This window comes from Chiloscyllium punctatum, chromosome 9, assembly GCF_047496795.1.
Source record: "Chiloscyllium punctatum isolate Juve2018m chromosome 9, sChiPun1.3, whole genome shotgun sequence".
NCBI classification, from domain to species: Eukaryota; Metazoa; Chordata; class Chondrichthyes; order Orectolobiformes; family Hemiscylliidae; genus Chiloscyllium; species Chiloscyllium punctatum.
The window spans coordinates 66,172,405-66,316,583 of NC_092747.1; the positions used below are offsets into that span (position 1 = coordinate 66,172,405).

General features: G+C 41.4%; 2 protein-coding genes across 6 annotated transcripts; one reads left to right on the top strand and one right to left on the bottom strand.

Annotated features, from left to right (window-relative positions):
• Positions 1-23,059: 23,059 nt before the first annotated feature.
• LOC140481471 (ankyrin repeat domain-containing protein 42-like) lies at positions 23,060-79,823 on the top strand. Of its 3 annotated transcripts, XM_072577696.1 has the most exons (13): positions 23,101-23,237; positions 26,063-26,223; positions 34,997-35,104; positions 38,060-38,179; positions 41,799-41,934; positions 48,633-48,833; positions 49,540-49,665; positions 54,965-55,070; positions 57,524-57,693; positions 58,273-58,399; positions 59,586-59,727; positions 64,319-64,388; positions 79,432-79,823. In XM_072577696.1, the coding sequence occupies exons 1-13, from the start codon at positions 23,147-23,149 to the stop codon at positions 79,467-79,469; spliced, it is 1,596 nt and encodes a 531-aa protein (XP_072433797.1). In that variant the 5' UTR covers positions 23,101-23,146; the 3' UTR covers positions 79,470-79,823. The 3 variants fall into 3 exon arrangements, with proteins under 3 accessions (XP_072433796.1, XP_072433797.1, XP_072433795.1); XM_072577695.1 differs by lacking the exon at positions 79,432-79,823 and having other exon boundaries at positions 23,060-23,174; positions 64,319-64,519; XM_072577694.1 differs by lacking the exon at positions 79,432-79,823 and having other exon boundaries at positions 64,319-64,519.
• ccdc90b (coiled-coil domain containing 90B) lies at positions 73,264-120,302 on the bottom strand. 3 transcript variants are annotated; one of them, XM_072577697.1, is made up of 9 exons: positions 120,024-120,301; positions 109,967-110,086; positions 95,652-95,755; positions 90,079-90,180; positions 79,971-80,012; positions 79,069-79,140; positions 77,973-78,026; positions 74,266-74,380; positions 73,264-74,163 (listed from the first exon to the last, which is right to left on the bottom strand). In XM_072577697.1, the coding sequence occupies exons 1-9, from the start codon at positions 120,127-120,129 to the stop codon at positions 74,105-74,107; spliced, it is 774 nt and encodes a 257-aa protein (XP_072433798.1). In that variant the 5' UTR covers positions 120,130-120,301; the 3' UTR covers positions 73,264-74,104. The 3 variants fall into 3 exon arrangements, with proteins under 3 accessions (XP_072433798.1, XP_072433799.1, XP_072433800.1); XM_072577698.1 differs by lacking the exon at positions 77,973-78,026 and having other exon boundaries at positions 120,024-120,302; XM_072577699.1 differs by lacking the exons at positions 95,652-95,755; positions 109,967-110,086; positions 120,024-120,301 and adding an exon at positions 95,261-95,362.
• Between the last annotated feature and the right edge of the window lie 23,877 nt (positions 120,303-144,179).

Genomic DNA, 144,179 nt, shown 5'->3' on the forward strand with positions numbered 1-144,179 from the left:
AGATGGAGGTGTAGAGGGTTTGGATGTCCACGGTGAAGATGTGGACTTGGGGCCGGGGAAATGGAAGTCTTGGAGGAGGTGGAGAGTGTGGGTTGTGTCTCGAATGTATGTGGGGAGTTTCTGGACTGGGGGGATAGGACAGTATCGAGGTAGGTGGAGATGAGTTCGGCGGGGCAGGAGCAAGCTGAGACAATGGGTCGGCCGGGGTGGTCAGGCTCGTGGATCTTGGGAAGGAGGTAGAATCAGGCGGTGTGGGGTTCCCAAACTATGAGGTTGGAAGCTGTGGGTGGGACATCTCCTGAGGTGATGAGGTTCTGCTTGGTCTGGGAGATGATGGTTTGGTGATGGGGGATGAGGTCATGGTCGAGGGTGTGGTAGGAGGAGGTGTCTTCGAGTTGGCATCTGGCTTCAGCGGTGTAGAGGTCAGTGTGCCAAACTATCACTGCACCCTCTTTATCTGCTGGTTTGAGGGTGAGGTTGGGATTGGAGCAGAGGGAGTGGAGGGCTGCGCGTTGTGAGGGTGAGAAGTTGAAATGGGGGAGGGAGGTAGACAGGTTGAGACGGTTAATGTTTCAGCAGCAGTTGGAAATGAAGAGATCGAGGGCGGGTAATAGTCCAGCACGGGGTGTCCAGGTGGATGGAGTGCGTTGGAGGTGGGTGAAGGTGTCCTCGGCAGGTGGGCAGGAGTCCTGATTTTAAAAACTTGAACCTAGGCCTTCTGGCTCAAAGATATGGACATCATCAAGGTACTACATGAGATCAGACATACCTGGACAAATTATAAAGGAATATGTATGACTTGCTAGTCATTACGGAAACTTGATTGCAAGCAAGTTTACCATGTTAGGAGTCTGAATATTATAGTCAATTTGACATTTTGGATAGACAGATAGGTAATTCTGTAAATTAAGGATGAAATTACTATAATAACCAGAGATGATCTTAGCTGGAATCGGCAAGGATGTAAATTCAGTTCTGATAAAGAAATATAGGAAAGGTAAGAGGTCACTTGCAGAAGTAGCTTACAGGCTCCCTCAGTGGTTACTCCACAGAACAGAATACGTGAAGAAATGAATATGCAAGAGATACTGCAATGATCATCAGTGATTTCAATTCACTGAATGAATCAGATTGCCTGGGAAATGAGACTGTCGAGTACAGTGGGGCAATTTCTCAAACCTCATGTTCAGGAGCCAATCATGGAGCAAGCGATTCTATAATTTCTGAAGAAGAGTCATAGTGGACTTGAAGCATTAACTTTCTATCTCCACAAATATTGACAGATATGCTGAGTTTCTCCATTACTTAGTTTGTTTTTCAGATTTTCAGTATCTGCAGTATTTTGCTTTTATTTAGGCTATTCTAGACCTGGTAATAGACAATGAGATATAATTAATCACAATGGCTAAGTGGTTAGCACTGCTGCCTCACAGTGCTACGGACTTAGGTTCAATTCCACCCTTCAGTGTGACGTCTGTGTGGAGTTTGCACATTCTCCCCGTGTCTGTGTGGGTTTGCTTCTGTTTCTTCCCACAGTCCAAAGATTTGGATTTCTCATCATCCAAAGATGTGCAGGTTAGGTGGTTCAGCCATTCTAAATTGCCTGTAGTATCCAGGGATGTGTAGGCTAGGTGGATTAGCCACAAGATGGGTCAGGTTAAAGGGATAGGATTAGATGCTCTTCAGAGGGTCGGTGTGGACTTGGGTCAAATGGCCTGTTTCCTCACAGTAGGGATTCTATGAATAATGTCATAGTAAAGGAGGTTCTCTGTGACACCAATTACAGAATTTCACATTTGCTTTAAGTGTGAGAAATGTTGGTCTAAGATTAATATTTTAAACCTAAAAAAGGTTATGAATGCAAATTTTGCTGAAGTGACCTGTAAAGTTGCCATACTCCAACCAGACCATAGCACTACTCTCAGAGAGAGATGACTGGTGATGGTTTAACCTGAGGGTCACCCTGCATCATATGAAAGGAGAGATTGAGAAGGAGAGACTCGTGGTAACCTCAGCTGGTCAAAGAATTGAACCCATGCTGTTGGAATCAGTCTGCATTGTAAACCAACCATCCAACCAATGTAAGATAACTGGCCACCAAAGAATGAACTGTAAATCTCTGTTAGATAAAACAGTTGTGATGCAATATTTGACATTTAAGATTTAAAGATATTAAATAGCTTTCAGAAAAGGTTTATCCCAGTGAGACAGATTTTCAACAAACCTTCCAGCTCAGCGAGCAAACCTACATCCACAGAAAGATTTTTTTGAGAACAATGCATCAGTGGTGCAGCAAACTATATTAAAAATACAAGCGGTACTTTCCACAAGATAATGCTGTCAAGCCAGAAAGAGATTTAGTCTACTACATAAATGAGGAATGTAATATATGAGTTTTAGTACCAGGGTGAGGCTATCTATATAAGCCCTATACAGGCCGACTGTATCAAATAAAATGTCCCTTTCACCAATGAACTGCATGCTGACTGTGCCCAACCAGCCTATGATTGCAAACGTCAGAACGCTATGTCTAAAAAATTGATTTGATTCTGCTATTCTGCTCAGACATGACTGTGTATGTTTTCTTTATAGACTACCTTGAGGGATGATGATCACCCTAAATGATCACATGCACATTTTGTGCATGAATACAAAGAGGGCTGAGGCTCTCATTCACTGATGCCCTCAAGGAGGGAGATAACCTCTAGCAAGTGGGAACTTATAGCTCGATGGTTATGACTCAATGGCTTTAGAAGTCAATCATTGTAGATTAGCCCCTCTACATGTCTGTAACAGACGAAGGCCCTTTGCAAACAAAACAAAGCTCTAAGCATCCTGCATAACACCATACATATGGGTTGAGCAGAAAACTGAACAGGAAGTTAATGCAATCTATGCCAATTACATCAGCTCAATATTTAAAGTTATAAACTAAACATTCCATTGAGGCCAACAACAACTGTACACCATAATTCGCTCATAGTTCTGAGTGTCTACAAACATTCAGTTAAAGTGATTTACCTTCAAATCTAGCCACTACCAAGTTCTGCCTTAATTAATTACAGTCCTGGGTTCCTCTGCATCTTCATTGCCTGCATGGGCTTCCTAGAGATGATGGTGGTTCAAATATTCATAGAATCCAAGAGTTGTACAATATGTAAACTTGTTGACAGCTCTCTGGATAATGAGCACACAACCATAGGAATGTTGCATGTGGTCACAACCAGTTGGATACTGAGTGAAATTCCTTCCCGTTTTGGAATTTAGCTGGATTATGTCATAGGACTCTGAACATCATATGTGCAGTCAATGGTCCCTGGCATTTGAGGAAACCCAGCAAAAGCTACAGATCTGACAGTTCAGTCACCTTGTCTGTCATGATCCATGGTGAACTGGACAAATTATATCACTTTTCTATAAAGTGCATCAGTGAACTCACTAATTCACTTGAAGGCTGCTAATTGGGAGATGCCATATGTGTCACTGGTTGAGATTTGAAAGGAGCCAGTGGCAAGCAAGTTCATTATAGCTGTGATCTTTAGTGCCACAGACATAGTGCTGCCTCCCAAGCATTTTGCCTTCTGGAGGTGACAGATGTAGATGACAGCTTCTCTAGTCATGCAAAGCCACCTCCAGCATTGCCTTTCAGCAAACTACTGGGAGATTGAAAGGAAGGTGATGACCTAGTGGTATTTTTGCAAGAATCCAAAATTCAGAAATTCAGCTAATTGGGGACCTGAGTTAGAATCCTGCTAAGGCAGATGATGGAATTTAATTTTAATAAAAGATATCTGGAATTAAGAAACTACTAATGACTGTTGGAAAAACCACGTAGTTCACTAATGCAGTGAATGCACCATCCTTTCCTGGTCTGGGCTAGAAGGATTCCATACTTAGAGCAATTTGATTGACTCTCAACTACCCTCTGAAATGACTTAGCAAGCCACTCAGTTATGTCAATCACATCAAAGTCTCAACATGGCTGAGGATCTGGTGTATGGGAGAAGGATTCATGTGTTTGGATCATTGGAAGCTATTTTGTGGTAGAAGTGACCTGTACAAGAAGGACAGATTGCACCTGAATCGGAAGGGGACTAATAAACTGGCAGGGAGGTTTGCTCGAGCTGCTCAGGAGGACTTAAACTAGCAAGGTTGGGGGCAGTGGGAGATAGTGAGGAGAGATTTCAATCTGAGACTGGTACAGTTGAGAACAAAGGTGAGTCAAACAGTCAGGGCAAGCAGGAACGAAGCAGAGAACAAGGTACGACTGATAAATTAAACTGCATTTACTTCAATGCAAGAGGCCTAACAGGGAAGGCAGATGAACTCAGGGCTTGGTTAGGAACATGGGACTGGGATATCATAGCAATTACAGAGACATGGCTCAGACATGGACAGGACTGGCAGCTTAATGTTCCAGGATACAAATGCTACAGGAAGGACAGAAAGTGAGGCAAGAGAGAAGGGTGAGTGGCGTTTTTGATAAGGGATAGCATTACAGTTGTACTTTGGGAGGATATACCTGGAAATACATCCAGGGAAGTTATTTGGGTGGAACTAAGAAATAAGAAAGGGATGATCACCTTATTGGGATTGTATTATAGACCCCCTAATAGTCAGAGGGAAATTGAGAAACGAATTTGTAAGGAGATCTCAGTTATCTGTAAGAATAATAGGGTAGGGTGGTTATGGTAGGGGATTTTAACTTTCCAAACATAGACTGCGACTGCCATGGTGTTAAGGGTTTAGATGAAGAGGAATTTGTTAAGTGTGTACAAGAAAAATTTCTAATTCAGTATGTGGATGCAAAATTTGACCTAGTCATGGGAAATAAGGCAGGGCAGGTGACTGAGGTGTGAGTTGGGGAGCACTTTGGGGCCAGCGACCATAATTCTATTAGTTTTAAAATAGTGATGGATACTCCAAGGATAGACCAGATCTAAAAGTTGAAGTACTAAATTGGAAGAAGGCCAATGTTTACGGTATTAGGCAAGATCTTTCTAAAGCTGATTGGGCACAGATGTTCACAGGTAAAGGGACAGCCGGAAAATGGGAAGCCTTCAAAAATGAGATAACAAGAGTCCAGAGACAGTATATTCCTGTTAGGGTGAAAGGAAAGGCTGGTAGGTATAGGGAATGCCTGGATGACTAAAGAAATTGAGGGTTTGGTTAGGAAAAAACAGGAAGCATATGTCTGGTATAGACAGGGTAGAAGAGTATAAAGGCAATAGGAACATACTTAAGAGAGAAATCAGGAGGGCAAATAAGGGGACATGAGATAGCTTTGGCAAATAGAGTAAATGAGAATCCAAAGGGATTTTACAAATACGTTAAGGGCAAAAGGGTAACTAGGGAGAGTATAGGGCCCATCAAAGATCAGCAAGGCGGCCTTTGTGCAGACCCGCAGGAGATGGGGCAGATACTAAATGAGTATTTTGCATCAGTATTTACTATGGAAAAGGACATGGAAGATAGAGAATGTAGGGAAATAGATGGTGACATTTTGAAAAATGTCCATATTACAAAGGAGGAATTGTTGGATGTCTTCAAATGCATAAAAGTGGATACATTCCCAGGACCTGATCAGGTGTACCCTAGAAATCTGTGGGAAGCTGGGGAAGTGATTGCTGGGCTTCTTGCTGAGATATTTGTATCATCGATAGTCACAGGTGAGGTGTCGGAAGACTGGAGATTGGCAAATGTGGTGCCACTGTTTAAGAAGGGCGGTAAGGACAAGCCAGGGAACTATAGACCGGTGAGCCTGACTTCAGTGGTGGGCAAGTTGTTGAGGGAATCCTGAGGGACAGGATGTCCATGTATTTGGAAAGGCAAGGACTGATTAGGGATAGCCAACATGGCTTTGTGTGTGGGAAATCATGTCTCACAAACTTGATTGAGTGTTTTGAAGAAGTAACAAAGAGGATTGATGAGAGCAGAGCGGTAGATGTGATCTATATGGACTTCAGTAAGGTGTTCAACAAGGTTCGCCATGGGAGACTGGTGAGCAAGGTTAGATCTCATGGAATACAGGGAGAACTCGCCATTTGGATACAGAACTTCCTCAAAGGTAGAAGACAGAGGGTGTTGCTGGAGGGTTGTTTCTCAGACTGGAGGCCTGTGACCAGTGGAGTGCCACAAGGATCAGTGCTGGGTCCGCTACTTTTCAGCAATTATACAAATGATTTGGATGTGAGGATAAGATGTTAGTAAGTTTGCTGATGACACCAAAATTGGAGGTGTAGTGAAGAGGTTACCTCAGATTACAACGGGATCTTGATCAGATGGGCCAATGGGCTGAGAAGTGTCAGAGGGAGTTTAATTGAGATAAATGTGAGGTGCTGCATTTTGGGAAAGCAAATCTTAGCAGGTCTTATACACTTAATGGTAAGGTCCCAGGGAGTGTTGCTGAACAAAGCAACCTTGGAGAGCAGGTTCATAGCTCCTTGGAAGTGGAGTTGCAGATAGATAGGATAGTGAAGAAGGCGTTTGTTATGCTTTCCTTTATCAGTCAGAGTATTGAGTACAGGTGTTGGGAGGTCATGTTGCGTCTGTTCTGGACATTGGTTAGGCCACTGTTGGAATATTGCGTGCAATTCTGGTCTCCTTCCTATCGGAAGGATGTTGTGAAACTTGAAAGGATTCAGAAAATATTTACAAGGATGTTGCCAAGGTTGGAGGATTTGAGCTATAGGGAGAGGTTGAATAGGCTGGGGTTGTTTTCCTTGGAGCGTCGGAGGCTGAGGGGTGGCCTTATAGAGGTTTACAAAATCATGAGGGGCATGGATAGGATAAATAGACAAAGTCTTTTCCCTAGGGTGGGGGAGTCCAGAACTAGAGGGGATAGGTTTAGGGTGAGAGGGGAAAGATATAAAAGAGACCTAAGAGGCAACATTTTCACTCAGAGGGTGTACGTGTACAGAATGAGTTGCCAGAGGAAGTGTTGGAGGCTAGTACAATTGCAACATTTAAAAGGCATCTGGATGGGTATATGAATAGGAAGGGTTTGGAGGGATATGGGCCAGGTGCTGGCAGGTGTGACTGGATTGGGTTGGGATATCTGGTCGGTATGGACGGGTTGGACCAAAGGACCTGTTTCTGTGCTGTACATCTCTATGACTCTATGAAGGAAATAGATTTGGACAGACCTCCTAGCATCAACCTAGGAATGGAAAAGACAATGGCCAAAATAACCATGTCAACCTTGCAGAGCCCATTTTAATAACATCTAGGGGCCAGTGCCAAAATTGGAAGGACTGTCTCACAAGCAATAGCCTGATATCATACTCATGAATTCATACTTTACAGTCAATGTCCCAAACACACCATCCCTATCCCTGGATGTGTCCTGTCTCACTGGGTAATGACCCAGCAGAGGTTATGACACAGTAGTATACTGTCAGAGGGGACTTGCCCTGGGAATATTCAACATTGCCTTCAGACACCATGAGGTCAAGCATGGGTTAAACATGTTTCACGTTAAATATGGGCACCCAGTCCCTCTGACAAATGCACCTAACACTATGGGTAATTTAGCATGGCCAATTCACCTGACCTGCACATCTTTGGACTGTGGGAGGAAACCGGAATACCCGGAGAAAACCCGCATAGACACAGGGAGAATGTGCTCCTCAGCTGATGAATCAGGTACTCCTCCATGTTGAACAACACTTTGAGGAAGTACAGAGGATGGCAAGGATGCAAATGTACTCTGGGTGGGGGATTCTAACTATGCCACCAAGAATGGCTCGATGGCACTGATCAAGCTGGTCAGGTCTTACGTGATGGAACTGTTAGACTGGATCTGCGGCAGGTGCTGAGGGAACCAACAAGAGGGAAAAACATACTTGACCTCATCCATATCAATCTGCTGATTGTAGATGCATCTATCCATGACAGTATCAGTAAGAGTGACCACTGCACAGTGGTTGTGGAGACAACCATCTTCACCTTGACAATACCCTCCAAAATGATGCGTGGCACTATCACTGTGCTAAATGGAACAGACATTTGAACTGAGTTAGCAACTCAAAACTGGGCATCCATAAAGCACTGTGGGCCATCAACAGCAGCAGAATTGTACTCCAGTACAATCTGTAACCTCATGGCCTGGCATATCCCCACTTAACCATTACCATCAAGCCAGGGGATCAACCCTGGTTCAATGCAGAGTGCAGGAGGGCATGCCAGGAGCAGTGCCAGGGAGACCTAAGCTGACATGTCAACCCTGGTGAAGATACCAAACAGAATTATTTCCATGCCAAATGGCATAAGCAGGAAATGATAGGCAGATCTTAGAGATCCCAAATCAACAGATCAGATCTAAACTCTGCAGTCCTGCTACATCCAGTCATGAATAGTGTGGATATTTAACTCACTGGAGGAGGAGGAGGATGCTCCACAAGTATCCCCATCCTCCATGACGGAAGAGACAAATACATCAGTGTAAAAGAAAAGGTTGAAACATTTGCAGCAGTCTTCAGCCAGGAGTGCTAAGTGGATAATTTATCTCAGCATCCCCCAGAGGTATGCAGCTTTACAGATACCTGTCTTCAGCCAATGTGTTTCACTCCACGTGATATTAAGAAATGGTTGGAGGCACTGGATACTGCAAAGGCTATGGGCCCTGACAACATCTGGCAATAGTAATGAAGATTTGTGCCCTAGAATTTGTTGCTCCCCTTACCAAGTTGTTTCAGTGAAATTACATGTGGTTGGCATGTACCTGACATTGGAGAAAATTGTCCAGGTACCTCCTGTATATAAAGATTAGACTAAATTCCCTACAGTGTGGAAACAGGCCCTATGGCCCAACAAGTCCACACCAACCCTCCGAAGAGTAACCACCCAGTCCCTCTGACAAATGCACCTAACACCATGGGTAATTTAGCATGGCCAATTCACCTGACCTGCACATCTTTGGACTGTGGGAGGAAACCGGAATACCCGGAGAAAACCCGCATAGACACGGGGAGAATGTGCAAACTCCATACAGACAGTCACCCAAGGCTGGAATCGAACCTGGGACCCTGGTGCTGTAAGGCAGCAGTGATTACCACTGAGTCACCGTGCCGCGTTGTAAAAAGCAGGAGAAATCTAACACAACCACTACCACGCCATCAGCCCACTCACAATCATCAGTAAAGTGATAGAAGGTGATCAACTCTGCTCAGCAATAACCTGCTCAGTGATGCTCAATTTGGATTCCACCAGGGCCATTCAGCTCCTGACCTCATTCCAGCCTTGGTTCAAACATGGACAAAAGAGCTGAATTCCAGAGGTGAGGTGAGAGTGACAGTCCTTGATATCAATGCCATCTTTGACCTGGTGTAGCATCAAACAGCTGTGGAAAAACTGGAGTCAATGGGTATCTGGGGGCAAACTTCAACACTGGTTGGAGTCATACCTCACACACAGGAAGATGATTGTGGTTGTTGGAGGACAGTCATCTCAGCTTCAGGACATTTCTGCAGGAGTTCCCCAGGCTAGTATCTGAGGCCATCAGCTGCTTCACCAATTACCTTCTCTCCATCATAAGGTCAGAAGTGAGGATGTTCGCTGATGTCTGCACAATGTTCAGCACCATTTATGACTACTCAGATAGTCAAAAGTCCATGTTCAAATGCAACAAGATTTGGACAATATCTAGGCTTGAGCTGACAAGTGGCAAGTAACATTCACACCATTAAAATGCCAGGCAATACCATCTCAAATAAAATACCCTTGCCATTTAATGGTGTTACCGTCACTGAATCCTCCAATATCAACATCCTTGGGTTTACCATTGACCAGAAACTCAACTGGACTTGCCACATAAACATGGTGGTTATAAGAGCAGGTCAGCATCTAGGAATACTGCAGCAAGTGACTCACTTCCTGACTCTCCAAGACCCATCAACCATCTATAAGGCATAAGTCAGCAGTGTGATGGAATAGCCCCCAATTGCATGGATGAGTGCAGCCCCCAAAACACGCAAGAGGCTTGACCTCATCCAGGACAAAGCAGTCGGCTTGATTGGCACCACATCCACAAACATCCACTCCCTCACCAGCGACAATTAGTAGCAGCAGTGTGTGCTATCTACAAGATGTGCTACAGAAATTCACCAAAGATTATTAGACGGCACCTTGCAAATCCATGACCACTTCCATCTAGAAAGACAAGGAGGGCAGATATATGGGAACACCACTACCTGAAAGCTCCCTTTCGAGCTACTCACCATTCTGACTTGGGAATATTTTGTGGTTCCTTCACTGTCCCTGGATCAAAATCCTGGAATTCCCTCCATAATGGCATTGGGGTAAACCCACAGCAGATGGGCTGCAGTGGATCAAGAAGGCAGCTCATCACCACTTTCTCAAGGGCAAATAGGGACGCGCAATAAATGCTGACCAGCCAGTGACACCCACATCCCATAAATGAATTTTGCAACACCTTGGATACCCTGTCATTCAGTAGACAGTTTGCTCAGCCACAGTTGCAGACCCCTGAATCACATATCTCAGGTTTTGTTGGAATGGCTAATCCCTTCTTTTCTTTCTCATTCTTCTGAGAGATTTTTATAATCAACCTGTTCAGAGAAGTTATTAGACAGCTCTGAAGCAGCTGGGGCTGCAATCTGGTTTCCCGTCACAGAGGTAGGGACACTGCCACTGCACCACAAGATTGACAGCAGAGAAACATCATAAGACACTTTCCCAACATTATAATGCTTTTTTTTCATCTGCTTTATTATACCATCTGTGAAATCATGTGGTTTTGGATGGTTAATAGTTCAAATTGTGATACACAGTATATTACAATTACGTGAAACAGATTGTACAGACAGAGCATCCCTACCTAGCCATCATTACAAACATACAAACAAGGAATAAGAGTAAGCCCCTTGGCCCTTTGCGCCTGCTTTGCTGTTCAACAAGCAAATGACTGATCTGATTTTAACCTCAATACCATATTCCTGAAAATCCCTGATAATCTTTCATTCCATTGATAATCAAGAACCTCTCCTTCTCTGGCTTAAAATTCTTTAATGATTCTACATCCATTGTCTTTTGAAGAAGGGAATTACAAAGACTTACAGAACTGAAAGACAAAATGTTTCCTATCTGTGTTGAGCAGACCCTTATTTTTAAACTATGATCCCTCGTTCTGGATTCTCTGGCAAGAGGGAAAATCCTTTCGACATCCACCCAGCCAAGCCCCCACAGGATCTTATGCTTCAATTAAGTCACCTCAGACTACTCAAAACTCCAGAGGCCTTTCCTGTCTTCATAAGGTAATCTGTTCATTCTAGGTATTAGTTTAATAAATCTTTTCTGCTTCCAATGCATTAACATTCATCCATAACCATGGTTACCAGTACTGTACATGGTATTCAGATGTGGTCTCACCAATTCCCTGTATAACTGCCCTACTCTTGCATTGAATTCCATTGCAGTAAAACATGACATTCTGTTAGCTTTCTTGATTACATGATTTCCTGATGAGTACCTGCATACTAATCTTCTGTGATTCATGCAGTGGGACACTCAGATCTCTCTGCATCTCAGAGCTCTACAACTTCTCACCATTTCGATAATATGGTTTTTTTTTCATTCTTTCTGGCAAAATTGACAATTTTGTATTTTCCCATTTTCCAGAATTTTGCTCACTCATTTGACCCATCTACATTCCTTTGTAGGCTCCTTATGTCCCCTTCACAACTCAGTATCTTTGTGTCATCAACAAATTTGCTTATCATACTTTTGACCCTTTCTTTCAAATCATTCATATAAATTGTGAAAGATGAGGCCTCAGCACTGACCCCCTGACACATGATTTGTGACATTCTGCCGGCTTGAAAAAGATCCATTTATAGTGACTCTCTGCTTCCTGATATTCAACCAATTTTCATGCCAATCTGTTACCACCAATATCATAAACTTTTATTTTTCACAATAATCTTTGATGTAGCACCTTAACAAATGCTTTTTGAAAATCTAAATACAATATATCCACTGGTTGCCCTTATCTAAAACATAAGTTACTTCTTTTAAAATGTCAATAAATTAGGAACCATAATTTCCCTTTGAAAAAAACATGTTGGCTCTGCCTGATTACCTCAAAACTATCCAAGTTATAAGGTCTTTAAAAATAGCTCCTAACATTCTCCCTAGGACAGCTAGCTGTCCTCTAGTTTTCTGCTTTCTGTCTATTTGAATAAAGGAGTTACATTATTTATTTTCCAATCTAAAGGAATCTTCACTGAATTTTGGAAAATTAAAAGCAATGCATCAACTATTTCACCATCTACTTATTTTAAGGCCCTAGGATTAGGATCCAAGAACTTGTCAATTCACGGATTCAACAGTTTATTCAGTGCTCTTTCATCGGTAACTATGATTTTCTTGAATTCCTCACTCTTTTCAATTCCTAGTTTTCAGTTGTTTCTGGGATGCTACTTGTGAACATTGATTTAAAATACCTGTTCGATCTGCCTGCCATCTCTTTATCTTCCATCACTAATTCTCCGCACTCATTTTCTTAGGACCAACACTTATTTTATTAAGTCTCTTTTTTTAAAAATTCCTGAGAAAATGTTTCATATCTGTTTTTATATTTTTGGTTAAAATTCTCTTGCACTGTAATGTTTCCTTCTTATTAATCTTTTAGTGATTCTTTGCTATTTTAAAAATTCTGTTCAATCTGCTGACCTGTCACTTATCTTTGCACAATTACATGTCTTGTCTTTGAGTTTGATTCTATTTTGACTTTATTTACTTAACAGGTGGGGTCTGTCCCTGAGAATATTTCTTATTTGTTGGCATGTATCTAATCTGCTTTTTCTGGGATACCTCCTTAAATGTTTGCCACTGCATCTCTATTGACTACCTCTTGACCTAAATTTGCAGTTAACTTCTGCTAGTTCTGCCTTCATGTCCTCATAATTGCTTTTGCTTAAATTCAAAATAGTTAGCTTGGATCCATACTTCTGTCCTGTAATCTGTACCCATAAAATGCTACCCAGGGACAATTTCCTTAGGTTAGTGACTAATTTCATCTCACTGGGCAAAACCAGGCCAAGTCGAGTCTGCTCTATGGCTGGTGCTATGACATGCTGGCCTAAGAAATTGTTCCAAAATATTCAATGGATTCCTCCTCTACATTAATTTTTCCCTAATTTTTGCAGTCAATATATATTTATGTCTTTCTTTAAGTGTTTGTAAGTTTGTCATTTCCTCACTTTCATTTCCAACATTAACCTCTTATCCACTTATTGCCATAAGACCAGAAGACCATAAGATCTCGGTGCAGAGTTAGGCCATTCAGCCCATCAAGCCTGCTCTGCCATTCAATCATGGCTGATATGTTTCTTAACCCGAGTCTCATGCCTTCTCCCCAAAACCCATGATCTCCTTACTAATCAAGAATCTATCTATCTCTGTTTTAAATACACTCAATGACTTATACTCCACAGCCTTCTGCAGCAATGAGTTTCACAGATTCACCACCTCTGGCTGAAAAAATTCCTCTTTATCTCAGTACAAAAGGTTTGTACCTTCACTCTGAGGCTGTGCCCCTATGTTCTAGACTCTCCTAATAATGATAATATCTTTTCCACATTCACTGTACCCAGATCTCTCAGTATTCTGTAAGCTTCAAACAGATCTCCTTTAAATTGCATAGAGTATAGACCTAGAGTCCTCAACTGCTCCTCAGGTGACAAGCTTATCATCAATGGGATCATTCTTCTAAACCTCCTCTGGATTCCCTCCAACACTAGTATGTCCTTTCTCAGATTCGGGGCCCAAAACTGATCACAATATTACAAATGTGATCTTACTAGAGCTTTATACTGCCTCAGAAGTACATCTCTGCTCTTGTATTTTAGCCCTCTTGAAATGAATGCTAACATTTCACTTGCCTTCCTACTAACTGAACCTGCATGTTAAACCTAAAAGAATCCTGAACTAGGATTCCCAAGTCCTTTTGTGCTTCAGATTTCCGAAGCCTTTCCCATTTAGAAAATAGTGCATGCATTAATTCTTCCTCCCAAAGTGCATAACCTCACACTTTTCCACATTATATTCCATCTGCCATCTTTTTGCCCACTCACCTAGCATGTCCAAGTCTTTCTGCAGCCTCTCCACTTCCTCAATACTACCTGAACCTCCACATATCTTTGTGCATTCCCCCAAACCTAACAACAATGTCCTCAGTTCTTTCCTCCAGATTGTCAATGTATGTTGTGAATAGTTATGGTCCCAAAACTGACCCCTGCGGAACTCCTTTAGTCACTAGTTGCCGTCCTGAGAAAGACCCCTTTATCCCTATTCTCTGCTTTCTGCTAATCAGCTAATCCTCTCCCCATGCCAGTAAGTTGCCCCAAGCGCCATAGGTTCTTATCTTGTTTAGCAGCCTCCTGTCTGGTACCTTGTCAAAAGCCTTCAGGCAATCCAAATAAATCATGTCCACTGGCTCTCTTTTTCTACCTTGCTTGTTACCTTCTCAAAGAATTCTAACAGATTTGTCAAGCATGATTTCCCCTTGACAAAGTTATGCTGGCTTGCCCTATTTTGCCATACATTTCAAAGTATTCTGCAATCTCATCCTTATTAATTGACTCTAAAATCTTATCAAAGGTCGAGCTCAGGCTAACTGGCCTATAGCTTCTGTCTTCTGCCTCCTTCCCTTCTTAAGCAGGTCAGTTACATTATCCATTTTCCCATTCTTTAGGACCCTCCCTGACTTCAGTGATTGCTGAAAGATCACCACCAATGCCTTTACCACCTCCTCACCTATCTTCTTCAAAATGCTGAGGTGTAGCCCATCCAGTCTGGGTGATTTATTGCCTTCAGACTTTTCAGCTTCCCCAGCACCTTCTCCTTAGAGATGACCACTACACTCACATGTGCCCCCCAACTCTCTTGAAGTTCTGCAATGTGGCTGGTATCTTCTGCTGTGAAAACTGATGCAAGTACCAAATCACTTCTTTATTTTCTGTTATCACTTCTGCAGCCTAATTTTTCGGCAACCAATGTCCACGAGGAGGTTGAACAGTTCATCCACTTTACCAACACCTTACAGCCTGACTTCAAATTTACCTGGATCATCTCAGACTCCTCCCTCCCCTTCCTAGACCTCTCCATTTCTATCTCGGGCGTCTGAATCAACACGGACATTTACTATAAACCAACCGACTCCCACAGCTTCCTAGACTACACCTCCTCCCACCCTGCCCACTGTAAAAACGCCATCCCATATTCCCAATTCCTTCTTCTCCGCCGCATCTGCTCCCAGGAGGACCAGTTCCAATACCGAACAACCCAGATGGCCTCCTTCTTCAAAGACCGCAATATCCCCCCAGACGTGATTGACGATGCTCTCCACCACATCTCCACTTCCCGCTCCTCCGCTCTTGAGTCCCGCCCCTCCAACCGCCACCAGGACAGAACCCCACTGGTCCTCACCTACCACCCCACCAACTTCCATATATATCATATCATCCGTCGTCATTTCCGCCACCTCCAAACAGACCCCAACACCAGGGATATATTTGTCTCCCCTCCCCTATCAGCATTCCGAAAAGACCACTCCCTCCTTGACTCCCTCGTCAGGTCCTCACCCCCTGCCAACCCAACCTCCACTTCCGGCACCTTCCCCTGCAACCGCAAGAAATGCAAAACTTGAGCCCACACCTCCCCCCTTACTTCCCTCCAAGGCCCCAAGGGATCCTTCCATATCCACCACAAATTCACCTGCACCTCCACACATATCATTTACTGCATCCGCTGCACCCAATGTGGCCTTCTCGATATTGTGGAGACAAGCCACCTACTTGCAGAACATTTCAGAGAACACCTCTGGGACACCCGGACCAACCAACCCAACCACCCCATGGCTCAACACTTCAACTCCCCCCTCCCACTCCACCAAGGACATGCAGGTCCTTGGACTCCTCCATCGCCAGAACATAGTAACACGACGGCTGGAGGAAGAGCGCCTCATCTTCCGCCTAGGAACCCTCCAACCACAAGGGATGAACTCAGATTTCTCCAGTTTCCTCATTTCCCCTCCCCCCACCTTATCTCAGTGCCAACCCTCGAACTCAACACCACCTTCCTAACCTGCAATCTTCTTCCTGACCTCTCCACCCCCATTCAGGCCTATCACCCTCACCTTAACCTCCTTCCACCTATCACATTTTCAATGCCCCTCCCCCAAGTCCCTCCTCCCTACCTTTTATTTTAGCCTGCTTGGCACACCCTCCTCATTCCTGAAGAAGGGCTTATGCCTGAAACATCGATTCTCCTGCTCCTTGGATGCTACCTGACCTGCTGCACTTTTCTAGCAACACATGTTCAGCTCTGATCTCCAGCATCTGCAGTCCTCACTTTTTTCATACAGAATGGTTAAACAGGCATTTAGCACATTTGTCTTCATTGCCCAGACTATTGAGTACATGAGTTGGGACATCATGTTCAACTGGTACACAATGTCAGGGAGGTCATTTTTGGAGTATTGTGTACAGGTCTGGTCACTCTGTAATAGAAAGGATATTATTAAATTAGAGAGGGTTTAGAAAAGATTTACCAGGTCATCACTGGGACTGGAAGTTTGAGACATAAGAGGAAGTTGGATAGGCTGGGACCTTTATCACCGGAGCGTAGGAGTTAAGGGGCGACCTTATAGAGTTTTATAAAATCATGGGGGACATAAATAAGGTGAATAGCAAAGGTATTTTCCTTAGGGTGGGTGATTTCAAAATCAGGGGGTATTTTTTAAGATGAGAGGAGAAAGGTTTAAAAGAGACCTGATGGACAACTTTTTCACACAGAAGGTGGTTCATGTGTGGAATTAATTGCTAGAGGAAGTATTAGATGCAGATACAGCTACAACATTTAAAAGACATTTCAGTAAGTACTTGAATAGGAAAGGTTTCAAGGGATATGGGCCAAACACAGGCAAGTAGAAATAGTTTAGTTGGGAAATTTGGTCGGTATGGATGAGTTGGACCGATGGGTCTGTTTCTGTACTGTATGACTCTGTGGCTGTAGTTATCCTCTGCTGTTTTTAAAGGCTTTACAGTCCTCTGGCTTACCACTAATCTTCACCACACTGTATGCATTTTCTTTTGCTTTTATGCTATCTACTTTTCTCATCAGCCATGGTTGCCTAAACCTACCCTTAGCATGTTTTTTCTATTTGCCTCACAAATTACCCCAGAAACCCCACTCCCATTGCTGCTCCATTGTCTTTCCTGCTAGGCTCCCTTTCCAATCAATTTGAGCCAGCTCCTCCCTCATGTCTGTATAGTTACCTTTACTCAACTGTAATACCATTACATCTGATTGATTGTTCTCCCTTTCAGCTGCAGGGTGAATTCTATTGTATTATAGTCACTGGTCCCTAGGGATCCCTTCACTTTCAGCTCCCTAAACAAGTCTGCCTCATTACACATCACTAAATCCAAAATTGTTCCCTCCTGGGCTGTAACACAAGCTGCTCCAAAAACCATCTCAAAGGAATTCCACAAATTCCTTTTCTTAAGATTTGCTACCAATATGATTTTCCCAGGCACCTGCATATTGAAGTCCCCCATGATTATTATATTAGTGCCTTTCTTACATGCCTTTTCTTTTACTACTTTCTATTTATTTTTTTCTCCACATCCTGAGAACTGTTAGAAAGCCTGAATACAATTCCGTTGGGGCCTTAACTTAATTTCTTAACAACAAGGCAATCCCTCCCACTCTGCCCATCTGCCTGTCCTTTTGATAGGAGTGTATCCTTGGATATTTAGTTCCCAGCTCTGATCCCCTTGTGGCCTGCCTCTGTGATACCTACAATATTTTACCTTCAAATTTCAATCTGCACGATCTAAGCAAGCTACTAAGCTTGCTTACCTTGTTTTGTATACTACATGTCTTTAGTTAAAACACTCTCAGTCCTATGTTGGCTGCCCTTCTCTTCTCATAGTTGTCTCCTTATCTGCTGTACCTGAAGTTAGATGCCTGACCTTTTACATACTGTGTGACTTATTACTTGCTCTGGAAACTTTAATAATCTCTACTGAGCCCACTTTTTCTGTAATTTTCCACAAAACTGAACCCATCCGTCCACTATTCAGTTTAAAGCTCTAGCTATGGAAGGAGTGTCACTTATGTATCCATAATTGCCCTTGAGAAAATACCAATTTGAGCCATGTTCTCCAACTACTAAAGTCCAGGTGATGTAGGTACACAAGCATAATTAATAAGAAGGCAGTTCCAGGACATTTAACCAGTGATGGTGAAGGAATAGGAATAGATTTCCAAGTCAGGTTGGAACATGGCTTAGAAAAGAAGCTTCAGGTTGTAGCGCTCTTGCATATATGTTGCTCTTGTCCTTCTAGAAGTCACAGGGTTGGAAAGTACTGTTTGAATGAGGCATGGTGAATTAGTGCATCTTGTAGATGTTACACACTACAGTTAGATGAGTGAGTGTTGAAGGAGGTTGATGAGTTGAAATTCAAGCAGACTTCTTTGTCCTTCTTAACTTTTGTTGGAGATGCACTTAATAGTCAGGTAGAAACTTTTGCATCACACCACAAATAATAGCTTATAGATGGATATGCCTTCGGAAGTCAGGAAGTAATTTATTTACAGAATCTGGAGCCTTTGACTTGCTCTTGTAGCAATAATATTTTTAATGACTGGGCAGAATTTTTAAAAAATGCTCACACTATCCTTGACTATCCTTTCCCAAACTAACTATAAAAAACTTTGTTAATTTTAATATTCCCAACAACTTTCTTTTTGTATTCCCATGAGCATGTTGCATACATAATGAGGAAGGACAGGATGCTAGATCAGTGTCTGGATAATCAAACAGAACAAATGAAAGTGATTAGAAGGAGTGAAAACATTTCATAAAGATTAACCTTGTTGAATATAAAAACTCAAATATAATGCTGTTGAGTTGGAGACTAGAATGAACGAGGGTGAAGCCCAGATTGTGTTCGGGGGAAAAAAAGAGTCACAGGTCCTAGGGATGGGAAATAATTAAATATCAGGTAGCTAGGTCAAGGTCAGTATATTACAAGTTGAAACTTGGATGCATTAAGGACAAGTATTAAAAGTAGACTGGAGCATTTCTTTTTGAAAAGGCAATTGATAAATACTGCGAGAGTGAGAATAATAAAACAGACTCATAGAAGAGAAGCAAATTAAACAAGTTGAGTGAGTGGGCAAATGCATGGCAAGTAAAGTATAATGTGGGTAAATGTGAGATTATCCACTTTGGTGGCAAAAACAGGAAGGCAGATTATTATTTGAATGACAATAGAGTCGGAAAGGGGGAGCTATAATGAGACCTAAGCATCCTTGTACCCCAGTTGCTGAAAGTAAGCACACAGGTGCAACAAGCAGGAAAGAAGCAAGCATCGGACTGTTGAAAAGATTTCATCACAGGAGCAAGGATGTCTTACTGTAATTGTACAGAACCTTGCTGAGACCAAGTATTTTGTATTATGTATAAAGGTATTATGTAAAATGATGTCCTTTAGGTCTCCTTCTCTGAGCAAGGTTGTTCTGGTTATAGGGGGATTCCACAAAGGTTTACCAGATTTATTCCTGGGATGGCAGAACTAATGTTTGAAGAGACACTGAATCAGTCAGGACAATACTCAACATGTTTAGAAGAATGAGGGGCAAATAAAGGGCAAAGAATGAGGGGTAGCATGGGCTCAGTGATTAGCACTACTGCCTCACAGCATCAGGCACCCAGGTTTCATTCCAGCCTTGGGGACTGTCTGTGTGGAGCTTGCACATTCTCCTAGAGTCTGAGTGAGTTTCCTCTGGGTGCTCCAGTTTCCTTCCACAGCCCAAAGATGTGCAGGTTAGGTGGATTGACCATGGGAAATCCAGGGTTACAGGGATAGGGTTGGGGGGCAGGTCTGGGTAGGATGCTGTACAGAGGGTTGGTGTGGACTCAAAGGACAGACTGGCCTGCTTCCACATTGTAGGGATTCTATCATCTTATAGAAATCTGTAAAATTCTAGAAGAATTAGATAGAGAATGGGCAAGATGTTCTTGACATCATGACACCATGGGTGTGTTTGCAGAGCAAGCTTTGCCTAGAACCCACGGTTGTGGAGGGCAATGATCATTTAGATGACAATAACTCTGGTTCGCTCCTGAACATATTGTATGTGAGGCAGAATATCTCCAAGCTGTAAGAGATAGAATCCCTCAGCCTCTCTGCAGAAAATAACCAAAAATAGAAAGACAGCTGACTATTTTCTCCCACTAGTTGCTGTAGGTTGTTTTCTCTAATCAGTGACTGAGAGGTTGAACAGGTAATGTGTCAGCCACCCAGTGTCTTCAGCAAAAAACTGATAGGATCTGAATGAGACAGAGTATAGGACAGAGATAGAGTGATTGGTGGCATGGTGTAAAGATAACAATCTCTCCCTGAACATCAGCGAAACAAAAGAGCTGGTCATTGACTTCAATGGCCCCCTCTACAATAACGATGCTGAGGTGGAGATGGTCAATGGCAACAAGTTTCTGGGAGTGGTGTTCACCAACAACCTGTCCTGGTCCACGCAAGTTGGTGCTCTGGTCAAGAAAGCACAATAATCCCTCTACTTCCTCAGGAGGCTAAGGAAATTTGTTATGTTCATAAAGACTCTAACCAATTTTTATAGATTCATCCCAGAAAGCATTTTATTCAAATGAATCATGGCTTGGTACGGCAACTGTTCTGCCCAGGACTGTAAGAAACTAAGGAGAGTTGTGAATACAGCCCAGACCATCACGCAAGCCAACCTTCTATCCCTTTACTCCATCTGTACTTCTTGCTGTCTTAGGAAGGCAGCCAACATAATCAAAGATACCTCTCACTCCAGTTACAACCTCTTCCAAACTCCTCTGTCAGGCAGAAGGTACAAAAATGTAGACACACATATCAACAGATTCAAGATCAGCATCTTTCCTGATGTTATTAGAGTTCTGAATGGACCTCCCAAATTTAAATTTAATGTTGATCTTGCTCCTCCGCAGCCATAACGTTGTATTCTTTGGTCTGTTCTATTACTGTAGATCACTTTGTATGGTATAATTTAACTGTTCTGCATGCAAAACAATTTTTTTTCACTTTTCCCAGGTAAATGTGACAATAATAAATCAAATCAAAATGAAAGTTTCTGGAAATAACAAGAACTTGCAAGAAGCAAAATGGACTCCTAACCATATTCTGCAGACAGATACAATTTAGGAGATTTTGCCCAGTATTTTTCCCTCCAAGCATGAAATCTATGTCTGTTTGTTTCTTTCTTCTTTTGACTGTCTGCAAGTGTCTAGGAGTTTTGGAAAGGGACAGAGCTTAGGTTAGCAGATAATTAGTTTTATTTTTCTGGGTTGGAACTGATTTCTTTGTAATAAATAGTTGTTTTGGTAAGTGGAGTAACCTATTCAGTGTTTTCTGTTTATCTTAGTCGATCATTCAGCTAAACTGGGAAACTTTGAGTAATTGGGTTTGGGCATCAGTACACTTTCACACATGGGTTGTGACAATCATCATGTATTAAGTATAATCTATAATAAACAGTTTTATTTTGAAGGCTCAGCCTGAAGACAGTTCAAGACTTTGTTTCTTCTTCATCAGCCTGTTCCTAAGTGCAAATTCATAGTTTAGCATCAAACCATGTGATAAAAGACATTTTACTGAACTGAAACTGACCCTCCAACTCACAAATAGTATCTCAGAGAGAGTAGCAGCACAGTGTGATCTGCTTTTACTTTATTTTTTAAAATCTTCATTCACTGCTCTTTTGTACTTACTTTAATCTATTTACCTTCACTGGAGAGCTTGTTTATGCAGCGTGGAGATTGAGCCAGCATGGCAGAGAGAGAGGTCACCCGGTGGCGGTGAGAACAGGCAGCTGGAGGTGGTGGCAAGAGCACACAGCCTAAGGCAGTGGTAAGTGCAGGCAGTCTGAAGGGATGGTGTGAGCAAGCAGTCTGAGGCAGTGGTAAGTGCAGGCAGTCTGAAGGGATGGTGTGCATAGGCAGCTGGAGGTCTCGCAGCATCTGCGCTGGAGTGATTCAGCCATTGTGGGGATTGCGAGGCCAGCCTGGCTAAGCGCCTAAGAAGGGCTTTAATGTTGAACTTGTAACTTTATTTCTTTCTTTTCTACTCTGTACCTAAGATTTTGCACAGGGGATACCTTTACACCCAAGACGGCGCAGAGAATGGCGACTTTGTAAACTTTCACTGTACTCTTGTATCCTTGTATTTTAGTACAAGTGACAATAAAATATAATTCTAATCTTCCATGGAAGATTCTAATCTTCACCTCTCAGCTCTTCTTACAATCTTTAACCTCCCACAGCGTTCCTTACCAACATTTTTTTCCAGTTCAGTCGACTACCAACGCTTGATTTTTGTTAAATCATAGCTTGGTCAGTTCGGGGAAAAACATCTCTATCCCCCGCCACCCACGATTTGTAACCTGACCAACCCTTCACCACATGGTAAAAACAATGACTGCCGATGCTGAAAACCAAATACTGGATTAGTGGTGCTGGACGAGCACAGCAGTTCAGGCAGCATCCAAGGAGCAGCGAAATCTTCAGGCAGCATCCAAGATTTCGCTGCTCGTTGGATGCTGCCTGAACTGCTGTGCTCTTCCAGCACCACTAATCCACCCTTCACCACATGCTGAACTTCCACTGTGTCATCCAAAGAAATGCGAACAGATCCTAAACGCTCCCCATGTTTCAAGCTTCACTTCATCCAACATTCTACAACGCACAAAATCCTGTCAATTCATTCCTTATATTCTTGCAGACCTATAATGCCGCCAATTTAAAATAATGCAACCCCTTTTCCTACATGATTCCGAGGGTTCCTCTCTATTTATTTGCTTTCATTCACATTGTCTACCTGTGTTCCATTCTCTGCTTTATCCTAAACCACTTCTCCCTTAGTTACATTTCCCATCAATATATCTCCTAATATTTTGTTCCTCGACATTCCGGAAATGAAAACAACTTCTTATCTTCAATTCAAGTGACACCGGAAGTTTATTCCTGTTGCTAATGAAGTCGTTACCTTACACCGCGTTGGGAGGCTGTCAGTGAACATTTAATCAGGTTTCATTGAACTTGGAGCAAGCTGCAGCCATGCCAGCGGTCTCTGCAGCCGTCCTGGGTAATACAATGATTTGGAGTGTGAGGGCAAAGAAGGGATCTTTAGAGGAACCCTGTGTGAGCGGTAATATGAAAAAAATGTTCAAGGATTGGCATTTGCCATGAATGGAGTGAGATCTGAAACATTACGATTGTCTTCTGGTGTAAAACAAAATCGAAAAAAGTTTCAGAAATAAACGTACCTTTAGATAATACCTAGAACGTTCTGGTTAGTTGTAGGTTAGATTAGTAGTTAGTTGAGTTTTGTTTTTTTTCTCGGGATCTCTTTTTTTCCCTGTTTGATAAATTTTGGTTATTATTTATTTAAGATTTAATTGTATATCAATGGTTTTTTTATTTGTAAACTTGTAAAAATATGTTAAATTTTCAATAAAAATACCATAAGACCATAAGACATAGGAGTGGAAGTAAGGCCATTCGGCCCATCGATAAAAATATCTATTTTTAAAAAAGCCCTAGAAATTACGAGTGTAACTTCCTCCCTAGTAACCGAATTTGGAATGGGGAATGAACAGGTAGCGAACACAAGCAAGATTGTCCGCTTGCCTTCCTGTAGGAATTGTTAAATTTGTCTTCAGTCTTTGGCACTCTCTTCCCTCAGAGAATGATGGACGCGGGATCATAAGTACTTGCCGAGAGAAGGTAGATTTTTCTTAAATAGATATTTTCCAGTCGACTTGTTCAGAGATGCTATTACACATCTCTGGAGCAGGTGGAACTTGAACTCTGGCCTTCTGCTCCTAATTCTTTTATTGAAAAAAATTAATACAAAAATCTAGCTTTGTATTGAATGCAGACCTTTTTAACTAGGTATTTTTGTTTAAAATTTAGTTACCAGCTATAACTAATGATTTTGTTTCAGACTGATTTTTCTGCTGAGTCTGAATTCCATGTTATCTTTCAGTAGTGTTTATACAAAATGGAGTATAATTACAGAAAGAGGCCACTTGGTTCGTAGTGTATGTACCACCCATAAATGAGTTAACCAGCTTAATCCAACTTTGCAGCATCTGGTCATTATCTTTAGACTTGCACTTCATAGTCTCCTGAATTAAGTTATAATGTAGTTTAAAACCCGTAACAAGAATGTGCTACACATAAAGAGTGTTTTAATAGTTCTTTCTCAGAACAGTTTTTTCTTTGATTTTTAAGAATGTAATACTTAAAGTATTATACTTAAAGGCAAATAAAAACCATTTTCTCTTGGACAAGGTTGAATCGCCTGCCAGCCAGCACTAGCCTTGCTAACTGTGTATCCATCAGGTTATCTTCCCGCTACTCTCCATGCTGCTCACCCCACTATGCATTGTTTAAGACGTGCCTGCGCTCCACTCTCATTTCACTGCTTGCAGAAAGCCTGCCTAACACCACGGCTCTTTTGCTTACTTTTGATCACAAAGCTGTCCAACCACAGAATCCAGGGTGATTGATTGATTGCATCAGACATCTGTAAAGCTGTTCCTACTCAATGAGAACTTCAAAATTATTTCACTTGGCACCACTGATGAGTACTACTTGAGCAAAGCATAAATGCTAAGATGCCCAATGGGATTAAAGTGCTATTATGATTTTTAAAAAGATCATTTAATGGGATAGAGCTGTTGCTGGCTATTATTACCCTATTCCTAATTGAAATTGTGGTGCGCCATGTCCTTGAATTGCTGCAGTCCATATAATGTAGATACTCCTATTGTGCTATTAGCAAGAGAATCTAGGATTTTGACCTAGTGACAGGGAAGAAATGGTGATTATAGATAGTGCATGACTTCAGGGGAAACTTGCAAGCGAGGGTGTTCCAATGTGTCTGCTGTCCCTGTCCTTTTAATGCCACAGGTTTGAAAGTGTTGTTGAAGAGCCTTGATGAGTTACTGGTGTGTATCATATCTGTGGTGGAAGGAGTGACTTTTCAAAGGTGGGGGTTGAGATGGCAATGAAGCAGACGGCTTTGTAACTGCATGTTGTCAAACTTCTAGAACATTCATAGAAGCCCTACAGTGGGGAAACAGGCCGTTTGATCCAACAAGTCCACACTGACCCTCTGAAAATTAACCCACCCAGACCCATTCCCCTACCCTATTACTCTACATTTACCCCAAACTAATGTACCTGGCCTACATGTTCCTGAACACTATGGGCAATTTAGCATGACCAATTCACACCAATTCACCTGACCTGCATATCTTTGGACTGTGGGAGGAAACCGGAACAACTGGAGGAAACCCATACAAACACTGGGAGAATGTACAAACTCCAGACAACAGGAATTGAACCCAGGTCCCCACTGCTGTGAGGCAACAGTGCTAACCACTGAGCCACCATGCCGCCCGTTGGAGCTGCATTCATCCAGGGAGGTGGAGATGTTCGAACACACTCCCAACTTGTGCTTTTGGTACCTGCCATCACTTTGATGATCAAAAGTAGACTGGGGAGTTTGGGTGGTTATGTGTCAAGTTAGAATTGTCCGATGTTTTATGCATATGAGGTACCTGGGCAATTTTCCACATTGTTGTGTAGATACCCATGTTTAAATGTACATGTCTATCCCAGGCTACCTCCACATCATCTTCTAAACTGCAGAAGGATGTTAGGGCTAATAGTCTTTGCAAATTCAATGATTTCTGCTGACTTTTGACATCACATTGAATGAATCAAATCAGTTGAAGACTGGTATCTGTAATGATGGGGACTTCAGAAAACAGAGATGGATCAGTCACTTGGGACTTGTGGCTGAAAATGATTGCAAATGCTTCAGTCTTGTCCTTTGCACTGATGTGCTGGGCTCCCCCATCATTGAGGGTGGGCATATTTATGGAGCCACCACCTTCAGTCAGTTGTTTAATTGCCAATAATTTGTGCATTTATTGTTTGAAATTGTTTTTTGTTTGACAGCTACAAAGAAGAAGTCTTTTGCCAGTATTCATGATGCAGTGAAAGCCGGCGATGTGAAGGAGCTCGAGCTGATGGTAAAAAATGGAGCCAGCATTAATGAAGTTGATCCCATTCACAAATTCACTCCATTGCAATGGGCGGTGCACTCAGACAGTTTAGAGGTGAAGAACTATTTCTGTCTGTTAAAATAAGTGCATCTAGATAATTTCAGCAGGTTGTACACCCCAAATTTTGTCAATGAATTGGATGTAACAGCTATCAGTTGAGTTTTCTAGTGTCAGTAATGACAGCTAAAGAGAAATGAGTTGTTGGATTGAGTGGATCAGTGTTCTGACATAGTTGCTTCTCAGCCAGGAGGAGCAGGATTGCTTCCCCGGTCCCACAGTTAAACCAGCCATGATCTACCGCCCTGTAATTTGCTATCTGTTTTCACATTTCCTGTCATGCTCTAATTTATTTGTCCTGATTAATGTTTTAGCCATTCTCTCCAGTTTTTAAAATCTGACAGGTCATCTAACCTGCCGCTTAGCTTTGTGTAATTAGATACTTTTTCCTTAAGTTTCATATGTTCCTTGATTTATTCGCTTAACCACAGATGGCGGATCCTCCACTTGGAATCTTTCTTAATTGTGGAAATGCACTTATTCTAAGTACAATGAAATATCCCTTTAAAAGTCTACTGATGCTTTTACAATGATTTATCTCCTCAACTTGCATGCTAGTTCACTTCGCTCAGCTGTTGTGCACATATAGTTATTTATGTTTAAAATCCAATCTTAGACCGACTCTTCAGTCCATATTAGGATTGCTGCTACTTAGAGCTACCTTTACTCTAAGATCATTAACTAATCCTGCCACATGACTAAATATAATATACCTACTCTTGGTCAATCCTCGAATGTGCTGCTTTAAAAAAACTACTTCAGAGATCCAAGATGGTGGCAGTCTGAGTGGTCTGCTGTGCTGGGCTCTGTGCCATATCCTCAGGAAAGGTGGACCTTTACCCCACCCCCTTACCAACCACCCCCGGGAGAAAAAAGTATTAATTTAAGCCTGATGACCATTTGGAGCTGCTGAAATTGTGTATGAAAGCTTTAAGGCCAGGATGAAATTGAATAAAGGAAACGGACCTAAAGGAGTACAGCAGACAGGACACTCCCCTATTGCATCCAGGGTGCCTGCAGCCAGTGCTCAAACTCCCGGGGCGGCCCCTTTGGATCTAACTGGGCAACAGCATTTAATCTTGGAGTTTGCCAAGATTCAAGCAGCCGTTGAGCCACTATCTGCCATGCTGAACAAGCATTAGCAGGAAATCCAGCTGCTGGAACGAAGAATGGAGGCAGCGGAGGAGAGGACCGCGGCATCAGAAACCGTGGCGGAGGTCTCAAGAGGAAAGATCCGAACGTTGGAAGACCAGGTTTGGGTCCTTCAGGATCAAGTTGCAACCTGGAAAATAAAAATAGAAGGAAAAACTTATGGATAGTGGGTCTTCAGGAAGGCGAGGACCTTGTTGGCTTCTTGCAGGGGTGGCTCCCAAAGTTCCTGGGGCTGGAGTTGCAGTCGGGCCTGGTAAACGTGGAGAGGAAAGTGAGGACTGCAGATGCTGGAGATCAGAGCTGAAAAATATGTTGCTGGAAAAGCACAGCAGGTCAGGCAGCATCAAAGGAGCAAGAGAATTGTCATTTCGGGCATAAGCCCTTCTGAAATGTGGAGGGGGCCCAACGGATTGGAGTGCGCAGGTCCGGGCTGGACCTGCGCCCCTGCACGGTCCTAGTGCAGCTCCTGCATTATAAAGAAAAACAATTAATAGTTGAAACAACAAGAAGACTGGTAAGGAATTTACAAGCTTTAAAGTATAAAGGCTGAACGATAATGTTTTTTTCAGGACTTTTCAGGAGCCCTAATTAAGAAGAGAAGGACATTTGACGAAGTCAAGATAGAATTAAGGGACCTGAACATTCAATATTCCTTGAGGTACCTGGCCGAGTTGTGTATCACCCATGAGGGGACGATATATAACTTTGACTCCGCAGAAAAGGCGAAGGACTTTGTGAAGTCTTTGAATTGAAGGACCTGAGTTGGGATGGGAGAGGAGGGGGCATCATTGTGGACAATAGTAAGGGTTTTTTTTTATTGCCCCTTTTTTAACCTCTCTCTCCCCCTTTCTTTTTGTGGTTATTGGTTTTATATGTACAGCTCTGTTGAAAAATTGGAATTATTTTTACATATCGGTCGGTTGGGTACTATTTAAGGCTCCTTTTTTTTAACTGCTGTCCTTTTGATTTTGTATTGGGGTGGCTGTATCTGTGGTTAAGATGAGTGGAGGTAGGGCAATGGGCATCCATTGTTAGCTTTTTAGAATGTAAATAACAGATTTTCTTCATTTGGGGCTAAGGCTAGAGTGAGTTAAGATGGTAGTAAGGATTGGGAGGGGTACCCCCTACAGGCAAGGGGTTGGACCTCGAGCGAATTGGGGGTTATTTGGGTATTCATTTCAGTTAAATGTGGTGGTTTTTTTTTAGTTGTAGTAGTTTTTAGAGGAATAGGTTTTAGATCTCATAGAGTTGATGTCTCTGTAGCTCATCACACCTCAGATAAGCTCCCTCTTGGGAAACCACGGGCTGCCCTGGATGACCATGGCTAGTGATTTGCCCAGGTGGTGCACCTGGAATATAAAAGGAAGCCATTCTCCTATTAAAAGAAATAAGAAGATGTTATCAAGCCTTAGGAAGGAAAGAGTGGACATTGCCCTGTTGCAGGAGATGCATCTAACTGTTGAGGAGCATCTGAAACTGCAGCAGGGATGTTATGACAGGGTATTTTTCTCCTCCTTCAGCTCTAAGAGTAGAGGAATAGCTATACTGGTAAGAAGGAACCTCCCTTTCCAGGTAACGGAGCAGATTAAGGATGAACATGTACGGTTTATCATTCTTAAAGCCCTAGTACATGGAGAAGAGTATGGCGTCTTGAATATATATTGTCACCTGGTGCATCCTCTTAAATTTCTAATTGATGAAGTGGCAAAATTAATGAATCTTGGGGTGTACCGTATGACTATAAGAGGGGATTTTAATTACCTAATAGACCCAGAGGTTGACAGGGTGCCAAAAGGCCTGGCAGGTACACGCAGTCTAATTAGTTGGTGGACATGTGTGAAGAGTTGGGACTAGTGGATATGTGGAGGTACCTCCACCCTAATGGAAGGGCCTTTACGTTCTACTCCAACCCACAACAAGTGCCATATGTGAATTGACATGTTTTTTATGTCGGCTGATAGTTTGGACAGAAAATTGGCGTGCAAAATTGGGAATATAGCTGTTTCGGATCATGCACCAAGGGTAGTGGAATGGATGCACGTCACTGGTGCATGGACCCATTTTGTTAGGAGACAGCAAATTTGTTGAGTATATTAGAAGAGAGTTAAGGACCTTTTGGGATATTAATTCAAGTCTGGCCAGTAATCCGGCAATACTTTGGGAGGCCACTAAGGCATATATACGAGGCCTGATCATCTTATAATCGACGACTAGAAGGAGGCAGAGAGAGGAGCAGCAACAGATGCTGGAGGCCTGGCTGAAGGTAGCTGAGAACACCACCTATTGCCATCATTCGTTAAGCTGCAGCGGGTCACAGCTCTCCGGGCTGCTCTCAACTCATTGCATGCGCAAGTGGTGCAAAAAAAGGTCTCCTTTGTCAAACAAAGACTGTTTGAAGTTGGAGATAAGCCTGGTAGATATCTGACTTATTTGACTGGGAGAAAAAAAGCTTCCCAATCTATTACGACTGTTAGGGAGAAGGCTGGTACGATTATCTGTGAGTTGAAAAAAATCAATGTTGGGTTTAGGGAATACTTTGCAGAGCTATATTGGTCAGAGGTGGAGGCGAACATGGTATAATGGGAACTCAGTCCTTTTTTGAAAATCTGGACCTCCCCAGTATAAACACAGAGCAAGCTTCCCTTTTGAATGCCCCTATAATGGTACAGGAAGTGCAGGAAGCAGTAAGGCATCTCCAGGGTGGCAAAGCACTGGGGCCAGATGGATTCCCAACTGAATTCTATAAGAAATTCATAAACATGTTAGTGGAGCCACTTCTGGGGATGTATAACTATTCATATGCACAGGATTGTCTGCCACCCTCTCTTAGGGAGGCTAATATCTCCCTCATTTTAAAGAAGGGGAAAGACCTCGAAGAATGTGCTTCATATAAGCCAATTTCACTGTTGAATGTAGATTTTAAAATTCTATCCAAGATGCTGGCTCTGAGGTTGGAGAAGATCCTGCCCCATATTATAAAAGAAGACCAGATGTGTTTTGTTAAAGGCCGTAGCTCCTTCAACAATATCAGGAGAGTACTGAACATAGTGCAGGTATGCCAGCAAAGATTGATCCCGGGTTTGGTGGTCTCCCTAGACGCAGAGAAGGCACTTGATTGGATAGAATGGCCGTATCTGTTTGAGGTCCCAGAGCGCTTTGGTTTGGGGGTGATCCTTTGCCAGATGGATGGCACTGTTGTATAATGATCCTAAGGCAGCAATCATTACAAATGGTACTAAGTCAGATGACTACCTCTCCCAATGTTAAAGTTGATATGGGTGTCCTTTATCACTGCTGTTATTTACCTTGGTGATTGAGCCATTAGCCGAAGCTATTAGGAGGGCTCCTGAAATAGTAGTGCCAAGGGTAGGCATGGGGGAGCATAATATCACCCTATATGCTGACGACATCCTTTTGTTTTTGGCCAATCCGGAGAAGTCTGTTCCTCGACTGATGCAAACAATTAATTCCTATGGTAGTTTCTTGGGTAACAGGATCAATTTTACAAAATCGGAAACCATGCCAGTAGGGAGATTAGTGCAGGTGCCTAATCTGAAGGATGGAATGCAGTTCCCATTTAGATGGTTGTCAAAAGGTTTTTTGTATTTGGGAATTTTTATTACTTCTACCTTCCACCACCTGTATAAAGCTAACTATGTACAACTACTAGAGAGGATAAAATAGGATTTGCAGTGGTGGCAGGGGTTACCGTTATCATAGTTGGGCCGAATAGCCCTGATTAAGATGAATGTTCTTCCCCACCTGCTGTACCTCATGAGAATGCTCCCATTGTTGTTACCAGACAAATGTTATGGAGGCTCAGTGGTTGGCTAGGGTCATTTATTTGGTGCCACAGGCACCCTCTAATTAAATTCACTAATTTGTAGCTTCGCAAGGTAAGTGAGGGGTGGATCTTCCGGATTTGAAGAAATACCAAATAAGTGCCCTGTTAACATATGATGGAAACTGGGTTCGGGCGAATTCGGAGTCGATTTGGCTTGATATTGAAGCTTTGCAGTTGAGATGTCCTTTAATTTATTATTTATGGATAAGATGAAATCCGTGACCCAGCAATGTAAGAGCCCAATTATTTTAAATACGGTGAGAGCCTGGAGGATACTGCAGCAAGCCGAGGGCAATTAGTCTAAGATCTCACCATTTACCCTTTTTATGGGAGCCCAAGTATTTAAACCAGGAGCAATGGACTCCGGCTTTAAGGCATGGGAGAATAAGGGAATCTCCTGTATGGGAGATTTATTCGAGGGAGAGGTCCTAATGTCATTTAGTCAGTTAAGTCAGAAAGATGGATTGTCTTTCAGGGACCTTTTCCGATACTTTCAGATAAGGAACTATATACAGAGGAAGACCACGCTCCTGGTCCAGTATTCCAAATCAGATGTGGAGAAAAGAGTACTCTGGTGTATAAGAGCACTTTATATCATTTACAGAAAGGTCGTGCCCTGGGGGATGTGGAAGGACTCTGTAGACCGAGGATTTGAGAGTTAGGAGAGGATATTTCATTGGAGGTATGGGAAGACATATGGGGAAATGTAAGAAAAATTTCAGTATGTAACAGAGCACAGGCCATACAATGGAAGATCTTACACAGGGCTCATATGGCACTAGAGAAGCTAGCTAAGTTCAAGAGAGGAACGTCATCACGGTTTTCCAAATGTAACATTAGTCTAGGCAATCTCTCACACTGCTACTGGTCATGTAAGATCTAGAGATATTGGAGTGCTATAGTAAGGAAGTTAAAGGACATTCCAGGGATTGAAATTAATGTGGATTCGGTATTTCTTCTTTTGGGGTTGCCAAATTTGCCCTCTCTCTGGGAACACAGGAAGAGATTGTGTAACATTTTTACCCATTCTGCGAGGAAGAACATTCTAGTGAACTGGATGTCAGAAAAACCACCAGGTCTTAAGGGGTGGCGTAGGCTGGTGATGGAGCATCTCCCCAAGACTACCTCGCAAATATGGTGCACCACAAAATGGAGCAGCTTTACAAGATATGGCTGCCCTTTTCAAATTGTATTGACTCTGACTTATCAGCAATATTAATTAGAGCCATGGTATAGCCATGGGAATCAGTATGGGTGCCTGTGAGTCCCTGTGAGGAGGAGACGGGGGGGAAGAAGAATATAGATGGGAAGGATACCAGAGATGGGAGCCTCCGTGGAGGTGTGATGAGTGAGATAGAATAAAGTAGTGAGATATAATTTAATTTAAATTGGTATTTAATATGTTAGGAGTTTAGTTTAAGTTAAGTAGATATGTTCTGGTAGAAAGGTAGATTGTTCGTTAGTAATAGTGCTGTGTTATGGCTTTGTTGTACTGACTTTTTTTGGTTTTGATAGTGTTATTCGTTTTTTTGTATATAGATGTTTTGTAAAAGATTTAAAAAGGTTTTCCTTAAAAATATCGATTTTTAAAAAAAAACTACTTCAAACATTCTATGAACTCCTCACAGCTAATATTTTCAATCTGATCTTTTCAGTTTATATGTAGATAATACTGTAGATTTATTACAAGCAGCTTGTATAATTCTTCTTCCTATGTTGTAGTTACTGTTTGCAAGATGAGGATCATTCCCACTTGTGACATTGTCCCCCTCCTATTCCTCATTTTTGCCAACATAGATTCTAAATCCTGATTTCTAACTATTGTACGAAAGCAACTTTAATTAGAAGTGCTATTCTTTTACCTTTACCTGTATTCCTATTTCCTTAAATGTTATATACTCAATGTTCAAGATCCAATCCTTATTACTCTTGCTGGCATATTCTTAGTTTTTTTTTGCTCTCTGCCCCTTCCTGCCCTTCTCTGATCTTCATTTTCTATATTAATATTTTGCTGTTCTATGTTGATTTGCTTGACTCTCCCTGGCATTGTTCAGTTTAAAGTCCTCTTCCCTAGTGATGTGGCTGGCAAAAACACCAATGCCAGACGATTCAGGTGTAGACTATCCCACCAATAGTGCTTCCATTTTCCCAGTACTGATACTAATACCTCAAGGCTGAAACCCACTTCTCCTACATCAGTCTTTGAGCCATGCATTCACTTCTATAATGTTATTTATATAATACTAATTTATACATGACTCTAGTAGCAATCCAGAAATTATTAGATTTGAGGTTTTGCTTTTCAATTTAGCACCTCACTTCTTATCGTCCCTCAGCAGAACTTTTTTCCTGTTCTATGTATGTTGTTTGTACCAGCCATCAGATTCTTCCCTTTTCACTGTGTGTTCTACCTCAGCCCAGAGCTGATATTCCAAACCATAACACAGCCTTCTGGACTCCGACTCTTTGCAGAGGATAGTACCAATCCCTCACACTGTACTGCTCCCTCCTACCATTACATTTCTTTTTGCTCCCTCTCTTGAAAGACTTTCTGTATCACGATGCCATGGCCAATTTTCACAAACCCTATGACCCTCTGTCTCATTCAAACGTGCTGGAAAACATTAAAGCTGTTGAACAATTGCAAAGACCCTTGCCTTCCCCTTGCCTGCCTCACTTCCAGTCACACACTTCTGTCCCTGATCACTGACCAAATCAAAAGAGTTATTCTAAGGGGTTTCTTGGAATAAAGTGTCCAGGCAAATTACCTCTCTTTCTTTCTCTCCAGCCAACAGTCCTCCCTGTCATCACCCTACTCACCATCCACTCAATTCCCATCTGAACCAATCCTCGGTGCTGAGTTTCTGGTCCCTTACCCACCTTCCTGTAAAAATTGGGTAAAGAATCAGAAACTAACTATATATTAGTGATTCTCAGAAAAAATGTTTGCAAATTACAAGAGTGGAGATGTGAAAAAAGATACGAGGGAGGCAGAAATAATTGAAGAGTTGAACCTGAATACACAGCATAGGATTAAAAACAGGGGTCTAAGGATATGAGTAGGCCATTTAGGACTAAGATGAGGAGAAACCTCTTCTACAGAGAGTGGTGAGCCTATGGAATTCTCTGCTACAGGAAATGGATAAAGCCAAAACATTGAATGTTTTCAAGAATAAGTTCGATATATTTCTAAGGGCTAAGGGGATCAAAGAGTATGAGGACAAAGTAGGAGCAGAAAACTAAGATGGATCATATTAAATGACAGGAAGTTGCAAAGGGCTAAATGGCCTATTCCTGTTCTTATTCATATATAACATTATAAGAAATGTTCATGGCTACTATTGTCAACTTACAACATGCAATTAAACTGCAACCAAAACTTATGCTTTGCTTTACTCATTCTCATTTTCCCTGGTATCTCCTGTTTTTACCAAATTTCTGATCAATGGTGTTAAATTATGTAAATCATTGCTAGCTTTACATATGTTAACGTGTAAACACTAAGAGACTGAGTTGGTTGGGTGATACGGGGACAAGAATCAGTCATCTTATCTGTTAATTTTGGAAAAAAAATCTTTTTTTAAAATATGTTTGGGATAGTCAAGGTTCAATAGTATTTTTAATTTCTGTTTTGCCAGTGAATTAATTGTTGTATGGTAAAAATTTAAATCATCCAGATATTCATTACCAGCCTTACGTATTATAAAATTAGAAATATGTTCTAACCTTATTAAAAAGAAGCCAAATCTTTACAGTTCAATTTTGATATTACAGTGCCTGCACTGGTTGCTTTGGCATGGTGCTGATCTGACAGATGTAACTTCCAGGGGCTGGACAGCAGCACATATCGCAGCCATCAGGGGTCACGATGCCTGTATGCAGGTAAGTTAATTTTATTTTTGTGTCCTTCTGACCCAAAATAAATACTTCAATCAATGCAAAATTTTGAAAAATTAGGTTTAATCTCATGCATATGTTATATGCATTTTTCTGCTAAGGTGTAATTTGAAGGGGAGAGAAGGATGACTGAATAGAATCTTTCAAATCATAAATGTTATTTCAATCCAGTAAACAGGTTGAAGTTCACATCTCTTTACCACCTCTCAGATCTCCACGTCATTTATCCCTAATTCCTTTCTGTAAAGCAGAAAGTTCATGCTGAGGTGGTCTAGGCTGAGGTTAGAAACAGGAAAGGAGAGGTCACTCTATTGGGAATTTTCTATAGGCCTCTGAATAGTTCCAGAGATGTAGAAGAAAGGATAGCAAAGATGATTCTTGATAGGAGCGAGAGCGACAGGGTAGTTGTTATGGGGGATTTTAACTTTCCAAATATTGACTGGGAATACTATAGTTTGAGTACTTTAGATGGCTCAGCTTTATCCAATACGTTCAGGAGAAGTTTTCTGACACCGTATGTAGACAGGCCAACAAGGGGGGAGGCCACATTAGATTTGGTACAGGGTAATGAACCCAGCCAGATGTTCGATTTGGAGGTAGGTGAGCATTTTGGTGATAGTGACCACAATTTGGTTATGTTTAAAAGTAATGGAAAGGAATAGGTGTATACCGCAGGGCCAGAGTTATAGCTGAGGGAAAGGCAATTATGATGCATTTAGGCAAGATTTAGGTTGCACAGTATGGGAAGGAAACTGCAGGGGATGGGCACAGTTGAAATATGGAGCTTATTCAAGGAACAACTACTTTGTGTCTTTGATAAGTATGTACCTGTCAGGCAGGGTAGAAGTTGTCGAGCAAGGGAGCCGTGGTTTACTAAAGAAGTATTCAAGAGGAAAAAGGCAGCTTTTGTTAGGATGAGACATGAAGGCTCAGTTAGGACACTTAAGAGTTACAAATTAACCAGGAAAGACCCAAAGAGAGAGCTAGGAAGAGCCAGGAGAGGACATGAGATGTCAATGGGAAGTCGTGTGTGGAGTCAGAAGAGATAGGGGAAGCGCTAAATGAAAACTTTTCATTAGTATTCACACTGGAAAAAGACAATGTTGTCGAGGAGGATAGTAAGATACTGGCTACTAGAATAGATGAGATTGAGATGCACAAGGAGGAGATGTTAGCAATTCTGGAAAGTGTGAAAATAGATAAGTCCCCTGGGCTGGATGGGATTTATCCTAGGATTCTCTGGGAAACCACAGCGGAGATTGCTGAGCCCTTTGGCTTTGATCTTTATGTCATCATTGTCTACAGGAAGAGTGCCAGAAGACTGGAGGATAGCAAATGTTGAGCCCCATTTCAAAAAGGGGAGTAGAGACAACCCTGCTAATTTTAGACCAGTGAGCCTTACTTCGATTGTGAGTAAAATGTTGGAACAGGTTATAAGAGAAAGGATTTATAATTATCTAGAGAGGAATAAGTTGATTAGGGATAGTCGACATGGTTTTGTGAAGGGTAGATTGTGCCTTACAAACCTTAGAGTTCTTTGAGAAGGTGACCAAGCAGGTGAATGAGGGTAAAGCAGTTGATGTGGTACATATGGATTTCAGTAAGGTGTTTGATACAGTTCCCCCTCAGTCAGCTATTGCACAAAATACGGAGACATAGGATTGAGGGTGATTTAGCGGTTTGGATCAGAAATTGGCTAGCTGAAAGGAGACAGAGGGTGGCGGTTGATGGGAAATGTTCATTCTGGAATTCAGTTACTAGTGGTGTACTGCAAGGATCTGTTTTGGGGCCACTGCTGTTTGTCATTTTTATAAATACCTGGTTGAGGGTATAGAAGGAAGGTTGGTAAATTTGTGAATGACCCGAGGGTCGGTAGAGTTGTGGATGATGCTGAAGGATGTTGTTGGTTACACAGGGACATAGATAAGCTGCAGAGCTGGGCTGAGAGGTGGCAAATGGGGTTTAATGCAGAAAGGTATGAGGCGCTTCACTTTGGAAGGAGCAACAGGAATAAAGAGTAGTGGGCTAATGGTCAAATTCTTGGTAGTGTAGGTGAACAGAGAGATCTCAGTATCCATGTACATAGATCCCTGAAAATTGCCACCCAGATTGATAGGGTTGTTAAGAAAGCATACAGTGTGTTAGCTTTTATTGGCAGAGGGATTGGGTTTCGGAACCATGAGGTCATGTTGCAGTTGTACAGAACTCTGGTGCGGCTGCACTTGGAGTATTGTGTACAGTTCTGGTCACCGCATTATAGGAAGGATGTGGAAGCTTTGGAAAGGGTTCAGAGGAGATTTACTAGGAAGTTGCCTGGTGTGGAGGGAAGGTCTTACGAGAAAGGCTGAGGGACTTGAGGCTGTTTTCCTTAGAGAGAAGAAGGTTGAGAGGTGACTTAATTGAGCCATATAAGATAATCTGAGGGTTAGACACGGTACCAATGAGGGCCTTTTTCCTCGGATGGTGATGGCTAGCACGGGGGGACATAGCTTTAAATTGAGGGGTAATAGATATAGGACAGATGTCAGAAGTAGTTTCTTTACTCAGAGATTAGTAGGGGCATGGAACACACTGCCTGCTACTGTCGTAGACTCATCAACATTACAGCATTTAAATGGTCATTGGATAGACATATAGATAAAATTGAACAATGTAGATTAGGTGGGCTTCAGATTGATTTCACAGGTTGGTGCAACATCGAGGGCTGAAGGCCTGTACTGTGCTCTAATGTTCAATATTCTAAAGTTACACTTAAAAATGCTTGGATGTAAATTTGAAATCTGAAACCTACAGGACTATGGACCAAAAAGTTAAAATTAAGATTAGGTTGGAATTCCTCAACCAGCACAGACAATTGGCTTCCTTGTGTGCTACAACCTTTCTAAGTTTCTATTTCGCAATGAGAAGCATAGTATAATGTCTTCATGTATTGGTCCACAGGCCCTGGGAACAAATGGTGCCAATTTAACAGCAAAGGATGATAGAGGCTGTACTCCACTGCATTTGGCTGCTGCCCATGGACATTCCTACACACTTCAGACTATTCTTCGCAGTGGGGTGGTAAGGAACTGTTACTAAGCTATATGGGTTGATTTTACTGAAAGAAAATGTCAGGGTCTTTAGGAAAAGAAAGATGGCCGTTCAAGCATTCATCGTAGAAAGCAAAATAGATGCTATAGATTATGTAAACATTTAAAAACTTTTAAAATTATTACTTTTTAAATTGTTTATTTCAATAGCCGGGTAAGATGCATTAGGTAACTTGAATTGATTTCAAAATTTTAAGTGCTGAGAACTTTGATATTGGAATGCCCATCCTGTCACTGGAATTGCAGAATTTTATGGAGGCATCGTTGATAATATTTTTCAAGGTGTTTGAGGTGTCTGTTGTACATTGTCCACACAGCTGACATATACAAAAGGGCTAGTAATACTGCTGCCTTGTAAATCATCAGTGTGTTGCTGGGTTTGAAGTCTTTGGCATTAAAACACTCTGTTCCTCAGATAACCAAAAGCTGCATTGGCACACTGGAGCCAATGTTGAATTTAATCGTCAATGTCTCCTCTCAATGAGAGGAGGCTCCAAAAGTAGAAGAATTAATCTAAATTGTCCAAAGACTTGCTGTGGCAATGTTGTGTAATGGGAGAAGGCTGGTAGAAGCCCTTTGTCTTATTTAACCTAAGGTCCACCCTCCTATTTGTCTCCGTGGACACACCGATGATAAGTTGGAACTCAGCCTCTGAGTGTGCACACATGCAAGCATTATTTACATGCAGCAGCTTGCAACAAGAATTGGGGTCTTCACTGTTCTGGATGTAGGTTCAACATGTTCCTGCTTATTTGTGTAATTAAGCCTCACACCAGTGCAGAGCTTCATGCATTATGGGTGCAGTGCTGTGACAAGAAAGATAGAGAAGAGCATAACATTATGATATTATGCATTGGATCTGTGATGGACCTATTGATAAGGATCACTGCTTGCATGCTGTTGTGCAGCTGGTAGAGAATGGTGGTGAATTTCTGTAGGGAACTAACTTTGAAGGAGGATGGTCCATGGTCTCTCTCAGTTGACAGCAAGAGGTCAAAGGAGGCCATTTATAGATTTTGCTAAAGCTCTCTGCATTTTTCTTGAATTTGTCTTGCAGATCTCATCTACTCTGCCTCTAGATGTTAATATTCCCTCTCAGCTGTGCAGCCATTTAGAGAGTACACAATATCGTCCACATTGACTGGTGGTTCTGGAAGTCACTGTTGGGCACAACTTCAGAGGTCTGCAATGGCCGTATGAAAAATCTGAGGGAATGTAGCTTTTTAAAAAATGCACTAATGCTATGTGGGTGGCATTAGCTGGACCAGCATTTATTGTCCGTCCCTTTGTTGTCCTTGAGAAGGTAGTGGTGAGCTGCCTTTTTGACCATTGCAATCCATGTGCTGTAGGTAGACCCATGATGCTATCAAGGAAGGAGTTCCGGGATTTTGACCCAGCAATACTGAAGGAACTGTAGTATATTTCCATGTCACAACAGAGACGAACATGTAGGTGGTGGTGTTCCCAGTTATGTGCTGTTTTATGGATGGAAGTCCTGTGACTCCAAGAAGAGCTCTTCAGTTTCCTGTTCCCAGTGGCTGAGAAGGATTTTTGCAATGGTCTTGCCTGTGACAGACAGCAGGGAAACACCTCTGTATTTGCTGTTACAGATTCAGTGTTTTGGATATCCCTGGCTGCCTCTCCTCTCTCCAGTTGAGACTATATAAACAAGCCAAGAGCAATTTTCTGCCATTTTCAGTATTTCCACCGGCAACCTTTTTGGTTCTCAGCCTTTCAGCCTCATGTCAGGTTAGGGTTGGGATGACATGGTAACAAGTAGCAAGCTGCAGGCTGTGCTCTAGTGCATTCATTCATTGTGGCTGAGGAGATTCTCAAAGTCTTTACAGAATCCTTGAATCCATTGATATTGAATTTCCTATGGAATGATTCTGCTGCTGCTGCTGTTAATGAGCAGGGCTGATGGAGATACAAGACGGGATGAGATAATGGTCAGTTCAGCAGTCATCAGCTGCTGTCATGGCGCGCGTGGTCAGCTCAAGAAGGTACATCTGAGGTAGGCCACCAGTTTTGTGAAATTGGTTTTGCCACAAAACAAAAATCTATTGTCTCAGAAAGCCCGTGTGAAAGAAGCAATTTCCTCGTGACGCTTTGGTTCATCCTAACCCAGAAACAGTACACCATATACCATCAATGCATAGCACCAACCCCAGATGCAACAGATGAAGCCAAGGAGGCTTTCTACCTCCAGCACTCAGGGCAATGTTGGTGATGCTATAGTGCCAGAGTGCTGTTATAGTGATGTTAGTGGTGGTGCAATATTCAGGCCTATTGCAGCTAGGATTACCCATGAGACAACTCCTGCAAATCTAAAATTCACTTTGAAGATGTAAAGCTACCTGTGCACAGCATCTTTTAAGGTGAGATAGCTGTTGCTCACTAACTATCCTTCGGTCTTTATGGAGCAAGATCTTTGACCTAGGGTGGGAATAATTGAGACGATTAGACTCCAACTGGATGAATGGGAACTAAAATGAATACTTTTTGCCCCAACTGCCCCATCCTGGGAGCTCCAGTCATGATAGTTTGCGGGTCAATGTCAAAGCACAATATATGCTTCATATCCATGGGCCCTTGTAATATCAGCAAAGAGACATTTCTGCCACAGAACCCATCATTCGGGCTTTGGACCTCCTTTCCACCATTTTATTAACTGGTCGGGTCCATCTTTGTCCTCGCTGTATCTCATCTGGCCAATCACCTAAGGGCTTCTTTATGACGTCACTCCTTGAGTTGGCATCCTGGTGACAGTTGCCGTGCCCACTGTATTCCCCCATCCCTCATTGTGGTCCCTTCACCAATATGCTGCCTTTATCCCAGTTGTTCAGTCTTTCCTGCTGCTCCCCTCCACGTTCCTACCACCTCTGTACTGCATTTATCACCACTACTGGTGTTAACTCTTTCCCATTGGTAAGGAAGCCTTAAGTAACTATTAAGATTTTTTTTTAGATTACTTACAGTGTGGAAACAGGCCCTTCGGCCCAACAAGTCCACACCGCCCCGCCGAAGCGTAACCCACCCATACCCCTACATCTACATCTACCCCTTACCTAACACTACGGGCAATTTAGCATGGCCAATACACCTGACCTACACATTTTTGGACTGTGGGAGGAAACCGGAGCACCCGGAGGAAACCCACGCAGACACGGGGAGAACGTGCAAACTCCACACAGTCAGTCGCCTGAGGCGGGAATTGAACCCGGGTCTCTGGCACTGTGAGGCAGCAGTGCTAACCACTGTGCCACCGTGCCGCCCATTAAGGTTGATTTTATTACAGAAAATTTCATGGTCTCTGGGAAAACGATAATCATTCATGTATTCAATGCACAAAGCAAAATAGACACCCAGAAAGTGCAATAGTTTTTGAAAATAACTGCTGCTTATTTTATTGGCTAGCTAAGTGTTCTTTGGTAAATTGAATTGATTTCATTTATTTTGAACACAATTGTGGAAATTATTACCTAATTTATTTTTCAGGGCTGCAGTTGGTTACGCTAGGTCACAAAATACGCTCAAGGTTTGCTGAAATTTGTCATTGAATAGCATTTTTCTGTTTGTTTTGCTCCTAGGACACAAATTCAACAGACAAAACTGGTTGGAAGAGTGTCCATTATGCAGCTTTTCATGGCAGGCTGGGCTGCTTGCAGCTTCTCGTCAGGTGGGGAGCGGATGTGAGTGAGGTGGACCGTGATGGCAATTTACCAGGTACTGTAAACCCCTGGGTATCCAAAGCATCAAGTTATACTTAGTGAGGTTTTGGCAAAAAAAATTCTTCTTCCACACCTGCCATTCAAGTAACATTACAGTGCTGTAAATAAATTGCGAGCCAGCAACCAGATGTATTGAAGTCCACTATAATGTGTCTCCTGTTCAAATGCAGTAAAGCATCTTTTGTACTATTGTTCTTATAAGCATATATTTTGTTCTGCAAAGGTTTAGATTAAACTATTTAGTGTTGTTGGTATAGTTGTGCTCATGAGGTGGGCTGGTATTTGGCTGAGTCAGGGGCTATGAGGCATTCTGTGATTTAGACGATAATATTACAGCTTTTTGTGAATGCTAGGAATGGCCTCTTGGTTTGAGATCCCACTGTGAACTTGGAGTTGATCTGAGTCACACTGATTACTTGAGAATGTTTGCGGACTGCCTAGTAACTCTTGATTTCATGGCAGAGTCTAAACATTACTAGCTTTGATCAGCACATGTTCTACAGATGTTTCAATGACAACAGTGTACCAAATACAAGGTGCACTTCAACAACCCTCCATGGTTCCTTCAATCACACTTTCTAAAGGTAGGGGAAGGACAAGATCAGTTGATGCATGGGAACACCGATCCCTAATAAGTACAAAGTTTATAAAAATAATGGAAGTCAGAAGTCACATGACGCTGAGTTATAGTCCAACAGGTTTATTTGAAATCACAAGTTTTTGGAGCATTGCTCCCTCGCCAGGTGAAGTGCTTCGAAAGCTTGTGATTTCAAATAAACTTGTTGGACTATAACCTGGTGTCATGTGACTTCTGACTTTGTCCACCCCAGTCCAACACTGGCACTTCCACATTATAAAATAATGAGGGGTGTAGCGTTAGTGATAGTTGCCTTTAATGTAAGATGGGGGAATTTCAAGACTTGAGGGCACATTTTTATGCAGAGAGGAGAGAGATTTAAAAAAGACATGAAGGGAAAATCTTTTACGCAGAGGGTGGTTCGTGTGTGGAATGAACTTCCAGAGCAAGTGATGGATGCAACCTTTAAAAGACATTTGGATAAATATGTGAATAGAAAGATTTGGAGAGATATGGGGCAGGAGCAGGCAGTTGGGACTAGTTCAGTTTGGGATTATGGTCAGCATGGACTAGTTGGACTGAAGAGTCTCTTTCTGTGCTGTATGACTCAATGACTCCATAATATCACAGCAGTTACAGAGACGTGGCTCCGGGATGGACAGGACTGGCAGCTTAATGTTCCAGGATACAAATGCTATAGCAAGGATAGAAAGAGGGGTAAGAGAGGAGAGAGAGTAGCGTTTTTGTTGAGGGATAACATTACGGCTGTACTTAAGGAGGATATTCCTGGGAATACATCCAGGGAAGTTATTTTGGGTAGAACTGAGAAAAAGGAAAGTGATGATAACCATATTGAGATTGTACTATAAACCCCCCAGTGGTCAGCAGGAAATTGAGAAATAGATTTGTAAGGAGATCTCAGTTATCTGTAAGAATAATGGGGTGGTAATGGTAGGGGATTTTAACTTTTCAAACAAGAATTGGGACTGCTGAAGTGTTAAGAGTTTAGATGGAGAGGAATTAAAGTGTGTACAAGAAAATTTCCCGATTCAGTATGTGGATGTACCTACTAGAGAAGGTGCAAAACTTAAATTACTCTTGGGATATCAGGCAGGGCAAGTGACTGAGATATCAGTTGGGGAGTACTTTGGGGCCAGTGACCATAATTCTATTAGTTTTAAAATAGTGATGGAAAAGGATAGACCGGATCTAAAAGTTGAAGTTCTAAATTGGATGAAGACTAATTTTGACGGTATTAGGGAAGAACTTTCAAAAGTTGGTTGGGGGCAGATGTTTGCAGGTAAAGGGACAGCTTTAAAATGGTAGGCCTTCAGGAATGAGACAACGAGTGTCCAGAGACAGTATATTCCTGTTAGGGTGAAGGGCAAGGCTGGTAGGTGGAGGGAATACTGGATGACTAGAGAAATTGAGGTTTGGTTAAGAAAACGGAGGAAGCATATGTCAGGTGTAGACAGCAGAGATCGAGTGAATCGAGTGTACAGGCAGTAGGAGTATACTAATGAGGGAAATCTGGAGGGCAAAAAGGGAACATGAAATAGGGGTAAGGATGATTAAAGGGATTCTATAAATACATTAAGGACAAAAGGGTAACTAGGGAGAGAATCGGGCCCCTCAAAGATCAGCAAGGCAGCCTATGTGTGGAACAGCAGGAGATGGGGGAGATACTAAATGGGTGTTTTACATTTGAGGAGGACATGGGAGATATAGATTGTGGGGAAATAGATGGTAACATCTTGAAAAATGGCTATATTTTAGGGGAGGAGGTGCTGGATATCTTAAAACGCATAAAGGTGGATAAATCCCCTGGACCTGATCAGATGTAACCTAGAACTCTGTGGGAAGCTAGGGAAGTGATTACTGGGCCCCTTGCTGGGATATTTGTATCATTGATAGTCACAGGTGAGGTGCCGGAAGACTGGAGGTTGGCTAATGTGGTGCTACTGTTTAAGAAAGGTGGTAAGGACAAGCCAGGGAATTATAGACCAGTGATGGGCAAGTTGTTGGAAGGAATCCTGAGGGACAGGATTTACATATTTTGGAAAGGCAAGGTCTGATTAGGGATAGTCCACATGGCATTATGCATGGGAAATCATGTCTCACTAACTTGATTGAGTTTTTTGAAGAAGTAACAAAGAGGATTGATGAGGTAGACGTGATCAATATGGACTTCAGTAAGGCATTCGAGAAGATTCCTCATGTTAGCTAGTTGGCAAGGTTAGATCACTTATAAGAGAGGAGAAAGTGAGGACTGCAGATGCTGGAGATCAGAGCTGAAAATATGTTGCTGGAAAAGTGCAGCAGGTCAGGCAGCATCGAAGGAGCAGGAGAATCAACATTTCAGGCATGAGCCCTTCTTCAGGAATCATTCCTGAAGAAGGGCTCATGCCCGAAACGTTGATCCTCCTGCTCCTTGGATGCTGTCTGACCTGCTGCGCTAGATCACTTATACTACAAGGAAAACTAGCCGTCTGGATACAGAACTGGGTTGGAAGGACAAGACAGAGCGGGGTGGAGAGTTGCTTTTTAGACTGGAGGTCTATGACCAGTAATGTGCCACGAAGATCGGTGCTGGGTCCACTGCTTTTTGTCATCTCTTTTTAAATAATTTGGATATGAACAGAGGAGGTATAGTTAGTAAGTTTGTAGATGACACTAAAGTTGGAGGTGTAGTGGATAGCGAAGATTACCTCCGAGTACAATGGGATCTTGATCATATGGGCCATTGGGCCGGGAAGTAGCAGATGGTGTTTAAATTAGATAAATGTGAGATGCTACACTTTGCAAAGGGAAATCATGGCAGGACTTGTACACCTAATGGTAAAGTCCTGGGGAGTATTGCTGAACAAAGAGACCTTGGAGTGCAGGTTCATAGCTCCTTGAAAGTAGAGTCGCAGGTAGATAGGATCGTGAAGAAGACCTTTGCTAGCTTTCCTTTACTGGTCAGAACATTGAGTACAGGAGTTGTGAGGTCATGTTGCAGCTGTCCAGAACATTGGTTAGACCACTTTTGGAACATTGTGTGCAATTCTGGTCTCTCTCCTATAGGAAGAATGTTGTGAAATTTGAAACAGTTCAGAAAGATTTACAAGATTATTGCCAGGGTTGGAGTGTTTGAACTATATAGGGAGAGGCTGAATAGGCTGGGGCTGTTTTCCCTGGACCATTGGAGGCTGAGGGGTGTCCTTATAGAGGTTTATAAAATGGATAGGGTAAATAGACAAGTGCTGGCGAATGAGACTAGATTAATTTGGTCAGCATGGGCGAGTTGGACCGAAGGGTCTGTTTCGTGCTGTACATCTCTAAGACTTTTGGGTGTAAGTTTGCTCGCTGAGCTGAAAGGTTCATTTCCAGATGTTTCGTTACCTTACCAGGTAATATCTTCAGTGGACCTCATGCGATGCAATGCTGAAAATTCCTGCTTTCTATTTATATGTTTCAGTTTCTTTGGGTTGGTGATGTCACTTCCTGTTCCTTTTCTCAGGGGGATGTAGATGGGGTGTAACTTGATGTGTTTGTTGATAGAGTTCTGTTTGGAATGCCATGCTTCTAGGAATTCTCATGCATGTCTTTGTTTGGCTTGTCCTAGGATGGATGTGCTGTCTCAGTCGAAGTGGTGTCCTTCCTCATCCGTATGTGAGGATACTAGTGAGAGAGGGTCATGTCTTTTTGTGGCTAGTAGCTGTTCATATATCCTGATGTCTAGTTTAATGCCTGTTTGTCCAATGTAGTGTTTGTTACAGTCCTTGCACAGTATTTTGTAAATGACATTAGTTTTGCTCATTGTCTATGTAGGGTCTTTCAAGTTCATTAGGTGCTGTTTTATTTAGGTTGATACAGTCCTTGCACGGTATTTTGTAAATACTAAAGCAGCAGCTAATGAACTTGAAAGACTCTATGCAGACAATGAGTAAAACTAACATCATTTACAAAATACCATGCAATGACTGTAACAAACTAAAATAGCAGCTAATGAAATTGAAAGATCCTATACAGACTGAGCAAAACTAATGTCATTTACAAAATACTGTGCAAACACTATAACAAACACTACATTGGACAAACAGGCAGAACACTAGCCACCAGGATATATGAACACCAACTAGCCACAAAAAGACATGACCCTCTATCACTAGTATCCTCTCATACGGATGAGGAAGGACACCACTTCGACTGAGACAACACATCCATCCCAGGACAAGCCAAACAAAAACACGCACAAGAATTCCTAGAAGCATGGCATTTCAATCGGAACTTTATCAACAAACACATCGAGTTAGACCCCATCTACCACCTCCTGAGAAAAGAAACAGGAAGTGATGTCACTATAGGAAATGACATCACCAACCCAAAGAAACCCAAACATATAAATAGAAAGTAGGAATTTTCAGTATTGCTTCGCATGAGGTCCACTGAAGATGTTACCTTGTAGGGTAACGAAATGTCTGGAAATGAACCTTTCAGCTCAGCAAGCAAACCTACATCCAAAACCTCAACCTGAGCTACAAATCTTCTTAAAACTCGCAAATCTCTAGGACTCTATAAATCACACATCACCATGACTTGGAACCATATTACGGTCACTAAGTCAAAATCCTGCACTGTCTTTCTAACAGCACACTAGGTATACCTACATCTTACGGACTACAGTCGTTCAAGAAGATGGCTCTTTGGTACCTTCTTCAGGACATTTAGGGATGACTAACAAATGCTGGCATAGCCAGAGACTTAAAGTGTAAAGAAAAAGAAGGCAGGTTGCTGAACTAAGAACAGTGGACAAAATACTTGGTGGCTTCACCACGAAGTCAAGCTGGAAATTGTCTCTTCTGAATGTGCTGTCAGAATTTTGACTACAGAAAAGGGAACTTGTGTATGTGATGGGCCAACAGCAGCTGGGAGATTTTTGTGAAGTCCAGTGGAGCACTCAATTGAAACAAAAATACATTTTACATAAACGGTTTATTGATTGAAGCAGGCAGGAGCCAGGGCTAACTTGCTAATGAACCTGAATTAAAATGGCAGCACCCACATAGTTCATCTAAAATGCTGCTGTAACTTTGTTGTCCCCTAATAAATTTGCTTACTTTTCAACATTTCTTTGCTGACCAACATTTACCCCCTGTTGCCCAGTGTCTCAAAACTAAAATCACCATCAGGTTCGCAGCCCTTATCATCCATATAACTTCCACAAGCCTCACAATCAAAAAAACCCTATGCCACCAGAGCCTGAGCATTCCAACTGTTTGGTTCTAGTCTTTTGTATTGTTCCCTCACTGTTACAGCCATGCTACCATGACACTACAGTCTGGGGATGTGTCAGCTGGTAGCGTTATAATTGCTTGAGTCAGCAAGTTTTGGGTCAAAAACTGCTCCGGAACTTGAGTACAAAAATCTAGGCTAGCCCTCGATGCACCAGCTACATTGTCAGAGACTCTGTTTTTCAGATGAGACAGTTAAGCTGAGATCCTATCCAACCTTTTAGGTGACATATTAGAAATAAAGAAAATAGCTGCAGATGTAGACGATTCGGCCCTTTGGGCCTGCACCACCATTCATATTGCCCTCAAACAATGTTGTAAATAAGGACAGAAGTGTTCCCAACTTTCTCCATCATTGGACAATGCCACTTGCCCAGTGTCAAGGTTTATTCAGAATCATCTCCCACTGTCAGGGTCAGAGGGCTGATTTACCTGATCCTGGAGCTTACTGTGGAGCGGTGGTATCTGGCTGGAAGCCAAGCCTATCAGTGTGGCTGATCCCTGGGTAGGAAATGCTTCAAAGGCAAGTTATGCATAATGTGGAGATAAAACTCTAAAACTCTGACCGAGTGCCAGTTCATCATCCAACTTTGAAGGCATCCAATCTTCTATAATCCCCATATACTTGGACTTTTCAATAGGTTTCACTACACATGGAGCAGTGGCAAGACCTTGACCAATTCGAATTGTTGTGTATAATAAATGCAGCCGTACTGTTAAGATACTGTTGAGTGAACGACACTGGGTACTATTGACAGTTTGGTTGTTGCATATTTGAGTTATTGTAAAGGCAATAATGTTGTCTACTTCTAATGTATCTTGTTATTCTTTTAATGATAGTTCATCTTGCAGCCATGGAAGGACACTTGCATTGCTTTAAGTTTCTTGTCTGCCATGGAGACAGCATGACCGAGATACTGGGGGCCAGGAATGATCAAGGTGAAACCCCAAAGGATCTTGCAAAGAGATTCTACAAGGACAACATAGTGCAGTACATTTTAGCTGTGGAACATGAACGAGATCATCCAGTTGATCAAGAAAGTAAGCAGGACAAAATGATGCTGTCGCTGCTCGTGCTGTAATCTGTTGCTGTAGATTGTGGTGCTGTTTATAGAAGTGGTTTGTTAACATTAAATACAGCTTTGCAGATCACAACATTCTTTATTTCACTGTATAATAATGGTAGCTCTTAGATGATCATATAAAATTGTTACAGAGAAGGATGAATGAATAAAATATTTCAGTATGCAGAATACTTTTAAAACCAACCTTATAAAAATAATGCAGAATACCTAGATGGGCTTCTACATAACTGATATTAATAGAAGTCAACCAGCAATATAAGTGTTTCAAATGAAGCAGAATACTCTGTCATTTTTTAGCCCTGTTCCTATGGGGTGAAGTTGTGTAAAGCTCATGTAGTTGACCAGAATCTGAGAGAGCCTACAGCTGAGGCATTCCATTAAGGCGATTGCAATGAGAAATAAAGAAGAGGAGATAAAAGATGAAAAAAAAATGTGCTGCCATATGTTGAACAAATCAGATATCGCTTGAGTTGATCTTATCATTAAAACCTCCCAGATGGTTGCTTCAGGAATAGGATTATTACCTTGCAGCATGTATTTACCCTTCTGATTGTGAAATGAAGGAAAATTGTGGACATATCTAAGTGGGTAGAAGGTAATGATTCAAAACATTGTGGATAAATGCCCTGCTATTGTTTTTCTGCTTCCTGCTCCTTTCTTAGATCTCGCATTTCCAGCTCATGTAAGTGCATTCAAAGGAGATCATGAGACTCTGAGACAGCTAGTCGAATCTGGAGTAATTAACATCAATGAAAGAGATGATAAGGGTTCCACCCCCATGCATAAAGGTAATCCCCATGAGTCTATGATATTGGTTGCAATAAGAATTGTTAGCATTTTTGCATTTTATTTCTTCAACGTCTTGAAACTGATATGGTAAAAGCCTCTGCCAACCAGTAAACTGTTTTAGGAGAAAGTGAGGACTGCAGATGTTGGAGATCAGAGCTAAAAATGTGTTGCTGGAAAAGCGCTGTAGGTCAGGCAGCATCCAAGGAGCAGGAGAATCGACGTTTCGGGCATGAGCCTTCTTCGGGATTCCTGAAGAAGGGCTCAAGCCCGAAATGTCGATTCTCCTGCTCCTTGGATGCTGCCTGACCTGCTGCGCTTTTCCAGCAACACATTTTCAGCAGTAAACTGTTTTGACTATTTACTGTACCAGTCTCCACTCAGCTCAACCTTCCAATATTTTGGCAACATTAGCAATTAAATAGTGTAGGAGTGGTTGTGACGGGGATTTAAGTTGAAAAATTCCCACTGATTCATAAGATGATGTTTTTGAAAGTGTTTTCTTCAGGCACCTTATTGAGGCGGAATATCAGAATCAAGGCTCTATTGGTGCTGGTATTTGGAGCTGGATGAAAATTAGCAACAAAATGTAACCAAGTAACTGTGAAAAAAATAGAACTCCCATGACGTATGCAGAAGTTTAATCTGAAAATGCATACTATTCAGTAGCCCAAATTCATAGACTAAATAGAAGAAAATGAACAATGAGTCCATTTATTTATGCTTTTATGGATCATCCTAATTATGTCAGCCACAACAAAATTAGTCAAAATAAGGTTTTCTTTCTTAGTGGTGAGAGACTAGGAGCTGGGGAGAAACAAATAGATTTGTGAACCAAGGTAAATAATCACCAAAAGCTAATATTCAGATCAACAATCATCAAAAAGGCTAATTGAATGTAGGCCTTTAACTCAAAAGTGTTCAAATTCAAAGTGAGGAAGTTTAATCATACTCCATCTGAGCAATGTATTCAATTTTTGGCACGAAAGATTTTGAAAATCACATTGATCTTGGAGTTCAGTACACTTCAGATTCGTCAGAATTATACCAGGGTTTAGTGAAGGATTGATCATGAATATAGTTGTGTAGTGAGATGCATAATCTTGCTTGTTATTCCTTTGAGAATCTGTTTTTGGACAGTGGTGGAACCCCCAAGGTCTCCAAATTAAACAAACTCATTTAGAGATTTTCAGCACGGTCAACTTGTCAAGACCTCTAAAAGTAGTGGATTGGTGATGGGGACAGACCGAAGAAGGTGTCCACAGGCATCAGATGCATGAGGTTTATTGGATATTTATGCTGGAACAGAGGTGACTTTGGGTAGCAGATACTCTATGCTAGAAGAAGTGTCATAGAGTCATGCAGCATATAAACAACCATTTAGCCCACCTTGTCTATGCTGACCAACAAACAGCAAACTTCATTAATGCCATTTACCTATACTTAGTCCATAGCCTTTAAGCCTTTTGGCATTTAAGTACTCATCCGGTTGCTTTTTAGATGTTGCAAGAGTACTTGCCTCCACAATCCTCTCAGGCAGCATGTTCCATATATTTACCATCCATTGGGAGAAAAATATTTTCTTCATATCTCATTTAAACCACTGGCTCCTCACCTTTCACTAATGTCCGGTGGTCTGCCATGAGGAAAGATTCTCATGATCTACTCTGTGTATACCTCTTATAATTGACCTCGTTGATCTCATATATCTGTCCTTCTGCTGCTCCGACTGAGCTCAAAGTATCTTTATTATAAAGTGCCTTTAAAACAGGCTGTCCCAACTTTTCTTGGCTAGAGAAACACATCCTGCAAGATCACAATCTTTGTGGTCACAGAAAGAAAACTTAGTTGATTGGTAGTAGAGAACTTGAGTATTGATGAAAAACAACATCTTTTGATGAAGCTTTTCATCTTACACTCACCAGAACATCTCACAACAATAGCAAAGCTCTGATAATCAGGGTCACCTGCCTGGTTTAAAATTAAACAAGGCCTGGCTGGTAAGTGCCAATTAATATTAATGAAGGCTTCCGCCAATCAGAATTCACTTTCCAACCAATCAACAATGTCTTCTAATGGAATATAACTGTTGGTTTTCCTCTTGAGTTTGTATTCTTGTGAAATATCTTGTTGAGTGTGAGATGAAAAAGCTTTGAAAAATGGCTTTCTTCAACAGTACTGAAAGAGAATTTATTATGTTTTGCAAGTTGGAATGTTTGAACACTCATAATCTCAAGAGCGACATTCAAAAAAAAGACCTGTGGTAAAATCATGTTAGCTATCAGGATTCCACAGTGATGTTGACCCCCCTCTCAAGGATGTGTCAGCTGAAGGAATAAGCAAAGTCACATCTCTCTTGCCGGAAAGGCAAAACCGACAGTAACCTATGTACTCGTGGAGTTGGGTTTTGCCATTTTGAATGGGATCTTGTTTGCACTGGCAGAACTTCCCAATTGTATTATTAGGAGGCTGATGAAACTGAAGTCAATATGTCGCAATCATCAGCTTGAATGTACTGACCCTTGACTCTTACAGAAATTGTAAGGAAAAGCTGTACTCCTTGATAAAGTTCTCATTACCATCTCAAAAGAATAACAGATCATCCATCTGGGGAGCTTTAATACCTGAGTTGGCTGGGATTCTGATGTAGGAAGCAGAAAACAGAACTGGGGAAAAGTGAATGCAAGATGCATCCACCCACTGTCAAATTTGCTCAGCATGATCTCATCTTTTTCCAAAGTATAAATACAAAACCCGATGGCAACATGTTTAATCGAGGCATTTCATCTCCTGAATAATGTCATTTGGGTGAAATAGCTAAGTGATGTTTGTATCATTTGATTCATAATACAAACGTGCTAGCTGGACAAATAATCGACTTGCTTGCATGGTAATGAATGTCCACCTGGATAGGTTTGAGAATTGAAGAGCTGCAAGTTCAAAAGCAGATGGTGAATGTCTCAGTCATGAAGTAGCCCCATTGAGCAAAAGAATTCCATGTGCAGCTCAAGATCAGTTTGGATAATCTTCACACATCGAACATGATTCCAGAACAGTGACATCAAATAAAGTCAAATAGATACCCTAGATGCCTATGGGGCTTGACCACTGGGTTCAAGCATCATCATCATCATAGTTTAGCATTGTTAGTGTCACTTATGTGACAAACTTGAACTAAAACAAGCAAACTCTATGCCTGGCACAACAAAACAAGGTTGCAAGTTAAGAAAGCAATACCACATCAGAATAAGGCAGACACTCAAAGGAAAATGTCTAGGATAAAGAACATGTGGTGGAAGTAGAAAACCCAAGGGATCCAACAATGCATTAACCGTTTTGACATGTGAAGCTTTTTTTAAAGCTACCAAGGTCAATTGGCTGAAATCCTCCTCACTCAAAGGTTGACCTTCTCTTGAGGGTGATAGTGATTTCTGGACAACTCCTCAAATGTGAATTGCCAATAACAGCTGATACTGTCCAAGCCATCCCCAGTAGCTTGTGGTAGAATCTATGGGTGGGCCACTATCATTGGGGGAGCTGCAACAAGCAATCAAATGGATTAAAAACAACAAAATCTGTGGCCCCAATGGTATTCCAGCTGAGGTCATCAAGTTGACAGACATTTGCTCACAAAAGCCATCCCTGGTCCCCACAAAAAAAAAACAAATTACACAGAGGCTTTCACCGAGTCCATGCACTCATTCTATGGATCAAAGAGGAAAAAGACCTGGAACTTTATAGGGAAATAAAAATTGAAAGAACCATGGATGTCTGAAATCAGAAACCAAAACAGAAATTGCTGGAACTGTTCTGAGGAAGGGTCACTAGACCTGAAATGTTAACTGATTTCTCTCCACAGATGCTGCCAGACCTGCTGAGATTTTCCAGCAATTTCTGGTTTTGGTTTTGAAAAATCAGGATCAGGATCAAACAAGGCTGTGTGATAACCTCGATACTGTTCACAGTATGGCTTTTGGTAACTGTTCACCTGATCAAATGTTAATGATCCGTTACTGTCAATACTAAATACTGGCTGGACAGTAAATTCTTTAAAATCAGTTGGCTCCCTGCCATTAAATTGACCATCATTGATCTCCAGAATCCAAGGTTTAATGATGATTGCAATGTGGTTGCCCACTTTGTACCAGATTTTCAAATCAATGATGATGTCTTCAACTCTGTATATGAGAAAGTTGGCCTATCCTTGAGTATTGCAAATATATATCAAACCACACATAGTCAACCAAATATTCCACCTTCCATGTATTCTGAAGGAGAGATTCTGGAATATGATAAGCACTTTCCATACCCTGGCATCAACAATGCCAATAGGCCACCATTGTCACTGGTCTCAACATAATTCAAGTGAAATTTGGCCCAATGGAACAGTTTCCCCTTTCACCAGTGCTGGCGCCAGTGCAACATGAACTAAACCTATTTCTCCCACAGCAATCATAGAGCAATGCATCCAGCTTTTGATCATCTTAATTCTACATCAGTTTGCTCAGGCCCAGGTAGTAATCCAGGGAAATAAACTTTCTCTTTGCTTTCTGTTGCTGAAATCGGGAACATTACAAGCATTGTTGCGACTACAATTGCAGACCATTCCTTTAAAATGAATAATCAAGTGAGTTTAAAATCTGAGTGGGCTTCCAATGAGATGCTCCATCAGTGCAGAAGTTACAGCAGGACACTCAGCCTATTCATTCTAATGACTAAGTCTCATTAACATCCTGCTGGTTGGCTTGACAACAACTTCTTGAACAAGAATCCAGAAGCAGTTTGCTTGCTTCAGGATGACTAAGATTGGGTGGCTTGAGGTAACCTGGCAGCCATGTTAGTTATGGAGGGAAGGTTTTTAGGCTTTTGGAAATAGTTAAGTGAAGAACTCAGGCAGAAGTGCCCAAGCTTTCTTTGTAGGGCCAGGTGAATAATCTCTGTTCCTCTGATTATTACAAAGGCAAGCTCCAGACTAGATAGGTCCTCTGCTGAGTGTATGCTAAGGTTATCAGGTCCCTCTCAGTTAATGTTAATGATTTACAAATGTTATCAGGCTTCTCAGTTCCTCAAGAGAGCAGCAACGTTAAAATGCCACCACAAGATTGCCTTGAAACGCTTACTTCCATAGCTGTAAACCTTGAGTCGCAATAATATTAGTTTGAACATCATTAATTAATGCTAAATAGCTCTCTTACAGAAGGTACAGGGTCAGTAACAATTCTTGGACAAAAATTATGTTTTTTTTTTCTTAATGGTAAAATTGAATTAAATGTGACTTACACTAGTATGTACAATTCTTAGCTGCTGGGCAAGGACACATTGGTTGCCTGCAATGGCTTATAGAAATGGGAGCAGACCATCACATCAGAAATGATGCTGGAGAGACACCAAAGGATGTGGCTAAGAGGTAATCAATTAGTTGTTAAAACTGTAGTACCTTTAAAAATGTTCAATCTTTTAATTTCATCTGCAATGATGGGGCAGACTTTCAACTTGGCAGTAAACCATATCTTTGCCATGTTCAGCAATATGAGAATTTTAACAGTCATTGAACTTGAAACAAGGGCGGCACAGTGGTACAGTGGTTAGCACTGCTGCCTCACAGCGCCAGAGACCCGGGTTCAATTCCTGACTCAGGCGACTGACTGTGTGGAGTTTGCACATTCTCCCCGTGTCTGCGTGGGTTTCCTCCGGGTGCTCCGGTTTCCTCCCACAGTCCAAAGATGTGCAGGTCAGGTGAATTGGCCATGCTAAATTGCCCGTAGTGTTAGGTGGGGGGGGGGGGGGGTAAATGTAGGGGAATGGGTGGGTAGGGGAATGGGTGGGTTGCGCTTCGGTGGGTCAGTGTGGACTTGTTGGGCTGAAGGGCCTGTTTCCACACTGTAAGTAATCTAATCTAATCTAATCATTAACTTTCTTCCCAGAGATGCTGCCAAACCTGCTGAGTTTCTCCGACAAGTTCTGGTTTTGTTTGCAAATTTTAAGATTGTCTTTGCTTAGTCTCTGCCAAATGTTTCATTTTTTATGTTACCTTATTTTAATTATTTAAGTTACTTTAATAACAAACTGAAATAGGTGGTGATCTTTTACAGTTACAATGATTAGGTAATATGTGCAGAATCTAAACTCTTGAAATGACTTCATAGAGTCCCAGCCAGTAAGCATAATTCATTCATGTGTCCAGATAGGTTTGTTAATGAAGTGCATGTGATTAGATTGTATGACAGTTTCATCAGATTTCCATACAGCTTTACTTGTATGCATGCAGAAGGTACCAATAGGTTGCTTGTTGCCCAGTCTTAAGGGGATGATATTAGGTACTTGCAGGCCACTCTTCTGTGCAACATACTCAGCAGAATAGCCTGACGTTTGGAGATGACATTCCTCTTTTGGGTCTAATATTTAAAGAGCTGACTTGTTGGAATGGGTATATGAATAGGAAGGGTTTGGAGGGATATAGGCCGGGTGCTGGCAGATGGGACTAGATTGGGTTGGGATATCTGGTCGGCATGGACAGGTTGGACCGAAGGGTCTGTTTCCATGCAGTACATCTCTATGACTCTATAACATTTGACGATACTTAAAACTTAAAAGGAAAAGTGATAAGTACTTCAATGGTTGCAATTACACTGCAAGAGTAACCTTTGATAAAAAGGCATGGAAATGGATGTCTCAAATCACTATTACATAACTCAAATTCTATTTGCTGTTTCTGTTTCTCATCTTTAAACAGACTGTTGTATTGCTGAATGTTAATAAAAACCTGTTGCTCAACAAATGGGTGGCACGGTGGCACAGTGGTTAGCACTGCTGCCTCACAGCGCCAGAGACCCGGGTTCAATTCCCGCCTCAGGCGATTGCCTGTGTGGAGTTTGCACATTCTCCCCGTGTCTGCGTGGGTTTCCTCCCACAGTCCAAAGATGTGCAGGCCAGGTGAATTGGCCATGCTAAATTGCCCGTAGTGTTAGGTAAGGGGTAAATGTAGGGGTATGGGTGGGTTGCACCCCAGTGGGTTGGTGTGGACTTGTTGGGCCGAAGGGCCTGTTTCCGTACTGTAATCCAAAAGCCATCACCTGATTGTCCAAAACATCTATTATTTCAGTTGACATAATGTTACAGAAATAAATCTAGAAAAAGATAACAGTTGGGAATGTATGTTATTTTGAAGCTAAGCGTTTCCTGTTTGGAGAGTTGAGAACTTGCCACTATTAGCAATTGTGATTTGATTTTACTTCATGGCTTTGAAAATCCATGGATATTCAGCAAAACAGCATGAGTTCAAATTCCACCAGCTGTCGTGATCTGGACCACAGCATCCGTCTAGGCCTCTGGATTATTAGTTCAATGCAACCATTTCCCCATCTTTGCTTTCTCAAATATATATTGTCTTTTACCTTACAATCTTAGTGTTTATCAACAGTCGAAAGTTAGACCAAAATCTAGAGACAATCAGTGTGCTCATGTTTTCAGGAAATCTTGTGGATGGAGATTGTCTGCTTGATTCCACCCATGCTCTTATAAAATGGAATAGGACCCTGAAAATTGGAGTGTCTATTTTCTGGGCCTTCATTATTGTCTTGCTTATATTGACATAGGCATTTCTAGTTAGACTTGGCCCTCTGGCTGACTGGTGGTGTAGTACGCACTCAGAAATTCTTTATCAAGGTCTTGTCGTGGAACATCAAGAATTTGAGTGCCAAACATGATCTTTACAGATATCCTATAAGAACAGGGCAGCTGTACCTGGTTTCCTGGGTGACCTGGTAGTAATTGTGCAAGTTGGGTTCAAACAGTAAACAGTTCTTATGCTTGTATAGGGCAGGTCAAGCACAAACTAATCCTTGGATTACTGCATTACAGATTTTCCCAGTTGGCAGCAGTTAATCTTCTGGGTGGAGGCATAGATGATGATTCTGATGAAGAACTAAGTAAAGACAATCTCAACTTCTTTCGCCAACATGTTATAGAATCAAGTACAGATAATCAGGATAACATTAACCTGAGTGGGGCTCAGAAGAAGGAAGCAAGGAGTAAGTTGATATTCTTTGTGTGCTTCATTAAACAGTATATAATCGGGTTATGTTGGAACATTATTGGGTTGTGTTACGCTTTCACTGGGGACATGCCAGTTTATCCCACTTTATTCTAAAATGACTTGTTGACATGACGTTTAAATAATTTAAAAACTGTCCAGGAAAAGTGCAAAATGTATCATCAATCAATTTGCAGCCCTTTGTAATATAGACACTACCTTCTCGACTTGTTTTAGCAGAAGTTATATTCCCCTCTGCTGTATTTTCTCACCTCTCCCCTGCTTCAAGTCATGTAATGAGCTCTGATGTTGTTGTCTTCCCCAAGTCTTCACTATGCCCCCTTCAGCTCTGTGCAGAATAGATACAAAGATAATGTTGGTTATTAGTTTGGATCCCTGGATTACCAGTCCAGGGTCATTACCAGTATGCTGTCATCTCCCCCAATACATACATACTTTCTTGTTTTTCTCAAATACATATTGGTCTTTATTTTAAGACCTAATTTCAGTATTTTCTACTCTCATGCTACAAATCAGTATTTTATGCTTACTCAACATCTTGTGTTCACCCATGCAGTGAGGGCCTATGAAAAGATTGAAAAATTTGAACGGTTATTAGAAATTGCAAAAAGCAACTACAGACAACTTGGAGGCATGCTGGAGGAAGACCACCTCCAGCAGAAGGAAGAGAAAGAAGCAGAAAGGTAGCTGTCAAGTACAACTTTTTATTGCTATGAAATAATTTTCACAGTATGTTCTGTCAGCAAAGAATGTCACTTGCTGCATGTCAAAAAATAGGGGCTGGACTACCCAAAACTTCCTGTCCATTGAATTAAATAGATGGGAATCAAATTGAGGTTTCTCACCAGAAACATGTTGCTGAACATGTAATATTAAGCTAAAGTTTATTTATTCATTCTCTTGTTAATGAAATAATTTGTTATTTAGCATAGCTATTTGAGAAGCTGAGCCAACTGTAATTTAGTTAACTTTTAATTTAAATTTTATATGATGCAATGCTACCTCTCTTCATTGTTCCAACTCAGATGGACTGAGTTGAATACTATAAGAGTGCAATTTCCAGCTGCTCCTAAGCAGTTGTAGTAGGATGTGACCTCATGTGTCATCTGTCACTAGTTCGTCAGCTCAGCTGTATTTTTCAGTTAAAGGAGAAAACCTTCTCACACTAAAGTGCTGAAAAAGCTTTATTGAACCTGATGAATGTCACTTGGTAGTGCTGCAAACCTCCACTAGACACAGATAAGGAAAATATTGCCATTGCATGGCTGTCTTATGGAACCACATTGTTAATACAACACTTAAAAAACAAGATTTCCATGGTTTCCAAAAGCACCAAATTGAATTTAATTTCTAGTTTGCAATCTACATTGATAAATGAACCTCATTAGGGTGGAGGAAAGCATTTGGAGCCCAACCTTGATTTTAATTGATGATCACTTTATTTTGCAAGGAGAGCAGCTAGACTAACTGACAGTTACCTGTCGTTGTGGGTCTCTAATGCGAATGACCATGCACATTCCCTTTTGCTTCTGTATGAATCTGCTGTTTCCTTTCACTGTAAGGAGACAGTCTATTCTGAGTTGTATCTCAGTCAAGATAGAATTTTGGATATTGCAATTTATAGCAGCAAACATTTGGCTAAGAAAGAAAAAGTCAGCCAAAACTTCCACCCTTGGTCATTGCACAGCAAAGTCCACACGTATTTGTTCTTCCTGAGTATCAATGACAGATGACTTCTGTAATTCTGTTTGAGAAGAAAGGGGTTGTGTGAGGTATCACTGCCAATGTTCTCATTATTTTTATTATGTAGTGAGACATACTTGTGGTGTAATGAAGGGATGATACAGATTGGCATTTTTCTTCATACAGAGTGTTGCAGGAGTTGCAGGCTCAACTGGAGTATGAACGTCTTCGCCGGGAGAAGCTGGAGTGCCAGCTGGATGATTGTCGAGCCGAGATAGGCCACCTAAATCAGTGTCTGGACAAACTGAAGACATCTGATGGCTCTGTGGTGAGAGGGTTATATTACTTCAGCTAGTTTAATGACAGGTTTTAAGTGTTACTTTATTTAGTCTTTTAGGAGACCTTTAACAAATTGAGTTCTGAAATCAGTAATTGTTTTTGTCATTATTGAAATGAATGAATGTACTGAAAAAGCAGTTCCTTTCATCTCTCATTTGGCAATCAGTCCTTGCATCTGTGCTTGAGCTCAGACTGTTGTGAGGTCTGGAGTTAAATGGTTCTGACAGACCCTAAGCTTAATCTTCTGCAGTCTACAGCTTTCTTCTTCACTATCAATTAGAGATCAAATTTTGGTGTTATCTTAAAACTGTCTTTTGAGACCCCCTACCTTTAAGTCGAAATAATTGGTGTACACCATAAACAGTACTGAGCCTCACTGAACCACACTGGAAACAACCTTCCAATACCAAAACAACACCATTTAACATTAATTACCCTTTAATAACTAGCAGTGACCCAATTTCAGATTCAACTTGACACTTTCTGTTTGCCATTGTGTGAACTTGTCAAAAACCCTGTTAAGAACCATGTCGACTAAGTCAAATGTGCTGTTCTCATTAGCCTTCCTACTATTTCCCAGATCCTTGTCCTTGATTAATTAATGATTTTCTACATGATGATTTATATCACACCTCAGGATTTTCCTGCAGCTGGGCTGATTAACCAGTAATTATTTGATCAAGCCTCTTCTCTGTTTTTAAGCAATGGTTTATTAGCTGACCTCCTATCCTCTGACACCATGATACCAACCTGAAAAAAATTAGAAAATGATGGTTAGAGTCTCTGCTATTACCCTCGGTCCTCCTAACAGCCCAGAGATATTGTTCAACAGGAACTGGTATATTGTTTCAAAGATGTCACATCTCTTAATATCTCCTGTTTCAATATATCAAACAGTGCAGTATTTACACTCTGCCTGATCTACAGTGTCTGCATTTTGTCCTCTTTTTTTATGAAGGATGACCCAAATATTTATTAAGAACCAAGCTCTCATCTTCTGTCACCACACACATTACCCATTTGGTCTTTAATTGGTTGAATTCTTCTAGGGAAATGTTCTTCTCTCAAAAGTGTGTAATTTTTAAAAAGTCTTTGCTTTTACTTGCCAATGCTTTTATTCTGTGCCTTCTATTTGCTTTCTTTGATGTTTTCATTAGGTTAGATTTCTCATATTCCTTCCATGCAAAGGGACTTACCTGATCCAAGTTAAAAATTGTTAATTAATTCTCATGTCACATCTGCATTAGAACATCAGGCTTTGGGGAATGGTTAGTTCCTGTTTCAATTAATCTGCTGAAACTTTCATCCAAGCATTTGTTTTCTCTTAACATGCCTATTCCATTGCTCTCCTAGCTGCCTCCCTACCTTTTTTATTCTCCCATGGGATGTGGATGCCCCTGCATATGTTGCACGTCTCTAATTGCCCTTGAATTGATTGGCTCCCTGAGGACATTTCAGAAAGCCATTGAGAGTCCATCACATTTCTGTGATTCTGTGGATCTGGAATCAAATGTAGGCCCAACTGGATAAGGACAGCAGATTGCCTTCCCAAAAGGATGTTAGTGAACCTTCCGATCTTCATAATCATGGTTATGCAGAATGCTTAGTTCTGATGTGCAGGACATGGACAATCTGGCTGAGATTTTGTGCAGACCCACAACGATCGATGTATCCAGTACACTTGGCTTCATGTCACCAAAGAATGAAACAAATGGTCTGCACACAAATCTAATGATGGTTATCTCTCAGAAAGGTGCTAAGTAGCATCATCCATTTTGTGCAATTTTCTTAAGATCTTTAAAAACACTACAAACTGGCTTTTGCAATGAGCTACTAGGCTCCATCATCATCACTTTATGGGAATGTTTGTGAACTCAGTTTTCCTTCTGTTAGCTGTATGATTTGTGTGACATTATTCATGACTTGGTATTGCAGGACCATAGCACTTTTGTTCTGATTTTGGTTGTGGAACATAGTGTTCTCTAGCCTGCTGCTTTTGTCTGCGATCATACTGGGAACCCCATGTTGCAGACTCGATGGAATGATGCCTCATTTTAAAGTGTGCCAAATTTAGTTTCTGAAATGTTCATCTATGCTCTTCCTCTCTTTCAATAGTTAGGTTGGTGAGAATGAGGTCAGCTAGCTTGCTTACTCATGTTAGTGCACTCACCATTTGTTGGAGGCTAGGTTTTTCAGCTTTGTCAGTCATGTATCAGTAATATTCTAATTAACTACTTATGGTATTGGAGCTTGAAATTCTGTGTCCATGGTATTTCGTGTACCTTCTTTTGTTTGGTTCTCCCTCAAATGGGTTTCAATGTTGAGGAATAATGATTCATCAGTTGATTGTAGTGGGGTCTGTTGATAGTAATTGGTCTCTAAAACAAAAGCACAATGCTGCAGATGCAGAAATCGTAAATTTAAAAAAAAGAAAGTTCTTGTGAAACTCAGCAGGTCTTGCAGCAACTTTGGTGAGAGAAACAGAGTTAATGTATCAAATTGAGTATGATGATTCTTTGGAACTGAAGAGAGAAATGGGAAAATGATTGATAGTATATTGTAAAAGCAAAGTTGGAGAAGAGCAAGTGGAAAAGAAGGAAAGGCCAAGGGAATGTTAAAGAGCAATGGTGATAATTAATGTAAGGGTTAATACGCAGGATCTTGTTCTTTGCAGACAAAACACACACAAGCATAGACAGTACTGTGTATATTTTAGACACAGCATCTGTTTCATCTCAGCAAAATAAATGAGAGCCATTCTCTGGTCAAGTCATTGCCCTGAGGAATTAGCAAATCAGAGACAACCTGCTTTGTTTAAAATTTAATACGAAGCCTGTCAGTTAGCTGTTAGTCATCAACTAATTGGTGCATTGTTCATGGCTATGCCTCCACTAATTAGATTCTATTTATCAACCAATCATTACCCCCTCTCCAACAATGCAAGTGTTGTTTTTCCATGACAATACTATTCTTGTGAATTAGGAGAAAATGAGGACTGCAGATGCGAGAGAGAGTCAGATTCAAAAAGTGTGGTGCTGAAAAAACACAGCAGGTCAGGCAGCATCCGAGGAGCAGGAGAATAGACGTTTCGGGCCTGACTTGCTGTGCTTTTTCAGTGCCACACAATTCTTGTGAATTGTCTGATAAGTGGAAGATGAAAAGCAGCAACAAAATGTGTTTTTCTCAACAGTATTCATGGTTTGGTTGTTAGAGATCAGTCACCTCAGCCACTGGACCTCACTGCAGGAGTTCCTCAAGGTAGTGTCCCAGGTCCAACCATCTTCTGCTGCTCCATCATGAGGTCAGAATTGGGTTGTTCACTGATGATTGTACAATGTTCAGCATCATTTAGTTACTGAAACAAAAACTTGGACAATAACCAGGCTTAGACTCATGCTACACAAGTGCAAGGCAATGGCCATCTTGTCCAAGAGAGAATTTAACCATCATCGTTTGATATTCAATGGCGTTATCATTGCTGAATTTTCCACTGCCAAAAGTTATCATTGGAAGTTATGATTGACCAGAAACTGAACTGGACTTGCCACATAAATACTATGAATACAAGAGTGGCGGGGAATTCACCCCCTGCTTCCCTTAGATTTGTTCACTACCCCTACAAGTTAAGATTATGATGGAAAATATTTCATTTGCTTAGCAGCTCCAACGACACTCATAAAACCGAACACCATCCACCAATACAGTGACAGCAGTTGTGTATCATTTATAAGATGCATTGCAGTAACTAGAGATGGGCAATAACTGCATGACTAGCCAGTTTTGCTCGTATTCAGTGAACAAATAAAAAAGTCCACATTGAACTTAAAACTTTAACTGTTTCTCTCTTCACAGGATGCAGCCATACCAGCTGCGTTTTTCTACTACTTTGTATTTTTACATTAGCAATTTATCTTGTTTGAATCCATGAAGCTTTTGGGATATAATGAGGTTTAGAGTCTATGTTGAGGACTCCCAGGACCATACTAGCCAACTGTATATCTTTTAGCCACTAGCTCTGATCAATCGACCTTTGTGATTGGGAAGGATATGCCAGGGATACTGAAGGAGGTACTGAGATGTTATTTAATAAGTGTTCTCTGTGAGATGATTATCAGGTTAAGCCTTGAGTAATCCATGGGAAATTTCTACCAAACTAGGCAGCAGTTCCTAAATTTGACTGAATTCACTGGATTTGGTCCTCCTGAGTTCCACAGTGATTGCTTTGTTAAAATGTCCTGGTAGGCCATCTTAGGATGTATTAAGAGACAAACATATGTCAGTATCTAGATTGGTTTAGTGTGGCAGGGTTCCTCACTTGTAGGGCACTAATTAACTAATTGCTTGTTTTAAGTAACCTTGGTGTTTTGATGGTCATTTTCCCTGACGCTAACCCATAGTGTACTAGATTTTACGTTGTACAGCACTTAATTATGTAATGACTTTACACTTGTACTGATGCACACCACTGTTATTGCAAAGACAGATGATGCTTGCTAGAGCAGAATAGCCCTTTTTTAATTTTCCTAAAATCATTACTTTTCCCACAAAAGTTTAGACATTTTTCTCTTTGTCTTACACAGGAAGAAACTTTGGAAGAGCCTGTTAAAGGGAAAAGAAAAGGAAAAAAGAAACAGGTGACCAATTCTGGAGGTGTGTTTGTGCGACGTGTTCCTTTGACAAGAACCGTGCCAAACCCAGACCACTCTGATACTCCCGAATCCTTTGCCATAGGCACGTTTAAATCTGTAATCAAATCTAGACCATAAACTTACCTGCACATATATTGCTCTCATATTGTCTCTAATTATAGAAAAACTGACTGCTGTCATTGTACTATTTTATAATGTGGGTGCAAATTTTGGAAATAATTCTATTGCTGGTTGAAAATATTCTTTTCCTGATTTTTTTTTCTTATGTCTATCTTTGGTATTTGTTCCATTTTTAAATCAACAATTTTACACTGATTGATTAGACAGTTTGACTCAAATGTTTTGTTCAGTCAGACTCACTTGAGAGCCCCTTATAAAAATGGGGTTTGGGGTTTGATTCTGCGATTTCCATCCAGTTTTCCTGAAATGTTAGTTGCTGTAGGTTAAGGTATAGGTAGCTCTCCCACCCTTGCAGGTTCCTTTGGGGAATAAACAGTTTAAATATTTCTGCATTTTGTTGTGCAAGTATTCGTCATTCATCGTGAGGTATCCCCTGTCCTATGTGAGAAGCCAAAAATAATTGTCCAGTTGCTCCTGTAATTCTGTTGTTGTTAGGCTGTAAAATGCATAAAATAAATTGTTCAGTTTCAATACTTAGATGCTATATGCAAGATAGGTAAAAACAAGGACTGCAGATGCTGGAAACGAGATTTTGGATTAGAGTGGTGCTGGGAAAGCACAGCAGTTCAGGCAGCATCCGAGGAGCAGGAAAATCGACGTTCCGGGCAAAAGCCCTTCATCAGATATTCCTGATGAAGGGCTTTTGCCCGAAATGTTGATTTTCCTGCTCTTCGGATGCTGCCTGAACTGCTGTGCTTTTCCAGCACCACTCTAATCCAGAACTATATGCAAGATAGGTGTTTTTGAGGAAAGACAAAGTACTGAAGAAACTCAGGAAGTCTGGCAGCATCCGTGGAGAGAGAAACAATTAAAGTTTCAAATTCGATGTGGCTCTTTTTAAAATTGACTAGAAACATTGACACGCTTTCTCCCTACACAGATCCTGCTAGACCTGCTGAGTTTCTGTAGCAGTTTGTTTTTAATTTCAGATTGCTAGCTTCTGCAATATTTTGCTTTTATTTGAATACTTTTAAGGCATTTTTTTGGAGCAGCACATTCTGGAAGAAACCAGGAAGCAAGTTATACTGGACTTGGAATTGTGCAACCTCAAAATTGTCTGAACAGAGACCAGCTAGTTGGGAAAGTGAAATCATGTTCAACCAATTTATTGTCAGTCTTCAAGGAGAACCATTGGTAGTGTCCTGACCTCTGAGCCAGCAGACCTGGGTTCAATGTGCAATGACATCTCTGAACAGGTTGATTAGAAAATATGAAGGAGTAACATTTGCATGCTGTTAGTATCCTTATCTCTGAGCTGGGCAACCTGGGTTGAAGACCTATCTGCTTCAAGATGCATAATAACATTTCTGAACAGGTTGTTTAAAAGAACATCCATACAAAAAGTGAATATGAGCTGAAAGTGTGTTTCTGGAAAAGCGCAGCAGGTCAGGCAGCATCCAAGGAGCAGGAGAATCGATGTTTCGGGCATGAGCCCTTCTTCAAGAATGAGGAAAGTGTGTCCAGCAGGCTAAGATAAAAGGTAGGGAGGAGGGACTTGGGGGAGGGGCGTTGGAAATGCGATAGATGGAAGGAGGTTAAGGTGAGAGTGATTAAGGTGACAGTGATAGGCTGGAGTGGGGGTGGAGAGGTCAGGAAGAAGATTGCAGGTTAGGACGGTGGTGCTGAGTTCGAGGGTTGGGACTGAGACAAGGTGGGGGGAGGGAAATGAGGAAACTGGAGAAATCTGAGTTCATCCCTTGTGGTTGGAGGGTTCCTAGGCCGAAGATGAGGCGCTCTTCCTCAAGCTGTTGTGTTGCTATGGTCTGGCGATGGAGGAATCCAAGGACCTGCATGCCCTTGGTGGAGTGGGAGGGGGAGTTGAAGTGTTGAGCCATGGGTGGTTGGGTTGGTTGGTTGGTCCGGGTGTCCCAGAGGTGTTCTCTGAAACGTTCCGCAAGTAGGCGGCCTGTCTCCCCAATATAGGGGAGGCCACATCGGGTGCAGCAGATGCAGTAAATGATGTGTGTGGAGGTGCAGGTGAATTTGTGGCAGATATGGAAGGATCCCTTGGGGCCTTGGAGGGAAGTAAGCGGGGAGGTGTGGGCGCAAGTTTTGCATTTCCTGCGGTTGCAGGGGAAGGTGCCGGGAGTGGAGGTTGGGTTGGTGGGGGGTGTGGACCTGACAAGGGAGTCACGGAGGGAGTGGTCTTTTCGGCACGCTGATAGGGGAGGGGAGGGAAATATATCCCTGGTGGGGGGTCTGTTTGGAGGTGGCGGAAATGAAGATGGATGATATGATGTATATGGAGGTTGGTGGGGTGGTAAGTGAGGACCAGTGGGGTTCTGTCCTGGTGGCGATTGGAGGGGCGGGGCTCAAGGGCGGAGGAGCGGGAAGTAGAGGAGATGCACTGAAGAAGGGCTCATGCCCGAAAGTCGATTCTCCTGCTCCTTGGATGCTGCCTGACCTGCTGCGCTTTTCCAGCAACACATTTTTCAGCTCTGATCTCCAGCATCTGCAGTCCTCACTTTCTTCAAAAAGTGAATGTGCAAAGTACCAATTCATAGTGTAAGTGGTAACGTGTTTGCATGGGTAGGAGATTGGCTGTTTGGCAAAAAACTGAATGCATAAATAATTGTTTTTTGATTAGCAGAATGTGACAAGTGAAGTCCTTCAGAAGATTGTACTGAAGTTCTGACCTTTTACTGTTCATATCATCAACTCAGTTGAGGGGGTCAATAAAATAAGGAAAATTTAGACCGATAGGTTGAGTGAGTGGGCAAACATCTGGCAGGTGGAGTATAATGTGTGGAAATGTGAAGCTATGCACATTCATAGGAACAATAAAAAAGCAGAGTATTTGATGTATTCAGCTGCAAGAGTTCCAAACATGTTATGTTTTTACACAGAGAGTGGTAGGAGTCTAGAAGGCACTGCCAAGTGTGGTGGTGGAGGCAGTTACAATAGGGGTGTTTAAGGAGCTTTTAGATAAATGCATGAATATGCAAGGAAAGGAGGGATATGGACTAAGGTCAAGTGAAAGTGAATCTAATCTAATCTAGATATAGTCTCAATAATTCCCTGTATTACTGAAGCAGAACATCCTTACATTTATGTTCAATTCCTCTTGTAACAAAGGCTAGAATTTCATTGTCAAGTATGTGCTGCATAGAACATAGAACACAGAGCAGTGTAGTTAGCAAAGGTGTTGCGCCAAACATGACGCCAAACTCAAGTAATCCCTTTCACTTGACCTTAGTCCATATCCCTCCTTTCCTTGCATATTCATGCATTTATCTAAAAGCTCCTTAAACACCCCTATTGTAACTGCCTCCACCACCACACTTGGCAGTGCCTTCTAGACTCCTACCACTCTCTGTGTAAAAAACATAACCTGTTTGGAACTCTTGCAGCAGAATTGAGACTATATCTCTTAGCTGCAGTTTTCATCTCCTTATTTAAGGGTGTGACAATATTAGAGGTGGTTCAGAGGAAGTTTACTGGATTGATAACTTGCTGGTTCCAGGTGTTACATGATGATAAGTTGGAGACACTGAACTTGTTTGCATTGGAGTTTAGAAGAGTGATAGTGACTTGATTGAAGTGTATAAAATCCTGAATGCATTGACCAGCTGGAAAGGATGTTTCCTCTCCTGGGTGAGTGCAGAATGAGGGGACACTGTTCAAAAATTAAGAGTCGTCCTTTTAGGACAGAAGTCAAGAGAATTTTTGTTTCTGTGAGTGTTGTGTGACTTTGAAACTCTGTACCTTGGAAGACACAACAGAAATGGTGTCATTTCATTTTTCTGGGAGGAGATTTATAAACTCTTGTTAGACTAAGGAATCTAGGATTATTTGGAGGTAACTGGGAATGGGGAATTTGAAACACAAATAGATCAGCTTTGATTTTTAAAAGTTCATTCAGGGGATGTAAACATTCAAATCAGGATGCGGAGTGGTTCAGAGGGGAATTTGCAGCTGGTGGTGCTCCCATATATTTTGGTCTTCTAGATAGTAGTGGTACAGGCTTGGAAAGTGTTGCCTCAGGAGCTTTAGTGAAACTCTGTAGTGCATCTTATAGGTGGTACACATTGCTGCTAATGAGCATTGGTCTTAAAGGCTGCTTTGTCCTGGATGGTGTTTAGCTTCTTGATTGTTGTTGGATCTGCACTCATCCAGGCAAATGGAGACTATTCCATCACACTCCTGACTTGTACAGGCTTTGGAGAATCAGAAATATGTTACTTGCTGTAGACTCCGAGCCTCTGACCTGTTGTTGTAACCACGGTATTTTTTTATTACAGGTCTAGTTCAATTTCTGGTCAATAGTAACCCCCAGCATATTGAGAACATGGGATTCAGTGATGGTAATGTCATTGAATGTTTGATTAGATTACTTAGTGTGGAAACAGGCCCTTCGGCCCAACAAGTCCACACCGACCTTCCAAAGAGTAACCCACCCAGATCCATTTCCCTCTGATTAATGCACACTGTGGGAGGAAACCGGAGCACCCGGAAGAAATCCACGCAGACACGGGGAGAATGTGCAAACTTCACATAGACAGTCACCTGAGGCTGGAATCGAACCTGGGTCCCTGGCGCTGTGAGGCAACAGTACTAACCCCTGAGCTGCCCCCTTGTTGAGGGGCGATGGTTAGATTCTCTCCAGTATGTATGGCTCTGATGATTGATTGAATTGTAGTGCAGGCTCAAGGGGCTATATGTTCTATATCTGCTCTTAATTCATATATTCATATGCTAATATACATTTCATTAACTGAGCTCTGCCCACAGTGGATACTGTGTGGGTGCCTATGGAGGATGCCTTGGTTTAAGAAGGATCATGGTACAATGAAGGGTCAAAGAAGGGGGAATGGATGATCAGAGTTTATGAAGGAGCAAATGTAGGTATGTAGTGTGGAACAGGTATATGGATTTGAGGTATCATTGTTCACCTTTAAGATTAGACCAAAGTCCAAATGAACAATGGCAGGAATTTCCAGCCACCTCATCTGGCTTCCTATTACCACTTCTGGTCTGTCGCTGGAAAAGCAAGCCCAATAGTACTCAGCTGACCTCCTGGGGAATGAAGGTAAAATGGGTGTGACCTCTTTAAAAGAAGACATGTCCTAGCCAGGAAGTTTATCAACCTAACCTTCTTTCTTCCACCAGAAAAATCCAGCCCAATGTTTATATTTGAGAGTTTGGAACACAATCAAAGTACTTCTACAGCAGGTCACTTGCACTCATAATGTGAAAATCAAATGTGCTTAGAAATCTATTTTGAACTGTGCTATTAACTTAGATGCAGAATTATTTAACTGTCATAACTTGATATTTTCATAAATATTAATATTTGCAAATATGATTAAAGACATTTTAATTTATATTTTGAAAATAATTAAATTTCTGTGTAACATGCCTTGTTGCTTGTAAAGCTTTAGCAATGCTGTTTTGAGTTCTGATGGTGTGAAGACTTGATTTTTCTAATTCTAGTTTGCTGGCCTTTAGTGGAGGGCCTGTGTCAAGAAGGATGAGTAGAACGGAGGAATGAGAACAAAAGGCAAGGAGGATGAATGGTCATGGGTAGATGTGGGGAGAAATGGAGAAGGGAGGAAAAGTGAAGCAGTGAAAGAAGTTGCGAAGGGGAGAGTATGGGAGAGAACAAAAGGGGCATAGGGAGGGAAGGGAATGTGTTCTCACTATTGATGCAACACAATTTTTAAATTGAGAAACATTTTGAGCACAGGTGTCTTATGGGTCAATGGGCTAGCTGGTGTGTTGACTATCACTGCAGCTAATATTCAAATACAAGCAACTAGCTGACAGCCAGGAGAAAAACAGCAGCTGTAAAGGTGGGCTCACAGTGAACGCTACCTGGAAAGGACAGATATCAATTATTATGATAGTGCAGAAGCAAAGTTAATGTAATATTTCCTCCTTTTCTTTCATTATAAATTCACCTTTACCAGAAGAATGTACCATTGAAGTCTCAGAACCATGGAATGCTTCACAATGCCACCTGATGCGTGCAATTTGACAACAGTGCTCGATATTTTTATTGTGTTTCTTTGTCGATTGACATCTGTGATGCTGACAGCAAGTTATGCTTGAATCACTGTTTTAGGGATTGCATTTCAGATTATAATTTGCTGTGTAAAAAAGAAAAATCAGGCCTCCCTCCTCAAGTTTTTGCAATACTTTCAAATTTTCTCGATCAGAACTTTCATAATTTTGAACATTTCTATTAAAATTGCCCATTAACTTTCTCTGTTCCAATGAGAACAATCTCAACTTCTTTAATCTCTCCAGGCAACTGCAGTCTTTTGCTCCAGGTGATATTGTAAAGTTCGGCCGAACATCCATCCTAACGTGAAAATACAAAGCAAAGCCTTTCTTGAAATGTGGCTAGGGTTCAGTTATTGATTTGGAAGTGGCAATCAGTCTGGGAGGGGTCTGTCAGCAGTTCTATGTAAGGGACAGTATCAGAGAATGGAAAGTGAAAGGTGTGAAAAGGGAATTTTTGTGCAATAATTATTCTATCATTCAGGTAAAAAGCTGAAAACTTTGGCTGGAATGAATAGTTTTGAACAGATTTGTTGGGTGGCTTAAGACAGAGTGAAATAAAATGTTGTGAAATGTTAAAATCAAGACTTAAATATTTAAGAAAGAACTGGCTGGTTCAATAGTACATTGATAGAGACACCTGGTGGACAGGAAAGCATTACTAATGTTTCTCAAAATTTTAACACAGAAAATCCCATTATTGTAACACATTTACATAGAGTATACACAGAGACAAGCCATTTGGTCCGTGGACCAACAAAGTACATTGAAAACCCATGTCAACTGATTTCATATTTGTCCATAACTGTCATGTTTGTGGTAATCTGGGGAGGTATTGGCCCAGTGGTACTATCGCTAGACTATTCACCCAGAAACTCAACTAATGTTCAAGGGAATGCAAATTCAAAACACACCGTGGCAGATGGTAGAATTTGAGTGGTCTATTGACAACTGAGACCATTGTCAATTGTCAGAAAAACCTAATTCCCTAGAATCCTTGAGGGAAGAAAATCTGTCGTCTTTAATAAAAACTGAAAGAACTGTGGATGCTGGAAATCAGAAACAAAAACAAATTGCTGGAAAAGCTCAGCAGGTCTGGTAGCATCTGTGGAGAGAAATCAGAGCGGACATTTCAGTCTGAGCACTGAGGAAGGGTCACTGGACCAGAAATGTTCAGTCTGATTTCTCTCCCCAGATGCTGCCAGGCTTGCTGAACTTTTCCAGTAATTTGTTTTTGAATCAGTCATCCTTTCCTGGTTTAGCATAAGTGTAACTCCAGACCCACGGTCCTGTGGTTGACTCTTAACTGTTCTCTGGGCAATTAGGGTCGAGCAATAAATGCTGGCCTAGCCAGTGAAGCCCTCATTCTGTGACTGAATAGAAAAAAATCGAATGGATATATGTTGTGAAGGGAGTTGCAAGAGTTTTAGAAATATTTTATTGGTGGAGAGGGGATTTGGTTTTGCATGGGTAGGGTTGATTGAGGATTAATACCTAAATGCCACTGGAATAAATGTAAAACTAATCTTTAAACATGTTTTGGAATTTGGTTCTGGCAATGATGTCCATCTTCCCAGACTGAATAAAGAGTTGCATCAGAAAGCAAGTATGACTCAACTAGAAAATCCTTGGCACAATTTAGGTGTCTTTATATCTCCCATGACTGCGCAAGGAAAGATGATCAAATGTCAATTTTCCAGGGAAAATATGGTTAGAGGGAAGGGAATAATTAATCAGGCTCTGCAGCATAATCCAGACTCTGATTTAAAATCTTAAATTTGCCTTAACTTTGTATTGCGGTTTTCAAATGTCTACATCTATACCTGGATCTAGTTGTCTATATTGGACCAAATAATAGACAATGCATAAAATAAAGTGGTCTAAATATAGTGAACAGTAAATATACTGATCATTGTTGCCTTGGCCATGATTATGTGGTACTTAAACAGGAGCCAAATACTTTCTTTCACTGATCATACTTTGATCTACAAGTGACATTTTAACAATTGAAAATAAATTCTTGTTACTGAAGTAGCAAATGCTGCTGATAAATAAAGTGCAAACATGATCATCAGCTTTAAAGCTAACTTGCACAGGCGTAAAGCAATGAACAAATTCCCTTTAAGGCATTCTGTATGATGACTGACGGTAGTTTGCACCACATACAAAGTACAAATCAACTTCACTCCATGCATGCTACAGCAAGCAGATATTTTCCTTGTTCACTTCTCACAATGATGCATATGTGGCAAGTCAATAATTTTGTGACAATCTACACACCTGCAAACGCAAATCTAAATTCAAAGTCATATTTGTATTTGAAAAACATAGATGGTTGGTCTTTGCATTCAGAGCTATTTAAAAAAAGTTTGTATCTATAGAAACAAATTAGAGCTATTGCTCACGTTTTTCTGTTTGTTTTTACAGTAAATGTGCATGTAAATAACATGAAAATGGTGTGGAGCTATGATTGTGAGAAAAGGGGACCGATGAGATTACAGAGAGATCATGTAGGGCAGAAGCTGGTGTTGAATTAACCAGAGCTATCTTTCTCATATCTGAGTCCGAGTCCATCACACAGGAAATTGGTAGAAGACCAACAGGGCAGTGGTCACTTTCAGATTTTCATTGCTTAAGACTGGCCTGTGCAAGATCCTTAAACAAATTGTACACACTACACATATAGATGGGAATTGATGCTAAAATGACAACTTTCTTTAATTTTTATGAATATATAATACAAATATTCCTTTTAAAAAAGGAATATTATCTTTGTGACAACATTTTCATCTGATGTGATCATTCAAAATTGACTTTACTTGGTGATTTTCTTTATACCTGGTGACTTTTAGAAATTGTTATTAATTGTTTATCCTTTAATTTTTCAGAGAATAAATGGTTTAATTGCTACCATTTTTCAGCACAAACAGTAACAGAAATATGTGGATGAAATAGTGCTTTGTGGCAAAATAGTTGGCTATCTAATTCCTCATATCACTTTACATAATTACCTGGACACTTGCCACATCCATCACTTCCAACTTTCATCAATTTCAATCAATATTGCAAGTAAAAAAAAAGTTCTGTTCAAGATTATATTATTTACTGAACAACCAAGCAACAGTATTCAGCATAACAAACTCAGCTGTACAACATTCAAGAGACCAGAAACAGAGCCTTAAAGCAGCACCAAATGCTGAATATCACAACACATTCCATGTGTATAAAGAAGCTGTTGAAGGTCAGTTTTGCACCATGATCCCACTCTCACCAGCAATGGGTTAAGAACAGCCAAAGTCAGTTCGTATGAGAATATTACAACAAATAGAATAGAATTGTGTCTCAACTCACTATCCAGTTTTTGGAATCATTTGTAAACACAATGAATATTAATGGAACATAACTGACTTTCCTAAAAACATAGCAGATCAACAATCATTCTTTCCAGAAAAATCCCAATATTTTTTATGGAGTTATCTTCAAGATAGTTAAGTTCCACTAAGTTGCTTGTTGCTGACGATCATCTTTCATTTGCTATTTTTGCCACAATCGATAAAATCCTAAGGCTATTGCTAGGCAACTGAACACCGATGCTGTAGAACAATAAAGCAGAAAATAGAATTAGATAAATGCTGACTTTTCTAAAATGCTGAACTTGTTTCTTGAGTTTAACGACCCCACTTTCACAATCTTACCTGCAAGATACCTCATTGTTTCTAGTTTAAGTGATTCCAACATGGTCTTAAGTGAAGCCACATCGGTGTCAATTTTTTTGTTTGTTTCGGTGATGGCACGGTCTGTGTCTGAGTTCTGAAAAGGTGAACAAAAATCACAAATCAATCTGCAAGGAACAGTTATATTGCATTTAGAGGATGTTGTATTTCTGTGCCCAAGAGATAGATAATAGTAGACAATGGTACACTACTAAAATAGACTAGTGAGTCATTAGCTTATTGTGGTTGATGGGATCTTGATGTGTTAGCATTTGCTGATAGGTTTTACAACTTTGGTTATGTTTCAAAACTTAATTAACAGTAAATAATTTCAGGTCTGATGTTGTGAAAGGGGAGTTATAAATGCAAATCCTTTTATCATTGACATTTTCAGGTGGTTCTACTTTTGCTGACACTGTACTTGCAGAAAAAAAAATGCAGAATTCCTGAGTTGGGAGAAGGAATTATTTAATGTTAGGTGGGAATTAGAGCTTATATAGGGAAGGGGAGACTGTGAACAGAGTTGGTGTGGGGACTAACATTTTCTGCAGATGTACTAGCAGCAGCAGCCAAACTCTGAATAGAGGAGGTACTGAGAAAGAAGGAACATGTAATAGCTGTCTGTGAAACCTAGAAGCAATTTGTTTTCCTCAGATGATTGTTAGCTTATGACATTTTCCTCCCTTAATGTAGTGGAAATGGCATATTTTAAACTTATTCAGGGCTGAGTTAGATTAATAAGCCACACTCTTAATTAAAGGTATAGGAGGCTGAAAGGCACGGATTTGGATTCTCAGTATTGGTGTAGACTTGGACTCAGTGTGGATGTGGCGAGGCATCCTCTTACCTTGATGTCATGGTCTCTTGGCCTGGTGTGGCCTCAGCTTGGACTTCCGGCCTGGGGATGATTCCAGGCCTGGTATTGATGAGAAGCTAGATGCCAGTGTGGACTGGATTAGAAGGACTGTTATTCTGAGCTTTTTATTTCCCTGATCTGTAATGCTGGACTTTATATTTCTTTACTTTTCTAATTTGGTTTTCCCTAGGAACTTGTACTGAAGAATCTGTACCTAGGTATCTTGTACATAAGATGGCACTATAGGTGGCAGCTTGTAAACTTTTCACTGTCTCATTTTAATATATGTGACAATAAAGCTTATTCAATTCAATTGAAAGGCCAAATGGTGGACTTCTGCTCCAAAGTTATATTGTCCTACAAATGTGGGCACGTGATGAAAGGGTGTTTCACTGGTGATAGTAATACATAGAGACTGAGTATTTTTACTGGAAGGATCTTAAATGGAGTGTTGTTATTTCTAATATAAAGATACAGGTAAAGATTAGATCATTTAAATTGGAATGCTGTAGGTTAAACATTTAAAAATAAGAAGGAACATAAAAAGCAGAAGAAATTGACATTACAGCCACTGAGGACCAAATGGCCTTCTCTGATTTTGCTATTTCTATCATAGAAAACTTTGTGCTGGTGCCCAAGGTATGATTAGAAGTCCTGTGATCAGCTCATCATGTGGTCAGATCTCCAGGAAAGCCTTTAGCCAAAATTAGCAATCCTCTTCCTAACAAATAAACTATCACTCTCTCCTCCTCTTGCTGCTCTTTCAGACTGGTCATTAGATTTCAGGAATTAAAATAATTTACTTTCACAGAAGTCAAATAATTTTGATGTACTTCTATATCATATGAGTAGCCACTTGAGTCAACATTTAAAAACATTGGAACATTGCACTTATGTTCTTACAGCAAATGTTGCTGAGAATTAAGATATTGCAGATCATCAGAATCTAGTCATCAAGCTCCAGAAAATATTTAAGGCCTTCTTCTACCACAAGATAAAGAGCATGTTTAGAACCTTTAGTCCAGCTGAATAAGATAGCTTTCACTTGGCACCTACAGCAATTTAAAATTGTCTCTAGAATTAGAGACCAAATTACTTTCACATATGTGCTGTTGTTATTTTCCTGTGGTGGTTTACATCGATAGAGATGGCATCATATGTTTAAAAAACAAAGAACTTAGGATGCTGGAAATCTGAAACAAGCACAGAAAGAGCTGGAGGTCTGGCAGCATCGATGGAGGGAAAGCAGAGTCAATGTTTCAGATCCAGTGACGAGAAGCACAGTTGCTCAGTGGTTAGCACTGCTGTCTCATAGCACTGGGGACCCGGGTTCAATTCCAACCTTGGGTGACTGTCTGTGTGGAGTTTTGCACATCCTCCCTGTGCCTGTGTAGGTTTCCTCGGCTAGGTGGATTAGCCTTGGGAAATGCGGGGTCACAGCGATAGGGTGCGGGTCAGTCTAGGTGGTACGGGCTTTAGAGGGTCAGTGCAGACTAGATGGGCTAAATGGCCTCTTTCTGCACTGTAGGGATTCAATGATTTGATGCCTTGAAGAAAGGTCACTGAATCTAAAACACTGACTCTGTTTTCTCTCCAAAGGCAATTAAACTGAACCACTAGTCAACCTTCTGTTGCACATTTAATGGGCAATTAACATGCAGGTGCAGGAACTCCACTGGGAGAGTTAAGGTGGGATTCTGTTAAAAACATTATTTTTAAATAACCTGCTCAGACATGTCATGTTACACCTCTAGGGAAGGTGGGAATTGAACACAAAGCTTATGGTCCCGAGGTAGAGCTGCACGACTCCTAAAATTTGTTTTTCTGAAAACAACGCAAGCTGTTCAACCAGCTCGTTTGGACACGTTCTGACACACCTCCATGGCAGGTAGGGCTCAAACCCAGACCTTGCAGCCCAGGGGTAGGAGCAATACCACATTGCCACAATAATCCTAACATTTTTTTGGTTTAAGAAATGTGTTTGAACATGTTATAACACACTTTCTGCACAGCACCGTTCCCAACAGGCTACATCTGCAGTCATTCTAAAGTCCCACACACAGTCATTGACGTGCTGACACGGATCACAGCAATAACTTCTAGTTCTGGAAGATCCTGACCTCTGAAGTCCATACAGAAAAAAAGGAATGTTAGAAGAAACACTGCAGCACAGATTGGATTTGAATAGAGATCTTCTGGCTGTACACACTACTACTTGGCCACATAACCCTTATTATTCTGTTACCATTAAGCTAATGGTGGATCAGCACAAATTGGCTGCTAGACTATAGTAAAAAATAATTCACTGTGTCCCCTTGTCACAAGTTCCTACCTACTTGCACATTAATTTGTACACCATGCTTTTCAACAAATTCTGGACTATCATTACTTTATTTTACAAATCATTCTTTGGACAACAGTGATTTTAGTTACTGAGGAGAAGAAAAGACCATTGAAAATGCTTCAAAAAGGTGATTCTTTTTAAACAATTGATTAGAAAAACTTTTTTTTTCTAGCTAGGTTCTCCTGACTGACCTTTCTGGAATGGCTATTTCTATAATTCTTCAATAGTTTCTTGCTGGCTTTCTTATCACTTTCCTTATTTCTGTTTTGTATGTTTTCTGTTAAATCACTTTGGATTTGCAACAATTTTAATTTGTACAATTGAGTATAGCATGATAAAAGGAAAAGTTCTGTGATTACTCCAAGTGCGAGAACATTCACACCAAATATTGCAGCATCAGCATTATAGATTTTGAGTGATAATTCACATTTCTTTGACAGAATCTAAAACCTGGCATATATATGAATTAATAATGTTATAAATACTTACCAGTTCAGTAAATTCATTTCTAGATGTCATTAACAACTTCTCTTGCTCTCTAAACTGATAAAAAATTAAATTATTATAGATGTGAAGTATTAATACTTGCTTAATAAAAAGATCTGTTAAGCTGGTTACATTTGTTTAGATAACTCCATTATATATCAAAACATTTATTGAGGGAGCTCAAATTTAGATTTATTCCATTTCAAAATGTTTAGAAGGTTATTATCCTTCAAAATATTTTTCATCCCAATTATGCTTGGACAGAATATCCTGTACAATAAATGTTAAAGAGGCAGGTGACACTGGGATAGATGGTTTCAATATTGTTTTATTATCATTACTTACTGAGACAATTGGTTGCATGTTTTAGTGGTAGTACAGTCATTAGGTGATTCCTGGGCAAATTTTTCATTTCAGTTGATGTCTGAACAGATGTATTTTTGTGATCACATTAAGTGAGAGTGATCAAATTACATTATTTTAAAATTCCTTTTCTTGATCTGAAAACTTTTCAACTTGCAATTAAATCTTTACTTGGCTTTTTGGAACATGGTCTCTTTTTGTGTCTTAAGTGAATTTTTGATTTGTGAAACATTTTAAACTTCAAATTCAGTACCCAGACTAAAACCCATTTTTGATTTGCTAATTGTCCACAACAGAACATTTCAACTTCCTGTTGGTTCCCTTCCATCAAGGGAATTTCAAAAACACTTTGACCTTATGACCACTGAAGACTGCTCAGGAGATGACCTCTGCCAAACATAATATTCTTTGCCATGGTTTCCTCCCATTGACGTATTTTACTACAATTGTCCCTGGCCAATATGTTTCACACCTGCAGCTAATTGGTTCTTCTCTCACAGATGTTTTACCCACAGTTAGTCACCCTGCTTCCTTCTTCCCTCTGCCCAACTTCTTACTCTTGCCTTCATTCAGTTCTCTCTCCACTTCCAACTCTATTGAACCTCAATAGTGTAGTTTGCCCACATGCCATCTATGAAAAATGGATCAGTAAAATTTGAAGGAACTTCAAGCAAAGTTGATAGCACATAAACAGTAGAATAGCAACAGCATAACTGAAGTATCAATGATGCATTACCGTATCCATAATTCTGCTCTTCTCTAAGTTCATGTCCAGCTTTGTATCGTTTCTGATTTTCTTAACTTCATCCTGCAAAACCAAGAGTACATCTCAGCTCAAATTAAATTTGGGGAAAGTGTTAAAGAAACAGACAAATAAAAAGAAAATATTGCAGATGATGGAAATCTAAAGCAAACACAGCATTCTGGAGAAGCTCAGTAGGTCTGGCAGCATCTGGAGACAGAATAACAGTTAATGTTTCAAGTCTGGTTAAATGGTAGTGCAGGTGTGTACTATTAGGGCTCCTGAGTCCGACTGCTCCAGATGGCTGCATCCTTTTCTCTCCTTAGTGTCTTTCTCTTTTCTTGCTTCATCTTCAAGGCCAGAGCAGGTTTGGCAGGCCAGTGGCTGCAGCGTGAATCGGAACTCCTGGTGGCAGTAGGCTTGAAGCCTTGTAGTGATGTCTGGAAGGGCTACACCTGGCTGCAAGGACTCTCGGCAGCGGTGGGGATCGGCTTTGGCTGGGTGTCGTCACTGCTGTAGCTGGAGTGAGGACCACTTGAGGCCCAGAACACCTTACAGAAGCCGCAGAGCTGTGTTTAAGACCCATATTGTACGGAAGATGAACTCTATTTAAGTGATTTCTTTTTAGTCTTTTTCGCAACTCAGAATGGTGCCAGATTGTGGTGACAAAACACTTTTCATTGTACTTTCCTAGATATATGTGATAATAAAAATCATTCCATCTTCTTTAGAACTTCGATGGTTCTGAATAAATGTCATTTTGGACTCAAAACATTATCTCTGTTTCTTTCTCCACAGATACTGATCAACTTGTTGAGTTTCTCCAGCATTCCGTTGGTTTAAAAAAACAGAGTGATTATTGTGATTATTCAAGATCAATCCATGTAACAACTTACCAAAAGCTGTAGTTTTAGGTGCTCCAACTCAATTTTTATTTTCTAGTAAAAGAACAAAGAACTGAGTTGAAATGAAATATACTTTTAGCATTTCAAAGTAAAAGAATTATTTAGGTATAAAGAAACTATTTGTTTCATTTAAATGATAATATAATTGGTGGCATGCTGATATTCGGTTAGAAAGAACAAACACACAATTAAGTCAATATTTGATCTTTTTAGTTGCTGGGAACACATATTATTTATCAGATTAGAATAATATATTTTAACACTACTCATTCACACATTTTGTAACCAGATTAGGAAAGTGGTATTAGCTAGAGAAATGCCAGAAAAAAATAAACTGATGATGCCACAGAATATCTGACATCCTTTTATGCAGACAATTGGTCAATGACTCATCTGATAGCACAGCTTTCCAATGTAGCATATCCTCAGACTTTCAGATTGTAGCATAACATGTTTTGAAATATTCAACTTCTGAAGTGCAACAGTAATGTTAACGGAGGGAAGTTTGGGATTTAGATTAGATTACTTAATGTAGAAACAGGCCCTTCGGCCCAACAAGTCCACAGCGACCCTCCGAAGAGCAACCCACCCAGACCCATTCCCCCTACATTTACCCCTTCACCTAACACTATGGGCAATTTAGCACGGCCAATTCACCTAACCTGCACATTTTTTGGACTGTGGGAGGAATCCGGAGCAACCCGGAGGAAACCCACGCAGACACGGGGAGAATGTGCAAACTCCATATAGACTGAGGTGGGAATTGAACCCAGGTCTCTGGTGCTGTGAGGCAGCAGTGCTAACCACTGTGCCATCGTGCCGCCCAAATTTAGTACTGAACCACCTCAAATTAATTCTGAGATTTTAATCTCCAACATTAACATCCTGCTTTATATAATTAGACATCTGGGAATGTTGGGAAAACAGTCCACTGACTGGAGTTGTAATAAACACAAAAGGACATCACTGCAGGAGCTTGTTAAGAGTTCCGACCAACTTCAGCTGTGGCTCATAACTGCACAATGTTCAATTCCACTCACAATTTCACAGATACTGAAGTAGTCTATGGCAACATACATCAAGACTTGGACAACATTCAAGGTTGGGCTGGTAAATAGTTAGCGACATCCATATGCCAAACATGTACCAGGCAATGATCAGAGAATCCAACCATCGCCCCTGTCATTTAATGGTGTTATCAAATCCCCCATCAATATCCGAACAGTCAACAGTGACTAGAAGCTTAACTGGACCAGTCACATTAACAATGTGATTACTAAAACAGGTCAAGCTTTGTATCCTGCAATCTGTAATTCAGTCCAGACACCGGAAAACCTGTCCATCATCTGCAATGACAGCAGCGTGAGTATATTCTATGTTCCTGGATGAGTGAAGCTCCAATGATACTTAAAATGGTTGACATTTTCATACCGAAGCAGGTGACTTTATTGGTACCCAATCTCTATCTTAATTATTTGCTCCCTCCACCGTTGGTGTACAGTAGTAGTAGTGTACCATGAAGATACACTGCAGCAACTCAACCAGGATTCTTGGACAACACCTTCCAAACCTGTGACCATGCAATATAGAAAGACAATGGGAAAAAGCAAATGGAAACACTCTAAACTATAAATTCACCTCCAAGTTACCATCTGATTTGGTAATATGTCACCTTTATTTGTTGTTGGGTCAAAATCCTGGAACTTAAAAGCACGGAGTTTGTAGCTACATCCATGGACTGCAATGGTTCAAGAAGGTAATTTTCCAAACCTTCTCATGGACTATTAGAGATGGGCAATATAACCTGGTTCCAAAGAATAAATGTTTAAAAAGGAAATGAGTTGGTTGCTGTAAATTAGCTTGTAATATTGCCTCAACATTTATTTATTCAAGATCTCATTTGACAAAATCCATGCAGTGTTCCTTTACTGCCACTGGAGGTCACTGAAATCAGTATAACACAAAAGCCAGCAAACTAGGCAGTCTTACAACTCCAAATAGGTTCCACAGTAAACTCGACTTCTTTTTGCCTGCAAAATGTTACCAATCCAATAAATGGCTTGCCATATTGATGGGAAAATAACACAATGAGACAAATAATCCTACAATTTGTTTTAGTGACATTGCTCGATTGGATATAGAGGTTGATGATGGTCACTGGTGAGAAATGTCCTATTTTTGAAATATAATGTTACAGAATGTTTTTACATTCAATGGGCAAGGTTTATCTTTAACATCTCATTTAAAAAACTGCACTTTTGAAGTTCAGCATTCCCGCAAGACCATGTGGAAGTATCAGCATAGATGTTTTCATTTCAAGAGGACTTGAACCTATAACCTTTTGACTTAAAAACAAGCAAGTTACAACTGACTGATGGCCGAGACTAAGAAATGGGCTGAGCGTAAGATCACTAGAAATATCTTAACACTAATAGATTGATTATACTATAGGTAGCATATGTAATGCTGTTGGACTACTCTCTCTGAGTCACACCAAGTGTGGTGAAAGCAACTATACATCTCTGAAGAAAAGGATAATCAGACCACTGCCTTGAGCAAACTGAATGAGGCAGTAACAATAGTTTAGAAATTAAACTTAGCAGCAATGGTCTCATGGCTGGACAAAATAAAAAAATCATGGATAATATTGTTTGCACTTGTGAGGTGAATTGCCCTGGACACTATTTGGTGCAGCTGCTAGTACACAGAGTAAATCTCATTCCCATTCTAAGATAACATAGAAGAGGACTCCTTAGCCTGGGGCTTGGTTGCTCCATCTGCTTTTCCTTTCATTCTGTCTTTTTTACCTCTTGTACCTACCTCCTGTGAAGAGCTCGGTCATGGCGACAACATCGACAACCGAGACGGCCCAGCATGGACTCAACTGAACCCAGTGTGGATTTGAGTGGGCCAATACAAAAGATCTTCATGGTAAACAAATTTGGTAGGATGGCAGAGGAGTTGGCAGGGGGGCAAGCATGGGACCCAGCACTGATATCAGCAGCTGCTACAGCGGCGAGGTAGGCTCAGTGGCGAAGGATGGCTGATGACTGCTGACTTCACTGTTGGTTGGGTCCAGTGCTGGCGGTGGAATGGCCATCACAGTGACATCGGCGGAGAAGACGGCATGTGCAGTTGTCATTGGAATTGGAGATGTTGGCCTTCAGCAGCGGTAGGCCCAATTGGTATTCCTAGAATGGACCTTGATGTGGAGGCATTAGTGGGCCTGCAGCCCATTGTGGAGACTCTCTCCCTGCCACCGGATGTTGAGTGCAGCACAAGAAGTGAGGAGGATGAACTATGTTTTAACTTATTTTTAAATCATGTTTTATTTCAGATATTAACTTAATATCTGCAGTAGGTTAAATTGGCGCTGGAGCATGGTGGCATATTAAACTTTTCATTGGTTTATTGTCACTTGTATTTAACAAACAAATACATTCAATTCATAAATCTTTGCTTAAATGTGGAGAGTGGACAAATTGTGTTGTCAAGTCAGTGGTAGCGTTTTGGAGCTGAAAAAGCTAACCTTGTACAGAACAGCAGCACATTCATGTATATTCAACAGCCCACAGAATCATAGAATCCCTACAGAGTGGAAAGCAGGCCATTCAGCCCATCAAGTCCACACCATTCCTTCGAAAAGCATACCACCCAGACCCATCCCCCTAACCTATCACTGTATTTTCCATGACTATCTCACCTAACACTATGGGACAAATTAGCATGGCCAATCCACCTGACCTACACATCGTTGGATTGTGGGAGCACCTGAAGGAAACCCATGCAGACACAGGGAGTTTGCACAGTTGCTCAAGGTTGGAACTGAGGCAGTAGTGCTAACCACTGAGCCACCCCTGGCTGGAATACGAACCAGCACCTACTTAGAAGGGAGAATCATCTGCTCCTAGGTTGTTGTTAGCTCACTTCTCCCATCTGATGCTACAATTCTACAAAGGTCTGAAGGGAACAGTGTGGCTAGGCACTCAAACTATTTTTACTGACTTCAAGCCAATTTTGGTCACACACTTATATACTGGTAAACATTCACCTAGGAATGCAGCTGGATTGGAGAATGAACAGAGGTTAATAGAGTAGGAGAAGGTGTGGTAAATGATAGAAGAAGGGGGAAGAAAGGCGCGTGCCAGGAGGCCTTATATCCCAAGGGTTGTTCAAGATGATCAACTCATGAAGAGTCCTGCAGCACAGATTTATGGTGGTCTGCTGCTTGCTGCACAACCTGACCAAGTTCAGGGAAAAAAACCTTTGCCATCAGCTAGATGGTGGGTGTCTTTTGTGCATGAAAAGGAAAAGAAGCATCGGGAACATAAGAAATGGGCGGCATGGTGGCACAGTGGTTCGCACTTCTGCCTCACAGCGCCAGAGACCCGGGTTCACGCCTCAGTCTGTGTGGAGTTTGCACGTTCTCCCCGTGTCTGCGTGGGTTTCCTCCGGGTGCTCCAGTTTCCTCCCATAGTCCAAAGATGTGCAGGTCAGGTGAATTGGCCATGCTAAATTGCCCAGAGTGTTAGGTAAGGGGTAAATGTAGGGGTATGGGTGGGTTGCGATTCGGCAGGGCAGTGGGGACTTGTTGGGCCGAAGGGCTTGTTTCCTCACTGCAAGTAATCTAAAAATAGAAAATTCATGAAGGAGGGTACATAGTCCATTGTGAATAAAGGCAGTGAGCCTGAAGCGTGGAGAGATAAGCTAGAGGAGGGTGGGGGTGGGGAGAGAGTAGCATAGAGTACAATGGGTGAGTGGGGAGGAGATGAAGGTGATAGGTCAAGGAGGAGAGGGTGGAGTGGATAGGTGGAAAAGAAGATAGGCAGGTCAGACAAGTCAAGGAGACAGTAACTGAGCTGGAAGTTTGAAACCAGGATGAGGTGGGGGAAGGGGAAATGAGGAAGCTGTTGAAGTCCACATTGATGCCCTGGGGTTGAAGTGTTCCGAGGCGGAAGATGAGGCGTTCTTCCTCCAGGCGTCTGGTGGTGAGGGAGCGGCGGTGAAGGAGGCCCAGGACCTCCATGTCCTCGGCAGAGTGGGAGGGGGAGTTGAAATGTTGGGCCACGGGGCGGTTTGGTTGATTGGTGCGGGTGTCTCGGAGATGTTCCCTAAAGCGCTCTGCTAGGAGGCGCCCAGTCTCCCCAATGTAGAGGAGACCACATCGGGAGCAACGGATACAATAAATGATATTGGTGGATGAGCAGGTGAAACTTTGATGGATGTGGAAGGCTCCTTTAGGGCCTTGGATAGAGGTGAGGGAGGAGGTGTGGGCACAGGTTTTACAGTTCCTGCGGTGGCAGGGGAAAGTGCCAGAATGGGAGGGTGGGTCATAGGGGGGTGTGGACCTGACCAGGTAGTCACGGAGGGAACGGTTTTTGCGGAAGGCGGAAAGGGGTGGGGAGGGAAATATATCCCTGGTGGTGGGGTCTTTTTGGATATATTTCCCTCCCCACCCCTTTCCGCCTTCCGCAAAGACCGTTCCCTCCGTGACTACCTGGTCAGGTCCACACCCCCCTATGACCCACCCTCCCATTCTGGCACTTTCCCCTGCCACCGCAGGAACTGTAAAACCTGTGCCCACACCTCCTCCCTCACCTCTATCCAAGGCCCTAAAGGAGCCTTCCACATCCATCAAAGTTTCACCTGCTCATCCACCAATATCATTTATTGTATCCGTTGCTCCCGATGTGGTCTCCTCTACATTGGGGAGACTGGGCGCCTCCTAGCAGCGCTTTAGGGAACATCTTCAAGACACCCGCACCAATCAACCAAACCGCCCCGTGGCCCAACATTTCAACTCCCCCTCCCACTCTGCCGAGGACATGGAGGTCCTGGGCCTCCTTCACCGCCGCTCCCTCACCACCAGACGCCTGGAGGAAGAACGCCTCATCTTCCGCCTCGGAACACTTCAACCCCAGGGCATCAATGTGGACTTCAACAGCTTCCTCATTTCCCCTTCCCCCACCTCATCCTAGTTTCAAACTTCCAGCTCAGTTACTGTCTCCTTGACTTGTCCGACCTGCCTATCTTCTTTTCCACCTATCCACTCCACCCTCTCCTCCTTGACCTATCACCTTCATCTCCTCCCCCACTCACCCATTGTACTCCATGCTACTCTCTCCCCACCCCCACCCTCCTCTAGCTTATCTCTCCATGCTTCAGGCTCACTGCCTTTATTCCTGATGAAGGGCTTTTGCCCGAAACGTCGATTTCGCTGCTCGTTGGATGCTGCCTGAACTGCTGTGCTCTTCCAGCACCACTAATCCAGTATTTGGTTTTCAGCATCTGCAGTCATTGTTTTTACATAGTCCATTGTGTCAGTCCTGGCCGAAGAAAAACTTAATCCTACTTTCCAGCTCTTGGTCCATAGCTCTGTAGTTTAGGAAACATCGAGTGTGTATCTGAGTAAGTACAACAAGGGTTTCTACAGTTTTTTTTCTTTCAGTTCCCAACATTCAACATTTGCTGGGTGAAAGAATTTCTCAATTCTTTTTCTAATTTTTCTGCCAATTCCTTTACGTCTATGCCCTTGCTTATTGAACACGCTACTGAGAGAAACAAGTCCTTTCTTTTCACACTATCGCATCCCTTTATTATTTTATACATTTCAATTAAACTTTCCCATTGCTCACAGGTGTCTAATTAAAACAACCCTCGCCTATCTAAATCTTTGCTCAAAGTTAAAATTTTCCACTCATGGCAACATCCCCATAAATGCCCTCTGTACTAAAGAGAGTGCAATCATACTCTTTCTATAATGTAGTGACGAGTATTATACACAATGCACTAGTTACGGTCTAAGTGGTGTTTAGCTGTAGCATAGCTATTCTTTGACTAATGTAAAAAAAATCCTGAATGTTTTCTTCACCAACAGATCTACTTATCCTGTGAACTTCAGGGGTGTGTCCAAATATATTTGAATAGGTCTCCTATACTTCAGTTTCCAGTTTCTTATCATGTAATACCCGAGTAGGAGTTGAAGCATGTGAACATTTGGTATGAATTCTGAGAGATTGTTGCTAAGTGAGTAATTGTAATAGGAGAATGAGAGGTGCCTGTAGGTGGTAGTAGAGTGGGTTAAGATGTGGCATTTGTAAACCTTGTCCATTCACGTAAGATCTTTGACTATCTGGCCACACTAATGGACCTCCACATTCATTTGCTTGCACTGCCTTTTGAGTATGTCTGGAGGGTCTCCTGATACACTTCGATCCTTTCTAACTCCTTCCTCAGTGTGGAAAGTCCTTGAGCCTGCCGTCCCTCCCCTGATATTCAATGCTTCATTGTGCTCAAGCTCAAAAGAGGTCCTGTATGATCCAGTGCCTCAAAAAAATGAGCAATCCTAGCATGATGATTTTGGACTTTCTGCTCATGTACGCAGCTATTGATCTACATGGTTAACAAAAAAAAAATGCTTTTGACAAAAGGTATTATTTCACAGGATATGGGCATCACTTGCTGGGCTATCTTTTATTGTCCAATCCAAATTGTCTTGGAGGTGATGCCTTCTTGAACTGAAACAGTCTTTGGGGAGCAGAAACACCCAGAGTGCTGTTTGAAAGGGACCCAGTAAGAGAGAAGGAATGGTGATTTAGATCAGAGTCAGGATGTTTTTGTTTGTGGCTTGGGAAGGAATGTGCAAGCGGTGATCCTCTCATGTATCTGTTGCTCTTATCTTTTGAGGTGGTAGCGATCATGATTTTAGAAGTTGTTTTTAAAAGACCCTGGGTGAGCTGCTTCATTTCAATAGTGTTGAGCTTCTTTGGTGTTCTTGGAGCTGCAGCCATCCAAGTGAATGGCGAATATTCTATCAAACTCTTGTCTTGTACTATGTAGACAGTGACAGACTTTAGATCTTCAGGAGGTTAGTCACTTGCTGCAAAATTCTTAGCCTTTGACCTGTTCCTGTAGCTACAGTATTAATACAGCTGGAGCAATTCAGCTTTTGGTAAATGATAATCCCCAGGATACAGGTAGTGGGCAATTCAGTGACGGTAACCTTATTGACAGCATCAAGAGGTGATGGTTAAATTCTCTCCTACTGGAGATGGTTATTACCTGGCTTCTGTGTGCCATGAACATTCCTTGCCATTCTCATCTGAAGCGGGAATGTTGTCCAGTTTTTGCTGAATATAACGGGCTGCTTATAATCAGGCTGCCTCACAGCGCCAGAGACCCGGGTTCAATTCCCGCCTCAGGTGACTGACTGTGTGGAGTTTGCACATTCTCCTGGTGTCTGTGTGGGTTTCCTCCCACAGTCCAAAAACGTGCAGGTTAGGTGAATTGGCCATGCTAAATTGCCCATAGTGTTAGGTGAAGGGATAAATGTAGAGGAATGGGTCTGGGTGGGTTGTGCTTCGGTGGGTCGATGTGGACTTGTTGGGCCGAAGGGCCTGTTTCCATACTGTAAGTAATCTAAAAAAAAAATTGGAGGAGTCATGAATGATGCTGAATATTGCTCACTGATGACTGCCTATTGCTTATTTAGAACTTAAGTTGGATGAAAAGTCACTGGTGAGGCAGCTCAAGATGGTTAGACCCAGGGCCGTACCCTGAGGAACTCTTGAAGTGAGATCCTGTGACTGAGATGAATGTCCTCCAACAACCACAACCATTTTCCCTTGAACTAATGGCGACTTAAAAAGTGGAAAGCCTCCTCCTCACGAATTCCCAACAACATTGGTTTTTCTAGGGCTTCTGATGCACTTCGTCAAATGTTACCTTGACTGCCTTTGACATCATTTTCACCTTACTTCACCTCCTGAATTCAGCTCTTTTGTCCATGTTTGGATGAAGACTGTAATGTGGTCAGGGTCGGGAAAACCTGGTGTTGGCTGCAAACGTACTAACCTTGCCTTTCATATTCTCATTCAAATCATTTATATAAACGACAAACAAAGGAGGACCCAGAACTGATCCCAGTGGTACACTGCTGACGACAGGTTTCCACTATGAAAAGCAGCCTTCTATTACCACTATCTGTCTCCTGCCATTAAGCCAATTAAGTATCCAATTGGCAAACTCATCCCGAATCCCATGTGACCTAAATTTACTAATTAGTCTTCCATGCAAAATCTTGTCAAAGGTTTTACTGAAGTCCAATAAAATGTCCACTACTCTGCCCTCAAATGTTTTGGCAACTTACTCAAAAACTCAAGCAAGTTTGAGAGACAATTTTTCTCACACATGCTGACTATCCCTAATCAATTCTTTGCCTCTCTAAAGCTTTATAAATGCAGTCTTTTAGAATCACCTCCAACAACTTACCCACAACTGAAATCAGGCTCACAGGTCTATAGTTCCATGGTTTCTCCTTGTAATCCTTCTTAAAGGTATAACATTGGCCACCCTCCAATCATCTGGTACCTCACCCACAGTTAGAGATACTGCAAATATTTATGCAAAGGATGCTGCAATTTTCTCCCTTACTTTTTGCAACATTTTGGGATACATTAGATAAGGTCCCAGAGATTTATCCACCTTTATAATGTCCAAGACTGCCAGAACTTCCTCTTCTATAACATGAATGGTTTTTAAATAATAATATTTATTTCCCTGATTTTTCTAGCCACCATTTCTTCCTCCATAATAAACATTGATGTGAATATTTATTTAATATCTCTCCCATCTCTAGGGGTTTAATATAAAGACAATTATCCAGTTTCATTGCTTTTATTTTTAACTAGTTTGATTCAACAGAGCGGTTTGCCCCACTATTTCAGAAGGCAGTGAAAAGGCAACCATTTTGTTGAGGTCTGAAGTCACGTGTGAAGACAGCAAAATCCTTTCCCCAAAACACATTCACGTTCCAGCTGGGTATTTATGACAATTGACAAAGGTTTCATGATCACCCTTATCAAGAATAGCTTGTAATTCCAGGGAAAATTTCCACCACAGCTGACCACACATTCAGCATGCAGCAATCTTTCTATTGTTCAACTGTTAAGGAGTTGCCATGCAGTCTGTTTTTACACTGAACGGGCATGAATTAACCTCACAATGCAATCATTATGCCCGTATTGGGAGCTCTTTAATCCAATCCCCAAAGCTGTTAATTTCATTAGTTACTCGTATTTTATGTATTTTGGAGTCATACCTCATTTTCCATCCTCAGGTTAGAAAATTCACTTTTCTCCAGAATAACCATATCCTTTCTTATGGAGTCTAAATGGGCCATGATTTGTTGCAGCATTATTTCCTGAAAGAAACAGACATTAGATGATCCAAAACAATAACATTATGCAGTTTTTAAATTCTATACAATGAGAACAATCTTCTTGTTTTTCCACTCTGCTTTGTCCTGTACAATTTAGTCAGCCCTGCCAATAATTGAAAACATTTATTGGCAGTGAGGAGCAATAGAAAGCAATTCAACATCATTGATTCCTTTTTTTAAGAAAAAACCCAGTTTGCTGGATGATTGGTTTCCGATATAGAGTGATGCCAAAAGCCAGCTGAGATTACCATGAAGGACTCTCCTTCTCAACCTCTCCCCTCACCTGAGGCATGGTGACCTCAGGTTAAACCACCACTGGTTGTCTCTCTTGGGTAACAGAACAGACTACGGTGGTAAGACAATGGTAATTTTCCCTTCTCAGAAAATGTTCCTGTTGCCCTCTAACGCTAACAACCTTCTGCTACTAGCCTTCACGATTATTTATAGGCAACTACCCCACTCAATTGGCCTATTGAAAATTGCTTCATAGGGGAGGTGCTGGATGACTAAGGCTTCCTCCCAAACATTAGTATAAGAATGGAAGGAGTGCTAATAACAATGGTGTGGGCTTCACTCTACAGAAGACATCAGAACGGAATATCAGAGAAGAGGAACACTACGTAGTCCTTATCATCATGGCAGCATCTAACTGAGTATGCTGCCCTATTAGTGAATACAGAAATGGGATAGAGAAAATGAACCTGTTGCTGAAGAGATAGTGTAGGATGGAGGCCTTTAAAGTTCTGGGGTACTAGAATTGGGTCTGGGACAGATAGAATCTGTACAAGGAAGTCAGGATTTATCTTGGTAGGAGAAAGTGAGGACTGAAGATGCTAGAAATCAGAGTTAAAGAATGTGGTTCTGGAAAAGCACAGCTGGTCAGGTAGCATCAGAGTCAACATTTCGGGCATAAGCCCTTCATCAGGAATAAGGCCTGTGGGCCAAGAGGGCGGAGAGATAAATGGGAAGTGGATGGGACAGTGGGGAAGGCAGCTGGGAATGTAATAGGTAGATGAAGGTGGAGGTGAAAGTGGTAGGTCAGAGGGGAGGATAGAGCAGGTGGGTGGGAAGGAAGATGGACAGGTAGGATCGTTCAATTGGGCAGTGCCAAATTGGGAGATTAGGACTGGGATAAGTGGGGGTTGGGGGGATGGGATGGGACAATGGGGAAACTGATGAAATCCACATTAATCCCATGTGATTGGAGGGTCCCAAGACAGGTGTCAAGTGGTTAGGGTTTGGCACTGGGAGAGACCCAGGACCTGGATGTCCTTGGCGGAGTGGGAGGGGAGTTAAAGTGTTCAGCTGCAGGGCAGTGGGGTTGGTTGGTGCGGGTGTCCCAGGGATGTTCTCTGAAACGATCTGCAAGTTGACATCCCACCCACCTCGGCCTGCAAGTCTCATTCCCGATGAAGGGCTTATGCCCGAAACATCGACTTTTCCAGCACCACACTCTTTTGACATTTACCTTGGTAGCACCATTATCATTACAGGGAGATTTGCTAGTGCTATTGGGCAGAGTTTAAGCTTGGCATAGGAATAGGAAGCTAAAAGAGTATTCCGATAGAAGAAATGCAAAGCTGGCAATAGTAGGAAGAAAGATGTTAAGCCAAACTGTAAGGCAGGAGAAATAAAGGCCAGCAGCAAGTGGGGTCAAATTTGCCGCTTTATCAATGATGTTCCATTTGTTGAAAGGGCACAAGTGGGAGTAGCTTACTGATAATTTTACATTTCCACTTATAGTTCCTCTGACAGTAAAGTGTCAATCCCAATCTGCAGCAGGACAAAAGCTACATTTTGGATTTACCCTGACAGGTGCTGGGAAACTTATTTTCTGCAATAAACTTATCCTCATGACCTTCATGCATATCAACTTCAACACCAATGGGGAGATAGGAGTTACCACTGAGTTCAACTGGAGCAACCACCATGCTTCCGTGAGTAGCTAGGTCCTCCCCAATGAGTGGTTCACCTGCTGACTCCTTAAAGCCTTGATACCATTGACAAGCACCAAGCCAGAGCTGTGATGGAATCCACACTACTCTGCTGGCTTGGTGCAGCCACAGAAACACTCCCAAATCAGAGAAACTCACCATCCACCCACAGTACCCCAAGGTCGTGTGGCTGAATTTTGTGGTGATCTACAATATGTACTGCAACAACTCTTATCAACATTATTTCATCACTTCCAAACTTTGAGCTTTGCCAGGAAGAAGAACAAAAGCAGACAAAATCACAGGACTACCATCTCCTCAAAATTTTCCTCCAGAAATGGATGTATCTTTACTATTGTATCAGCTGAAATTCTGGAATATCCCCACTCCTTTCAAACACATTTTGAGAAAACAATTGAAAGGGCAATAGTGATAGGGAATTCAATAGTTAGAGGAAAGCAGACAGTATATCTGTGACTGTAGACGTGACTCCGGGATTAGTATGTTGCCTTCCTGTTGCCAGGGTCAAGGATGTCAGAGAGGAGGGTGGAGTGGATAGGTGGGAAGGAAGATTGGCAGTAGGACCAGTCATGCCCCTTACTAATGCCCCTTCCCCAATGGAGGAAGGGTTTACAAACAGTAAACAAAAGGTGTGGTCCACATTTACATAGATGGGCAGAGGAGCTACCTCAAAGGCAGTAACCTCAGGATTACTCAAAGTGCCAACTATTAGTGAATATAGAAATGGGATAGAGCAAACAAACATTTTACTGGAGAGAGTGCAGGATGGATGGCTTGAAATTGGGTCTGGGGCAGACAGAATCTGTACAAGGAAGACAGGATTTACTTTGGTAGCACCGTTATCATCACAGGAAGGTTTGCTAGTGCTGCTGGGCAGAGTTTAAATTTGGCAGGGAATGGAAAGTTAAAAGAGTATTTCAATAGGAGAATAGCAAAGCTGGTTATAGTAGGAAGAAAAGTGTTAAGCAAAACTGTAAGGCAGGAGAAACAACGGCCAGCAGTAAGTGGGGTCAAAATACACAAAGACGTAAAAGAGGCAAAACGAAAGGCTCTCTATCGGAACGCATGCAGCTTGCGACAACAGCTGAATTATCAACATAATTAGGAGTAAGCTGATATGTTGTAATTGCCAATATAATGACACAGCTGCAGGATGACCAATGCTAGTTCTTTTATTAACCTTTTAAAAGTGCTAATGCAAAATAAGCACTACCGCACTTAGGCGGTAGTGTGGGGGTTTTAAAAAAAAGAAAAAAAAATAATAATAAAAAATAAACAAAAGAAAAAAAAAGGAAAAAAAAAAGTGCTAATGCATGGAAGCATCCTGTCCAACCTGTCTCCCATGGAACCCTGCCACTTTGGAATGAAAACCTGAGCCAGTTTTTCCCAGGTTGGGTTTGTTGAGCCAGGAAATGTCCCTCTACACTCCTAATCCAGGAGCGAAAAAAAAAAACAAAAACAAAATTGGGATCTTTGAGTCTGTCTTCATGGAGAAAAGTGCAAAACATTTGCAGTGAAACAAGGGTCCACTGAGTGAGGGACGGAAAGAAATTACTGGTTAACTAGTTTACTGGGGAAATTAATGAGACTGAAAGTAGGTCTGTACTAATGATGAAAAAGCTGGCTGTAGAGATAATGGATGCATTGGGTGGTTAATCAAAAGTCTACAGATTCTGGAAAGTTTCATGCTGATTAGAAAGTATCAAATGTATTCCCAGTATATAAGAGAGGTGAAGGGGGAAGTGATAATGGGAGCACATATCTTGACATTAGCTTGACACTGGAAAATGTTGGAATCTATTATAAAGCATCTGACAACTGGACACTTAGAAAATAATGGTAGAATTAAGCAGAATCAACTTGAATTTATGAAAGAGAAATCATGTTTGATAAACCTTTTGGAGGTTTTGAGGATATAACTGGCAGAATAGATAAGGGTAATCCATCAAATGTTATAAATTTAGATGTTCAGAAGGTTTCTAACAAGATTCCACACAGAGGCTAGTAAACAATATTAGGTCACATGGGGTTGGGGATAATGTGCTGGTATAGACTGAGAACTAGTTAAGAAACAGAAAAGAGAGTAGAAATAGACATGTCATTCTCAATTTGGCAGACTGTGGCCAATGGGTTACCACAAGAGTCAGTGCTTGGACTCTAGCAGTTCACAATCAGAATCAATAATCTGAATGTAATATTTCCAAGTTTGCTGACAACACAAAACTAGGTGGAAGTGGGAGTTGTGAGGAGGATGCAACATGGCTTCCTTGGGATATAGATAGGCTGAACAAGTGGGCAAAAGCACAACAGATGGAATAATGAGAAATTATACACATTGGTAGGAAAAACAAAACAAAAAAGCATTTCTTAAATGATAACTAATTCAGAAATGTTGATGTCCAATAACCTTGCTTGTAAGTCACTAAAAGCTTAATGCAAGGGCAGTTCACAATTAGAAAGGCAAATACTACAATAGTAAGGGGCATGACTGGTCCTACCTGCCAATCTTCCTTCCCACCTATCCACTCCACCCTCCTCTCTGACCCTCACCTTCATCCCCACCCCCATCCACCCACTGTAATCTTTGCTACCTTCTCCCCAACCCCACTCCCCTCCCATTTATCTCTCCACCCTGGAGGCTCTCTGTCTTCAGTCCTGATGAAGGGCTTTTGCCCGAAATGTCGATTTCCCTGCTTCTTGGACGCTGCCTAACCTGCTGTGCTTTTCCAGCACCACTCTAATGTAGAGTCTGATTTCCAGCATCTGCAGTCCTCACTTCTGCCAAAAGGGGCATGTCAGTGCCTACCTGCAAGGGGGCAGATGTTGATCAGGCTGGTTTGCAAGGGAATGAGGAGTGCAATTGTGGTGGGAGGGTGGAGATGTGAGCAGGTTCATTGGGCACCAGGGTTCTGGGCCCTGGAGGCTCAGGCCAGCAGTGTAGTTCCTGGACAGGATTTCTTGGTGATGGCAGGCAGAAGTGGGGGACAGGTGTATAAGTTAGTGGATCATCTTAGTCTTTACCCAGGAGCTAAACTTGGCATCCAATTGTCTACCTTTCCCTGGGTAACTATTAACTTAACAGAAGCAGAACCCCCTCAATTATCTACCTTTAATGGATTCCTTTGGAGAGTTCCAGACACTGGAAAGTTGCCAGTTAGAATCATCAATTCCCACAGAGTCAGCTTTAATCAGAGAGAGATTCAAATGAATATCCAGGCCTGGGTTTCTAAAAAAAGGGGCAGTTATTTGAGATTTAAATGATCTAAATAATCGGTTTCCCAGATTCTTGCCCAGCAGTGTTTTATTCCTCTTATTTTAAAAAGAAGAGCATTTTTCATCAAGTTGTGCAGTAAATTGTGATAACTTCTTCGCCTTTCTTGGGATAGTCAGAAGTAGATTTACCCATAAAGGTTTTCACACCATTCTTCACCATTTGTTTTCATTTTATCAGAAAAATGAGATTTAAAAGCCAGTTTCTTGTGCAAAAGCTCCACCTACCTGCTGTGCCTTGGTTACCATGTCCTTGTACGTGGATTCCATATTAGCACAGGTTAAATTTGCTAATATTGTGACTACAGCCTCTGCTTGTTCTTTTTGAAAACCTTATCATCAAAAAAGAATTAAAAATAAAGATATCGTTAAAATGTTTCTATTTGTAATTGATCTACTTCTTTTGCTGCCTAAAAGACTGCTCATTAATAGACTCCTTAGCTGAACTGAGCAGTCAGGTAAAAGGAAGACTTGCATTTATACAGGTTGTTACAATGCCTCAGGATGCCCAAAAAGTGTTGAGGAGATGATGGTGAATTTGATGTTTGATTGTTGTAAGGTACAGAAAATATGGCAATTTATGCACAGGTAGTGAAATAACTCGACAGAGATGGTATCCTTCTCCAACTCACCCTTTATTTACACATGGCGAGTCCTTGACACTGATCCAGTTCCCTCAGAGCCAGCTCTCAGAGCGAACAGAACGTCTGACACTCACTTTCTTATCTATCACACAGGGTTCTCAGATTGGAACAGATTAACAGCCCCAATCAGGGAATTCATTATGAGGTCCACTTGGCTGACCTTGTTCCAATCACTACATCCCTCCCCCAGAGTCCGAGGACATAGGCTGGTTCTTCCAGGGCATTTTAGCACCAGTTCAGGTTCCTCCAACTCTGCCTCTGATACAGGCAGCATGTAATGCACAGTGGCTCGCCTCTTGCATTTGGAGCAGCTCAAAAAAATTAATTCCCTCCTTCAGGTGACAAAGGCATTGGGATAGTGATATCTGCTATGTCCATCTCAGATTCTGAGGTGTCTTTAATACGGGATGGACAGGAATAACCCACGGGTTCCAGAACAGTCGGAAAGGCTGTTGAGAAGCCAGGCACATTTTGCTCCCACAGTGTTTGCGGGTTTTGCAGCTTTCATTTGGTCCACGTGCTTGTTCAGGACCTCTGCACCGACCTGACCTGACCTGACCTGACCTTTCGTCGATCATGCCTCTTACCCAGGCAGGGCCATTCCCACAGCTTCTACAATACAATTTGGCCCAAATAGTAAATGGTCTCTCTCGCTTTGAGGTGTCTTGTGACCAGTATTGTGTTCTTGAAGTCATTTGCAGTCCAGCCACTTTGAGGAGGCATCCACAATGACTAAGAACAACAAGCCCATCAAAGAACCCATAGTCGACTTGAAACCAAGTCCAGCGTTTACCTGGTCATTCCCATGAATGTAGCGAGCTGCCAGTGGTAATTTTTGTCCTTGATGGCTCTGAGGACACTGCCCCATCAATGCGGCTTTTCTGTATCAATACTGGTCATCAGGCATAGCATCTTCAGTTTGGAAATTCCTGGATGACTCTGGTGTAGTTCAGCCAAGATCTGGCAGCAACCTTTGCTCAGGACAATCACTCTTGCGCCCCATAATATGCTGTCCTCTGTGATCTGCTTCTCAGAGTCCAAAAAAGCTTCATTTGGTTTGCGATAGCCCTTTGGTTTCCCCCATCACACCAGCTGTTTCAGTTTTGCCAGGATTGGATTTTTCTGCATCCCAAGTCTGATGTTGTCAGCTGTGACTGGAAGTGTGGCCAGAAAATTTAAAATCATTTTAGACTGTTGTGGTTCTGTTCGCCGAGCTGGGAATTTGTGTTGCAGACGTTTCGTCCCCTGTCTAGGTGACATCCTCAGTGCTTGGAAGCCTCCTGTGAAGCGCTTCTGTGATGTTTCCTCCGGCATTTATAATGGTTTGTCTCTGCCGCTTCCAGTTGTCAGTTCCAGCTGTCCGTTGCAGCTGTCCGTTGTGTCTGCAACACAAATTCCCAGCCCGGCGAACAGAACCACAACAACGAGCACCCGAGCTACAAATCTTCTCACAAACTTTGATCATAATAGACTCTTCCAGTGGTACCACCAGTGGTGTATCTGCCACTGGGAGGCAGCTCAGTGCATCCACATTTGCTACTTGGTTTCCTGGATGGTGTTCTAACTTGTAGTTATACGCACTCAGTATTAGAGTTCACTGCTGAATTCAGCCTGAACCAACAGGCGGCACAGCATTGTTCTCCTTAAGTAGACCAAGCAGGGGTTTGTGGTCTGTTATTATTACAAAGTTACTTCCATAAAAAAACTATTGCTGGAACTTCCCAACTCTAAATATGACTACCAAACATTCCTTCTCTTTCTGGGCATATTTATGCTCTGCATTAGCCAAAGTTCTGGATGTATACGCTATTGGGCGTTCCTCTCCATTAAGCCATCTATAAGCTAATACTACCCCAATGCTATACAGGGAGGCATTGCATGCCAATACCAGATCTTGCCTGGGATCATAGTGTACCAACATCTTAGACGAAGATAGTTGCTTTATCTCTACCATGAAAGCTATGGCTTGGCCATGCAACCATTTCAGAATCTGAACATTTTTTCAGAGATTGAAACAAAAAAGGTGTCAGATGGAGGCCAGGCTATTTATAAACTTTCTATTATAATTTACCAGCCCAAGGAAAGACCTAAACTTGGGAGACATAGGAGCAGGGTAACTTTAATTGCCTTCACTATCTTTCAATGGGTCAAGTCAACTCTGGTCACCCAAATAGGTCATTGCAGTGCCTGTGTACACACAATTTTCTCTTCTAAGGCATACGCCCACCTGGAAGAAATGTCTAAAAACCATGTTCAAGTTCTCGAAGTGTTCCTTATTGGTCTTCCTGCTATTAGCAACGCATCTAGATAAACGGCAATCTGGGGTAGATTTTATAAACTGTTCTCCATCATCTACTGAAAAATTGCACAGGCTGAAAATACCCCAAATGGCAGTCTCGTGTATTGGTACAAACCCATAGGAATATTTGTTGTAGCATACTTCTGGAAATCTTCATCTAACTGCAAATACAAGTACACGTGGCTCATGTCCCGCTTTGTGAAGGGCAGCCCCCCCGCCGCCGCCACAGCTTTGCGCATAAATCCTCCAGGCAAGTGACTGAGTATTCATCCAGCTGCAAAAAGCTGTTGACCATTTGTTTAAAATCCCCACCAAGGTGAATCAATCCATTGGGCTTCACAATTAGTTCAACCAATGCTGCCCATTCATGAACAGGACTGGTTTAATGACTCCTTCATTTTCCAGCCTTCTGATTTCTGCCTTGTAAAGCAAACAGCACTGAGCAGGCATTCCAGAATCATGGAATTGCTTCCTGCACAACATGCAAGGTTGACTTTACTCCTTGGATAGTCCCAAGATCTTCCTGAAAAACTTCTAGATATTTAATAATTACTGGATTCTGGCAGCCATTTTCTAATTAGAAAATGTTGCCTCAATTGAGGTGAATCTTTTTCGTCCAATTTCATCAAGCTTGGGCCCAAACCTTTTATTACAATCTTTTGTAATTGAACCAGCTGCTTCTCACAAGTCATTAGAACAGACTTGTACACTTAACCTGGTTCCCTGGCATGGGTTCTCAGTCTAGCCAAGGTCTTATGCAAAATTAAGGGTTGGAATCCAGAGCGAATTTTGTTAAAGACTTGTTCTGCCGTCACTAAAACGGCCGTACTGCTATTGACCTCCCTTAGACCTGGGTGACCATTTAACCAGATGTTTATTTTGATTGGTTCTGATTTGGATGTTGCTAAGCAATTTAACTGTTCCAAACCAGATGTAGGTGGACTTCTCAGAATGTGCACTCCCCTGGCAATGGGTCTACGATCTCTTACTCTATTTAGATCCAATGAAACTCATTTGCTATTTTGAGTCCTTTTTCTGGCAGCAACTACAACAGCTTGCCAGCCCAGAGCCTGAAGAAAATTTTAACCATTTGGCCAAGGCTTGGCTTTGTTTTGGGATTTTGTTCAGGATATGTCCTGAGTAAGGCTATGCAATTACCTTCTCTCAAGTGGTGTTCCCGATGCTCAGTCGGACTGACAAGGTTGTCCACTTCCATCAGAATACCCTGCAACTCAAATGCTCAGCTTGCTACATTTTCTAATGATAAAAACTAGCTGTAGTACCTGTTTGAAGTCCAGCTGGGCTTCAGCTAGGTGGTGCTTTTGCATAGTTGCATTATTAATCCCACATAGCAAATGGTCTCTCAGCATTTCATTAAGGGTTAACCAAAATCACGTGCCTCAGCCATTCATCTTAATCTGGTTAAAAATTTGATACAGATTCCCCCGGTTCTTGAATTGCTGAGTATAGCTGATAGGGTTTCAGAATTAGAGGCAGCTTGGGATCATAATATTCCTGAACTAAATCCATTAACTCTTGATAGGTTTTACTAACTGGTGCCTCAGCGAAACGTAGGCATTTAATAACTGAAAATGCTCCGGGTCCACAAGCTGTCAGGAGAATTACTTGTTGCTTTTCATTTGCCTCAATGTGGAAAAATAATGCATTCTTTCCACATACTGAACCCAGTCTTTGAAGGGAGGATCGAATGAGTTAAGCTTTCCAAATAACAGCATGATGCGAGAAATGCTTAACCCGACTCAAAGAAAACCGAATTTCTTCAGGAGCATGCTTTTCTCCATTGCCACTGAAATAGCTCCAAAGACCAGTATCCCATCACCACATCACCCTTTATTTACATATGTAGAGTCTTTAACACTGATCCAGCTCCCAGAGTGAACAGTATGACCGACACTCTTGTTATCTGTCAGCCAGGGCTCCCTGATTGGGGCTGTTAATCTGGTCCAATCAGGAAACTCATTCTATCAAGTGGACCGGGTTGACCTCATTACACAGAAGTACCATAAACAACAATATGATAATTCCCAAATGGTTTGTTTATTTGTGCTGGTTAGTGGATAAATATAGATCCAAATCCAATGGAGGCCTTTTTAAATTAGTTTTTTTATTAGCATCCACCTGAAGGGATCAGTAGATCCTTGATTAAATGTCTTTTGCACAGGATAGAGTTGCAGAGTGAAGGCTAATCACTTCACATCAAGTAGGGAGTAGATCACAGCAGAGCAAGGGCAGGGCATGGGCAGTTGGAGCTCGCATGTTCACCGGTAGCAACCAGCTGGCTTGCCGGATGGAGCCTAACACCGCTCTATGCCCCGTTTGCCCGGCTTGGTATGGCAACAGCGGGTGGGTCCGCAAGAAAGCCTCAGCCAACATCTTCAAGGACATGGATCTGGGACAGATGCAAGCGCTGTTCAGGAAGAGTGGGAACGAGAACGCCGCGGAGTGGGCAAGGGTCATCTGGGAGAAGGAGAAGCACGGGGACCAGGACATGGCACAGGCTCTGATGGAGCTCAAATCCAGGAAGACGCAGCTATTCTTCCAGCACCATAAAACTGGGGCAGAATTCCTGGGGCTGCTCTGGATGAAAGCCTTTAACAGACGGCGTATGAAGGATGGAGAAAAGGGTTCTGAGTACGAATCCAGCGGCAGTGTGGAACGATCGCAAAGGAGCAAGATTAAGTGAAAAAGACTAATTGCTAAGAAATCCTTCAGAAAACTGCTGTAAAACAAGTACTCTTGTTTATGGAGACTGCTGCAAAATTCCCCGTCATTAATTTGCACCAAGTAAATCAAACAATTGACTGCAACTTGCTGGGAGATGAATCATCTGCATTTGTATTAATGTATTTCATTTCAGATATGAAACGTCTGTCTGTTCTGGCTTTGTAACTTTTTTATTATTTAAAATTGAAACACTAAAAAAAAAGAGTATCTTTTGGATGACCGATTACGTTCAGTTATATGTTTTCTGCATTTCAATAATTTTTGTCAGAAAAAAAAATAATAAAAGGGGCATGGATAGGGTAAATAGGCAAAGTCTTTTCCCTGCGGTTGGGGAGTCCAGAACTAAAGGGCATAGGTTTAGGGTGAGAGGTGAACGATATAAAAGAGACCCAAGGAGCAACTTTTTCACGCAGAGGGTGGTACGTGTTTGGAATGAGCTGCCAGAGGATGTGGTGGAGGTTGGTACAGTTGCAACATTTAAGAGGCATCTGGATGGGTATATGAATAGGAAGGGTTTGGAGGGATATGGGCCGGGTGCTGGCAGGTGGGACTAGATTGGGTTGGGATATCTGGTCGGCATGGACGGGTTGGACCGAAGGGTCTGTTTCCGTGCTGTACATCTCTATGACTATGACTCTGGTTGAAAGAAAGAGAAAGATAGCTAACATATTGCTTAGGCAGGTCACAGTTTGGTATAGAATGTCAGAGATGAAACCTTAGAGTTGCTTAACTGCCCATCCTCTTGGATAGGTACTGTAACCCAGAGGCAAAATAAATTGGTTCAAAGAATTTTTATTTTTTAAAAACATGGATGATCATAACCACTCGTACAGAACACCAAGTTCCCAGAGCTATTTCAGCTTCTTAAACTCAAGGACCCTAATGACAGGAACCTCTCAAAACACATAGGAAAACATGCCAGACTAAAGTATACAGTATTACATGTGTGGAGCATGAAAGTAGTTTGAACTACTTGTCTTACATCGATAGTCTGCTTGCAGGTGGTGGTAAAGACTACATTATCGCCCATTTTGTTTGAGGTTAGTTTGTTAATGTAGTTAGCTGGTCTTAACTTGTCTTCACCCAATTTGTCTTTTTCAGAGTGCGACGAGTAAACTCGTCCAAAACATATAATTTCAAAAACAGCCACAGACGAGTTTATACGTCAATTCTCAGCATTTCTGGGCTCTTCTCAGCTAGAAACGAGTAAACTCGGTGACTCATACATTTGGTAGCTGTGTCCTTTCCGCCTCAGGCAGTGCAAGAAGCGTCGATGCACCGCTTTTGGGCACACACTGTCATTTGGTTTTTTCTGTTTTTTTTACAAATTACGGCCAGATATCGAGCTCAGAAGACGACAATGAGTATGAACCTTCTATTAGAAGCTTGGATACATCAGATGAGAGTGCAAGCATTAAAAATACTATAAAAAAAAGCAATTAAAAAATGTCTGAAAATGAAACGTTTTTTCCAAAAAAAAAGTCGCCAGGGAAGGGGTTAAAATACTTACAATTTGAACTGGTCACCGACAACAATTTGTGTTTATGTAATAAAATATCAAAGATGCTTCACAGACAAAAAAATGAGACTGATCCAAAGAAGACTTTAGGATAGGTTAGTCAAAGAGGCATGTTTCCAAAGGTGTCTTAAGAGGAAAGATGAGCTGAAGAGGCAGAGAGGCTTAACGAGGGAAATCCATGAACAGATGAAAGCACAGCTACTAATCTGGGGTGAAACAAGTTTGTGACAGACAACAGTGTGTGAATTCTCAAACGGTTGTAGGGCTGGGTATATGAATAGGAAATGATGTGACCGTGAATGGGAGGATGTGAATTTTAAAGCTAACTGTTTCAGCACTAGCACCCAACATGCGATAGCCAGCATAGGAGTCAAAGACTAATGGGAAACAATGAGAACATAGGCAACATATACAAGAAGGATATTAGAGATAGGGATTTGAATAAACCCATTAAGACCTGGATTTTGTGTGGAGCCAGGTTGAGTGAGGAGGCTTTTAAAAATATTTGACAAGGCATGATTCCTGGACTCCTGCCTCAATTCTTACTTGCAGGATAAAGGTATGGGTAGCAAGCCCACATGCAGCATTTCCTCCCTTGCCAGATTCATCATGGAGGTATTTCAATTACCTTGCAACTTTGATGGAGTAGGGCCCATTCTGAACGTAGACATGGTTCCTGACACTCCAGATGAGTGGCAAACCACAGGGGAAGCATTCTCTTGAGTGAGGAACCAAGAGAAATTAGTATTCCCTTTGGAATACATTGCCTTACATTGTCTAAGTTGTCAATCAATTGCATCATGTATGAATGAAAAAAATTGAAAAATCTTCAAAGATTGATTAGCTTATTAGAAGGTAACAAATGTATTTAATCAAATTAAGTACTCCAGTATCATTTCCCTGCAAGCTTTGTCAACAATGCATTTTAGACTGAGTGTATTGGCCAGTCAAATATCCATTCTGAGGTCATGTTAGTAAACATATGTCTGGCTATCTTTGGCAATTGTATCTGTAGAATCAGTTGACAAAGTGCCTGGCAGTCATTATTATAACTGGTTTGATATTCCAGTAAACAAAGTCGGGTCTTATAGTTTGCCAGCCACACCCTACTTCCTTTTGTCAACTTTTCCCACTGCCCTGGAACAAAACTATGCTGAGCAGGATTAAAAACAGAAAGTGCTGGAGAAATTCAGCAGGTCTAGTAACATTCGTGAAAAGAGAAACAGTTGATGTTTTGAGTTCAATATTATTCTTCTTCAGAAGAATTCCAAGTGACATTATAGAGATTCATAAAATCATTTGGGGCATAGATAGGGTGAATAGTCAAGGTCTTTCCCGCAGGGTAGGAGAGACCAAAACTAGAGGGCATAACTTTAAGGTGAAAGGAGAAAGATTTAAAAGGGTCCTGAGGGACAACTTTTTCACACGTATGTGGAATGAACTGCCAGAGGAAATGGTAGATGCAGGTACAGTTACAATATTTAAAAGGCATTTGGACAAGTATAAGAATAGAAAGGATTTAGAGAGATATGGGCCAATCGCAGGAAAATGGGACTAGTTCAATTTAGGATTCATGGTCAGCATGGATGAGTTGGACCAAAGGGTCTGTTTCCGTGCTGTATGACTTTGACTGTATAAGTAATTCAACTCGAAACATTAATTCTGCTTTTGACCAACATTAGACGTTGTCTGACCTGCTGAGTTTCTCCAATGCTTTCTGCTTTTACTTCCAACCTCCAGTACTTTGCTTTTATGTTGAGCAGGGGCCTCCTTAATGGACATGGACTTGCAGAGTCAGTGACTGACTCTCTTTCCCTGTCTCCTCTGGCTCCAAGAATCAAAAAATACATACACTCAAGTTCAGTACTGACAATGGAACGGTTTGTTCCTGAAGAAAGAGAACATATTAGATAACACCAAGGTTACCATTAAGCCAACGTGTTGTAAGGTGACCTAAGATAAATATTACATCAAGAATTAGAGTACTTTTTGAATGTTGACATTTCTCAGCAGCTATTAGAGAAAGCTGTTACTGGACAATAAATGTACTCAGATTCAAAACATTTTGAAATGCTAGACAGGGTGTTTTGGCAGCAACTAAAATGAAAACCTTGTACAATCAGCTCAGTTCAGATCATTCACTATATTAGCTTCATCACAGAAACATCTCTGACTGCAAGCAGCTTTCCCACCATTTGTGGGATGATGCAATTACCAGCAAAATCTACCCATGTACACAACACACACTACAGAAGCTCTATGAAATATAAATATATACATATGAATGATTAAACTGCCTCTTGGGTTTTCCTGCATGTAACGGTTAAGACAAAAGCTACAAAAACCTTCCATTGAATGGCAGTGGTCTTGAACATACACTCATGATGGAATGGTCATAGGCTGTAGATAAAAATAATTGATATTTTACTTAATTCCCTTCTTTCATACCCAGAAGAATAATATATTGTGTGTGCGCGCGCAAGTAAAACCTGATAGTTACACAGCTCAGAATGGAAAGAAAGTTGGTCATTTGACTTGAAATGTGTGTTACGGAGCTGTTGATAATATAGTCACAACTCTATGGTGCAGGAGTCAAAATGTTTTTGAAGATCTAAAACATTGCATAAAAATGTTTACATTTACAACCTTCTGCATATGCCTCAGAACACCTTCATAACTAAGTGACAAGACACTTCATACAAAAATTTGCTTTTTTAAAAAGAGACTGCTAATTTCTCACAGAACCAACTGTCCATGAAAAATAAAAACTAGTTCAGTTATGTAAAACATTGTATAATTTTGGTCTCCATACTTAAAAAGGACTTATTTGGTTTGGAGACCGTATAGCTAAGTTTCATTAGATTATCACCAGGATGCAAACGGTTTCCTTATGATGTCATAGGGTAGGGCGGGTAGCTAAATAGCTGGTACAAAAATAAGGAAAATGGAGCAGGAAGAAAAAGTGGTGTTCTAAGTTTAATAAAAGTTACCCTTTCAAATAAGGCATTCAAGAGAGCATTGGATGATCATTTGAATAGAAATAACATACAAGAGTACGGGGAAAAAGCAGATTAGCATTAGATACTGATGCTTGAAGAGTTAGCACAATGGACAGAACAACCTCCTTCTGCACTGTAACAATTCTATGACTGCAATAAATTTTACTATTATTTATTTCCTGAATGCAAATTCTTGGAGCCACGTGACAGTCTCCTCTTTTGCAAAATTTGAGATCTGCCACAATTTGTAGAAGGGGCACTTGTAGGGGGTAATGTGAAATATTGATTGTCTCGGTAGAAGTATGCAAGTGGTCGGTACTGAGGTCCCAATAGTGGAGATTGGCTATACGTGGCTGCCTAGCTTGTCCTGAAGCAGTTTAGCAAGGACCACTCTTGCTGATAGTGATGAAATGATACACATGGGATAATGAATATGCTAGCTAAGGATTAAGAAGGGAGCTGCCAATGCTTTGGGAGTTTCTTATAAGCCACTGAATACTGAAAAGAAAATAGAGAAATATGTAAACAAATTACAGCAAAATGCAAAAATGTGGTTTCATCTATTCAAAAATGTAGGAGAAATGAAACACAAGTAATGAACAAAGAGAAGGGTGTGTACAACGTGTACAGGACTTTTTCTGGTACTGTCAGTATAACAAAGAAGAGATAGCAATCAATTCTGAATGAAGAAATGGTCCAAAAAGAGATTCAGTTTAAAATAAATGAAAAGAGGGAGCAAGCATTAGTGGTCCCTGACTGAGGGAAAACGAAACAAATTTTAATGCAATTAAAAGAGAACTAGCCCACAAACTGGAGAGAAAATAATGTGCATCATACACAGAACAATTAAAATATCCACCTAACTTTGAGGCAGAAGACCAGCTGATTCAGAGGTGTGTGACAACATCTCTGAACAATTTCAAACTAATGATCATAAAGCAAATGCAGAGAACAGAAATGATATAACTCAGTGGACAGCAAACAGGGCTACCTCAGATTACAACAGGATCTGGACCAGATGGGCCAATGGGCTGAAGTGGCAGATGGAGTTTAATTCAGATAAATATGAGGTGCTGCATTTTGGGAAAGCAAGTCTTAGCAGGACTTATGCACTTAATGGTAAGGTCCTAGGGAGTGTTGCTGAACAAAGAAACCTTGGAGTGAAGGTTCATAGCTCCTTCAAAGTGGAATCGCAAGTAGATAGGATAGTGAAGAAGGCGTTTGGTATGCTTTATTTTATTGATCAGTGTATTGAGTACAGGAGTTGGGAGGTCATGTTGCGCTGTACAGGACATTGGTTAGGCCACTGTTGGAATATTTCATGCACTTCTGGTCACCTTCCTATCGGAAAGATGTTGTGAAACTTGAAAGGGTTCAGAAAAGATTTACAAGAATGTTGGAGGATTTGAGCCTCTAGGGAGAGGCTGAACAGGCTGGGGCTGTTTCCCTGGAGCATTGGAGGCTGAGGGGTGACTTTATTAAGGTTTACAAAATTATGAGGGGCTTGGCTAGGGTAAATGGACAAAGTCTTTTCCCTGGGGTTGGGAAGTCCAGAACTAGAGGGCATAGGTTTAGGGTGAGAGGCGAAAGATATAAAAGAGACCTAAGGGGCAACTTTTTCACGCAGAGGGTGGTACATGTGTGGAATGAATTGCCAGAGGAAGTGGTGGAGGCTGGTACAATTGCAACATTTAAGAGGCATTTGGATGGGTACATGAATAGGAAGGGTTTGGAGGGATATGGGCTGGGTGCTGGCAGGTGGGACTAGATTGGGTTGGGATAGCTGGTCGACATGGACGGGTTGGACCAAAGGGTCTGTTTCCGTGTTGTACATCTCTATGACTCAATGTCTGGCAGCATTTGTGGAGAGAAATCGAAATTAATGTTTCGGGTCCGATGACCCTTTGACGCTTCAGACCTACTGAGATTTTCCAACAATTTCTGTTTTTGTTTCAGATTTCCAGCACTTGCAGTGCTTTCAGTGTTTTTGTTAAGAATTACAAAGTCATGATGGACTAGACAGGAAAACCACCTGTAATAAAAATTCAAAATGCATGGAAAGTATCATAAGGAAGTGGACTAGGTAAGTAAGCTAAAATGAATCTTTGCTATGGAGAATTAAGGAAATGGTAGAGATACTAAAGAAGCCCTTGACCTCAGTTTTTACAATGTATGAGGCTGTGAAGCAGTAAGAAAAGAGCATATGAGGAGGAAGAGAAGGTATCAGACAAGATGAGAGAATATACTGGAGGAGGTAACATGTAAAAACTTGGTGGAGATCTTCCATTAAGCCCCTCAGAAAGTAAACAAAACAAAATCACCAAATATTCAAGTTAAAAAGGTTGTGATAACTTAATCTATTGTTGCGTAAGACTACAGAACACAAGTGGAACTTGACTTTTTTCTGAAAAAGTGACATACTGCCAGATTTTCCATGCCATGCCCAGAAGATGTGCTTCAGTACTCAGTGGGGAGAGGTAAGAGAGGTTCAACATTGAATAGGGCATGTGCACAGCCTACCACCTTCCAAGCCAACCCCTAGACGGTCGCGCACCCCCAAATAGAGAGGGTGGATGTGTCAAAACTCAGCAGCCTTCTTAACATATGTAAATAAATAATTGAAGATTCTTTGAGTTTGATCTGATTAACCCCAATAATACACTACTCCTGCCATTAAAATGGATGGCATGGAGGCATGCAGCCAATTTTGTGCAAAACATTTTTAAAAGTCAAGAAGTGGTATAGTACTATGGCATCAGGAGCACCTGTCCAGAAGATAGCACCCAATACCCTTCCTTCCTCCAACATGGAATTTAAAATTCACCTCTCCATCCCCTCCCTAATGTCACTAAATCTTCCCACCCAATGTCTCTTTTTACCTGGTATACAATCCATGGATCTTTCTTCCCGGGCCTGCCTACATTCCAGACAGTGCCCAGTACCAAGATCGGGTGCTGCCAGAACTGTTGCACATTGGTAAGCGACCCCAGAAAGGGTGAGATTTCCTCCCACTGAGGGACAGAAGGCCCAGTTTCTACCAATTGAGCCCATCTTCAGCATGTCATGGCGACCCTTAGGCATCTTCAAGGAATGTTGGTTGGTTGTCTCCCCCCCCAACCTTCGCTCCCCACCCTGCAAAATTCTGTTTCATGATATTTAAGTTTTTCATCTTGCACTCATCAAGACAGATATCAGAATTTCAAAGGGAAGGATAATTTACACTGTATGAGAAATGGTGTTTGGGGGGTGCTGATTTGTGGGTAAATGGACTCTGTTTCCTGGTGCATTCTCCATGGCACTGCCTCAACCGATTACCACCTAAGCTTTTTCTTTTAAGAAAGTTAAGAAAAAAAGCAAATGCACCCTGGTTGGGTGAAACACCCCATGGAGAATATATCAGGAAAGTGTCACCCATACAACTGTTTAATTGTAAAAGTACAATAACTAGGCAAATTCATTCTTCTAGCAGAAGCCCAGCCCCTACAAATCAATATATGTAGCTTTTAGCAAATGTAAGTGAGCAGTGTTGTAAGCTTGTCAGATAATTTGAAATTGGTTATTAGTGTAATTCTTGGCTCACTCATGATTGTTCAGTCAGTGCTGCCCAATCACAGACTCACATCTAATGTTGGAGAGCATGTTCTGAATTTTGAAAGCACATGTTTGGTTGAGTACGCTGCCTGTTTCAAAGAGCTGAAGGGACGTGATGCCTGTTACTCATTTGTGTGGTAGGCAGAATGACTTTTTGGATTGACGGCAACATCCATATAGTGTGGAATACCACTTCTGTTGCCACTGTATAGTTCCAGGGTGAGACAGATTGGACAATCTGGAGGTCTGAAAGTGATGGGCTTAGACAGATTCATGAGGTTAGAAACTTATTCTTTTTCTGTTTGCCCTAATTTAACTTCTTGTAATTTAAAAAAAAAAGAAAAACAAAAATATCAAGTCCCATTTGCACAGAATGAAACAGTTAGTTTTGATCTTCAGCAGAATATTGGCAGCAAAGTGGCTCCGTAGTTAGCACTGCAGCCTCACAGCCCCAGGGATCCAGGCTCAACTCCCGTGTCGGGTGACTGTCTGTGTGGAGTTTGCACATTCTCCCTGTGTCTCCCACAATCCAAAAGTTGTGCAGGTCAGGTGAATTGGCTAAATTGCCAAGTCAGGGGTAAATATAGGGTAGGGGAATGGGTCTGGGTGGGTTACTCTTCGTAGGGTTGGTGTGGACTTGTAGGGCCAAAGGGCCTGTTTCCATTCTAGGGAATATAATCTTGTCTAATTTTAAGTTGGATACAATAAAATTCAAACATTTAGCAGGAGTGCTGTGTTTTACTCACCATTATTCTCCAGTTCCAGGACTAGAGCGTGAGTATCGAAACATAATCTCCTCTGCTCCTTGGACAAGGGTTCAGCCTTGCTAATATCGTACGTGCGCATCACAGCAGCAGTGGAAATACCTACAAACAAGCAAAAAAGATCAGCTTTGTGTGACTTATTTTATCTAGTGTTCTAGATAAGTGACCAGAAATATATAAAATATGTAATCAATTTACTTTTGAAACAAAGGTCTTGTATGACTTCTGTCTGCTCTATAGTATGGCAGAATAGGTTACATTAGGGAAAGAACAGCCTTTAGGAATTCTATTTTGTTGAAGATACATCGATTGTTTACTGAAAATAAAATATATAGTAGCCATAAAAAGATTCACTACCCTTTAAAAAAACTAAATTACTGAAAATAGAGAGCAGAAAGTTGATTTTTTTTCATCTTATGTTCTTTTAAAGGTGTCAGCAACAGGGATCTACTCTATTTACAGCAGAAGGATTCATACATTTCTACAGGCCTGACAGTTGACTGCTGCTGAATGATACAAGGAGCACTTTCTAAGCACAGTGCATTCTGCATCTTCAGCAGGTCCCACATTTCCTTGAGGTGAAGCAGCACAAGATCAGCTCTCAGGGCAAATTCTCAAATGGAGCCAGATATTCTGCCAAACACCTTCCCCTGAGCATGCCTGCAGACAAGGAGAGGTAGAAAAGCAAGTCTCTTGTGTCTAAAAAGAGACACAGTGTCATAGTCATAGAGCCGTACAGCAAAGAAATAGACCCTTTGCTCCAACTTGTCCATTTTGACCAGAAATCCTGAATTAATCTAGTTCAATTTGCCAACATGTGGCCCATATCCTTCTAAACCCTTACTATCCATGTACCCATTCAGCTGAATTTTACATGTTCTAATTGTACCAGCCTGCAGCACTTTCTCTGACAGCTTATTCCATATACGCACCACCCTGTATGTGAAAAGTTTGCCCCTCAGGTCCCTTTTAAAGTCTTTCCCTTCTCACCGTAAACATATGCCCTCTAGTTCTGGACTCCACCACTCCAGGAAAAAGACCTTGACTATTCACCCGACCCAGCCCTTCATGGTTTTAGAAACTTCTATAAAGGTCACCCCTCAGCATCTGACCCTCCAGGGAAAATAGCCCCAGCCTGATCAGACTCTTGCTATAGCTCAAAGCTTCCAACCCTAGCAACATCATTGTAATTTTTTCTGAACACCTTCAGGTTTCACAACATCCTTCCGTTAGCAGTGAGGCCAAGATTGATCGTAGTATTCCAAAAATGGCCCAACCACTGTCCTGCACAGCCATAACATGATCTTCCAACTGCTTTACTCAATACTCTGACCAATAAAGGAACGCATACCAAACGCCTTCTTCACTAGCCTATCTACCTGCGACTCTACTTTCAAGGAACTATGAACCTGCACTCCAAGGTCTCTTAGTTCATCAACAATCCCCAGGACCTTATCATTAAGTCCTGCCCTGATTTGTCTTTCCAAAATACAGCATCTCACATTTATCTAAATTAAACTCCATCTGCCATTCCTTGGCCACCCGTCCATCTGATCAAGGACCCATTGTACACTGAGATAACCTTCTTTGCTGTCGACTACACCACCAATTTCAGTGTCAACTGCAAACTTACCAACTATACCTCCTATGTTCATATCCAAATCATTTATATAAATGATGAAAAGCAGTGGACCCAGTACCGATCCTTGTGGCACACTGCTGGTCACTGGCCTTCAGTCTGAAAAGCAACCCTCCATCAATACCCTGTCTTCTACCTTTGAGCCAGTTCTATATCCAAATGGCTAGTTCTCCCTGTATTCCATGAGATCTAACCTTGCTGATCAATCTCCCATGCAGAACTTTGTTGAACACCTTACTGAAGTCCATATAGATCACATCCACCACACTACCTTCATCACTTCAAAAAACCCAATCAAATTAATGAGACCTGATTTCTCATGCACAAAGCCATGCTGGCCATCCCTAATCAGTCCTTGCCTTTCCAAATGTGTAAATCCTGTCCCTCAGGATTCCCTCCAACAACTTGCTGACTACCAATGTCAGACCCACCAGTCTTCAAATATGAAGGTAGGCTAGCCAGTAATATTAGAAATAATAGTAAAAGTTTCTTTCAGTACATAAGAAACAAACGACAGGCAAAAGTAGACATTGGGCCACTTCAAACTGATGCAGGGAGCCTAGTGATGGGAGATAAGGAAATAGCAGGAAAACTTAACAAGTACTTTGCGTCAGTTTTCACAGTGGAAGACATGAGTACTATCCCAAAAATTAAAGGGTGTCACGGGGCTGAGTTGAGTATGGTTGCCATTACGAAAGAGATAGTGCTAGAAAAGTTAAAAAGTCTTAAAATTGATAAATCTCCTGGCCCCGATGGGATACACCCTAGGGTTCTGAGAGAGGTTGCTGAGGAAATAGCAGAGGCATTGGTTGAGATCTTTCAAGAGTCACTGGAGTCAGGAAAGGTCCCGGATGATTGGAAGATGGCTGTAGTAACCCCCTTGTTCAAGAAAGGATCAAGGCAAAAGATGGAAAATTATAGGCCAATCAGCTTAACCTCGGTTGTTGGTAAAATTCTAGAATCCATCATTAAGGATGAGGTTTCTAAATTCTTGGAAGAGCAGAGTCTGATTAGAACAAGTCAACATGGATTTAGTAAAGGGAGGTCATGCCTGACAAACCTGTTGGAATTTTTTGAAGAGGTAACAAGTAGGTTAGACCAGGGAAACACAGTGGATGTGGTCTATCTAGACTTTCAAAAGGCCTTTGATAAGGTGCCACACGGGAGGCTGCTGAGCCCATGGTGTTCGAGGTGAGCTGCTGGGATGGATTGAGGATTGGCTGTCTAACAGAAGGCAGAGAGTTGGGATAAAAGGTTCTTTTTCAGAATGGCAGCCGGTGACGAGCAGTGTCCCGCAGGGTTCGGTGCTGGGGCCACAGCTGTTCGCATTATATATTAATGATTTGGATGAGGGAACCGGGGGCATTCTAGCGAAGTTTGCCGATGATACGAAGTTAGGTGGACAGGCAGGTAGTACTGAGGAAGTGGGGAGGCTACAGAAGGATCTAGACAGGTTGGGAGAGTGGTCCAGGAAATGGCTGATGGAATTTAACGTGAGCAAGTGCGAGGTCTTGAACTTTGGCAAAAAGAATAAAAGCATGGACTACTTTCTAAATGGTGAGAAAATTAATAAAGCCAAAGCACAAAGGGATCTGGGAGAGCTAGTCGAGGATTCTCTAAAGGTAAACATGCAGGTTGAGTCTGTGATTAAGAAAGCGAATGCAATGTTGTCTCTTATCTCAAGAGGGTTGGAATATAAAAGCAGAGATGTACTACTAAGACTTTATAAAGCTCTGGTTAGGCCCCATTTGGAGTACTGTGTCCAGTTTTGGTCCCCACACCTCAGGAAGGACATACTGGCACTGGAACGTGTCCAGCGGAGATTCACATGGATGATCCCTGGAATGACAGGTCTAGCATATGAGGAACGGCTGAGGATACTGGGATTGTATTCGTTGGAGTTTAGAAGATTAAGGGGAGATCTAATGGAGACGTACAAAATAATACATGGCTTGGAAAAGGTGGATGCTAGGAAATTGTTTCTGTGAGGCGAGGAGACTAGGACCCGTGGACACAGCCTTAGAATTAGAGGGGGTCATTTCAGAACAGAAATGCGGAGACATTTCTTCAGCCAGAGAGTGGTGGGCCTGTGGAATTCATTGCCACGGAGTGCAGTGGAAGCCGGGACGCTAAATGTCTTCAAGGCCGAGATTGATAGGTTCTTGTTGTCTAGAGGAATTAAGGGCTACGGGGAGAATGCTTGTAAGTGGAGCTGAAATGCGCACCAGCCATGATTGAATGGCGGAGTGGACTCGATGGGCCGAATGGCCTTACTTCCACTCCTATGTCTTATGGTCTTTAGTTCCCTGGCTTTTCCTTACCACTTTTCTTAAATAGTGGCACCACATTAGTCAACCTCCAGTCTTCCGGCAACTCACCTGTGGGTATCGATGATACAAAATATCTCAGCAAGGATCCCAGTAATCACTTCCCTAGGTTCCCACAGCGTTCTAGCGTACACCTATTCAGGTCTAGGGGATTTATCTACCTTAATGCATTTTAAGACATTCAGCACCTCCTCCTCCTCTGTAACATGAACATTTTTCAATCTAGCTATTTATTTTCACAAGTTCTCTTGCTTCCAAATCCTTCTCCACAGTTTTGGAACTTTGGAAAAAAAGTCAAAACAACAGCAGTTTTAAAAGGAAGAACAGACAAAGGAAGCACATGGTGAGGACAGTGCAAGAGAGAGGGAGAACCTGCACAGTTACTGCCTTTGTTGTTTTGAATTCATGTGTCGCTGGACATTGGAGTGTGTCTGGGAAAATTAACAAACAGTGAAATTCACAACTAATCTTGGAGGAACTGGTTTGAGCGAAGTTCACAGCACAGAGTCAGATAAGTTAATTGTTGTTTTAAGTGCGTCCAATAGAAAGGCTGCAGTAGTGCGTAGAGTGGGTTCTTTCTTGATTATATGTTTTTGGAGATATGTCTCTTGATTAAACTTAAAATATAAGCTATAACTATTAATTTAACCGGGGGCAGTGTTTTGTAGAGGAATAAGGTGGTGTTATTTTCTGGGTCTGTAGATTGTGAAGGAGCAAAAATGGCCTTTAGTACAGTGATATGTACTTCTTGTCAGATATGGGAGTTTAAAGAGTTCAAGGGTTACTGCGGATTATATCTGCCATAAATGCTGCTGGATACGAATCTTAGTGGGCGGCACGGTGGCACAGTGGTTAGCACTGCTGCCTCACACGCCAGAGACCCGGGTTCAATTCCCGCCTCAGGCGACTGTGTGGAGTTTGCACATTCTCCCCGTGTCTGCGTGGGTTTCCTCCGGGTGCTCTGGTTTCCTCCCACAGTCCAAAGATGTGCAGGTCAGGTGAATTGGCCATGCTAAATTGCCCGTAGTGTTAGGTAAGGGGTAGATGTAGGGGTATGGGTGGGTTGCGCTTTGGCGGGGCGGTGTGGACTTGTTGGGCCGAAGGGCCTGTTTCCACACTGTAAGTAATCTAATCTAATCTAATTAGATCGAATGGATCAGTTGGAGAGAAAGTAGGAAGCAATGAGGAATTTGCAACAGCAACAGTATGTGATGGATGGCAGTTATAGGAAGGTGGGAAGTCTCAGATACAGTCACATAGATGGGATAACTCCAGGAAGGGAAGAGAAGTAGGCACCTAGGGCAGGAGTCTTTTGTGGATATACCCATTTCAAACAGATATGCTGTTTTGGAAAATGAAGGGGGTAATGGATTCTCAGGGGAACAAAGCACGAATAGCCAAGTTTCTGGTATTGAGACTGGATCTAATGCAACAAGGGATATGTCAGCTTCCAAGAGATCAATTGTGTTAGGGGATTCTGTAGTCCGAGGTACAGACAGACGTTTCTGTGGCCAGCAGAGAAAAAGCAGAATGGTGTGTTGCTTCCCCGGTGCCAGGATCAAGGATGTCTCAGAGGGTGCAGAATGTTCTCACGGGGGAAGAGGCGCCAGTAAGAGGTCATTGTCCACGTTGGAACCAACGATATAAGAAGGGAAAAGGTTGAGATTCTGAAGGGAGTTTACCGAGAGTTAGGCAGAAATTTAAAAAGGAGGTCCTCAAGAATAGTAATATCTGGATAACTCCGTGCTACGAGCTAGTGAGGGCAGGAATAGGAGGATAGAGCAGATGAATGCATGGCTGAGGAGCTGGTGTATGGGAGAAGGATTCACATTTTTGGATCATTGGAATCTCTTTTGAGCTAGAAGTGACCTGTACAAGGAGGTCGGATTGCACCTAAATTGGAAGGGGACTAATATACCGGCAGGGAAATTTACTAGAGCTGCTTGGGAGGATTTAAACTAGTAAGGTTGGAGGGGGGGACCCAGGGAGATAGTGAGGAAAGAGATCAATCTGAGACTGGTACAGTTGAGAACAGAAGTGAGTCAAACAGTCAGCGCAGGCATGGACAAGGTAGGACTAATAAATTAAACTGCATTTATTTCAATGCAAGGGGCCTAACGGGGAAGGCAGATGAACTCAGGGCATGGTTAGGAACATGGGACTGGGATATCATAGCAATTACATAAGCATGGCTCAAGGATGGACAGGACTGGCAGCCGAATGTTACAGGATACAAATGCTACAGGAACAATAGAAAGGGAGGCAAGAGAGGAGGGGGAGTGCCATTTTTTATAAGGGATAGCATTACAGCTGTGCTGAGGGAGGATATTCCAGGAAATACATCCAGGGAAGTCATTTGGGTGAAACTGAGAAATAAGAAAAGAATGATCACCTAATTAGGATTGTATTATAGACCTGCCTAATAGTCAGAGGGAAATTGAGAAACAAACTTGTAAGGAGATCTCAGCTATCTGTAAGAATAATAGGGTGGTCATAGTAGGGGATTTTAACTTTCCAAACATCGACTGGGACTGCCATAGTGTTAAAGGTTTAGATGGAGAGGAATTTCTTAACTGCGTACAAGACAATTTTCTGATTCAGTATGCGGATGTACCTAATAGAGAAGGTGCAAAACTTGACCTACTCGTGGGAAATAAGGCAGAGGTGTCAGTGGGGGAGCACTTTGGGGCCAGCGACCATAATTCTATTAGATTTTAAATAGTGATGGAAAAGGATAGACCAGATCTAAAAATTGAAATTCTAAATTGGAGAAAGGCCAATTTTGACGGTATTAGGCAAGAACTTTTGAAAGCTGATTGGAGGCAGATGTTCACAGGCAAAGGGACGGCTGGAAAATGGAAAGCCTTCAGAAATGAGATAACGAGAATCCAGAAAAAAAGTTATTCCTTTCAGGGTGAAAGGAAAGGCTGGTAGGTGTAGGAAATGCTGGATGACTAAACAAATTGAAGGTTTGATTAAGAAAAAGAAGGAAACATATGTAGGGTATAGACAGGATAGATCGAGTGAATCCTTAGAAGAGTATAAAGGAAATAGGAGTATACTTAAGAGAGAAATCAGGAGGGCAAAAAGGGGACATGACATCGCTTTGGCAAATCGAATTAAGGAGAATCCAAAGGGTTTTTACAAATACATTAAGGAGAAAACGGTAACTACGGAGAGAATAGGGCCCCTCAAAGATCAGCAAGGTGGCCTTTGTGTGGAGCTGCAGAAAGTGGGGGAGATACTAAATGAGTATTTTGCATCAGTATTTACTGTGGAAAAGGATTTGGAAGATATAGACTCTAGGGAAATGGATGGTGACATCTTGCAAAATGTCCAGTTTACAGAGGAGGAAGTGCTGGATGTCTTGAAATGGGTAAAGGTGGATAAATCCCCAGGTCATGAACAGGTGTACCCGAGAACTCTGTGGGAAGCTCAAGAAGTGATTGCTGGGCCTCTTGCTGAGATATTTGTATCATCAATAGTCACAGGTGAGGTGGCGGAAGACTAGAGGTTGGGAAACATGGTGCCACTGTTTAAGAAGGGCGGTAAAGACAAGCCAGGGAACTATAGACCAGTGAACCTGACCTCAGTGGTGTGCAGGTTGTTGGAGGGAATCCTGTGGGACAGGATGTACATGTATTTGGAAAGGCAAGGACTGATTAGGGATAGTCAACATGGCTTTGTGTGTGGGAAATCATGCCTCACAAACTTGATTGAGTTTTTTGAAGAAGTAACAAAGAGGATTGATGAGGGCAAAGCGGTAGATGTGATCTATATGGACTTCAGTAAGGCATTCGACAAGGTTCCCCATGGGAGACTGTTTAGCATGGTTAGATCTCATGGAATACAGGGAGAACTAGCCATTTGGATACAGAACTGGCTCAAAGGTAGACGAGGGTGGTGGTGGAGGGTTGTTTTTCATACTGGAGGCCTGTGACCAGTGGAGTGCCACAAGGATCAGTGCTGGTTCCTCTACTTTTTGTCATTTACATAAGTGATTTGGATGCGAGCATAAGAGGTACAGTTGGCACCAAAATTGGAGGTGTAGTGGACAGCGAAGAGGGTTACCTCAGATTACAACAGGATCTGGACCAGATGGGCCAATGGGTTGAGAAGTGTCAGTTGGAGTTTAATTCAGATAAATGCGAGGTGCTGCATTTTGGAAAAACAAATCTTAGCAGGACTTATACACTTAGTGTTAAGGTCCTAGGGTGTGTTGCTGAACAAAGAGACCTTGGAGTGCAGGTTCATAGCTCCTTGAAAGTAGAGTCGCAGGTAGATAGGATAGTGAAGGCGGCGTTTGGTATGCTTACCTTTATTGGTCAGCGTATTGAGTACAGGGGTTGGGAGGTCATGCTGCAGCTGTACAGGACATTGGTTAGGCCACTGATGGAATATTGCGTTCAATTCTGGTCTCCCTCCTATCAGAAAAATGTTGTGAAACTTGCAAGGGTTCAGAAAATATTTACAAGGATGTTGCCAAGGTTGGAGGACTTGAGCTATAGGGAGAGGCTGAACAGGCTGGGGCTGTTTTCCCTGGACCATCAGAGGCTGAGGGGTGACCTTATAGAGGTTTACAAAATAATGAGGGGCATGGATAGGGTAAATAGACAAAGTCTTTTCCCTGGGGTTGGGGAGTCCAGAACTAGACAGCATAGGTTTAGGGTGAGAGGGGAAAAATATAAGAGACCTAAGGGGCAACTTTTTCACAGAGGGTGGTACGTGTATGGAATGAGCTGCCGGAAGTGGTGGAGGCTGGTACAACTGCAACATTTAGGAGGCATTTGGATGGGTATATGAATAGGAAGGGTTTGAAGGAATGTGGGCCGGGTGCTGGCAGGTGGGACTAGATTGGGTTGGGATATCTGGTCAGCATGGACATGTTGGACCGAAGGGTCTGTTTCCATGCTGTACATCTCTAGGACTCTAAATAACTGATGCAAAATACTCATTTAGAATCTCCCCCATCTCCTGCAGCTCCACACATAGGTGGCCTTGCTAATCTTTAAGTGTTCCTATTCTTTCCCTAGTTACCCTTTCATCCTTAATCCATTTGTAGAATCCTTTGGATTCTCCTTTAACCTACTTACCAGAGCTCTCACCTGTCTCCTTTTTGCCCTCCTGTTTTCCCTCTTCAGTATACTTCTCCTGTTTTTGTACTCTTCTAGGGATTCACTCAACTCTACTCTTTATACCTGACATATGCTTCCTTGTTTTTCTTGACCAAAATCTCAGTTTCTCTCAACATCCAGCATTTCCTGCACCTACCAGCCTTGCCCTTCATGTGAGCATACTGTCTCTAGACAGATTCTTATTTTTGAAGGCTACCCATTTTTCAGTCATCCCTTTATTTGCAAATATCTACCCCCAATCAACTTTTGAAAGTTCTTCCCTAATACTATCAAAATCGGCTTTTCTTCAATTTAGAACTTTATCTTACAGATCCCACACCCTTTTCATAAATAAATCAGTTTTTTTGAAATTCTGTTGTCAGGACTTACCTTTTTTTTTAAATCAGAATCTCTTACACACACTTATTGTTATAGATTTTTATGAGATCACTAAATTACAAGCATATTCACAGATGTTTAATTTGTTGTGACCTGCAATTAGGAATGTGTCCAATCAGTTTGTTTTGCCCTGCGCTGAGGGTCAGTGGGGAAAATCCTTATTACTTTGGTGGAACTGTACTGTAATTAATATTTTTATCATCATATTTTTGCACTGGACAATGGGAAATCAATAAGTCCTTCTGGGTTTTCCTTCTGATTGTGTTTTCAATGAAATTGGAGATTTTTCAAGACAAGTATAACGACTTACAGACAAGATCCCACTCGCTTTGGACCTGCCAAAAGAAAACAAAACTCCCTAACTGGTAGGACTGACAAAATATATCCGGGGTTACCTGAGCGACTGAGCGTTTTATCGAGAATTTGACCACATCACTTTAATTGCATGGAGTAGGATAAACCTTTTAAAATGTCGTTCAGTGTGCCTGGAAAATGAACTTATTGATCCAAATGACAGATCAATGTGCTGCGATATGTTTATTGTAAGCAGTCATACTCACCCCGTTTGAACAGCGCTCCAACACTATGATTTAAACGATGTTGCAGGGCGTGAACTCGGAAGTGGCAAGTTTGTAACAAACTCTTGCAATGTTGTATCCGTTTCATATCCTTCCTTTCTATCTCAGTACTCAGGTCTTACCAGATATTTCTACTGAAAAGCAGTAAAGTATTGCTGCTATTTGAATCCGAATGAGTGCTAAAAGCTTATTTAACATAACATTATGTTTGATGTCATTTCCACTCTTGAAACTACAAGCCTCGGGATCACTTCCGGAAATTCTTAGAGCTCGGTTTAGCATCACCCTGTGGTGTGAAGTGAAAATTGCATACCGAGAACTGAACTATATTGTGTATTTGCACCTTTAGCCCCCTGTGCTCTTATTTTGACTTTGCTGGGTTGTGTTGTCACAGTTGCAGTAGTCCTTCATGGGTGAGCTCAACCAAAAATGCCAGAGTCTCCTCTCAGCAACCCAAGTCGCTGGTCTATTCATATAAACATGTGAAAAATGTGGGACTGGCAAATAAACAAGAGGAACATCTCCGCCTTAGTAGCGTGTGATTGATCGATAGGCCCCTCACAGCTTAGCCCTATCATGGCCTTACCCATCTGGGGATGGATTTTCCTATAGTGTAGATCGTTACCTAGAAACCAGAACGAGTAAATACATTTGTTTCCTCTCCTTGAAGGATAGCAGAGGTGAGCTGTTTCCGATCCGACCACGAACACAATAACTCTTTGTTTTAGTTATTAGAACCAACCTGTTCTGAAATGATACATCTGAGAGAATTAGAGGATGAACTGAAGGTAGATAGAAAAGGATCTTGTAGAAATGAAAGTGATCAAATAATTATTCAACGCACTGTAGAGAATTGGAAGGAATGAAACCTAAAATTGGGGTGTCACAACTGGAATTAGTGAAGATACAAGTGAAAATGAAAAGACTGGAGTGAGAGGTAAAACAAGGTGAGGAGAATGAGAAACATAGACAAAGGGAAAGGGAGGAGAAAGAAAAGTCAAGAGGAATGGAAAGGGACATGAAATTTAGAAAACTTGAAATGGAAAGGGAGGGAGAAAAAACAGAAAGCGATAGAATTAATAAAACTCAAATTCCAAAAAAGACAGGGATCACAGAAAACATGAGTTTGCTAAAAAAATTTATTGAATAAAGAAGAAAGGAAAAGGTTAAAACTTGCAGGATGATTATGATTCCAAAAAAGTATTTGATTTAAGTAAGTTCCTAAATTTACTGAGAATAGAGTTGAAGGTATTTTACCTCATTTGATAGGTGAGTTGGACAGATGAAGTGGCCAAAAGAGGTTTGAACTTTAATGTTAGAGTATTTTGACAGGTACCACTGTGCCTGTGTTTGGCAGTTTGTCAGAATAACAATCTGCACAGTATGAAGCCACTAAAAGGCCACTACTCAATGTTTGTGAGCTTGTCACTGAAGCTAGCCAACTAAAATTTAGGAGTGCAAGGAAGAAACCTAATTAGACATTTGTAAAATTTGGAAGGGACAAAAGAAAAGCGTGATCAGTGGGTTAGATCATTAAAGCTAAAGAAAAAAATCAGGAATGTAGAGGTAGTTATCATGGAGGAGTTCAGAAATAGTGTTCCTGCAAGCTTAAAAACCTGTTTAGATGAGCATGAGGTGTTAAAGATCAGAAAAGTAGCAGCTTTGCGGATACTTATGATAGCTCACACAGACAATTGACTTGGGTACTATTTATCTAAGTTGTTTCACTGACTCAAAAAAAACAAAATTTGATTTAAAATCTGGCAGGGTGAATTTGTCAAATCAAAATTGATTTATTTGGGCCACATTCTGGGAGAAGGCCAAGCAGCATATAGAAAACTACAGGCTATTTTGGATTTTCCTATGCCTAGGACAAAATGCTAAATTTTGTGTTATGTTGGCACAAATGGATTTTATTGCAAGTTTCTTCCAAATTTCAGCACTGTCTTTGAACCTTTAATGCATTTGTTGAAGAATGATGGAAAGTTTGAATAGATGCTAGATTGTCAAAGTATCATTGAAAACTTGAAAGCTGTGCTGACAATTGCACCAGTTTTAGCTGTGCCAACATGTGACAAACCATTCAAATTGACTGTTCACTAGGTCATGTGTTCCCCTTCACAATGTGGGGTGTGTTTTACTGCAAGATGATGAGATGGGGATCAAATAGCCTGTTAGCTGCATTTCAAAGAAACTGACTGTCAACAAGAATATTCAACAGTTGAGAAAAAAAAACAGTTTTACATTGACTTTGGTGATTTTTATTTCAAAATTATGCAACAATGTAGCAGGAACTGTATTGATTTTTGAGAAGATTTGTAGCTCAGGTCGATGATAAGTATATAAGTTAGCTCGCTGAGCTTGAAGGTTTGTTTCCAGATGTTTCATCACCATACTAAGTATCATCAGTGAGAGTCTCCGGTGAAGCACTGGTGGTATGCCTATTTACCATTTATACTCTATTTATAGGTCTTGGTTTCTTAAGTGGGCGAAACCAAGATCCATAAATAGAGAGGTGAGACATACCACTAGCACTTCACCGGAGACTCTCACTGATGATGTTACCTAGTATGGTGACAAAAAGTCTGAAAACAAACCTTCAAGTTCAGTGAGCAAACCTTAGACTTATAATCCCTTTATTTTCTTGGAAAGGTTTTGGGCCGGACTATTTATTTTGGTGAAGCTTAATCAGAGACAGCCATAGACTTATACAGCATAGAAACAGGCCCTTCAGTCCTCTGCATCAATGCTGACTAACAAATACCAAACTATACTAATTCCACTTACCTGCACTTGGTCCATAGCTTGCTAAGCCATGGCATTTTAAGCACTCATCCAGATGCTTTCTAGATGAAGTGAGAGCACTTGCCTCCACCACCCTCTCAGGCAGCACATTCCATATTATCTACCACCCTCTGGGTGACAAAACGTTTGCTCACATTTTCTCTAAACCAGGTTGCTTCTCACATTAAATTCATGCCATCTGGTCTGCCATGGGGAAGATAGTCTTATAATCTACTCTGACTATGTCCCTGATAATCTTGTATACCTCAATCAGATCTGCCATTGCTTTGCCCAATTAACCAGCTGATCAATTTCAGACTGCGCCGACCTTTCTCTCACTGTCAACAACACGACTAATTCTTGTGCCAATTCTCCAAACATATCATTTGAAAATCATTCAGTGTGCCTGAAAAAGAAAATGTTATATTGGATACTTTAAGAGCATGTATTGAGGGCACCCTCTGCGTGAAGAACTTTCCCCGTAAATTTTTCCCCTCTCACTTTGAACTCATGACCCCGAGTAATTGAGTCCTCCACTCTGGGAAAAAGTTTCTTACTAACCACCCTGTCCACATCTCTCATGATTTTGTAGGCCTTAATCAGATCCCCCCTCAACCTCCTTCTTTCTAATGAAAATAATCCTAATCTACTCAACCTCTCCTCATAGCTAGCACCCTCCATACCAGGCAACATCCTGGAGAATCTCCTCTGTGCCCTCTCCAAAGCATCTACATCCTTTAGGTAATGTGGTGACTAGAACTGTAAGTAGTATTCCAAATGTGGCCGAACCAAAGTTTTATACAATTGTAACATGACCTTACAACTCTTGTACTCAATACCTCATCCGATGAAGGAAAGCATGCCATATGCCTTCTTGACCACTCTACTGACCTGCTTTGCCACTTTCAGGGACAATGGACCTGAACACCCCAGATCTCTCTGTATATCAATTTTCCCCAGGACTTTTCCATTTACTGTATAGTTCACTCTGGAATTGCATCTTCCATTTGAACTCCATCTGCCATTTCTCTGCCCAACTCTCCAATCTATCTACATTCTGCTTTATTCTCTGACAGTCCTCTTCATCATCTGCTACTCCACCAATCTTAGTGTCATCTGCAAACTTGCTAATGAGGCAACCTACACCTTCCTCCAAATCATTTATGTATATCACCAACAACAGTGGTCCCAATACGGATCCCTATGGGACACCACTGGTCACAGGTCTCCATTGTGAGAAGCTCCCTTCCACTACTACTCTCTGGCTCTTGTTTCCCATCCAGTTCTCTATCTATCTAGCTAGAACACCCTGGACCCCATGCAATTCACCTTCTTCATCAGCCTACCGTGGGGAACCTTATCAAAGGCCTTACTAAAGTCCATGTATATGACATCTACATCCCTTCCCTCAATCAACTTTGTCACATCTTCAAATAATCCTATTAGATTTGTAAGATATGAACTTCCCTGTACAAAACCATGCTGCCCATCACCGATAAGCCCATTTTCTTACAAATGGGTATATAACCTATCCCTCAGTATCTTCTCCAGTAGCTTCTCTACCACTGATGTCAGGCTCACAGGTCTGTAATTACCTGGATTATCCCTGATAACTTTCTTAAACAAGGGAACAGCATTAGAAATTCTCCAGTCCCCTGGGACCTCCCCCATTTTCAAGGATGCTGCAAAGGTATTTGTTAATGCCCCAGCTATTTCCTCTCTAGCTTCCCTCAGTAACCTGGGATATATCCCACTTGGTCTGGTGACTTGTCCACCTTAATGCCTTTTAGAATACACACTTCCTCCCTCCTTATAATCAAAGATCTAGCCCTAACCTCAACATCCACTATATCACTTTCCTCTGTGAATACCAATGCAAAGTACTTATTAAGAATTGCACCCATCTTCCACGTATAACTTTCCTTCTTTGTCTTTGAGTTGGCCAACCCTTTCTGTTGTTACCCTCCTTACATATGAATAAAAGCTTTGGGGTTTTCCTTAACCCTGCTCGCTAAGCCTGATCCCTTTTAGTCCTCTTAATTCATCGTTTCTGATTGATTCTACATTCCTGGGATTCTTCCAAAGCTTCATCTGTCTTCAGTCACCTAGACCTTATGTACGTATCCTTTTTTCTCTTAGCTAGTCTCACAATTTCACCTGTCATCCATGGTTCCATAATCTTACCATTTCTATCCCTCATTTTCACAGGAATATATCTCTCCTGAATTCTAATCAACTTCTCTTTAAAAGCCTCCCACTTATTGAATGTGGATTTCCCTTCAAACAGCTGCTCCCAATCTGCATTCCCCAGCTCCTGCTGAATTTTAGTATTGTTGTCCTTCCCCCAATTTCACACTCTCTCTTTAGGACCACTCTCATCTTTGTCCATGAGTATTCTAAAATTATGGAATTGTGATCACTATTCCCAAAGTAATTCCCCCACTGAAACTTCAACCATCTAGCCGAGCTCATTTCCTAACACCAGGCCCAGGTTGGCCTCTTCCCATGTTGGACTACTTACATACTGCTCTAGAAAATCCTCCTGGATGCTCCTTACAAATTCTGCACCACCCAGATCACTAACACTAAGTGAATCCCAGTCAATGTTGGGAAAATTAAAATCTCCTATCACACCACTCCGTTGCTCCTCCATCTTTCTGTGATGTCTCTACATATTTGTATCTCCATCTCACACTTGCTGTTGGGAATCTGTAGTACAGCCCAACATTGTTACCGCACCCTTCCTATTTCTGAGCTCTGCCCATATTGCCTCACTGCTCGAGTCCTCCGTAGTGCCCTCCTTCAGCACAGCTGTGATATCTTCTTTGACCAGAATTGCAAACAAATGCACCTGAGACCACCAGTCCCATTGTGTTCATCTGCCACTTCCTGCCTACTCATCTCCTTAGTCATGCTGACTTCATTATCTAGTTCTTTACAGATGTTAGTTACTACCTCCTTCCTGTCCACTAACCTCCTCATTTGGTCCCCATTCCCCTACTACATTAGTTTATCCTTCCCCAACTGCATTAGCAAAAGTACCCTCAAGGACATTGGTACCAGTCCGACCCTGGTGTAGACCATCCGATTTGTAATAGTCCCACCTCCCCCAGGACTGGTCCCAATGTCTAAAAAATCTGAACCCCTCCCTCCTGCACCATCTCTCAAGCCATGCATTCATCCTGAATATTCTATCATTCCTACTCTGACTAGCACATGGCATTGGTAGCAATCCTGAGATTACTACTTCTTTTTAACTTGGTTCCTAACTTCCTAAATTTTTTGTGACCTCATCCCATTTTTACCTGTATTATTGGTGCCTATGTGCACCATGACAACGCCACGTTCACCCTCCCCCTTGAGAATTTTCTCTAGTCAATCCAAGATATCCCTGACCTGTGCATGAGAGGGGCAACATACCATTTGGGAGTCTCATTTTTGACCACACCCCTTACAATTAAATCCCCTATGGCTATAGCCTTTCCATTTTTTCCTGCCCTTCTGTACAGCAGAGCCAGCCACAGTGCCACGAACTTGGCTACTGCTGTCTTCTCCTGGTGAGCCATCTTCCCCAACAGTATCCAAAACGGTATACCTGTTTTGGAGGGAGATGACCGCAGGGGATTACCTTCCTGTTCCGTCTCTGCCTTTTGGTCACCCATTCCCTTTCTCCCTCAGCAATCCTAATCTGCGGTGTGACCAATTCACTAAACATGCTATCCATGACCCCCTCAGCTTTGTGTACGCTCCAAAGTGAGTCCATCCACAGCTCCAGAGTCATCATGCGGTCTAAGAAGTGCTGCATCTGGACACACATCTTGCATGTGAAGGAGCCAAGGACACCAGCTGTGTCCCCGAGCTCCCACATTGAGCAAGAGGAGCAATACACAGGTCTGAGATCTCCTGCCATTTTTAATCTTAACCTTTATCTAAGGTACTAAAGTTAAAAAAAAGGAAAGATAACTTTTTTTAACCAATCACAAGATAAAATAAACAATAACAGAAATACCTTACCTTATCCACACACCACCATCTTTATTTGGTTAGAGGAAGAGGACGGGTGGGAAACACTCCACAGGTAGTGTCTCAGGTTCAGCTGCTGCCTGAATATATCAGCTTTTAAATGGCTTGTTTACCTTCCCGGCAGCCCCCTGGTCCTCGTTCTCTCCGCCCTTGACCTGCAATTAAAATGGAGCATCAAACTGCAGTTATTGGGCTGTTGGGCCCCTAATGGAACCCAAACTGAGCTTTGATTTTGTAGGTTATTAGTGAAAGCGTCATTAGATAACATTGTTATTGACCCCTTCCATCAATGTCTTGTTGATTAAGAGTAGGTTTATGGGGTGGTAATTAGCCAGATCACATGTGTTTCTGTTTTTGGAGAACAGAAAATACCTGGACAATTTTCACGAAACATAATTCAGAAGGGAGGGTGATGTCAACTTGTTTCATTTGTATGCATTGTAGCTAACTTTAAAAAATAATCTCAGACACTGCAGGCTAGATAGTGCAGGTAGCATCATTACTGACTGGTCCTTCGAAGAAACCCAGTGTAATATGTGTTGTATTTGCTTCCCTTTTTAAATGTCAGAAGAGAAAGGTCATTGACAACTGTTGTGGCACAACAGTTGTTGCTTTGACATATGACATTACAATGCATTTTCATCCTATTCCCTTACACAGTAAATCCTCATCTCCCACCATATAGTAGAGCAGCACAAAGAAAGTAGAAATTAATTCAAAAGCAGATAGACAAGCAAAGTTAGAATCTCCATCTACCTACATTGCTGTTGTGCATGACTTATTTGTATGTTGACAATATACAGTCATGAGAGTATGGAAGTCCAACTGATTACGGAATGCAGCCTCAGAGGGAATTCAGCATTCAAGTGATTTCCATCTTGAGATGCTGTTAGGCAGGATTTAAAAAATTATATATGATTAATAATCATATAAACTGCTTAAGAAAATTTCTAATTTTTATAAGAGTTAGACATAGGTGGGATTTAAGGCTACGATTAGAATTTAACAAGGAAGGAATGGCAGTGCAGTGGACTCTTACACTGTATAATGTTATGATTTCTGTAGCTACCAATAATTTAAAACAATTCTAGTTACTTGCTGAAAGGGTGACAAAGGAAGTATGTATTTTAAAGCTCCTGCTATAATAATGATGATTAAAAAAGAATTCTTAACCAAGCTAGTGTTTTGTCTTTGTAGGCAACTTGTACATTAAACTACAGAAGATGACATTATCATGTTATAATTATTAAACAGCACAATCTCCATGGAGTTACAGTCCTTTTAGCAAACAGTCAACACTTGCTTCCAGTTTCTAATGTGTTCCTGCATCACTGTTTCACTAAGTAGTAACTTAAAGTGAACATGTCGAGTTACATTCCTCAGTTTTAGAGAGGTCCCTAAATCTACAATCAGTGGTCATTCCAGGATCAGTTTCCCAGAATCCTAAGGAGGCTAGAAGATTCATCACTTTGAATAGAGATCATCTCCCTGCTGCATCTGGATGTGGTTGCTTACACAGCCCAACAGCCTTTTCTCTCTGCTGACCACACTGCCTGTGATATTCATTAACTTGTTTGAAAGTCTGCCATGTGACGTCAAAAATGGTTTTCTCTTCCTCTTCCTTATGGCAATCTGAAACTGATTGACCTTACATCCATTTCCAAATAAGATATACCTATTCATGACCATTCACTCTCTTTTAGAAATAAATAAACAGAGAAAAACTGTTTACAACCTGGAACAAAAAATAAATAGAATTGCAAGAGAAACTCAGCAGGTCTGGCAGCATCTAGGAAGAGAAAACAGAGTTAATGTTTCATGTCCAGTGACTCTTCTTCAGAATGGTTCTGAGTTCTGAAGAAGGGACACTTGACACGAAACATTAACTCAAGTTTCTATTTGCAGATGTTGTCAGATCTGCTGAGTTTCTCTAACCATTTCTGGTTTGTTTGTTTCAGATATTCAGCAGCTGTAATTCTTTGTTTAGGAACAGAAGATCACTGTGTTTGAGCGAAGGATCTCTGTACTTGAGTAGCAAGCAACTCCATTCTAAATCAGAGAGTGTGGTTGATTTCTGGATTCCATTCATGAAGAGTGTCTTGGTTTAACATGTTATCGAAGTAATATAGATTGAAGGAAATAGGTGAACATCCTCAGAGGCAGCAAAACGGAATCAGGGTTCTCAGTATCAGTCACCACTGAGTTACTTGGAGAGAATTTTCACTTGCCAGGTTGGCGTGGATCATCTTGGTCAGAAAGTTGTGGGAAACCTGTAATTTTGTGAACAGTGACAGTAACCTACAAGGGATGATTTGGAGCCATGTTGTGATGGAATGGAGCAAGGGTCTTATCCAGAGGGATAAAAAGCAAATAGACAATGACTATGATGACACTAGTTGGAGGTTCTATAGTTAGAGTTATGAACAGAGCTTTATTTTAATTCACAGAATCACACAATTATTGCAGTGTGGACAAAGGCTATTTTGCTCATCATGCCTGCACTGGCAGTATTATCTAATGATAATTTTCTGCTTTTGTCATGTATTCCTGCTTACCATAACTATTCAAAAAGCCATCCAATTTCCTCTTGAATACCTCAGTTGAAGTTGCCTCCACCACAAGACTCTTTGTTTTCTATCACTTAGCCAGTTTTGTATCCACATTGGCACTGCCCCTTTTATACCATGACCTAGAACTTTCCTTATAAATCTGTTGACTGGGACTGTGTCTAGAGCTTTCTGGAAATCCATGTGTACCATGTCAAAGGCATTAACAACTTTCCATACCTCTTTAAAGAACGTCAGCACATTAGTTGAACATAATTTCCCCTTTAGAAATCCATGCTGGCTCTTCCTAATCAACCCACCTTTTTCCATGCGACTACTGATTCTATCCTGAATAATTGTTGTTGAACATTTCCTCACCACTGAAGATAAATAAGAGTAGGTATTTGTGAAATAGGGTCTACAAGATGGAGCTGCTTGTGGTGGAGTCCACAAGGGAACAGGCAATTCTGGATTTAGCGTTAAGCAATGAGGCAGACATGTTAAGGCAGCTTAAGGTGAAGGATCCCTTGGGAGGCAGTGATCATAACATGATAGAATTTACTCTGCAATTTGAAAGGGAGAAGATAAAATCAGAGATTACAGTTGAATAAAGGCAACTACAGAGGCAGGAGGGAGGAGCTGAGAAGAATTGACTGGGAGAGGAGCCCAGCAAGAAAGACAATGGAACAGCAATGGTAGGGGTTGCTGGGAGTAATTTGAGAGACATAGCAAAAATTCATCCTGAGGAAAAAGAAGAATATAAAAGGGAGGGTGAGGCAAGTATTGCTGACCAGGGAAGTCAGATACAGCATAAAAGCAAAAGAGAAAGCATATAATGTGGCAAAGGGCATTGGGAAGCCAGAGGATTGGGAAGCCTGCAAAGACCAATAGAACATAGAACAATACAACACAGAACAGGCCCTTCGGCCCACGATGTTGTGCAGAACAGAGGACAACAAAGGAAGAAATAAAGAGGTAGAAGATTAAATATGAAGGTAAGCTAGCTGGTAATATTAGGAAAGACCGCAAGAGTTTATTTAGACATAGAAAGGACAAAATAGAGAGGTAAAAGTGGACATTGAGCCTCTAGAAAATGATGCTGGAGATGTAGTAATGAGAAAGAAAGAAATGGCTGAGGAACTGAATAAGTTTTTTGCCCCAGTCTCACAGTGAAAGACTCCACCACAAGCTGCTCCAAAAAGACATTTCACAAATTCCTACTCTTATTTAGCTTCAGTAGTGAGGAAACTTTTAGCAACAATAATATCTGAAACATTCAAGAAATCTGGGAGGAGGGAGTGGTGGGCAGAGCTGAGTAGGGTGGCCATCACCAAGGAGAAGGTGCTAGAAAAACTGGAAAGTCTGAAAGTAGATAAATCACCTGGACCAGATCAGCAACACCCAGAGTTCTGAAGGAGATAGCTGAAGAGATAGTGGAGGCTTTCGTAGTGATCTTTCAGGTATCATTGGAATCAGGGAAGGTCCCAGATAACTGAGATATCACTAGTGTAACTCGCTCATTTAAAAATGGAGTAAGGCAAAAGATGGGACATTGTAGGCCAATTAGCCTGACCTTAGTCATTGGTAAAATTTTGGAGTCGATTGTGAAGGATGAGATTTCTGAGTACTTGGAAGTATATGGTAAAATAGGGCAAAGTCAGCATGGTTTCATCATGGGAGGTCATGCCTGACAAATCTGTTAGAAATTTTTGTGGTATTGAGCAGATTAGACCAAGGAGAGCTAATGAATGTTATCTACCTGGACTTCCAGAAGTCCTTCAACAAGATGTTGCACAGGAGGCTCTTGAGTAAGATAAGGGCCCAAAGTGTTAGAGGCAAGGTGCTACCATGGATAGAAGATTGGCTGTCTGGCAGAAGGCAGAGAGTGGGGATAAAAGGGTCCTTCTCAGGATAGAAGCCAGAGACTTGAGATGTTGCACAAGGGTCAGTGTTGGGACCACAATCTTTCACTTCGTACATTAATTATCTCGATGAAGGAACTGAAGGTGTTCTGGCTAAACTTTCAGATGATACAACGATAGAAGGAAGGGCAGATGGTACTGAGGAGGTGGGGAGGCTGCAGAAAGACTTAGACAGGTTAGGAAAGTGGGCAAAGAAGTGGCAGATGAAATACAACGTCCAAAAGCATGAGATCATACACTTTGGTAGGAAGAGTGGAGACATGGTCTATTTTCTAAATGAGGGGAAAATTCAGAAATCTGAACTGCAAAGGGGCTTGAGAGTTCTAGTCCTGGTTTCGCTTAAATTAAGCTTGCAGGTTGGATCGGTAATTAGGAAGGCAAATACAATGTTGTCATTCATCTTGACAGGACTAGAATATAAAAACAGGGTTGCACTTCTGAGGCTTTATAAGCATCTGGTCAGACCACATTTAGAGTATTGTAAGCAATTGTGGGCCCTATACTTCAGGAAAGATATATTAGCTCTGGAGCATCCAGAGGTGTTTCACAAAAATTATCCCAGGCTTAACATATGAGAAATGTTTCAGCACTGTGGGACCATACTCGATGGAGTTAGAAGGATGAGGGGGGATCTGAATGAAGCTTACAGAATACTGATAGAGTAACCTGGATAGAGTGGACATTGGGAAGATGTTTCCACTGGCAGGAGAGACGAGGACCCGAGAGCACATCCTTAGAGTAAAGGGAAGACCCTGTGGAATTCATTGCTATAGAAGGCATTGGAAGCCAGGTAATTGAGTACATTTAAAACAGAGATAGCTGTGTTCTTCATTGCCAAGGGGATCAAAGGTTATGCAGAGAAAGCAGGAAAATGGGTTTGAAAAACCTATCAGCCATGATTGGATGGCAGAGCAGACTTAATGGGCCAAATGGCCTAATTCCTGCTCCAATGTCTTACAGCCTATGGTAGTGAGGAGGAAATAAGCTAAGATGGTAAAAAATGGACAATGTCTGGTTTGATACTGGAAAAGGAGAATGGGATTGGTAAAGACATTGAAATACAACCAAAGTTGAAAGCAAACTAGAAATTATGAGGTCATGAGAGATAAAATTAATATTGTTGTTGAAGGTGTAAATGATATTAAAATTTAAATAAATTCAGAACAAGAATAGGAGTCACATTCTAAAGTTCGAGAAATAATTGGGTGTGAAACTGTGAATGAAAATGCATTCAAAATAAGATGAAAGCATTTGGAACAATAGTAACTATGGAGAAGCATCATGTAGCATCTACAATGACAAAGCAGTTTAAATTCAGACAGGATTGTGAAATTAATATTTGTGTTTAGAACATTTCCAAGAGCAATAGGGAAGAGAACAGGCATCTTATTAAAACAATCCATTACAGTGTCAGAATGTAGGAATTATGTCTTGGTGGTGGGTGAGGAAGGTATGCATAGTGATTATAAAGATGGGATAAATGTGGATATCTGCAGATAGTTCAGCAAAATTTGTAAGAACAATTGGATGATGATATTAGATAGTTTCAACTATTTAAAGATGGACTGGATTAAAGAAAAGTGACGATTCAACCTGGACTTCTCCTACGTTGAGTTTGTTTCTAATCTATCAATTGTGCAGTTGTGGGTGCCCCATTATAGAAAGAAAATTAAAATCAAAGACAGCAAGCAGTTTTAATTCACAAATTAAGGTCACGGTTGATAAACTAATTGTGTTGGAATGTTTGTAATACAGGAACCATTTACACTGGAACACAAAAATCTAATAAAAGATTTTTTTCAACCGTCTTAAAATTCTGAAGCATCTTGGCAGCATGAATTGAAAAAAAACCTTTTTCACTGGTTTAGAAATCAACCAAAAGGAGTCATCCTTTTATAATTATTTTTAAGTGACAGAAGAGGGAGTTTGGGAGAAATGTCTTTAGACAGATGGCAGTTGAAGCACGGAAAACATTTTGTCAGTGGCTGATTGATGAAGAAACTGTGCATTCTGGAGGAGAAAATTTGATGCATATTCAGAATCATATATGTTGTTATATATTTGGAAATCTTCCAGCAAGATGTCCTTAATTGGTACTAGAATACATTGACTCTGCAGAAACTTTGAATTTAATTGTTTCTTTAAAATGTACATTTATGATATTGTGAACAGGTTACGCAGATAAGTAATTTTCAAACAGCTGTTCCACCGTCTCAGCCAAGCAACTGTGTGAAAGCACTTAATTACACATCTTACTTCAAATTATAATTCTGTTAATATTAGCAAGAGCTATGTGTGTGGGATTTAACAGCGTTTCATAATGTGCAAAGTTATTTGCCAGTGATTATACAAGATGAGTGTTGCTTAAATTTATTGATATGCAACTTTACCTGGGTTTCATCTTAAAAACAATTTTCAAAGAGGATTCAAAATTCAACAGATAATATCCAAATCAGATAGGGTTTTTAGATTTCTGAGGAGGAATCTTGTTATTTGTAAAAAAAGATCAATGTTGTAACTCAGTTGTTTTTTCCAGTCTTGAAGTGTGTTAATTGTGTGTGCAATCCTTATATCTCAATAGATGTAAATAAGATTGAAGGGATCCAAAGACATGTTGCTTGATTTTGCAAAGAACTAGATCAGTGTCATATCCTTGATCAAAAATTTCAAATAGGAATCACTACAACAAAGGAGAGAGAAACATAAACTGACCATGATCTATAAAATAAGGAATGTAACAATGGGAATTCAGAGAAGCAAGTAGCTGGTGGCCTCTGGCAATGATAAATCATAAAGTAGTCATCCACTCAAACTACAAAGATTATTTGTTTCCAAACAACATATCAACAATCTTTATTTTCAGGGACAAGTGCCTAATGGAATAAGCTGCCAAAGAAAATAACCCCAGACTTTTATAGAAAGGCATAGGCTTTGCCTCTTGATCGAAGAACTTCAGTGAAGAGAGTGGAGGAGATATGAATGTTCTCTTTGGAACAGAGAAGGTTAAGCAAGCATTTAGTAGAGATGTCCAAAATTCCAGATGGTTTTAAATTAATATAAAGGAGAAACTATTTCCACTTGTACATAGGTCAATAATTAGAAGGCATAGATTTAAGATGCTATCCAAAGGAACCAGAATGCTAGCCATGGTTCAGTTGATACTCCCCTCAACTTTGAGTCAGAGGTTTGTGAGTTTTTAAGTCACAAAAAAGACAACAAAAGTCCAGGCTGACTTTGCAGTGCAGTCTTGAGGAAATTCTACTCTGTTGCAGCTGCCATCAGAATCATTAAAGCAAGGCCTTGTCTTCTACCTCAGGTGGGAGTAAGATCACATGATATTGCTTAGAAGATCAGAAGAAAAGTTATGCCTAGCCAATATTCAAACAACATTAAAGACATGGACTACTTAATCATTTTCATTTGCTGTTTGCGGAGCTTATGTGAAAATTAGCCACATCACAACAGTGACTCTTCAAAATGCTTTATATATAGTGTTTTGGGGCATCCTGAGAATGTAAAAAGTGTTATATTAATATAGGTTTCTTAAAAGAATACGAGGATAATTTTTATCCTTCAGTAAAGTATTATAAACACAAATGCATTTCCTAAAAGGACAGTGGATGCAGACAGAATGCAGGATTACATTGAAATACAAAGGGTATGGGATTACTGAAATAACACTCTCTCAGAGTCAGTTTAGGTACTGCAAAGTAAATGACCTTCTTTATGCCATAATTACTTTTAATTTTGCTCTGATATTTGGAAATCCAAATCCAGTAAAATCCCAATCCATGCATCATCCTGATTTTGAACTACATCACCATTCTTTTACTTTCGCTGTGTCAAATCCTGGAGCTCCCTTCATAACAGCACTGTGGTGTCCCTGCACCCCAGGGACTGCAGCAGTTTAAAAGGCAGCTTCCCACCATTTTCTCTTAGGTAATTAGGGATAAGCAATAAACGTCAGCACAGTGATGTTCACATCGCATGAACAAATAAAAACAAAATCACAACTTGTACCCTAAATTAACATGAAGTAAATATGTGTCAACAGATAAACCGAGATCAACAGATTACATCAAATAGATTCCAGATCCTACAGTTCCCATAGATTTCTCAGCAACTTAAGCAGATGTCTGTGACACTGTGGGTCATTCAATATCATTAAGACTTTTTCACCTAAGAAGATCTAGCCTTGGAATGTGCTCAAAGTTGCTTTACGTTTGATTACCTCAGTGATTGTTGATATCCTAATAGTTGAATCTTTTCGTGAGACTGTTCTCACCTGGATTCTCAAGGCTGCTGTCCAGTACCTACTGACAGACAGCTAGCTTCATGAAACTGACATCACCCTGGATTTCTCTGAACATAATCTTTCTCCATTGCATCAAAGAAATGCTTGTGGGCTTCCCTTACCCCACTCTCAACTATCAGATAGCTCATTTGGATTTCAGTGAATACCCAGCTTCCCAGTCTTTAGGTTGTATGGAGACACCTACATTACTTGCTCTTTCTCTCCAAATATAGATCTGGCAACCTTCCGCTGCCTTCTTAACTCCTCAAGATCTCTCCTAGTCAATAAATGGAGACTGCTAACAAATCCTCGGAGCATTTTCTCCCTGCTTCTTAGTATTTGACTGACCAGAAGTCCAAAAGTAGCAACCTTGTTCTTTGATGGCCTCTGATCAATGAATTAAACCCAATGAACTCTCCTCTAGCATGTTCCCTTATCCTATGGTCTCCTTTTCTCACACAGTCTCCACAAAGCATGTTCAATGTTCTGTTGAAGTGCTCAGTCATTCAGTTGTGAACAAAAATGGCATTGACATTGAGGAAGACTGTCATGCTCATGCATGTGCCAGAAGCTGTGACCTATCAGGAAATGGAATTCTTGCTTCTTACCAACAGTGATATTATAACCTCTGAGTTCCATTTCTCAGATTTTGGGTGATTTCTGCAAATGCTGCAAAAGAACCTAATGTATTGACTTGCAGATACTACATTGTATGTCTTAAAGTTGCAATGGGCTCCAAACTTTTCACAAAGCCCTGTTCCAAATTGAAAACTCGACTCTTCCATGCTTTAGGAATGGATATCATCTTTGTGGCTGGTTTACCAAAGTATCTCTGTTAGACTTTTTCTATATGTTGCCTGTCAGAATACTCCTCTGGCTCCTTTATAGCAAACCTCTTGCCCTCCATATTGTGGGCAGTTGAGATATCATATCAGTGACTGTGTTTGAGTCATGTGCTTGCTATGAGATTCTAGATAGTGCTGGAGTAATGGGATTGCATGGGGGCTCTTGCCTGAGTCTAATCCGCTCCTACATGCACTCTTTCTTTTTACTTCCACCCATTTTTTTTCATTTGTTTCTTTTATTCTTCTTTCCTTTGGAACCTTTTGTGGTATGTCAGCCGGCGAATTCAGTGTGGCAGTTTGAGTGGGCTGTGCACAGAATGGCAGCTCCTGCTAACAGTCGCAGACAGTGGCAGAAGCAGCTCCTCACAGCAACTGGAGGTGATGGTGGCAGCAGCAGTTGGGACATCCTCCCAGCGTTCAGCAATGCTGGCAGCAGCATTGATGAGGTGGGCCCTGCGGTGAAGAGATGGCACCCGTAAAGTGGCAACTCCTTTATTGGTGGGTCTGGCGCAGGTGGCAGTAAGATGTTGGAGGAGAGGTGTCAGTGGTGGGCTGGCTCAGGCCTCAGGACTCTCTCTCAGTTATATCATTTATCCTTTTTATTCTTAAACTTTTCAATATGGTGCTGGATTTTGGTGATTGTTGAAGCACTTCACTTTATTTACTGTACTATTCACTATAAAATGCAAGTGACACTAAGTAAATCATTCATTCATTCCTGTTAGATCAATGGAAGTATATGAAAGCAGCAGGAGATGTTCGGGAATATCTGCATTGGAAGGTGTATGAAGTTGAGTAGCTTAACTAAACAGTAAGCCTGAGACCTGATTATATGAGATTCCTACTGGATGGTGGTATGGTGTATACGCGAAAATATGCAAAGATGTATTCCCTGTCCTCAGCCACCCATGTAACATCATTGAATGTCTTGCAGCCCTCCTGCCAGGTCACAGAGATAACAGCCCAGGAATGATGTCTCTAGTCATCTATTCCCATTTCCTTCTCAGCTTGTCGAGAGCTCTTCCTGCAGAAATATTACTTCTCTTCTTCTATCTGTCCACTAGACCCTCCAGGCCAGGTCGGAAAACCTGAGAGTTACCTGATTTGGCTGTTCCATTTGGGGTGCTTCTCTTCGCAGCCAATTCCTGCGCAACTATCATCAACAGCATCATTACAATTAATGTCCCTGCTCTAGAAGAGAGAAAGGCAGCTTCCTATGAAAGCAACAGGTGAGCTGAACCATATGCTAGCGATATGCACTGCTGGATCTTTTGCTGGACACTTAATTAGCCAGCAGTATGTTGGCTTTATGTTGCAATATTGCAAGTGAGGTAGAAGCACAGAATTTAAGTATGGCCTACCTCAACAGAAATGGGCACATGCTGATCATCAATCATGACTCTGTCTCCTGAAAATTTCAGTTACTCCCTTGAAATTTTACTCCTTTATATCCCACTGAAAGGAGTCACATTCTAACAGGTCATGGTTATAAAAATGTGGAGGAATTCCATTACAGGAGTTTGAATGACCAGAACTGTGCTAAATAAACAGTTCCAGTTCAAAGTGATGGCTGAAGGGTTATCATGCAGTCAACTTCTGTATCAACCTTGAGTGGCAGGTTTTGCCATGGATATTGGGACTTTGCAGAAGAAATGACTAACATAATGAGAAACACAATCATGTTTCAAAAACTTAAATAAGTATTTCATGAGTTAGACTTGACCTTTGAAAAAGAGCAGCTTGTCAAAGGTACCAATTGTGATGTCAAAGTTATTGCTGAGGAAGAGAGTTGGAGTTTATGAAAATGAGAGCACTAAAATAATGAAAAGAACTAGTCTGAATGCTGCAGAAATGATTAGTTTAGAATAGTTATATTTCTGATCTACCAAGCATCTGGCAGCAAGTTTGTTAGTTTCTATTAGGAGAATGTTAAATATTAATCTATGCATTATGTGTGTATTATGTCAGTATAAATATGTGGCAAACTTGCATATTAGCACTAATAACAATGAGTGAATTTTGCTAATGACCACAATATTCCTTCAGATAATAAACTGGTTCAATCAAATTATCTTTTGATTTGTTAAGGAGCAACTAAAAGCGACTGTTGTATCAATCTATTCTACCCACATTATGTTCATGCTAACAGCCTTTAAGGTGTAATTAATTTCACAAGAAGAGTCAGATAAAAGTTACTGCAGGAAAAATCTAAATAAAATATACAAAAGAAAAAGTTAAAACAATGCTAAGTAATTTCAGTTCTGCATTACAGACATTACAAATCCATTAGGAAGGGGAAAACATATCTGTGCACTTTCTTCTGAGAGGCAGTCATACCCTTTAGGGTAGGTACATCAGATTTAGTCTGTAATCAGGGAGAGAGGGCATGACCGAGAGTGAGGCACATATGGGGATTCAGAAGGTAGTGATAGAGTCAGGCCAGCCCCTCAGATGTCAATCAGATACTAGCTTCAAATTATACGATGAGAGCAATGACTGTACGAAGAATGAGCAAACTGATCATGGCAGTACATTTTGAGTCAGGGGACTAAAAAGAATATAGTTATAGCAAACAACAGTAAAATAAGGGGATAGATACTGTTAAGACACCAGGGAAGTGATTGCTATGCCCCTTGTTGTGATATTTGTATCATCGATAATCACAGGTGAGGTGCCGGAAGATTGGAGGTTGACGAACATGGTACCGTTATTTAAGAAAGGTGGCAAGGAAAAGCCAGGGAACTATAGACTGGTGAACCTGACATCAGTGGTGGGCAAGTTGTTGGAGAGAGTCATGAGGGATAGGATTTACATGTATTTGGATAGGGATAATCAGCATCGCTTTGTGCATGGGAAATCATGTCTCATAAACTTGACTGAGTTTTTTGAAGAAGTAACAAAGAGGATTGATGAGGGCAGAGCAGTAGACACAATCTTCATGGACCTCGGTAAGGCGTTCGACAAGGTTCCTATGGGAGACTGGTCAGCAAGGTTAGATCTCATGGAATACAGGGAGAACTTCTGGATACGGAACTGGCTCAAAGGTAGAAGGTGGTGGTGGAGGGTTACTTTTCAGCCTGGAGGCCTGTGTCCAGTGGAGTGTTACAAGAATCAGTGCTGGGTCCACTGCTTTGCATAATTTATATAAATGATTTTGATGTGAACATAGGAGCTATAGTTCGTAAGTCTACAGATGACACCAAAATTGGAGGTGTAGTGGACAGTGACAAAGGTTAACTTAGAGTACAACAGGATCTTGATCAAATGGGCCAATGGGCTGAGGAGTTGCAGATGGAGTTAAATTTAGATAAATGCGAGGTGCTGCACTTTGGGAAAGCAAATCAGAGTAGGACTTATACACTTAATGGGAAGGTCCTGGGGAATGTTGCTGAACAAAGAGACCTTGAGGTGCAGGTTCGTAGTTCCTTGAAAGTGGAGTCACAAATAGATAGGATAGTTATGAAGGCATTTGGTATGCTTTCCTTTATTGGTCAGAGCATTAAGTGTAGGAGTTGGGAGGTCATGTTGCGGTTGTACAGGACATTTGTTAGGCCACTTTTGGAATATTGCATGCATTTCTGGTCTCCCTACTATAAGAAGGATGTTGTGAAAATTGAAAGGGTTCAGAAAGATTTACAATCATGTTGCCAGGGTTGGAGGATTTGAGTTATAGGGAAAGGCTGAATAGGCTGGGGCTGTTTTTTTTAGAATCCCTACAGTGCAAAAACAGGTCATTTGGCCCAACAAGTACACACCAACCTGCCGAAGAGTAATCCACCCAAATCCATTCCCCTACTCTATTACTTTACATTTAGCTCTGACTAATGCAGTTAAACTACACATCCCTGAACACTATGAGTAATTTAGCACGGCCAATTCACCTAACCTGCGCATCTTTGGAATGTGGGATGAAACCGGAGTACCCGGAGGAAACCCATGCAGACACAGGGAGAATGTGCAAACTCCACACAGACAGTCACCCTAGAGCATCAGACGTTGAAGGGTGACCTTATAGAGGTTTATAAAATCATGAGGGTTATGGATAAGTTAAATAGACAAAGTATGTTCCTTGGGGTAGGGGAGTCCAGAACTAGAGGGCATAGTTTTAGGGTGAGAGGGGAAAGATATAAAGGACCTAAGGGGCGACTTTTTCACACAGAGGATGGTGCGGGTATGGAATAAGCTGACAGAGGAAGTGATGGAGGCTGGTACAATTACAACATTTAAAAGATATCTGGATGGGTATATGAATAGGAAGGGTTTGGAGGGATATAGTCCAAGTGCTGGCAAATGGGACTAGATTAGGTTAGGATATCTGGTCGGTATTGTCGAGTTGGACCAAAGGGTCTATTTCCGTGCTGTACATCTCTATGACTCTATGATTCTAAGACACTTCAGTGGAGAGCATGAGTCATGACGGCTGTGCTGCCCACCTTCTAACAGGGTTAAAGAAATCAGCTTGTTATTGGTGAGGGCTGCAGTAGAGGGGAACAATTCAACTGTTGGAGTCCATGTTGTTATCAATGACAATTGCTAATAACAAAATTTACTCAAACTGTCCATTGTGTCACAGAGATTTACAACATTGAAGGAAGCCCTTTGGCCCATTATGTCATTATGTATCTGTCTCCTCTAATCCCACTTTCCACCACTTGGCCCGTTGCCTTATATCCTCTGCATTTCAAATGTTCATCTACATATTTCTTAAATGTTGTGATGATTGATAGCTCTACCACCCTTTAAGGCAGTGAGTTCCAGATACGTACCACTGTTTGTGTGAAAAAGAATTCTTCTTTAAGTGTCCTCTAAACCTCCTGCTCCTTACATTAAAACTGTCCCCTGGTTATTGACCCCTTTACTAAGGAGAAACGTTTCTTCCTACCTACGGCCCTCATAATTTTGTAAACTTCAACTACGTCACCCTCTTCATGTTCTCTGCTATAAGAAAAATAACCCCAGCTTATCTAGTTCCTCTTGATATCTGAAGCACTCCAGCACAAGCAAAATCCTAGTGAATCTGCATTAGATTCTGCATCTCTCAAGGGCAATCATATCCTTCCTATAACATAATTGGAACTGCACAGTACTCCAGCCTAACTAACATTATATACAGATCCATTATAATCTGCCTGCTTTTATATTCAAAGCCTCAACTAACCTATATAACTCATTATTTCTGTTTCAGCTGTGTGTAGCTTGCTGCTGAATATATTAGACAGCATTTAGTCGTGGTGACAAAGTTCTCACCCAAAGGCTGGAGCTGCAGTGACAGTTCTGCAATGCTTCCTACTGAGAAGGGCCATCTAATTAAGAGTTAACAAGGCACTTAACTTGACAGAGTCAGGCGTTCCCCAGTAACAAGAATTCCAGGTAGAGATACCACCTCCCTGACCGATGAGAGGCTAGAAGCTGTGCATTGATTGCCACTAGGGGAACAGGGCAGTTTCTAGCATTACATCCATCTACAACCCAGGGTCACAGATAAACACAATGGTGAGGTAAATGAAAGATGTGATTCAAACCACCTCTGGTTGTTTATTTTGTTATAAATTGAGAATAGATTACAAAGATAGTTCACTTTTCAGAAATAAACTAGAAAATAATAATTTGTGACAAATGATGTTATGACAGTTGGGATGATTGGTACTTATGTAAATGTAGTGATATTGACTTCCTAGAGATAGCCTGGCTCAGTTTGAAATCTAAATGACTCCTTTATCAAATCAACTATTATATCAAAGTAAAGTTGAACTAATGCAAATAAAATAAAATAAATTACCCTTTTATGTTACATTGCTCTTTTCACTTTTAGGAGCTGGTGCAAATGAAAATAAAGTAATATAAATTGTGTTTTTATTACATTAATCTTTTTGATTTCTGGCTGCAAAGAATCCAAAATTAAGCTAAGCATTAACTGCAACTATACATTGCTGGTCTGTTGTATGGGCACACTGTGGTTAACACCCTTGCCTCATATTATCAGGGACTTGGGATCAATTCCAGCCTTGGGGACTGTCTGTGTGGCGTTTATATGTTTTCCCTGTTTCTGCTGGGTGCTCTGGTTTCCTCCCACAGGTTGATTTGTCATGGTAAATGTGAGGTCACAGGGATTGGCCTGGATTTGATGCTCTTCAGAGGGTTGGTGCAGACTTGATGGACTGAACAGTGTCTATGTGCACTGTAGGGATTCTCTGATTCATACTTGAGATTGCATCAAAGGTCATACCTATCACAATATTGCTTTGAGAGATTTTCTCAGCTGTCTCAGATCTGTTGTCTGTCTGCTGTCTCGCTTTATCTTTTAATTTAATAATAACCTGCTGAACTCTGAAAAGGTCATCAAAGAAAGCAGCTGCAATCAGCAATAAGACTTTCTACAGCTTATTAAGGAACCAGAACATGACAGGATACATTAATTCTATCCTGTTATCATTTTACATGCAAAAGACAAAAAGACTGTTTTTGGTGACAAGATTTCCATCATACTACCTCCAATAAATCACTTGAAGTTGGAATTGTCATGGCTATTTCTCATTATTCATGGACTCAGTTGAACATCACCCATACGACCTTCTTCCAATTGATTCACTTATTTTCATGAGGTCAGAGAAGTGCAACATCTGAAAAGTCAAAGGAAAGGCACACAAAAGGCACACTGACTGGTTCCAGTTCAATAACACTTCAAATTAAATGATCTGAGCAGCAATGACCATCATGGAATCCTTACAGTATGGAAACAGGCTCTTTGGCCCAGCAAATCCACATTAACCCTCTGAAGAGTATCCCATCCAGACCCAATCCACTATTACTCTACATTTACCGCTGACTAATGCACCTAACCTTCATATCCCTGAACACATTAGGCAATTTGGCATGGCCAATTCACCTCACCTGCATATCTTTGGATCGTGGGAGGAAACCAGAGCACCCAGAGGAAACCCACTCAAACATGTGTGCAGGGAATGTGTAAACTCCACACAGTCGCCAGAGGCTGGAGTCAAACCCGGGTCCTTGGTGCCGTGAGGCAGCATTGTTAACGATTGAGCCACTGTGCTGTCATATGATGAATGGATTGCTACTGTATTAAGATTCCCCCAGCTGTGTCAAGTCAAGGGAGTAGGCGGGTATTCAGGATGGAGTTGGGTTGGTTGGGAGGGGGTTTGGGGGTTAGTTGGCTGGTAAGTGTTGTACAGGAATTTAGTACCAGAAATGATTAACTGACATCATCAGAAAAACTCAGTGAAAAACTCCTTCAGGGAGGAGCAGTATGTTAACCAATCTTGTTCTGTGTACCCTTAAGTTCCAGAAATGGTAAAGTGCACCTATTCTTAAAGTGAGCCTAATGCATATCATGTATCTCAGATATAATATTATGAGCTATTAAGTGATTTGTAATTAACATTCCGTTTATCTAAACTGAACATATCTTCTACAAAAGCAATTTATCAGCGACCTATCTCATTTAGTCTATTTAGAAGAAAGATTGCAGGCAATGGATTCACCCAAGGCCTCCCACACTGTTCAGGTCAATAATCTGACATGAGAATCGTGGCTAGAAGGGTTGGATTTCACTGGTAGTTGAGAGCAGTAGGGTATGGTTGTGGGATGGTCCATTGTAGGGTCATGTAAGGGGAGGATCTAGGTTAGTTGGTCACGTTGTCAGAGTTGTATTGGGAGGTGAGTCACATGGTTGGGCATATTTTATTTTTCTCTATTCCTAGATG

Bases quoted from the DNA above. Each gene is read 5' to 3' on its own strand.
- ccdc90b (XM_072577697.1), bottom strand. From the start codon at position 120,129: ATGAAACGGATACAACATTGCAAGAGTTTGTTACAAACTTGCCACTTC. The intron at 80,013-90,078 runs GTATGACTCCAA...TTCTTTTACTAG, and splicing joins ACCTGAGGATGGAAAATGAG to AAAATAAAAATTGAGTTGGA. The intron at 78,027-79,068 runs GTAATGCATCAT...ATTTTTTATCAG, and splicing joins AGAGCAGAATTATGGATACG to TTTAGAGAGCAAGAGAAGTT.
- LOC140481471 (XM_072577694.1), top strand. From the start codon at position 23,147: ATGCCAGCGGTCTCTGCAGCCGTCCTGGGTAATACAATGATTTGGAGT. The intron at 23,238-26,062 runs GTAATATGAAAA...TTTGTTTGACAG, and splicing joins AGAGGAACCCTGTGTGAGCG to CTACAAAGAAGAAGTCTTTT. The intron at 55,071-57,523 runs GTAATCAATTAG...ACTGCATTACAG, and splicing joins CCAAAGGATGTGGCTAAGAG to ATTTTCCCAGTTGGCAGCAG.